We start from the raw sequence: 144,179 nt of genomic DNA, 5'->3' as shown, positions 1-144,179 counted from the left end.
ACTCCCCAGGTAAATTTTTACCCCAGATCCCTAAATGGCCACCTTAAGGATTAGACTCACAACCTGGGGTTTAATAAGCCAATGCTCAAACCACTGAGCTATTCCTTCCCGGCTCATAGAAAGCCAAGGTTAAAACAATGTCTGCTAGGTTGTTTTTTTAATCTTTAAATGTGGACTGTAACCTGTTTTTCATGGATTAGGAAGCAGAATGGAAAAACAACATAATAAGAGAAGGCAGCCATAGGACAGAGTAATGGATTTGCCATCAGTAGATTATAGTCTGAGCCCTATGTGGACCAGTTGTGTGAGCTTGGGTCAGTCACTTCACCTCTATTTTTCCTCCCACCCTTTGTCCATCTTCTGTCTGTATGGAGTCAGGTGTTCAGGACAGTGACGGGCTCTTTCCAGGAGTTTGTGCTGTCTCAACACCATGGGGCACTGATCTTGGTTGGGGCTTTTAGGGAAGAGAGAAAATAAGCATTGAAATCTCAGTCCTCACCTTCACTGGGAAACTGCTGAGATTTTCCAAAAGCAGAGACTGACCTTAAAAGCTATTCCAGGTTCTGTAGTCAGGCAAGCTGGTGCTGAACAATGTGGATGGTGAAAAAAAATTCAGATAGTCTCCAGATTTGTCATGTTGTTTTCAACAACTGTCATGGAATATATCATAAACTCAACGGGTAGTGATCAATGGTTCCATGTCTAGTTGGCAGCCGGTATCAAGTGGAGTGCCCCAAGGGTTGGTGCTGGGGCCGGTTTTGTTCAATATCTTCATTAACAATCTGGAGGATGGTGTGGACTGCACCCTTAGCAAGTTTGCAGATGACACTAAACTGGGAGGAGTGGTTGATACGCTGGAGGGTAGGGATAGGATACAGAGGGACCTAGACAAATTAAAGGATTGGGCCAAAAGAAATATGATGAGGTTCAACAAGGACAAGTGCAGAGTCCTGCACTTAGGACGGAAGAATCCCATGCACTGCTACAGACTAGGGACCGAATGGCTGGGTAGCAGTTCTGCAGAAAAGGACCTAGGGGTTACGGTGGACGAAAAGCTGAATATGAGTCAACAGTGTGCCCTTGTTGCCAAGAAGGCTAATGGCATTTTGGGTTGTATAAGTAGGGGCATTTCCAGCAGATCAAGGGATGTGATCATTCCCCTCTACTCAGCACTGGTGAGGCCTCATTTGGAGTACTGTGTCCAGTTTTGGGCCCCACACTACAAGAAGGATGTCGATAAATTGGAGAGAGTCCAGTGGAGGGCAACAAAAATGATTAGGGGGCTGGAGCACATGACTTATGAGGAGAGGCTGAGGGAACTGGGATTGTTTAGTCTGCAGAAGAGAAGAATGAGGGGGGATTTGATAGCTGCTTTCAACTACCTGAAAGGGGGTTCCAAAGAGGATGGATCTAGACTGTTCTCAGTGGTAGAAGATGACAGAACAAGGAGTAATGGTCTCAAGTTGCAGAGGGGGAGGTTTAGGTTGGATATTAGGAAAAACTTTTTCACTAGTAGGGTGGTGAAGAACTGGAATGGGTTACCTAGGGAGGTGGTGGAATCTCCTTCCTTAGAGGTTTTTAAGGTCAGGCTTGACAAAGCCCTGGCTGGGATGATTTAGTTGGGTTTGGTCCTGCTTTGAGCAGGGGGTTGGACTAGATGACCTCCTGAGGTCCCTTCCAACCCTGAGATTCTATGATTCTATGATTCTATGATAAACAGAGGCCAGCTCAGCTAGTACATAAGCTCATTCCAGGAGAGGGTGTCTGATGTTGATTGCTATCTGCTGGGCCTGATTTAAAGGGTTTGTAGACCCAAAATGCCAACCGAAGCCAAAGGGAGCTATGAATGCTCATTACCTCTGATAATCAATCCCACTGGTTGGAGAAAACCTGCTCCTATTGACTTAAATGGGAATCTTTTCTTAGTTTTCAATGGGAGCTAAATGGGACCTTAGATCTATATCAAATTTTCATAGTCATACAAGACTTAACTGGTATCTGAAGTCTCAGGATTGATAGCAGGAGCCTCTTTCCTAGGAAACAAATGATCAGTTCATCAAGTTCATAGGAAGACATTAAAGCATTTTACAGTACACTAACAGACAAGTCTTTCAGGTATAACCCTAGTGAAGAATGTGGTTGCTTAAACGATGTTTCAGACAGCCCTCTATATGAATGTACAAGCTTAACTTTGTTGATCTCCCAGGCTTTCTTGGTTGCTATGGTAATTAATGGATAAAGATACAGTGGTTTAGGGCAAAACGCTACAGGAAAAAAAAGATGTATTGACTCGAATTGGATAAATGCAATTGATGTATAAACAGTGTAGCTTTAAAGGCTTTTCACTGTAGAAGTGACAGTTGAAACCTAAGAATAGGTAACTCAACAACTTCTGCTAACAAGATGTTGCAAAGATCATTTATGGTTTGGAAATGCAGGGGGAGGGGGTGGATTTTCTACTCAAGTAAGGTTGACTGAATGGAAGAAAATAATACATTTATATTCCTAGATTGGAGGTGAGAAGATCTTGCCTTTTTCTCAAAGACTTTGGAAAATATATTCTACAGGAGGACTCATGGTGTCTGGCATAACTGTACTTTTCTGTACTAAAATCCCAAATCAGAAAAACACTTGAGTGCATGAGTTATCTCCTTTACTTTGATTAAGTTACATTTAAAGATAAGCATACACTTAAGTGCTCTACTGAATCAGGCCCTAATGTAGTTTAAATGAGACGAAATAATAAGGCTGCCATTTTCAAACATTGGTGCCTTACATTTGTCCTGTTCAGATGCACTGTCCTGCTGGGTGATCTTGGGCAAGTCACTTAATCTCTCTGTACCTCAGTTTCCTCATCTGTAAAATGGAGATAATGACCTCTTTGTAAAGCACTTTGAGATTTCCTGATGAAAAGGGTTATATGTGACCTAGGTATTAACTATTATTATTATTTTATTTTAATTAGGCACTTACATATTTATGTAAGTGTCTAATATTAGAGCATTTCATTTGAAAGTTATTGGCCTATATCTTTAAATATACTTGGTTGGAGATGGTAACTCAACTTCCACTCCCCATCCTGAAAGCCCAAAGTGAAGTATCTCTAACCACAGTATGAAAGGGAATAATAAAGGCCAATCTGGGATTTAAAATATCAGGATTGATGGACGCTTCTGAGCAGAGCTGTACAAAAGCTTCCTACATAAAATGAAATGATTATTAATTATGATTATTCATATTTCACACTGCTACAGCACTATTCACTCAAAATGATCCTACAGTGCTTCAGAACTATATATAGAGATGATGCCACCACTCAAACAGTCATCTCTGCCTAGAGCATGGCAGCCAACTGGCACAGAGTGCTGTGTGCAATATTGGTCAGAAGGAACAAAAACTTAAACCAAGGACTCCAGGCAAATGCCTACCCACAGGAAAAGTTCTATTAGTTCTTTGATGTCCACACAGAACAGGCAAGATCTTAAACTTATAAATGTGGGTTAACTAAAAAAGTTGCTTTAAATTAAAATCTGTACAATTGCTGAGGTTGTATCCAGATGAGAAGAGCAATTCTGGCCTGTGCGTTTACACTGCATCCCTCCTGTTCAAGAATCTTGAAAATTGTGATCTGTTTGATGTGATGTGCAGGGCAAAAAAAATTGTGTTGTAGCACCTCTCCGGAAAGAATACCTGACATTATTTAGGCAGGAAATTGGAATGACTGGAGATGTTGGTCCCCAGTTCTCATTTACACGCAGGCCACTTTATATCATTCTGACAATGGAAAGAGGATCCCTTAATGTGGAAGTGTGAAGATCAGAGTTTAGATACCCTGAAGGGAGAACAGAAGGTTTAAAGCCCAAAACGAAGCCGTTAAATCAACCAATTACATACAATGGTTTTGCATAATAAAAATATACCGAGTGAGGTCTTTTACAAAAGCTAGTAATGTTCCATTCTCAGTAATGCTTATGAGAAAGGAACAGACTGTGGTTATGGATTTGTTTATATAGAAAACTATGTGGGCTGGTGAAAGCCAGGGCTGGCTATCTTTGTTAGGGGTCTGACCCATAGCTCCACAGTACAATGGCCCCCAAAGTTATAGGGCAGGTAGGACAGAACTCTTTACTGGGCTGGGTGGTTTCCAAAACATCACAGGAAGTAAATTACATTTTCTGTTATGGGGTGAAATTCTATCCCCACTGAACCCAATGGCAAAACCCCCATTGACTTTAGTGGAGCTGGGATTTTTAGCCATAATCATGTTTATTGCTGCCACTTTCAAGTCTTCTGCTTAAAGTACCTGTATCATTATCAGTGGAACTGCAGTCAGAGGGTCTGTATTCCCTTGAGGGACTGTTATTGTGGGGACACCATGAAAACAGGGAATGCAGGGAGTTAGGCTGGAAGCAACTGCACTTAAAGTCTAAATAGGATAAAAATAACAAAAGTTGAGTGAAAAGAAGCATTTTTGCCCCCACTGTACAAATGGGTCACAGAGAGCTAAGGGTATGTTTACATTACAGCAGTGGGCTAGGGGTGAAGGCTGCTCATGTTGACATACCAGCACTAGCTCACTAAAAATAATAGTGAGAATGCAGCAGTGAATCCTTCAGCACCAGCAAGTGTGAACCCAGGTGTTTCAGGTGGCCATGTGCAGCCCATGGTGCAGGTAGCACAAATACATCTGCAGGAATGACTATTCAGTCCTCTGGCTGCAATATAGATACACCTTAAGTGACTTGCCCAAGGTCATACACAAAGTCTGTAGCAGAGCCAGGAGTTGACTTCAGATCTCCTGAGTCTCAACCCAGGGCCTTAGCCACAAGGCCAAACTTCCTCTAGGGCCATTTGGAAAAGGAAACAGTAGCCGCTGAAAACATCAGTCCATGAAGAAAAATGAAAAAGACCAGGGATTCAAATGGGGAACTAACTGAATTAAAACACAATAAAAAAATAATGGCACATTAATGCAATTATTCCGCTACGTGTCTCTCAGAGGGAGAATGGCTGTATATGTAGCCACGTCTGCTATGCAAGGATGGCAATGGATAAAGACTGCACAGAATCTTACCAAGCTCAAAGCTAACTAACAAGCAATACATGAATAACAGACGCAAACTGCAGCTAAAGGAAGAAAGTTAGAAACTTCCAAAGTTTAAAGTAAGAATAGGGAAAAACATCACTTTGAAAGAATTCAAGAAAAAGGAAGAAAATGCAGCAAACAAACAAAAAGAACTGGAAAGAGACCAATATTCTCCTTAAAAGAGGACTAGAACAGAAGACATAACTACATTTACTTTCTAAAACTAAACTAGACCTTATGGTAAAACAAGGGTGGAGCGATTTTTTTTGAAAGTTTTGCCAACTTCTATTTGTCAAAATTCAAAATTTGGACACAGTTTTTCATTGAAATTTCAACATATGGAGAACTGTTGACGAGCTTTAAATGTAGTGGAACATGGAAATGTAACAAGAAGTCAAGAAGTAAGAAGAATGCAGGAATGCCAAGGAAACCTCAATGCTAACATTTGGGAAATTCATTCGATGGCTTAAAAAAATAGGAGGGAAAAAATGCTACTAAGAAGCCCAAACAAACAACAACAAATGTTCTAGCTGGGGTAGCTGTAGAGGAGGCTGTGAAAGGAGGAGATAGGAAAAGAGAAGGCAAAAAGGAAGCAAATATGGCAAAAAAAGAAAACTTGTTATTCCAAAGAAAACTTGCAAAATGGGCAAAATGAGGTTGGCTGATGTCTGCAATAATGCTCAAAAAGGATGCTGATTCAAAGGCTACTGAAATCAGTAGGAGTTGTTCTCTTGATATGATGGGGCTCCAGATGAGGCCCAAAGATGTGTGAGCTATCTGCAGAATAATCTTTTGCTACTGTTAGTTGTCCACTGAATCTTTTCCCTGAGGACGTTATAGAATGTGGATTATCTTCAAACTGAGCTCTGTTGATTGGTCACCTGAGTCACATGATCTTGCTTCTGTTCTGGATGACTGAACTGTTTTAAGCAGAAGAATTAAGAAAGACAAATCGCGAATAAGAAATAGCCTCATTCCGATGTGGATAGTGGTGTTTGATGAACCACTGCCCCCTCACCAACATTTCAAATGAACAGCAGCCAGTTGTCAGGATGCTCATGGAAAATTAAAACAGGAAGGGGCATGGATAACACTGAATGGAAACTGGAGGCAGGATTTGCATCCGTGTCCACAGACGCATTTTCCCATGAGTAAGAAGGCAAAGATAAAAGACCCTGTATTTCCAATCTGGAGCTCAGGCTCCTAGACTACACCTCAATTTGCCTCCCTCCGCCCCCTGTACACACACACTCATTGCCACTGTATTTAAATAGACTACAGTGCAGTTTGTTCCATAGTCCGTGTTATAGAGAGGGCCAGACTGTCACCAGCTATTGCATTGCAGGAAGAGCAGAAGGTAAGACACAAAGATCCTTCCCTCCCCAGTCCTCCAATATCCACGGGGCTGGGAACGCTCCTGAGCACAAGGACCAAGTGTGGCCTACATTACTAGGGCAGGGAATGGAGGGAAGCAAGGCATGATGCTCCCTTTTCCCCTGCTCTGCAGCAGGCAAGCTTGGCCAATGGGGGGATGATACCCTGTACCCTCACTAAGAGTGTTCTGCAAAGATCCGTGAGACATAATGCTCTCAGAGTTTCCATTGGGGGCAGCAATGAGGCTGTGCCACACTCTCCGAATGTAGACACAGACATATAGGGCCTGATCCAAAGTCCATTAAAGTCAATAGGAACCTTTCCCTGGACTTAATTTGGTTTCAGAACATTGTTATCACTAATTATTGGTACTGCAGAGGCACCTAGGACACACAGAGATGTGCTGGGACCCCACTGTGCTAGGTACTGTACAAACACAGAACCGGCAGATATTTGCTGCCTCAAAGAGCTGACGATATCAGGACCGTAAGCCACAATGGAGCTCAAAGTTCTTGGCATTTCAGTTTCTCTGAATGTTCCGGCGTGTGGGTTATGTACATTGCTACTTCTCACGCTACCTGTAGTGCCTTATGCAGGAAGAACAAGTGAAGCAGGTGAGCAGCATAATTGCCAATTTAAGATATTACGTAGCCCTTGGAATTTGAAATGTACAGAGTCAGCTCTATGCCCTGCCATGCTTCTTGGGAAGGGAAGATTTGTGTTTGTGCCGATATATAGGAACATATATATATATATATATACACATATATATATGTGTGTAGATAGATAGATAGATAATGTTCCTAATGACTTCTTTAAAATTTTGTAATTAATAGACTATTTCAGGATTTATATTCCTAGTCCTCATAAAACAAGTCCAGAATAGTATTAAACAATGAGCAAAAAGGACCAAAATCACAGAGCCAGTTTGTACAGGGCTGATATAGTATGGAAAGAGTCATTTCTGGAATAATGAATTACTTACATCTACAACCGCCGTTTAATGCAACGGATAAAATCTCTTACAGGCGGGGGCTGTCTCTTACTATGTGTTTGTACAGCACCTTGCACAGTTAGGCCCTGCTCTTAGTCAAAGTGTCCGGGTGCTACTGAAGGCACATTTCCATTAATAAAAAAACCCAAAACACTCGTGTCAGTGACTTAGAGCCTGGGTCAACTGATTTGGGCTCTTGAGGCTTGCGCTACAGGGCTATCAATAATAGACATTCGTGCTTGGGCTCCAAAATCTGGTGAGATGGGAGGATCTCAGAGGCCAAGCTCCAGCCTGAGGAGGAATGTCTACACTGCTATTTTAGCCCCATAGCATGAACCCTGAGAGCCTGAGTCAGTTAACACAGACTCTGAGAGTTGCTACATGTGTTTTGTTTATCTGTTTTGCAGTGTAGACATACCTTGAAATATAGTATAGTATTAAATACCATATATTACAATATATGATAAAGTATATATATATATATATATATATAGTAAATGATATAGAATATATATACTATGTATGTATAGTATACAAATACATACTATATACATACATGTATACAAAATATATAGTAATGTATAGTATACAAATACATACTATATACATACATATATACTATATATAGTAATACATATAGTTTACAGTATATTACTATATATAAATATATGGTAATAAATGTATTATAAAATAGTAATAAAAACCCATGAACATTTTTGCCTCAGTAAATTCACAGGGAAAATCTCTTTACATAATAAATGACCAAAACCCGAATCAAAACAAAAAAACACCAAACTCTAGTCTTGTGCTTTTAAGGTGTCAAAGCACGTTATTATTAGAAGCAATTTTGCAGGTGTTGAGACAACAAAGTGGCAGAAAACAAACGCTAACAGCCACTTTCTCCAGATCAATATTAGGGAATTGTTGCAGCACAGTTATCCTGCGGCCTGCAGAAAAGAAAAAAAATCACCTGTTTTGTGCTGCCAAAATAATAAATTGAAGCAGGAGATGTGACCAGTAAGCAACAGACCTATTAGTATGGGGTGAAAATAGCATTTTAATACATACATTCATTCAAATGATAGCATAGCCTTGTAACTGCTGTGTGCACCCTTGTAATTTATCACAGATGGGGCATGAAATGTTCCAATGGCCCTTAATGGTCTCGCTGAAAGTATTGTAGTATCTTACAAAATGCTGATGAAAAATACCGCATTTAGAGATTTATTTTGCCATTCATAAAGACAAAGGAGATATCGGGTGACAGTGATTACAGCTGACAGGAAAAACAGTAGCTTAGATGCACGAATGAGGAAAGCCAAATCAACTTCTAACTGCAGAGCCACTTCTGGATGTCAGGAAGCCGCACACATAGGAAACCCAAATAAGACGGAGTTGACTTAGGTTTCAAACAGCTAATAGTTACACTGTGTTGGGGCGGGATGGGGAGGGAAGAGGAATGTTTGATGTGTTATCGGACCAGTTCGTGGAGATCAGTGCTGCTTCGGACTAAACTTGTCTCTGGGCAAATGTGAGGAATATCGAGAATTCACAATATAATCAGTTTAAAAGTACATGCAGACACGGTGACCTACATTTTCTAATAACGTGGCCATCAATTGCATCTGCAATATTGGCTTGTGCATGTGGGTGATTGCCCATGGGAAAAAAAAAGTCTACCACATAATGCTTTGACTGGCAGGCGATACATAGTTTGTAAGATTCTCAGCTACGCAGCGATGGGTGCAGTGTGAAGAACTCTGACCAGATTTACAAAGGTAGTTAGGTGCCTAATGTTACAGATAAGTACCTACTGGGATGTACAAAAGGTGCCTAAGTGAATTAGGCACATAACTTATTAAATATCAGTGGGTCTTGGGGGTTGTAATGAGCTTTATAGGGGAGTTATGTCTAAAACTTACTATATTAAAGCACACTAGAAAACCTTTAGAGTGCACCAGCAGGGTCTACACAGATCAATTAATGCACAAAATATGAGTGCATGACAATGTACCAGTTGCAATTTTGGTTACAGTGAATTTACACTGACAAGGAATTTTTCAGTTGAAAAATATAAACAAAATTATATAGAATGGGTCAGATCCTCACATCTTTTTACAGGCCTGATCCACTTCCCATTGAAATCAATGGCAAGATTTCCATTAGCTTCAGTGGGTTCTGAGCCTGCAAACACACATATGCTTAAATTTATTATCATGAAGAGTTCCATTAATTTTACTGGGACTAATCATGGTAATAAAGGTAAACGTGTATATAGTGTTTGTGGGATGGGGATATAACTTGTCTCTCCTATTACAATTATAGTTATAGCGATAGATTGACGGAGCTCAATGTATTTAACTTAACAAAGAGAAAGTTACGGGTTACTTGATTACAATGTGTAAGTACCTACATGGAGAACAAATATTTAATAATGAGTTCTTCAGTCTAGCGGGGAAAGGTCTAACACAATCCTGTGGCTGGAAGTTGAAGCTAGACAAATAAGGCATGAATTCTTAGCAGTCAGAGTAACTAACCATTGAAACAATTTACCAAGGGTCCTGGTGGAGTCTCCATCACTGACAATTTTTAAATCTTTTCCTAAAAGACATGCTTTAGGAATTTTTTCATGGGTGTTCGCTGGCCTGGGTTATACAGAAGGGCAGACTAAATGATCACAGTGGTCCCTTCTGGCCTTGGAATCCATGAATCTATGAGAAGTAGATCCTGGCTGGATCACAGGCAAAACTGTTAAGGTTTTTTAAAGCCATACTGAGCATCACATTCTGAAAATTTATCGACAATTTGCAAACCTAATATAAAATAAACCAGCTTTACAAATAAAAATCCTATACTCCCAACTTCAGTGTTAACTTTAATCAGACATATTAAAAACCCCAATGCTTGTAATGTGTAATTGCATTTAAATATCTCTGTTTGAAGTGCTAATTAATTAGGAGGATTTTCATTTCTAAAAGCAGGGTGGCTGAAGATAATGAACACATTCTTAGAGACAAAAAAAAGAATAAAAAAGTTGGGAATTCAGCATATCTCAGGGGCACAATAGAAAGTTAAATGCACTTTGCATCTTTTTGTTTTTAAAGGCCTCATTTTCAGCTTTCATTTTTTCCCTCATTTAGGCCTCCATCCAGCAAAGCACTTGCTTAATGTTAAGTATATGAGCAGTCTTATTGAAGTCAGTGGGAAAGTTTGAAGTCAGTGGGACTTACTCACATGCTTACAGGAAAGCACTTCATTGCTTTGCTGTATGGGAGCCAGACTGCTCAGCACCATGTTAGTAGCTTGTTATATGATTATCACGTTTTATTCTGAGAATTAACTTGAGATGCCGTTGAGAAATAAGGTCGCTCTTCATGCTAAAAGCTTTTATATACTGTCATGTTGCTAAATTCTTTTTAAAGCCTGTTATTTCCTATAGTAATAGTCACTTGTAACACAATGGCCAGTGTCATGGAATGCTTGCTGAAGAGTTATTTTTAAAATCATAGAAAGGGATCACCTTTGCCTCAGAATGAAGACCAGGCTGCCTGATTTTTACTAGTCAGTGACTGAGGCGTTGATCCTGCCAACACTTATCCATATGTGTAACTTTCTTTAAGTGAGTAGCCCCCCTAGAGTCAATGGAATTAGTCCTGGGGATGAAGATAGGCATGTACATAAGCGTATTTAGGACCAGTCTTCACAAGTCTTCACGTGTCTTATGGTAACTCCAGAAATTTAGGCAACATTTGTAATTATCCTGTAAAGTTACCCAGCCCTTGACTGGGCAGCCTGTTTTACCACCCGTAGACAACCATTCAGTTACACCAAGGCAGCACAATATAGAGCAAGGGTGTTTCTCTCCTGATGCAGCTCCCATTTAATGACCTCCGTGGATGGCCACCTGTGCCCTCTCCCACTAATTACTACTATAAGTATGAGGGGTGAACTTGAGTTCATTAGAGTCAATGGCACACTTCCATTGACTTCAGTGGGTGCAGGAAAGAGCCATAGGACATTAATCGCTATAGCATCACAGTGCCAACTGGAGCACCAATGAGTGGGATTATCCCTTTTGCAGATAAATGTATGCCCAGAAAAATTTCAGCCCCTAAATAATAGCGCCATGAACAGGAAAACACATTTATTGTGGCTGTTTGTCATCCCATGCTTCATCACAGCAGTTAAGCCTAGCAGTTTGGTGAGTTTGGAAGTGCTGGGAATCCCATTGTACAACCTCTACATTCAGGTCTACTACTATTATATCTAATCATAAACCAGGACCCCATTGAGTTAGGTGCTGTACTATCAAAGGTGACTGTGAAAATGGCATCCTCACACGCAGCAGATCTGCAGATTTCTGTGTAAAAGAGAGAGATAGACAGAGTCTCTCATGGACCATCATCTCCTAAAACCCCACAACTGGGTTCATCGAAAATGTTTCACTCTGCACCCACCATCAGGAAAAGCTCTACAGGACATAAGTGGCCAGTGGACCATAGTTTTGAGAACCATTGGGTTAAAGAGATACTCATCAGAATGTCTAACTTAGATTGTAAGTTTTGGGGACAGGACTGGTCTCTTTTTGTGTGCACGTACTGTGCCCAACATACTGAGTACAACCAAGAATAGCATCAAATTGTGACAGTTTGTTTTTCTGTTAAGTTATATCAAGTCCCTGCAGCACCTGCCAATGCAGCCTGGTTGCAATACAACCATCAGTAAAGTTGTCTGTTCAGATTTTGTCTGTGAGTGCTCCACATTCACACAGATTTTGCTAAAAGACAAAGTCAAGTGACAAACATATCAAGCAGCAGCAGTTTGCTGTTGGCACACCGTCCAGGACATGTCTTTCAAATGCCACATTCTTTCGAAGCTCAGAAGAATATCCATCAGTCTACCCAGGGCTGTTGTAAGACTTGTCCTCTGTGCTCCCAGAAATGTCCTACGCTTCAGATCTAGCCTGATGCACATCGATTACCTGTTCTAGTTTAATAATTATTTTGACTCCCAATAGCAGCTTGATAGGCAGTTCTTCTGGATGTGGTCCACCTTTGTCAAAGGTTGATTTGATCTTGTTGTACAACTAACAGCACTACAGGTAGATGATAACGCTGTTTTGACAAAGGTGGACCACATACAGAATAAATCCATATGGGCAATATTACATATGTCCATGTAGCTTCATTGGCTTTGCACAGCAGTGGTAATAAACTGCAAAGTGTTCTAAACAACACCATTTGTATTTCATGCACACTTTTATTGCCTAGAATTATTTGCACAGAGCATGTTCAGTAAGAGATGGAGTTCACAGGGATACATTTTCTGAATAAAAATAACTTAACAGATAGTTCTTACCACTAGTATAATTGATAGATTATTGGAAACTCAAACTTGGGACTTTTATTGGAGCTACGCAACTAAAACAAACCAAAACCCCTCTCAAATCTAGTGAAAATTCACATTTTCATTAGTTTGCTGAAGAGGAGCCTCAATTTTATAGCCAAAACTGAAAGCTGTTTTGCCTGTGAAAGTGGCCAATTTTATTCAAGAATGGAATTTTGCTTTTTTTGTTGCAAAGCCAAAACCAATAACTACTTGGAGTGTAATTTTTTGTGCCGGAACAAAATCCTTAAATCCTTGTGAAAATAATCGCTTTTTGCACTCAAACACTTCAAGAATAGAAAATGAGCAAATTTGCAAAGCCCTGCTTGCTTCATATCCCTGCGAAATAAAGAAAGTAACCCTGACTGTGATAATTTCTAACTGAGTTTTATTTCCAAGGTAGTGCCTTTCCTGCAAAAGAACCCTAAAGGGCTGAAATGAGAGTAATAATATATTTGTTTTTATGCTGCAGGCGGAGAACAGTAAATGTTCCCAACAGACATGACAATGGCAAAGGTAGTAATGTTTTCAGGGCTCCCTATGTAGCATGCACTTCATCTTGCTACACCTATTGGAAAGTTTTAGGCTGTGCTCATTCCATTGCTCCTGATCCCATATGTATGTACTTATAGTTTGTGATTAAATCACCTCTCAACTTTCTCTTTGATACACTAAATAGATTGAGCTCCTTTAGTCTCTGACTGCATGGTATATTTTCCAGATCGCACATCAATCTTGTGGTTTTTGTCTGAATCCTTTCCAGTTACTCGGTGTCCCTTCTAAAGTGTGGACCCCAGAACTGGGCACAATAGTGGTCTTTTCCAATGCTATGTACAGAAATAATATCTGCTCCCTGCCCTTGTTCAAATTTCCCTGTTCCGTTCTCACCCCACTCCCTGCTACAAGTCCTCTCCACCTACTCAAGTGTGAATGTAGGAGCCCTGGGATACTCCACTTTAATAGACTAAGGAGACTAAAAGCCTTGAACTTCCTCACCTTCCCAGTCTGGACTTTTAAAGTATAATTTAGCAACTAACAACAAACTTTACTTAAAGAGGCGAATAGGGACTATCATCCTGTAGAGTTTATTAACTTAAACCTCTTGGTCAATTATATGAGCAAAGGAACTTTCCGAGTAAGGGCTTTGACCTTTACAGAGCACTTTACTCCACTTTAACTTATTTATTTTTAGAAATAAAATAGCATAATTATTTTATGAATACACTTAATTGCCAAAATGTCCTTGTATAAATAGGGAAGATGGCTTATAATTACTATCAGGTGTTCAGAAGTGAAATGCCTGTTAAATCAAAAGTAGATGTTCTATCTCTTTGGGTATTTTTAATAATATGGGATGATGATGAGAACAAGTGATTAGCAAATTGTAATAGGAAAAGTATAGTTAATCTCTTCTGTTTAGTAAGATTATGCGGCTCATTAAGTCTATTACTTAGACCTGACCCAAGGAGGCGACTGAGCTGGTGCATTGTAACAGCACTTCTCTGGCCCAGTCAGTTTCTGCAAATTTAAGCTTCTATTGAAAGAAAACTGTTGTTTATTATTAATTGTTGTTATTCTTATTTTTTGTAGTAAAGTAGCAGTCAGAGATCTCTGCTGAAATAGAGTCCCCAGTATACTGAGCACAGTATACTCCTAAAAAGAGACCATCTCTACCCCCAAAAGCTTACAATCTAAGTAGATAAGACATAAAGAGGAAATATCATCCCCATTTTACACATGGGGAACTGAAGCTCAGGGAAATTAAGTCACTTATTCAAAAAGTCACACACAGGAAATCTGTGACAGAATCAGGAATTATACCAAGGTCTCGTAAGACCCAGTCCTAACCACTGAACAATTCTTCCTCTAGAATTAAGTTTCTAACAGTAAAAGATGGAAGTTCAGATCCTCCCTGGGAACTTCACTGGAGTTGTGATGGTTTATACCAGTGGAAGTTCTGGATCAAAGCTCTGAACAGGAACTACTATAGTGCTGAGTCTGTAGCTTGTCAATCCTGAACAATAGCTGTAAGGGTACAGTGCTGTCCTGTGCCTCTCTCTGCAGACATCAAAGGCCTTAAGTTCAGAGGAACTGAAGAGGTTCCAAAGAAGAGATGTGCAGGCCACACAGGGGGCTTCACACAGGAGAAGGGTTGTTGGAATGGCAAAGGCAGTGAAGGAAAATGGGCAGCAAACCCACATGGTACAGAAAGAGAATCATAGTCTTAATACCATTAGTAAAACTCATTTTTCCAACAGATCTTTTTTTTTTCCCCACCAGAAGATGCTGCTTTGTTGAAACCCAAACTTTCTGTGGGAACATGCCAATTTCTGAAAAAAATTACTTAAAAATAATGAAACAACTCATTTTGATAAGGTCTTATCTAATTTTTTTATTTGAAAATGTCTTTTTTGTTTAGAAATTTATTTTATTTCATATTATTATAAATTATAAAATTAAAAATCAAAATTGGAATGAAACATTTACATTTTATTGAACTGGAAAATTTGGCCTGACCCCAAATTAATTGTTTTTTTAAATTATGTTTCGCAGGAAGTTTCTAAGTTCTTTGTTGCAATTTGCAATGAAATCAAATTTAGTAATCATGATGTTTCCCACAAAACAGAAATTCCAGTTCCCACACAGTTGTAGCTATTAGTACAGGAAAAGCACTTTGAGATCCCCAGAATGGCAGCGAGGTTGTCTGGGCTGCATTTTGCTTCTCCAGCTGTGGAGCACAGCAGTCACAGAGGGTGGTTTGAACTGGCCTAATTCAGTAGGAATTAATTCAGAGCTCTGTAGATTAGGAACGAGACTTTGAATTCTATTCTGAAGTGAACAGTGAGCTGGCTCCATTTACCAAGCACAGGTGTGGAAGCCTTTGTTTGATGTTGAATCAAACTCAGTTTCATTGTGTCAATTGTACTCAGGGCCAAGTAGTTGGAGCTGTAGTAGTCTAACTTGGTGGACTCTCATGGCTGGGTCCCTGTGTGAGAGGAAGGGGCCAACTGAAGATGCAAAGAGGAATTCCAATTAACTGCAGCAATCTGCATGTCCAGAAAAAGCGAGACACTCAGTATTACCCCAAAACGTCACACTCCATTAACAATCTGAGGCCAGCTACTCATAACAGTGGTGAGATTGGAGTATGGGCATTGTCCTTCCCCTTTTTTACCCATCTCATTCTTGTCTTTCTTGAGTTGAGCTTGATCCAGCTACATATAATTATCCACATATTTATTCCAGGCATTAGGATGTTGGTGATGGCAGCGGTTGCATTAGTGGAGAAGGATACAAATGCAACTGAGCACTATCCACTACCGGTGGTGTAAGTCCGCAACATCTCACAGTCACTCCAAGTTGTCTCATGCAGCATGGGATGTATGCATTAGCATGCAGTAGCCGCATACAATATACCCTGCACAATCATGTTCTTTGTGTTCACTGGTAGCAAGTTTGCTGTATATTTTGTTGGAGTATAGCAGATGTCCACAATGAATGTTAGCTGTGCATAATCTGTTCATTTCACTTCTTAAAGGTATGTTTTAATCCATGTTAAAAAAAAATAGACTCCTCAATGAACAAAGAACTCCAGCCTAGGAAAAAACAGTGAACAGATTTTGAATCCAGCCAAGTCTCCTATTACAAATCTCAAGCTACTGTATTTGCTGTTACAGCCCAGGTGCATTAGAGTTGGATTAAACACACTAACCAAAGAGGAAACACAAGGTAGAGGGCTTTTGAACGTTACAAACTTTCCCAATAGCTCACAACAGCAGACTGTCCTGTGGTAAAGACTGACTCACTGAGAGCATTCTGCAGGTTCAATAGCTCCCAAAGGTTTTCATATCCTGCCTGTGGCTTGTTGGTCTAGTAGTTGTGTATTGAGCTGTAAAGTAAGTAAATGGGAAAATGGTCCTAGATCTCTTCTTGGGTTTTTAGTTGTTGATTTCTTTTTGATTTTTAAACTCTGTCTGAGAGAAATCAGTGCCATTTAACTTAAGAATCTAATCTAATCTATCTATCTATCTAACTATACACATACTGGAATACCAAGAGTCGCATCCAAAAGTAAGCACTGATAACTGAGTTTCAATTCATTGTTAAGCAGGGGGTTTTATCACAGGTTAAAGGTTGATATACCAATAATTGTATGCGGCAATGCTGGTGGGTTCCATGAAAATCTGTTGACTCTATTAGGTATGTTGTCTTTGTGTTTTTTTTCCCTGTTGCCATGCAATACGGATGTCCTTGCATTGGGAGTCAGATAACCTTGCCTTCAAATTGTATATCTGGTTTGAGCTATCCTTACAAGGAGCGAAGGATAAGATATGAGAAACTAAGTTTTGATGAGATAAGTTCTGGTGTCCTAACAAAAAATAAGTGTTTTAAAATCCAGATGAAATGGCATGCTGGACCCAATCAGTCTTACAGAATAATCAAGAGTATGAGCAACAGGTCATTTGTAGGGTTTTTTAATATATATGTTATCTTATGAAACATGTATAAGATTTTTGACAATATCTAGGGAAGGATTATTTGCAATTCATTTTTTCCTTTCTTGCTTTACCCTTCCGAATTGTCCAGCTTGTTCATGATTTATTACGACTGGTGTTTTAATCAGAGACTACACAGAAAATCAGCGATAATAATATCAATAGTTTGTTTATTTCTTAGCTTTGGTTATTTCTTCTTCTTCGTCTCCATTTTAGATTACATAAATCTTACAATTAAACACACTAGCTGTCCCAAATGTGTCAACAATAATGACAAATGATCCAATAAGGGTTGAGTTTCTATAATTTTAGTGCCTTCATTCAGGCTGGCAAACTCTCTTCGGAGACAGTTTTCTGCCATTATACCTGATTCCTGCCTCCCCACCATTTTAACGCAAGATTATTTGCTATTCATTGTCATATCTTTATAACACCCTTCACCTAAGGACCTTAATTCACCTGAAATGTCTGATAAATCCCCACAGTACCCTCTTGAGGTAGAGTAACTGCTTCCTGCTCATTTTAGAGATGGATACACTGGGGCACCAAAGGTTAAGTGACCTCCCTAAAGTCATGCAAAGAGAGAAAGGCAGAGGCTGTGACTACTGAGACCACTGTAATTATCATTTAAGAAGTCACATCTCTATCTGTTATTAGTTGGACTCGCATCATCTCTCATCAGCTTTGGGGTGGTTTATTCAGCTGTTACGTGTCTAATTCCCAGACTGGGGAGGGGCTATATTTGTTGTATGTCTGTATGGCATCAAGTACAATGGGGATGTTATCCTTGTTTGAGATTCTTCCGTATTGAACAATAGAAATACAAAACAACAAATAAATAAATAATAGGAAAAGCGGCAGCCAGTGATCAAAGCCAGAAGCCCGGGTCCCCTTCTCCAGTTATCTTACCACAGTACAATGCAATGTACAACTGCCTCCAAGCTCACTCCTGTAAATATCATTAGAATATTAATGACTTCCATGACCAAGCAAGAGAAAGTTGTGAGATGCCTGAAAGTTTTCCAGAAACAAGCAGACACATGGCACCAATATTATGATTATTATGGTATCCCTTAGGAACGCTAATTGACGGTGAGGGCCCTATTGTGCTAAGTACTAGACAGACATATAACCTATACCTGCTTCATGTAGTAATCTGTCCTTCTCCAGTGGCATCTATCCAGCTAGAGATTAAGCCTGAGCTCATGCAGTAGGGACCCATACACTAAGCTTCAGAGGTCCCACCTTCAATCCTGCCTGTTGAGAACTGGGGTCTGTTGGTGTCACAGACAAGCAACAAAGAAGTCAGTAGAGCGTTTCAGGAATTTTTTGATACATTGTTTTTTTTCATCTAAAAACGCCAGTTTGTCAAAACCAAAACTGTTTGCAGGAAAGGTCGGTTTTGACAAATTTCTTATTTTAAAATATGTTGGAAAAAAGTTTCAAAAAATTGTCAGACTGACCCATTTTGACACTTTAGAAATGAAAAATGTGAAAAATTCTGATGTTTCATTTAGAAATGTAAGCTAATTATAGTACAAAATAAATTTTAAAAGGTTGAAATTGAAATCAGAATGAAATGTTTGAGTGACGTAAACAAAAATATTTTACGGATTTTTCAGCTTGCATAATTTGAGATTTCAACTTGTCAAAATTTGGGACAGGAAAAAGTTTAAAAATCGCAACTAATTTTTAGGATGGGAAAACCATTTCCTGCACAGTTCAAAGTCAGTCCCTGGTCCAGAGAGTTCACAATCTAGGTGTCAGAGAGGACACATCAAGTGGAGGTCAGTTAACAGGAGGTGCTAAAAATAAAACTAATGGGTTTAGTCCAAAATCAAAAGACTTAGCTCAACACTGACAGAACTAATACCAGATAGGAGTGAGTTTTAGCCTTGAAGAGATGGTGATGTCCTCTGAAATTTCTATAAAGAATTCCTTACTGAGGGCCAGACAATGCTGCTCTTCCTTTACTTTAATGAGATTGCTTGAGGAGAAAAGTGCTATTTTACAGCCTTATGTGAATTAGAACAGAATTCACCTCAGAACCAAAATAAATTTAAGGCTCAGATTTTTAATACTTCCACCAGAATTTGAACACCCAATTCCCATTATAATTATTTTTAAAAAACCCTAAATTTAATTATTTTTTTTAAAAAATCTCAGATATTGGATAAGTATAAAAATTTCCTTTCTTTCTTAGGTGAATTCTTCAATACCAGGACTCATAGCTTGAAATACCAATTTCCTTTCTTCTTCTTCTTGTGGAATTTTGCCCATAACTCCCCATTAGCTCAAAGGAGAATGATCACTGGATTGGCAAACTCCAGCGTGCAGTAGAGTAAAACAGCTGATTTTATTATCATCTTCCAGGTACAAGAAGGCTAATATGAAAAACAGTAAGTTGTACATGCTAAAAGTATGCTTCTTACAGCAGTAGGTAGGTGGTCATCCTTGTTTGTAAGAAACAGCTGCATGAGACACCAGTGAAAGTCTCCTTAAGCAGTAGAAAGATTTTGTGTTTAAATGGAATATTTGCAGGTTTTAACTTTCCTGCATGGAGATTAAGCTTCTATGGTACTGTATATATGTCAGGGGGAAAGCTTAAACAAAGATTACAAAAGTAAATCCACAGTCATCTACAAAAGCTAAACAATTACCATGGAACATGTAGGCATTTTATTTTATTAACATATATACACTTGTAATTATATGAAATCATTTGCTAATCTTATTTGGAATTCCTGCTTCTGTACACTTTACAGATCTTTTTTAAACTCTAGGGCAGAGTCAATTACATGTGGCTCAATAATTTACAATGTACAAAAGGAGGTGATAACAATTTGATAAGCAGAGTTAAATATAGCTGTGCTAGATGCTGGTGCTTTTTTATTCACCCAGGAGGAACTTTGAACTCACTCCTCAGCTATTTTGTTAGATTAATAATACTGTTCATGCATTTTTTAAATTGAGTTTTCCCACCTCTTTGATCTTTGATTTTTGTCTTCCAGTTTGCTTCTACAATGAAGTATCCTCTGTTGTATTGGTTTTTTTTTTGGCTGACTTTTCACCTCTTGTCTCCTTTTAGGCCTAGATTTAAGGTCCCAATTGAGAAAAGCGTGTACTTATCTTTAAACGTGTTTAAATAGGACTTACATATGCTTAATTGTTTTGTTGAGATGGGATTTAAGTGCAGAATTCCATGAGTGACAAACAAAGCTAAGTCACATGTCGTGAATCCTCAGAAGGGTGAAATTCAAGGTAGGCCCAGAATCATAGAATCATAGAACTGGAAGGGACCTCGTGAGGTCATCTAGTCCAGTCCCCCGCACTCATGGCAGGACTAAATACTATCTTAGACCATCCCTGAGAGGTGTTTGTCTAACCTGATCTTAAAAATCTCCAATGATGGAGATTCCACTACCTCTTAGGCAATTTATTCCAGTGCTTAACCACCCTGACAGTTAGGAAGTTTTTCCTAATGTCCACCCTAAACCTCCCTTGCTGGAATTTAAGCCCATTGCTTCTTGTCCTATCCTCAGAGGTTAAGAAGAACAATTCTTTTCCCTCCTCCTTGTAATAATCTTTTATGTACTTGAAACAACCTTTTATGTACTTGAAGAATACTGAAAGAAGAGGCATTGTCTGATTGAGAGTTGATGCTATTCCACTGTGTCATCATTGGAACAATGCCCCTGGGTGGGTGCTAGACAGCACTGGTCTGTTTTTCATGAGAGACATTAAAACAAGGTCTATCGCCTGATTCACTAAGGTAATTAAAGATCTTACTTTGCCCAAGTAGAGTATTGTTAATCTGGTATTTCAGCCATCCCTTGTGATTTCCATAAAGTACAGTATTCCACAACAATACCTAAACTGTCGTGCAATGTAGCTGCTAAACAGCTGACTTGTTCCATTCAAGAGAAGGCTACATTTCAGTTCCTGGTGAAGAGATTCAATTATACACACAGGCCAGGATTTTGGAAAATGTCTGATATTACATAAGAACATAGGAGCTGCCATACCGGATCAGACCAAGGTCCATCTTGTCCAGTATCCTGTCTCCAACAGTGCTCCTTACCAGAGCTTCAGGGGGAGTGTACAGAACTGGTCAATTACAGGGTGATTCACCCCCAGCTTCCAGTACTTACAGGTTTAGGGTTGCCATAACCATGGATTTGTATTCCTGACCATCTTGGCTAATAGCCATTGATGCAACAATCCTCCATGAAATTATCTCTTTTTTTTTTTAATCCAGTTATATTTTTGGCCACAACATCCTCTGGCAATGAGTTCCAAAAAGTCAGTTCTGTTCTCCGTGTGGAAAAAGGACTTCCTCTTGTTTGCATTAAATCAGTTGCCTGTTAATTTCATTGGGTGACCCATGTTTGTTTTGTTTTTTGTATTGTGTGAAGGAGTAAAGAACACTTCTCTGTTCACTTTCTCCACACCATTCATGATTTTATAGGCCTCTATCACATCCCCCCTTTGTCTCTTTTCTAAGCTGAAAAGCACTAATGTTTTTAGTCTCTGCTCATATGGAAGCCATTCCATACCCTTGATCATCTTTGTTGACCTTCTCTGAATCTTTTCCAGTTCCACTACATCCTTTTTCAGATGCAGCAATTAGAACTGAACACAGTATTTAAGGTGTGGGAGCACCATGGAGCTATATAGTGGTATTATGGTATTTTTCTGCCTTATTTTCACTCTCTTTCCTAACATACTGTTAGCCATTCAGAATGCTGCTGCACATTGAACAGAAGTTTTCAGAGAACTATCCATGGTGACTCCAAGTTCTCTTTCTTGAGTGGTAACAGCTAATAAAAAACCTATTATTTTATATGTATAGTTTGGGTTATTTTTTCCAATGTACATTTCTTTGCACTTATCAGTGTTAAATTTCAATTGCCATTTTGTTTCCCAGAAATCCAGTTTTGTGAGACAGTTTTATGAGATCTCGCTAAACTCCTCACAGTCAGGTCAGATTTAATTATACTGAATAATGTTGTATTGTCTGCAAACTTTGCCACTTCATTGTTCACCCCCTTTTCCAGATCATGAATGAATATGTTAAACAGCACAGGTCCCAGGGCTGATCCTTGGGGAGCCTTGCTGTGCACTCTCTCCATTGTGAAAACAGACCATTTATTCCTACCCTTTCTTTCCTATTTTTCAACCAGTTACTGATCCATGAGAGGACCTTGCCTTTTATCCCATTGCTTCTTAGATAAGAGCCACTGGTGAGGGTCAAAGGTTTTCTGAAAATCCAAGAACACTGTATTGAGTGGATCACACTTATCCACATGCTTGTTGATTCCCTCAAAGCATTCTAGTAGACTGGTGAGGCATGACTTTCGTTTACAAACTACATGTTGACTCTTTCCAACAACTTGTGTTTATCTTTGTGTATAATTCTTCTCTTTACTATATTTTTAGGTACTGACATTGAGACACACGAAAGAGCCTGATCTTCATTAAATACTCAGCCCCTGGACTCTGAAAATTAGGCCCATTTCATGGGAAGCAAGTTGGGTATTCAATATAATCAGTTACATTTGAAAATCTTCTCTTCAGAGTTGTCACCACTGAACAGCTTTCTCTTTGCCAGCAGTTACAATACACCGATATCTGAGATGCTATCTTTCCCCCCCCCCCACTTTACACCTGGGATAAAAACTAACTGCAGTAACTGTGTGGTACCATTCAGCAAATATTCACTTTTCAAAAGGGGGCATTCACTGTGCATGTGTGGCAGCCACCATCTTGACTGATATATCTGGAATTGAACTGGATAATTTAAAGAGCCAGATTCTACAGACAGGAAGTCTAGCTAACAGACTGGGAGAACAGGAAGTTGTCACCCAATTTAGCACCATGCAAATCTCTCTCTTGCTGAGGCAGGACGCTTACATGGTGATCTCCAGTTTTGGGTGCCCTGAGAAAGTATCACAAACACACTTTTTTTCCCCTAAAGAAGAAAACTCCTTAGCCCAACATATCCTCAGGATCCTGTCAGAGAAAAAGGAACCCTTTTGGGGCCCCATTTTGGAGCATGTGCCCCACCCTGCCTCACAGCATGTGAGTGCAGCATGGTCACTAGCTCCGATTTCCTCTGAACAGCTGCTGATAGACCTCACTGCACACACAGCTTTTCTCAGTGCCTCTTGGTGAGCTCAACATCTGTTTTTTTTGCTCATCCTGCCTTTTCTGCTGCCTACTCATCTTTACAGTTTTGTTCTAAATCCTTTACCCAAAATAAACAAACAGAAAATATTAAAACTGTAACCTTTTCTTAGTGTCCAACCTTCTCCCTTGTCAATCTCTTAAAATGTAGTTTATCAGTGCTTCAAGCATGAACATCAGTCAATCAGTAAACTGTATTATGTCACTGTGACATTTTTTGGGGTCATCTAGAACTATGGGTGATCTTAGCAGAAGAGAGATTTGTTGGTGTGAAACTGAGTAATAGCTCCCTGTCACCCCAGTTTGTTAGCTGGTCAAACAAACTCCCTTGCCTTGCAGGTAACACTTGATAAGGACAAGCCTCCTGGAAGAGTGTCTCCATCAATGGACACTCACATAAATTACAAAGTCTGCTGTCTACAAAGAGACAGTATAAACACCACCCTGTTGGCTTGGCTGAGGATTCACACTTTACTTTAACATCTTGCACTGGGACAAACTTATAATCAAACCAATAAGCTTATTAATAAAGAACAGAGATGTAAGTGATACTAAGCAAAGACTACCAACGTGGTCTTCTCGCTGAGACAACTACAAGAGAAACGCAGAGAACAAACAAAGAAACAAAAACAGCCTCTACATAGCCTTCATCGATCTCACAAAGGCTTTTGACTTTGTTAGTAGAAAAGGACTATTTGCGCTTCTAGAAAAGATCGGATGTCCCCCCCAAGGTCTTAAGCATGATTCGATCCTTCCATGAAAAGATGTGTGGTACAGTCCAATATGATGGCTCAGTGTCTGAGGCTTTCCGGATTCATAGTGGAGTCAAGCAAGGCTGTGTACTTGCCCTAACTCTGTTTGGGATCTTCTTCTCCTTGCTACTGAAACAAGATTTTAGTTCCTCAACTGAGGGAATCTACTTGCACACAAGATCTGATGGAAAGCTGTTCAATCTTGCAAGACTCAGACCTAAAACCAAAACTTGGGAGATCCTTATCCAACACCTTCTCTTCACTGACAACGGAGCAGTGACAATCCACACAGAAGCCCATTTCCAAAACCTCATGGACAGTTTTTCCAAAGCCTGCCAAGACTTTGGGCTCACCGTAAGCCTAATAAGGATGAACATAATGTGTCAAGGAGTTGAGGAACCACCTCCATCAAGATCAACAACTATGAACTCAAAGTGGTGAACAAGTTCACAGACCCGGGGTCCACTATCACAGTCAACCTTTCACATGAAACAGAACTCAACAGCCGCATTGGAGAAGCCACCACAACAATGTCTAGACTGAACAGGAGGGTCTGGCAAAACAACAAACTGACAGACCACACAAAGATCTGCATGTATTGTGCATGTGTTATCAGCACACTTTTGTATGGGAGTGAGACATGAACCTTATATTCTCATTAGGAAAAAAGGCTCAACAGCTTTCATATGTGTTGCCTTTGTCAAACCTTTGGCATCTGCTGAAAGGATGGAGTCACCAACACTGAGGTGCTCAAACGGGCCAGCATACCCAGCATGCAAACACTCCTCCAACAGAAACGCCCCGCTGGCTTGGGCATGTGTGCCAAATGAATGATGGACACATCCCATAGGACATCCTCTATGGCGAATTGGCATCTGGAAAAAGACCCAAAGAACGCCCAAAATTGTGCTTCAAGGATGTGTGCAAGTGAGACCTCAAAGAAATGGACATGGATGTGGAAAAATGGGAAGATCACACTCAAGACTTCAGCTTTTGGAAACAAGAGCTTAACAAAGGTCTCCGGAGTTATGAGAGGAAGCCATCCAGCTTAGCAGAGGAGAAAAGAGCTCGCAGAAGGCAGAGCCAAAGGGTCGAAACATGATCTTTAAATATGACAGATGTGACAGAGATTGTCTCTCTCAAGTGGGTCTCTTCAACCACGTTCACAGCTGCCATAAAACCAACTGAGTAAATTCTTTACCTCTCAGAGGCACGTCCCCAGGGTCTCTCAAAACTGAAGGATGTCTAATTCTACTAAGCAAATATAATAGAAACAGAAATGGTAACAAATACAACTTAAGTATAACATGCTTCTAAGAGACCACATATAACCTGAGTAGGCTCCAGTCTTGGACTAAAGGTTTTCACACCTACAGCCACTTCTCAGCATCACCAAACTATATGGTTGGGGATCCATGCAAAGAGGGCTGACCCATTTGTTCTCTCAGTGATGAATTCCAAAATGTCTTTTTGCTTTACCTTGTATTTCCCCAAAACTCATTGCTTTGACACCAGAGACAAGACAACCTCCTATGGCCTTGGTCTCTCAGAGGGACTTCACATTCCCCCCAGTCAACCTGGCTTTTCGTACAAGTGGGGATTCCTTTGTGTTGATTTCCCAGTGGATGCTAAGTATCCCATTACATCTTGCGTTTGCTGAAGTTAGCATTTGACACAAGCAGAAAGGAAACGTCAATATCAAGATACATTCATTCAAATAATACCAGCTGAAATGTGTAACTTGGGGAGCACGATTTCTGTGTAAGGTGAATGTAACATTGCTGTACGAAACTGGTATCGTAAAGAAACTTTTTCCTTTACCATATTAATAAACCTGACTGATGTTGGTTATTTGGTCTCTTGAGTATATTTTGTAGTGAACCAAAGTGTGGTCAAGGAATTGACTATATAATTTATCAACATTCGTGTACCATTAATACATACATTTCAAAATGGTATTAATCCCCTAGTATGTTACCAGCTTTCATTTGTTACTTTACAAGACACAAATATAAACCCCATGTTTATGCATGTGAAATTTGGAAGGCATGCTGCAGTTCTTCAGACTGAAATACTCTCTATATATTTAAGTTATTTTATTAATAAAAATATAGTTGTGACACTGAGCCAGAAAGGGTTACTCAGCCAGCAGGCTAAGTGACCCAAGATCAACCTTTAAAAACATATTAGAGAAGTACTGAAATGGTAAACAGGGTCATTTCTTATAGATAGTTATCAAAAACATGTTCAGCCACAGTATTGGAAATGTAAACTGGTATTGTAGAGAATTAGAAATAAATATTAATTATAGTTGCCTGTGTTTATCTATGTCTTGTTAAAACAATATGATTTAATTAGCTTGTAGATAGTAAACTTCTATTCCTGTCTGTTACTATATTCTGTTGATTCAGAGATCAAAATGGAATATTAGCAATTAGATACAACGTGTGGTTTAATAATATCATTGTTCTTTATTTCTCTTCGAAGTTTGTAGTAAACTACCGATGAACCTTTGGATGGTTAATGACCTTATGGTAATCAGTGCAACTACTTACCTGTGTATACATAGGAAATAGGAATTAACTGTTCAAAATAGGAATTGACTGTTCAGAGCAACAATGTACATGACCTAGTCTTTGTGTTACCTGCAGACAAGAGGCTATCACAGCCTGCCAGAGATCTATAAAGGAATTTTGGGACCTGCTCCTTTTTTCATCTCACATCTGCTTGAACCTTATCAGGAGAGGCAACCCAGAAACCATGGTCGCAGTAGTCAATAATCACATTATAAAAATTAAAATTCTGGTTCAGTTGTAGGCCAAAATGAGCCTATTGTTATAATATATATGTATGTTCTAAAGACATGTCAGGCTCCCTTTCCCTGGCTTGGTTAGTACTACTGATGATATGAAGAAGAAACCATCTATCTGAAAATGGCAAGAGACTCAGTCTGCCCAACCCTCCATCTTCTCTTCCAGTCACCTCAAAACAGAGGATTTGACCCAAAGTGACTCCGGAGTATTCTATATAATAGCCATGTTGCATTATGAAACCACCGTCTGCCTTGCCATAAGTCATGAGAAATATCAGTATCCAGAAAATACTAGCTCCGAATCAGCCATTGGTGCTTGCTGAGCATTGCTCAGAACCATGTTCTCCAGTGTATCAAACATATTTTTCAAAGGGATTTTTTTTAATTTCTCAATACCCTCTGTGTATTCCCAGGAATGACATTCATGCTTGAATTAAGAATTATGTTCAAATTCCAATCACCCACCTGAGTGATCAGAACACTCAAAGAAACAATGAAGAGTGATACAGCTCATCTAAAGGAATTGAGTGACAGAAGTATCAAAGCTCCAGCAACTCCCTCATCTAGGTGATTCAAGAGGGCAGAGCACTTCTCTTCACTGATGGATTACCTTCCTGAAAATAATCTGAAGTGACAAGGATTTGTGGTTTATCCAATTCACCTCCAATAACTATCAGGTAACAAATAGGGTTTGGGAATATGGTAGCAGAAAAAGTTGATATTTTATAGTTCCACTTGGAAATGCTGTATTACAGTCAGTAGTTACCTTTATTTTTTTAAAGTATTTTAAAGTTTTATATTGAACCAAATTATTTCCTCACTCGGTGCCAGAATAATACAGAGTCCCAGATGTGAAAGACATTTCATCCTCCTCTCCCTGACAATGCAGGATTATTCCCTACAGTGAATGTTCCTGTGTTTCTTCCAGACTGGTTTTAAAAGTCAGAAATAGTGGAAGCTTCCATGACTCCCTTTGGGATGCCCCTCTGCAGCTGAATAGATGCAAATATCAGAAAGTGGTCCCTGATGTTCAGCGTAAATTTTCCTTTTCTTAATTTCATCCTATTACTTCTAGCTACGCGTCCTTGTACAAAAGGAAGGACGTTAAAGCCAAATACATTCCAATTAGAAATAAGGCACACATTTTTTAATAGTTAGGGCAAATAATCAGTGGCAGAAACTACCAAGGGAAGTAGTGGATTCTCCATCTCTTGATGTCTTCAGATCATGACTGGATGCCTTTCTGGAAGATATGCTTTAGCCATACACAAGTTATTGGGCTCAATACAGGGTAACTGGGCAAAATTCTAGGGAATTTGGTATACAGGAAGTCAGGCTAGATGATCTAACCATTCCTTACAATCTATGAGGCAGAATTTATAATATAGTCCATCGTGGTGGCTGTCCTGTGTAGCAAGTCATGGTGGGGAAAAGGGATAGGAACTTCACTCTAAAAATAACTCTCTTTTTCCAGGCTGAGCATGAGTCTGAAGGAGAGAGACTGCAAAGAGACCCTTTTGGAAACAACAAGAGCTTAACCTGAGATAAACTGTGGCTCTCAAAATTTCAGTGCTGCTAGTTTCTCCTCATTTTCTTTTATTTCTGTCTCTACTTTACCAATGCTTTGTTTTTGTTTCTGTGTTATGCATATATGTCTCAATTGGTGTAAAAGGTCTGCAGTTTTTGGATAGGAATCATGGTTTTAACTTATATAAATATCTCCTTAATTTTTCACCTACATTTCCATCTGTCTGCTCCATCCTGGGATTCAAAGCATTCAGGTGACAAGTCCTGGTGTATCAGAAGAGGGAGTAACATGGGTGGAAAGTCAGTGAGAGGGAGAGAAACTACTCTTGATGGCAGGAACTACACAGAGTTTGGTGCAATTGTGTGAAGGCAGTGAGAGGGTGCCTGTCCTAACTCAGATGAGGAAGCCAGGAGGCCAGTGGATGGAGACCAAAACTTTCTGATGGAGGCTGTTGCTGTGGAAACCAGTAATTGAGAGGCAGAGAAGACATTTCAGGAAAGATTAAAAATAAAACTTCAGAAGCTTTTCTACTCACCACCCGCTTTTCTACACCACTCATCAGCAGGGTGTCCTGCTCCAACAGCCAGATCAAGACTGCAACCTGCCTCATTTGATCTGTACCTTAATCATAGACTCATAAAATCCCAGGATTGGAAGGGATCTCAAGAGGCCATCTAGTCCAATCCCCTGCACTTATGGCAGGACTAAGTATTATCTAGACCATCCTTGACAGGTGTTTGTCTAACCTGCTCTTAAAAATCTCCAATAATGGAGATTCTACAACCTCCCTAGGCAATTTATTCCAGTGCTTAACCACCCTGACAGTTAGGAAGTTTTTCCTAATGTCCAACCTAAACTACCCTTGCTGCAGTGTAAGCCCATTTCTTCTTGTCCTATACTCAGAAGTTAAGGAAAACAATTTTTCTCCTTCCTCCTCTTAACAACCTTTTATGTACTTGCAAACTGTTATCATGTTCCCCCTAAGTCTTCTCTTCTCCAAACTAAACAAACCCAGTTTTTTTTCAATCATCCCTCAGAGGTCATGTTTTCTAGACCTTTAAACATTTTGTGCTCTTCTCTGGACTTTCTCCAATTTGTCCACATCCTTCCAGATATGTGGCATCCAGAACTCCCGTTGAGGCCGTATCAGCATGAAATAGAGCAGAACATTACGTCTCATCTCAACACTCCTGCTTACATATCCCTGAAGGATGTTTTCTTTCTTTTTTGCAACAGTGTTACACTGTTGACTCATATTTAGCTTGTAATCCACTATTATCCCCGTATCCCTTTGCGCAGTACTCCTTCATAGACAGCCATTAACCATTTTGTATGTGTGCAAATGATTGTTCCTTCCTAGGTGGAGTACATTGCATTTGTCCTTATTGAATTTCATCCTATCAACTTCAGACCATTTCTCCAGTTTGTCCAGATCATTTTGAATTTGAAACCAATCCTCCAAAAGAACTTGCAACCCCCTCCCAGCTTGGTATCATCCGCAAACTTTATAAATGTAATCTCTATGCCATTATCTAAATCATTGATGAAGATATGGAACAGAGCCAGACCCAGAACTGATCCCTGCGGGACCCTAGCTGATATGCTCTTCCTGCTTGACTGAAAACACTGATATCTACTATCTGGGAATGGGTTTCCAACCAGTTTTGCACCCACTTTATAATGGCTGCATCTAGGTTGTATTTCCCAAGTTTGTTTATGAGAAGGTCATGTGAGACAGTAACAAAAGTCTTACTGATGTCAAAATGTACCACATCTACCACTTCCCCCTATCAATAAAGCTTGTTACCCCATCAAAGAAAGCTATTAGGTTGGTTTGACACAATTGGTCCTTGACAAATCCATGCTGACTGTTTCTTTTCACCTTATTATCTTCTAGGTGTTTGCAAATTGAATGCTTAATTATTTGCTCCATTATCTTTCCGGGTATTGACGTTAAGCTGACTGGTCTGTAATTCCCCCGGTTGTCCTTACTTCCCTTTTTATAGATTGGCACTATATTTGCCCTTTTCCAGTCATCTGGAATCTCTCCCATCTTCCATGACTTTTCAAAGATAATCACTAATGGTTCAGATATCGCCTCAATTAGTTCCTTGAGTATTCTAGGATGTATTTTATCAGGCCCTGGTGACTTGAACACATCTAATTTGTCTATAATTTTTTTACTTGTTCTTTCCATATTTTAGCTTCTGATCCTACCTCATTTTCACTGGCATTCACTATGTTAAATGTCCAATCATTAACTGTTGCATCGCAGGCGTATATGAACAAAGCTCTTCAGTCAGTTTGATTGGCAGCAAAAGTCATTTATTTTTCTCCAGCATACATCTTTATACTCTTGAAGCAGGCAAGCAAGCAGTTGCTAATTGGTTAACAAAATTAACACACCCGCAGCTGTGACTTCATAGAACTAGCCAAGGCCAACTTCTCAAAACAAAGCTCAAAGCCTAATTAACCCATCCTAAAAACCTAAACATCTTAGCTTCCCACACTACCAGCTGCCAAGCTAGCAAAATATTCCCAACACCTCCCCCCTCTACCCAAAATCAAAAAGGAGGGAAAGAAAAAAGGAATAAAAACATAAGCAAAACATTTCCAACTTATTACAGCATAACACCACAATCTATCACAAGCCAAAATTAAAACTTTATAAAGCCAACCTATATAACCATGCAATTCTTAACATAACCCCAACAACACCAAACAAAAACAAAGCACAACAAATAAATGGTGTAAATTCTACAGGATTCCCCCCTTCTCTATAGCACACCAACTTGTGGCAAACTTCTATTACCAAATCATCCCTCAGATGTCAGGCGATCAAACTGACACTGAGGGAGGGGGGGTCCTAGAAAAAACACAACATAAACCACATAAAACGCAAAAGACAATTCTGGCCAGAAAAACAAACAAATAAACGCCACAAAACAAAACATAAGACACATAACATAAATTTAACTCTATAAATAAATGCATGGTACATAAAATGCTATGCAGCTAACACCAATTTTCTTAATATCTAAAAAAACAAAACAAAACTACCCCTACTGGGCAAGCAATCATTACATACAATATACAAATACCCTTAATACCATCAGGCAAAAAAAGAAAAATTACATCATCAATTAAATCATTTACAGTAATACAATTGCATCCTAACTTACTTCTGAATTCAAAGCTATTCACAGCTTAAGGGTTCTTACTATTAACTTCTACTTTTAACCCCCCCCCCCAAAAATCACCACTTATATACCCTTAGCCTAATACAATTACAATAACATAACACAATATACAATCTTCAACTAATGCAACAAAATTATTTATGACCAAACAATTGCAAACTAATTTCTTTGCTTAAATTTATTTACAAACATTTCAAAAACACCAAAAACTTTTCTCTTTAGCATCTTTACAAAATTCAACTGCTATTCCCTCCAGCAACCACAGAGTTAACTTTGTACTCTGCCTAACATTACTCGCTAGTAGTTAATTACCTTTTCTATCAACTACACCCTCAAGGTTATCAACCAGTATTCCAAGCTTGTTGTCTGTTGCCCGCCGCCTGGCCCCGATCCTTTTTTCCTCTTCAAGTTCTCTATCTATTGCGTGCCTGCCTGGGCCCGATCCAAAGCACTTTACATAAAGGTATTTTGGGTCACATAAATTCAAAGCCATTCTCCCAAATTACCTAAATTTATGCCTAAATAACACCATAAACTCCCCCCCCCTTTGAGAATACTCAACAAACCTTTTGGCTGAGTTTTCTCAAACTTTAAAAACAAAAAACAATTAGGCTCTAAAAAACAGGGGTAGTAATGGGGGGGGGGGTAATACCATTTACAATCCAATTAGGGAGGGCAATACATGCTAAAAAAAATTCCACAACACAGGGCGCAGCCTGTAAAATAAACCCCAAAATCCAATCAATACCACATTTTTTAGCAGGAGTCCCAAATTTTTTCCTGCCAGTGTGCAATTCTTTGCTTCTTTACCAGAGTCAGTTCTCAATGCCCTTTTAGTCAGGAATTTCTAGACATTGGCAATATCAATGATGTGAGTGTTTTTTCTTCTGTTCCACCACCATCGTGGTTCAAGTTCTACGGGGGAAATTATCAGGATATCATCCTATACATTCAGGCAAAGCAAAAATTATTTCAATCAATTAAATCATTCAGGGAGGATCAAACAAAAAGGATCCTGGCACAGCTAACAAGCAGTTGTCCTCCAGGGGCTCAGGGTGTGTACATCTTGTTGCTTTCTCAGTCATTCCATCCACCATTGCAGCAGTCATCTCTAATACTGACACTGTTGCAGTTTCTTCAGTCCTACTGTTTGCAGCCTCAAATCCTGAATGAGCAGTGGTAATATCTTGGACTAGTTCAGGAAATAGTTTTCCAGGCACTGCTTCTAAAGGCTTTAAAGTTTCAGCTGAGGTTTCCATAGATGTTACAGTTTCTGCAATGATTTGTTCTTCAATTGCTGCAGCTGTAACAGGCACAAATGTTTTTTGAGCCCCAGAGCTTTCAATACTAAAAATGGGTGAGCCAGTATCTGCCAGCTGCACAGCTAAATTCTCTTGCTCCTCTTCGTCTCCCTTTCCACACACAGGCAGTTCTTGAGGACACATGTCGCTCTGTAGAGGGGCCCCATTTACAACTGCCCCTGGGCATTCTGATACTAGGTTAGATGGCGCATCTCCTACATCATTCTGCATGGGGGCCTCAGCTGCAACCGCTCCAGTGGGCGCTGATTCCAAGGTAAACACAGTATCTTCTACCTCTGTCGTCCCAGGTGCCTCAGTTACCCCACTCTGCATTGCATCCCCAATAAAAGCTCCCTGAGTGATCTGCCGCCCATCGGATCCCTGAAGCCGAGCGGTTCGGGTGGGCTTGCGCAAAGTGATGTCCATAGCAAAGGCAGTGTGGGGAGGGCCAGTGGATCCAAACCCTCGAGACCCGCGGTCAATCGGGGTCGATCGGGGCACACATCCCTTGAAAGGTATTAACTGAGCAAGACGTGTACCAGCAGTTATAGTCACAGGGGGACAAAGGGCACGTACCATTATCCCAATATTCCCCGTATAATCGGCATCAATAAGGCCAGGCAAAACAAAAATACCTTGTTTTGATGTTGACGAGTGGCCAATCAAAAGGGCACTCAGGCCAAATCCTAATGGACCATCGGTGTCGGAAGGAAGAACTTGAACCTCGTCAGTCTCTAAAACTACATCTGTCGCTGTGGCCAAATCCACTCCGGCACTGCCACGGGTTGCTCCGGTGAGGTGTTCCAGGCAGCCGGGTTGGCGGGTGGAGGCACTTGTGTCGTCGCGCTCCTCCGAGGGGCGCTCCGTGATCCGTTCCGGCAGCGGTGTTCCATCCTTCTTATGCGCCCAACAGTCGGCGGCGCGATGTCCAAACTTATCACATTGTGTGCAAGCGCCAGTTGCAGCTTCAGGTAACACATCAGAGGCCCGCTGCTCATTTTGCATAGGGCAGTCCCGCCGGAAATGCCCGGATTTTCCACAACCAAAACAGGGGCCGGCTGGCCGGGTCGGTTTTCTAGCCCCCCACTGTCGCCCGAGCAGGGGTTGTAACGCCACGGCCAGTGCAGAGGCCTGTGCCTTAGCATGAATTGCCGCCTTATCCGTCTCCTCAAGCATAGCGGCCCTACCACATGCCTCAATCATTTCCATCAGGGTCGCAGTCTTGGGCAAGGTGGCTAATATACGGCGGCAAGTGGGATTTGCATTCTGGGTTGCAAGATCAAGTCCAACTGCAGTTCTGGCCTCTGGCGTCAGATTAGGAGATCTATCAATAGCCTCTCGGCGATCCAAAAGGTGGAATACGGTTCCGATGGGCCTTGTGTAATTTTAGCATAGGGAGGGGTCGGCTTCCCCATCTGGGGCACCGCTTTAAAGGCAGCCAAGGCTAGTTCCTGTGATTGCTGCAGGATCCGGGGTTCAAGGCGAGCTTGCAAATGCGGGTCAACAAAGCGACCGGCTCCCAAAAACATATCAGCAGTGGCCACGCGCCGAGGATCATCATCCGGTAAATCCAAATTGCGGACAAGAGCCAAGTCAACTCTCTTAGCCCAATCATCTTTCCACAACAGTTTCTATGTAGGTGTAAGAAGCATGTCAGCTAGCTTAATCGCATCGTACGGACACATTGCTTGGCCAGCAAATACCTGTTCAATGATAGACTGTACATACGGATTATCTAGTCCATAAGCCATGATCGATTTCTGTGCCTCACGGATCAACTTCCAGTCCAAAGGGGCCCACCGTCTATGATTAGGGTGTTGAGGGTCTGGCGTAATCACCGGAAAGGCCTCAGGTGTTAGACCTTCAAGGATGGCTTCTCTTAAAACCCCATGCCAGCGCTGTACCGGATCCGGAGGGTCCCCAGTTGGAGGGTCCCCGGGGCCAGGCGGGGCGGGGGGGCGAGTCGAATGAAAGCACTTGTGAAGATGCGATCGCGATGATCCAGGTGGAAAACCTTCCAATTGGTCCAACTTGTCACATATATGCTGCAGCTGTCGACCCTGGCGCTCCATCTCCTTATAGAAGGCATCAGACTGAGTAAACGTAGTCAAATCGGGATATGGGTTCGATGGCACATGTTCCACCCGAGCCTCCTCTGTCCCCCCGCAATCGTGGCACCCCCAGGCCCCGTGGACACGGCATGGCTTTGGAGGGGGTGCATACGGCAAGGCTGTCTCCATAGGCTCGGGCGTATCGGGGGGTAGTGGGGCCGTAGCAGGGGCAACATCATCCATGGGGAAGGGGTCGGAAGCCAAAGGTATCACCGTGTCCTCACCACCGAAAAACTCTCTGGCTCCAACCGGCAACACAGAAGGCATTCCGGGCGTTGGGCGGCAAAGCTCAGAAAGGGCCGCCTGCACTCCTGCCTCGGCCGCGAGAGTTTCTACTATCTCTTTCGCCTTATTCCATACTGGACTCAGGGAGAAGGCCTCCTTATCACCCTGAGCCACTGACTTCCAAAGCTCGGAGCCTAGCCGCTCCCAAACAGTTTTATCAAAAATTGTACTTGATTGAACAGAAAGTCCCCTTCTCCGTCCCCACCGCAGCAGACGGGATAACGTATTAGAGGGGAGCTTCTCTCCCTGCCGCTCCGCGATGCGCATCAAATATTCATGCACCGTCCTTTCTTCCGCTGATGCAGCGGTTCCCATGTTAGCTGCTCACCTCTGGGCTGGGGTGTGCCTCCCTTTTCAGACGCCCTGCGGCTTGCCGCTCGACACTGAGCTCAGGTGCGCCCCTCTTTTCGGACGCCCTGCGGCTCCTAGCCGCTCGACACTGAGATTCAGGTGCGCCCTTCTTTTCGGACGCCCTGCGGCCGCCGCTCGACACTGAGCTCAGGTGCGCCCCTCTTTTCGGACGCCCTGCGGCTCCTAGCCGCTCGACACTGAGCTCAGGTGCGCCTCCTTTTCTTCTTTTCAGTTCAGGCCACCAACACTATCCTCATTCGATACGAATCACGTCGGGGTCACCATTTGTTGCATCGCAGGCGTATATGAACAAAGCTCTTCAGTCAGTTTGATTGGCAGCAAAAGTCATTTATTTTTCTCCAGCATACATCTTTATACTCTTGAAGCAGGCAAGCAAGCAGTTGCTAATTGGTTAACAAAATTAACACACCCGCAGCTGTGACTTCATAGAACTAGCCAAGGCCAACTTCTCAAAACAAAGCTCAAAGCCTAATTAACCCATCCTAAAAACCTAAACATCTTAGCTTCCCACACTACCAGCTGCCAAGCTAGCAAAATATTCCCAACAATTACCAACCTTTTTAATGATGCCACTTTCCCTGATCAACCTAGTCTGCCTCAGTCAGTGCATACCTGAGTGCTGGAAGATCATTATTCAAAAGTTTTACTACCAATCTTGCTCCCTCAAACAAACAAACAAAAAGCTATTGTGCATAGATGAGATACAGTTTTCAAACTTTTATAAATCAGCTATGTCTAACCCAGCTTTCACTACTGTAGCTGAAAACATTTTTACACCCGATTGACTGTCGACCTGCCAAATTTCAATTTTCAACCTCAAACATTTGGGGGCTAAGGGTTCTCAAAATTAGGATAAATTATTTATTTATTTTAAATAAGTGCATGCATTTTATAAAAGTGCATTTGATAAAAGTGCATTTTCTCCTTCCCCCCTCCTCCATTCTCCTTATATTAAAAACGTGCTGAATTGTTGGTTTTGGGGTTATTTTTGCTAAAACTTTTAAAGGAAAAATTCGCCCTTAGGCCGAGATGAGACCTGGGGAAAATTTCAGGCCCTTATCTTCAAAACACATACACACATGCACAGTAGTGATCTCCTTGACTTCTTTGATGGGTCCATGGGTAAGAGATGTTAGAGCGGGAAAACGGTCTCCACATGGATTGGTAAACGAAGAGGTCCAGAGAAAGGTTTTTTTTTTTTTAAACTACCAACTCCGATTGTTTCATACATCCTTTCAGCACAGCAAATTATCCAAGAAGGAGATTCTAACTGTTAACCCTGCTGTAAGCATAAAAACCAAAAGAAAGAAAAATTGTGGGGGCTGCATTCATAAAATTCAATGAGCTAGACTAAAGTGAAAGGAAGCTTTCACAAACCTCCCTCTATTCATTTCCTGTCTTATTTTCTCCTTTTGTAATTCCCCTTTCTGCAGCCCTCTCTCCCCATAGACACCAGAAAACAGAATTAATTTAACACATAGAGAGGTTTTATCAAATCATAAATAACTCTGAAGCTTCCACTTCCATGCCCTTCAGTTCTTTGTATCTTCCTTGTTTACTCAACAAGAACAACTTACCCTTACTAGGTCAGAGAGAGAGGGGGCAGCTACAGTCACCCATCTGCAACTTATAACAGCCATCCTTTGTTCTGGAAGGAACTTAACAGCACCTTCCTAACTTTACTCATGCTTACATAGGAGATGAAACCTGAGACACAGCTTGTTCCCCATTGCCCACCCCCAGATACAGTGCCAAAAGATATGGATGTTGACTCTGTAACTCTATCTAAGGTACTTAGATAGCACTGTAGCATCTGAGCACTTCAATTGCCAAGGAGTATGAGCTTGTCCTCTTTGGGTACAACAGAGAGAATTTGATCAAGTTTGGCATAAAATCCTTCTTTGATTTCATCAGTGTCAAGGGATGGAGTGTATGCACTGATGAGTGCTGCTGCTGATTCTTGGCCAGTTTAAAGTGGAGGGTCATTAGTTGTTCATTGATGCTAACTGGTAATTTCGAGAGTTGGCTGATGATTTCATTTTTGATAACGAAACCAACACCATAGATTTGTCATTCATTGTCACCTGCTCCTTTCCAAAAAAAGTGTGTAACCATCACCTTGTTCCTTGAGCTGTCCTTCTCCTGCATGCTGGGTCTCACTCAATGCAGCAATGCTGACGTCATGTCTCTTGAGTTCTCTTGCTGCAATTGCTGTTCTTTGCTCTAGCAGATTACTTTTCAGGTTGTCCATCAGGGTTTGAACGTTTCAGGTTCCAAATTTCATTGTTTGGTTTCGACCACAGTAAGGTCATCCCTCTAAACATAGTTAGCCAGTGGGTGGGATGTAAGGCAGACTATGCTTAGGGCATCTTTTCTAGCTCTCCTCCCCATGTGGGGCAAGCTGAGTGAATCCTAAAAAGCTAAGTTGCACTCCTGCCTCTTTCCAAATGCAAAAACAGCCATCTGACAGCTGCCACCTGCATGCTGGTCCATGACTAGGAGCTTCAGGTCATCACGGTCCTGCTCCCTCGCCAATCGCTGATCCATTGTGCTATACAATGTACAAACATAGAATAAAAGGATGGTGCCTGCCCCAAAGAGCTTACATTCTAAGTGTTAGGTAAGAGAGAACAGGTAGATACAGGGAGACAGCTGGGGGAGCACAAGGAAACAATGAGACAGTACTGGTCAGGAGGATCAGCATTACTCACAGCACACCAGCTGAAATTCAAGTGAAGGACCTAGTGTTTAGTGGGTTCTGATTCAGTGTCCCATTCCAGAGATGGCACAAATCTTGGAATTTGCATCTAGGTTTAGATTTCACAGTTCGGACCTGAACAGCCCCAAACTTTGGAGTTCCTCTTAGGTTAATTATGTGGTTGAGCTGATTGGGGAATTCAGATCTAGGTTGTCCATTTGGATTTTGAACCACCAGTTACATTTGGGATAGTTCTTATTTGTGATTCCAGTCCACAGAGATATAGCCGTGTTTTGACAATTTAGGGTCTTCAGAGTAAAAATGAAACCTAAACTGAGGCCCAAATACAAAATACGGATGTACCGCTATAATGTAAAGACCAAATAAACCTCATCACCTTTCATTCCAAGTGCAGGTGCATTTATTTGACCCACTTTTTCTAATATAAACACAAAGCAGCATATACATGTGTTTTCGTAGTTTTAATATCTATCTATCTATATATCACTCCACCACACACTTGATCGTCTCTCTTGGAAGAGGATGAGAAAGAAAACAAGCCATATGTGGTATATGTTAGTCATGTCACAATGCATGACTGGAAGGCACACAGAGATTTATTGTAATGAGGGTAGTATAAGAACCTATATAGTATAGACTTCTCTTATTCAGTTACACTAACGGAAGATGAAATCAGAATCTTGCATTAAGGCCTAATGCACATATACATTAGGGAGCAACGTTAAGGTTACTCTTGCATTGTTAATGTAATTTCCAGACTTTTGAGTGCTTCACTGTGCACTTTTACCATTGCACTTATAAATGAAATGCAAAACAATTCATCTGTATTTTTAACCTGGGCCTTAAATAATCTTCGTTTTAACAATAAAATGTGAAAGAAACTTTTATTAATGAAACATTTGTTTAGTACAAAATTATTCAGAATTGATACCCAAAAAATTCTCACTTAAAACCCACAATTTGTATTTATAAAAATTTTATTGCACAGAAAAAAATGAGCTGGTGAGTGACACAAGAGGTTATTATTAATAGACATGAATGCTTAAGGGTTGTGTGTGTAAAATATATGCATGGAAGATGCTATTTGTTCATGATGTTCCAGAGCTTAGTGATGTGAGGCATGAAAATCACTGACCCTATGAAACTGAGAAGCAAGGCTCAGGTAGGTGATTATTAGCGCTGTGCAACATATTTTCTTCATGAAGTAAAAGCACTGGAATTTGCTGCCTTTTGTGCATGCATGAGTGTGTACTGGCTTTAAGAAGATGGTGAATCAATTCTTTTTTTTACCCCCTGGAGCTTTGCATAATTCTGTGTCAGAGGAAAAATGACCTTCACTCTTTCTGTCCTCCCCCAAAGAACAGCTTTTTGCTTAACAAAGGCTGACCTGGTGCATTGCGGGGGGAGATGGGCTGAGCTGGAATTAACATGTTGCATCTCATACTTCCACTTGGCCAAGATCACCCATACAATAAACTGACCCAGATACCAGGGCCATAGAACTAGAACTGTTTTTTTAGAAAAAGCCAAAAACTTGTTTCCAATTACTGTGTGCCCAACCACACAGTAGAGCAACACTGATGTAAGTGACTCTCTGATGAAGTTAAGATATTTTAATGGCTCAAATAAGTTTCCTCCTTTCCCCCCTGCCCTTTCACTCCATACCAACAGAAATAAATTCATGGTAGGTCAAAAATATAAAGTCACCAGTTAAATTTAAGTCAAAATTTTGGCTCAGGATTGTAAGAAAACTAGAACCAGTTGTAAGAGTCACTGATTTAAGAGTCAAGGAAAGTGTGGGCCCCTTGCTGAATGAGGGAGGGAACCTAGTGACAGAGGATATGGAGAAAGCTAGTGTACTCAATGCTTTTTTTGCCTCTGTCTTCACAGACAAGGTCAGCTCCCAGACAGCTGCACTCTGCAGCACGGTATGGGGAGGAGGTGACCAGCTCTCTGTGGAGAAAGAGGCTATTTAGGAAAGCTGGACGAGCACAAGTCCATGGGGCCGGATGAGCTGCATCCGAGGGTGCTAAAGGAGTTGGCCGATGAGATTGCAGAGCCATTGGCCATTATCTTTGAAAAATCATGGTGATCGGGGGAGGTCCCGGATGACTGGAAAAAAGCTAATGTAGTGCCCATCTTTAAAAAAGGGAAGAAGGAAGATCCAGAGAACTACAGGCCAGTCAGTCTCACCTCAGTCCCTGGAAAAATCATGGAACAGGTCCTCAAGGAATCAATCCTGAACCACTTAAAGGAGGGGAAAGTGATCAGGAACAGTCAGCATGGATTCACCAAGGGCAAGTCATGCCTGACTAACCTAATTGCCTTCTATGACGAGATAACCGGCTCTGTGGATGAGGGGAAAGCAGTGGATGTACTATTTCTGGACTTTAGCAAAGCTTTTGATACAGTCTCCCACAGTATTCTTGCCAGCAAGTTAAAGAAGTATGGGCTGGATGAATGGACGGTAAGGTGGATAGAAAACTGGCTAGATGGTCGGGCTCAATGGGTAGTGATCAATGGTTCCATGTCTAGTTGGCAGCCGGTATCAAGTGGAGTGCCCCAAGGATCAGTGCTGGGGCCGGTTTTATTCAATATCTTCATTAACGATCTGGAGGATGGTGTGGACTGCACCCTTAGCAAGTTTGCAGATGACACTAAACTGGGAGGAGTGGTTGATACGCTGGAGGGTAGGACTAGGATACAGAGGGACCTAGACAAATTAGAGGATTGGGCCAAAAGAAATATGATGAGGTTCAACAAGGACAAGTGCAGAGTCCTGCACTTAGGACGGAAGAATCCCATGCACTGCTACAGACTAGGGACCGAATGGCTGGGCAGCAGTTCTGCAGAAAAGGACCTAGGGGTTATGGTGGACGAAAAGCTGAATATGAGTCAACAGTGTGCCCTTGTTGCCAAGAAGGCTAATGGCATTTTGGGTTGTATAAGTAAGGGCATTTCCAGCAGATCGAGGGATGTGATCATTCCCCTCTATTCAGCACTGGTGAGGCCTCATTTGGAGTACTGTGTCCAGTTTTGGGCCCCACACTACAAGAAGGATGTGGATAAATTGGAGAGAGTCCAGCGGAGGGCAACAAAAATGATTAGGGGGCTGGAGCACATGACTTAGGAGGAGAGGCTGAGGGAACTGGGATTGTTTAGTCTGCAGAAGAGAAGAATGAGGGGGGGAGTTGATAGCTGCTTTCAACTACCTGAAAGGGGGTTCCAAAGAGGATGGATCTAGACTGTTCTCAGTGGTAGAAGATGACAGAACAAGGAGTAATGGTCTCAAGTTGCAGAGGGGGAGGTTTAGGCTGGATATTAGGAAAAACTTTTTCACTAGTAGGGTGGTGAAGAACTGGAATGGGTTACCTAGGGAGGTAGTGGAATCTCCTTCCTTAGAGGTTTTTAAGGTCAGGCTTGACAAAGCCCTGGCTGGGATGATTTAGTTGGGTTTGGTCCTGCTTTGAGCAGGGGGTTGGACTAGATGACCTCCCGAGATCCCTTCCAACCCTGAGATTCTGTGATTCTATGATTTTTTCATTTTTGCTAAAGTCTTTGAATTCACATGTCTTTGGTTGGTTGTGAATAACATATATCAGATGACATTGGTTCTGGGTCCCTGATTGGTTGAGTGTATGCCGTATGGTTAAGAGGGTTGCCATTGGGCCCATTTTTGTGATTGGGTTCTGCTTTTCTTAGAGCTGATATAATAAAAGGAAATGAAGGCCAGATCCTCAGGTGGTTTAAATCAGCATAATGCCATTGACTTCTTTTTCTGCTGTCACTACATGTAAATATCCATATGAAGATGCATTGTCAAGGCCAGAAGCAAGTCAATGCATGAATAACCTATTATGGCAGGTACAATGCCAAATGATCGAATGTTTCCTCTGCTAAATAGTTCACTCTGAAGAAAGGCAATAGATGTCACCATTTGTCTGGGGGGAAATATTGTTCTAAGGAATGCAACAAGGAAGAAGAAGGGAGTTCTTGATTAAAAAGAGTTGCTCTTTCAAAATAGTATGGTCTGCCTGAGCAAAGCCCAAGCAAGTCAATGGAGTGGCTCCCATTGACTTTAATGGTCTTTGGCATGGGCCATTGATCAGGCATCTAATGAGTTAATATACATTCCTTCAAATAGAAGAGATCAGATTGCACTCTCTGTCTCTATCCTTTGAGATTTCCCAAGATTTTTTATCCTAATTAATTCCCCAAAGACACACTTTTCAGTTTATGTAAATTCCATTATGAATATATTTCCCATTGTTTTGCAGAATAACTCCCAGAAGCTATGCAAGTCATGAGAGGACCACCTAAAGCAGGTTCCCAAACTTTAACAATCCGCAAACCCCTTTCACTAAAATGTCAAGTCTCATGAACCGCCTACTAAAAATGAATATTTCCAGGGATTTTCTCCCTTATCTCAGCATAAACTATAAAATCAGTGATCTTGGAAATATAAAATTTGTTTTTATGACATGCTTGTTACACACTATTTATTAATTATTAATCATTACAGTATTTTATTACATTATGAAAACAGCAACACTCTTCCAAGATCTCACTTTTGAAGCTTGTATCACTTTTGATTAAGCCCGTTATAAGACAAGGCTCCTATCAGAGGCATCAGTAGAAAAAAGGGTGTGAAGGGGAAAAGTCCCCATGCACCCCAGTGCTGGGGGGGCAACTCTGGAAAAGTGTGGGGGGGGGCATGGGGACCACCTGAAAAAAAGGGGAGGGATCCATGGGGGGAGGTGCGCTGATGTGGGGGCGGCACGTAACCTTCATCACCCCTTCGCACCGGCACCTCTGGCTTCTATGTTTCATCAAGGAGTATCAGATGTGAAACAGCATGAAGGTATTTAAGAAGCCAACTCAAAGAGTTTTTCCTACACAGTCCTTCAGGTCTTGAGCAGTCCAGGCAAACAACACACATTACAACAAAGCTTAAACTTGTTCTTCATAATAATTTAAAAACAACACTAGCAGCTTATTTAATTTTAAAAACAGCAAAAAATATCCACCTCCCTTTCTATTTCTGTCAGGATTCCTTCCCCACTCTGAACTCTGGGGTACAGATGTGGGGACCCACATGAAAGATCCCCTAAGCTTATTTTTACCAGCTTAGGTTAAAAACTTTCCCAAGGCACAAATTCCACCTTGTCCTTGAACAGTAAGCTGCCACCACCAAGTGATTTAGATAAAGAATCACGGAAAGGACCACTTGGAGTCCTATTCCCCCAAAATATTCCCCCAAGCCCTACACCCCCTTTCCTGGGGAAGGCTTGAGAATAATATCCTCACCAATTGGTACAGGTGAACACAGACCCAAACCCTTGGAACTTAAGAACAATGAAAATCAATTGGGCTCTTAAAAGAATAATGTATTTAAAAAAAGACAAAAGAATCACCTCTGTAAAATCAGGATGGAAGATAACTTTACAGGGTAACAAAAAGATTCAGAACACAGAGGATTTCCCCTCCAGGCAAAACTTTAAAGTTACAAAAACATGGATAAACCTCCCTCTTAGAACAGGGGAAATTCACAAGCTAAAACAAAAGATACTCTAACACATTTCTTTGCTATTGCTTACTATTTCTGTAATATATGATGTATCATTTCAGTGGGAGCTGGATTACTTGCTTGGTCTCTCCCTTTTTTTCCCGGGAGAACACACACAGCACAAAACAAATCCTCCCCCGCTCCAGATTTGAAAGTATATTTTTCCCCCATTGGTCCTTCTGGTCAGGTGCCAACCAGGTTATCTGAGCTTCTTTACCCTTTAGAGGTAAGGAGGGATTTTATGCCACCCTTAGCGGTATATTTATGACAATTTCGTAAGAGGAGTCTTGAAGTTTAAATCTCCTCGGTGTGATAGATATGCTTGCTTTGATGTGCTTAGCTCTTAGAAGTCCCCCAGGCTCCGGGCTGCTGGCCCCATGCTGCCCAGGGTCCCTATGGACAGCTCTGTCTGCCATTAGAGATTTTTTTTCCCGAGAGCCCCTGTAACATTTCATGAATCCCCAGGGGTTCACGAACCCCAGTTTGGGAACCCCTGACCTAGAATAATGAAAGGATGTGGTCTCTTTGGAGCATTTGATATAGCTATCCTGAATGATTCTTCCCATGATGTGTGTGTGGGCGAGGGAGGGGGTATTGCTTCTGTTGAAAGGTAATATTTGTGTCTGTCTTAAATCAACATTCCATGAGAAATATTATGCTGCCCTCATTGTTTGTATTATGGTTTCACAGTTCAAAAATAGGAATGGGAAGTAACTATTGATTTGTTCTGTCTTTTTCTTTCTACTTCATCACATTTACATACTATGCTACATGTATGTTCCTTCCGGGGACATTATAAATGTCTATGTCCATTCTCTTGCTCAACCCCAGTACAGAATTAATCAGAATGTTATACAAAACACCCCATGGTTTCAAAACGGTTCATTTCCAAGGCACATCTGTGAGGAATACAAACATAAAACCCAATGGCCAGATGCTCAGCTGGTGTAATTCAGTATAGCTCAATTTACTATTGAAGCTACCTCAATTTACATCGACTGAGGATCTGTCCCAGAACTTCATCAATAACTTGTATTTCCAGCCCAGCTAAAACACCAACATTCTTGTTTACTTGGAAACAAGGGACCTTTTAATACAAGCCAGACTCTTCTGAATTGTCTAGGTATAGATGTGGGGAGAGAGAAGAATTTGGACCATGGTTGATTAAGCACTGAGCACTGAGCAAAGGCTGATGGAGAAGTGTCCCAGCCCAAGGTAATCCTCTCTCTGCAGCTGACCAACTCTTCTGGCCAGGGTGGAGGAATCAGAGCCATGGTGTTAACATATTGAATGCCAGTGAAAACAATGCAGGATCAGAGGCTAATAGAAGGAAAGAACTAGTTAAACATTACTTAGACAAGATAGATGTCTTCAAGTCATCAGGGCTGATGAAATACCTCCTAGAGAACTCCAGAAGCTGACCGAGGAGATATCTGAGCCATTAGTGATTATCTTCAAAAAGTCATGGAAGATGAAAGATTCCAGAGGACAGAAAAAGGACAAATATAGTGCCAATCTACAAAAAGGGGAAAAGGATAACCCAGGCCAGTCAACTTAATTTCAGTACCTGGAAAGATAATGAAGAAAATAATTAAGCAATCCATTTGCAAACACTTAGAAGATAATAAGGTGATAAGCATGGATTTGGCAAGAACAAATTGTGTCAAACCAATCTAATTTCTTTCTTTGACAGGATAACAAGCCTTGTGGATGGGGGGAAGTGGTAAATGTGGTAAATCTTGACTTTAGTAAGGCTTTTGATTCTGTTTCACTTGACCTTCTTATAAATAAACTAGGGAAATACAACTTAGATGAAGCTACTATAAGGTAGGTACATAACTGGTTGGAAAACCTTTCTCAGAGCGTAGTTATCAGTGGTTCACGGTCAAGCTGGAAGGACATATCAAGTGGGGTCCCACAGGGATCAGTTCTGTTCCATATCTTCATCAATGGTTTAGATAATGGCATAGAGAGTACACGTATAAAGTTTGCAGATGGTACAATGGTGAGAGGGGTTGCAAGTGCTTTGGAGGATAGGACTAAAATTCAAAATGATCTGGACAAACTGGAGAAAGGGGCTGAAATAAATAGTATGAAAATCAATAAGGAAAAATGCAAAGTACTCCACTTAGGAAGGAACAGTCAGTTGCACACATATAAAATGGGAAATGGAAATGACTGTCTAGGATGGAGTTCTGCACAAAGGGATCTGGGGGTTACAGTGGAACACAAGCTAAATATGAGTCAACCGTGTAATACTGTTGCAAAAAAGACAAACATCATTCTGGGGTGTACTAGCTGAAGTGTTGTAAGCAAGACATGAGAAGTAATTCTTCTGCTCTATTCCAGGGCAAAATTGGATTATTTTGTCCAGTTCTGGGTGCCACATTTGAGGAAAGATGTGGACAAATTGGAGAGAGTCCAGAGAAGAGCAACAAAAATGATTAAAGGTCTAGAAAATATGACCTGTAAGGGAAGATTGAAAAAATGGCTTTGTTTAGTTTGGAGAAGAGACGACTTGGGGACATGATAACAGTTTTCAAGTACATAAAAGGTTGTTACAAGGAGGAGGAAGAAAAAATGTTCTTGTTAACCTCTAAGGATAAAACAAGAAGCAATGGTTTTAAATTGCAGCAAGGGCAGTTTAGGATGGACATTAGGAAAAACTTCCTGTCAGGTGGTGAAGCACTGAAATCAATTGCCTAGGGAGGTTGTGGAATCTCCATCATTGGAGATTTTAAAGAGCAGATCTAGATAACACTTAACCCTGCCCTGAGTGCAGAGAATTGGACTAGAAGACCTCTCAAAGTCTCTTCCACTCCTGTACTTGTATGAATCTATGGTTCTTCCTCTTCCCCACCCCATCTGAGGTGAACAGTGCCTCTAGGGGAACAGGGAGAAGCACAGAGACTCTATCGCTTGTGAAGGTTGCAAGGAGGCAGCTGAAGGCTCGAGGTGTCTCTACCTCCATGCACTCGCATACTCACACAGGGGCCAGGCACAGTGAGGTCCAAAGTACATTGAATTCTCATTAAACTTCACCTGTGTGCATGAGTTAGGTTCTGCCACCATGTCTGTATTTTCAGCTCTGGAGCTGGTTGGAAATTTTTTGATGAATTTGTTTTTAGGAGAAAATGCCAATTTTTTCAAAACAGAAACAGCGAGAGAGATCCCCTGAAAATAGCCCCGTGGTACTTGGAACTTAAGAACAATGAAAATCAATTGGGCTCTTAAAAGAATAATGTATTTAAAAAAAGACAAAAGAATCACCTCTGTAAAATCAGGATGGAAGATAACTTTACAGGGTAACAAAAAGATTCAGAACACAGAGGATTTCCCCTCCAGGCAAAACTTTAAAGTTACAAAAACATGGATAAACCTCCCTCTTAGAACAGGGGAAATTCACAAGCTAAAACAAAAGATACTCTAACACATTTCTTTGCTATTGCTTACTATTTCTGTAATATATGATGTATCATTTCAGTGGGAGCTGGATTACTTGCTTGGTCTCTCCCTTTTTTTCCCGGGAGAACACACACAGCACAAAACAAATCCTCCCCCGCTCCAGATTTGAAAGTATATTTTTCCCCCATTGGTCCTTCTGGTCAGGTGCCAACCAGGTTATCTGAGCTTCTTTACCCTTTAGAGGTAAGGAGGGATTTTATGCCACCCTTAGCGGTATATTTATGACAATTTCGTAAGAGGAGTCTTGAAGTTTAAATCTCCTCGGTGTGATAGATATGCTTGCTTTGATGTGCTTAGCTCTTAGAAGTCCCCAGGCTCCGGGCTGCTGGCCCCATGCTGCCCAGGGTCCCTATGGACAGCTCTGTCTGCCATTAGAGATTTTTTTTCCCGAGAGCCCCTGTAACATTTCATGAATCCCCAGGGGTTCACGAACCCCAGTTTGGGAACCCCTGACCTAGAATAATGAAAGGATGTGGTCTCTTTGGAGCATTTGATATAGCTATCCTGAATGATTCTTCCCATGATGTGTGTGTGGGCGAGGGAGGGGGTATTGCTTCTGTTGAAAGGTAATATTTGTGTCTGTCTTAAATCAACATTCCATGAGAAATATTATGCTGCCCTCATTGTTTGTATTATGGTTTCACAGTTCAAAAATAGGAATGGGAAGTAACTATTGATTTGTTCTGTCTTTTTCTTTCTACTTCATCACATTTACATACTATGCTACATGTATGTTCCTTCCTGGGACATTATAAATGTCTATGTCCATTCTCTTGCTCAACCCCAGTACAGAATTAATCAGAATGTTATACAAAACACCCCATGGTTTCAAAACGGTTCATTTCCAAGGCACATCTGTGAGGAATACAAACATAAAACCCAATGGCCAGATGCTCAGCTGGTGTAATTCAGTATAGCTCAATTTACTATTGAAGCTACCTCAATTTACATCGACTGAGGATCTGTCCCAGAACTTCATCAATAACTTGTATTTCCAGCCCAGCTAAAACACCAACATTCTTGTTTACTTGGAAACAAGGGACCTTTTAATACAAGCCAGACTCTTCTGAATTGTCTAGGTATAGATGTGGGGAGAGAGAAGAATTTGGACCATGGTTGATTAAGCACTGAGCACTGAGCAAAGGCTGATGGAGAAGTGTCCCAGCCCAAGGTAATCCTCTCTCTGCAGCTGACCAACTCTTCTGGCCAGGGTGGAGGAATCAGAGCCATGGTGTTAACATATTGAATGCCAGTGAAAACAACGCAGGATCAGAGGCTAATAGAAGGAAAGAACTAGTTAAACATTACTTAGACAAGATAGATGTCTTCAAGTCATCAGGGCTGATGAAATACCTCCTAGAGAACTCCAGAAGCTGACCGAGGAGATATCTGAGCCATTAGTGATTATCTTCAAAAAGTCATGGAAGATGAAAGATTCCAGAGGACAGAAAAAGGACAAATATAGTGCCAATCTACAAAAGGGAAAAGGATAACCCAGGCCAGTCAACTTAATTTCAGTACCTGGAAAGATAATGAAGAAAATAATTAAGCAATCCATTTGCAAACACTTAGAAGATAATAAGGTGATAAGCATGGATTTGGCAAGAACAAATTGTGTCAAACCAATCTAATTTCTTTCTTTGACAGGATAACAAGCCTTGTGGATGGGGGGAAGTGGTAAATGTGGTAAATCTTGACTTTAGTAAGGCTTTTGATTCTGTTTCACTTGACCTTCTTATAAATAAACTAGGGAAATACAACTTAGATGAAGCTACTATAAGGTAGGTACATAACTGGTTGGAAAACCTTTCTCAGAGCGTAGTTATCAGTGGTTCACGGTCAAGCTGGAAGGACATATCAAGTGGGGTCCCACAGGGATCAGTTCTGTTCCATATCTTCATCAATGGTTTAGATAATGGCATAGAGAGTACACGTATAAAGTTTGCAGATGGTACAATGGTGAGAGGGGTTGCAAGTGCTTTGGAGGATAGGACTAAAATTCAAAATGATCTGGACAAACTGGAGAAAGGGGCTGAAATAAATAGTATGAAAATCAATAAGGAAAAATGCAAAGTACTCCACTTAGGAAGGAACAGTCAGTTGCACACATATAAAATGGGAAATGGAAATGACTGTCTAGGATGGAGTTCTGCACAAAGGGATCTGGGGGTTACAGTGGAACACAAGCTAAATATGAGTCAACCGTGTAATACTGTTGCAAAAAAGACAAACATCATTCTGGGGTGTACTAGCTGAAGTGTTGTAAGCAAGACATGAGAAGTAATTCTTCTGCTCTATTCCAGGGCAAAATTGGATTATTTTGTCCAGTTCTGGGTGCCACATTTGAGGAAAGATGTGGACAAATTGGAGAGAGTCCAGAGAAGAGCAACAAAAATGATTAAAGGTCTAGAAAATATGACCTGTAAGGGAAGATTGAAAAAAATGGCTTTGTTTAGTTTGGAGAAGAGACGACTTGGGGGGACATGATAACAGTTTTCAAGTACATAAAAGGTTGTTACAAGGAGGAGGAAGAAAAAATGTTCTTGTTAACCTCTAAGGATAAAACAAGAAGCAATGGTTTTAAATTGCAGCAAGGGCAGTTTAGGATGGACATTAGGAAAAACTTCCTGTCAGGTGGTGAAGCACTGAAATCAATTGCCTAGGGAGGTTGTGGAATCTCCATCATTGGAGATTTTAAAGAGCAGATCTAGATAACACTTAACCCTGCCCTGAGTGCAGAGAATTGGACTAGAAGACCTCTCAAAGTCTCTTCCACTCCTGTACTTGTATGAATCTATGGTTCTTCCTCTTCCCCACCCCATCTGAGGTGAACAGTGCCTCTAGGGGAACAGGGAGAAGCACAGAGACTCTATCGCTTGTGAAGGTTGCAAGGAGGCAGCTGAAGGCTCGAGGTGTCTCTACCTCCATGCACTCGCATACTCACACAGGGGCCAGGCACAGTGAGGTCCAAAGTACATTGAATTCTCATTAAACTTCACCTGTGTGCATGAGTTAGGTTCTGCCACCATGTCTGTATTTTCAGCTCTGGAGCTGGTTGGAAATTTTTTGATGAATTTGTTTTTAGGAGAAAATGCCAATTTTTTCAAAACAGAAACAGCGAGAGAGATCCCCTGAAAATAGCCCCGTGGTTAGGGTATCACCTGGTATGTGGGAGACCAGGTTCAATTCCCTGCTCTGATTCAGCCAGCATGGGGATTTTGTCCTGGATCACCCACATCCTAACTGAATGCCCTGACAACCAGGCTATTGGCTAGTATGGAGTGTGGGGTGTCTCTCTTTGAGAAATGTTTGAAATCTCAAAAAATGTCATTGGACAGGACAACTGTTCCCACCCAGTTCTATTCAACTTCCCAATGAAGAATAATACTCTTATAGCAACAGGTGCTAATGTCACACATGCCCAAAGTTTTCAGCTAACTTGAATTTACCAATTTCAGCTCCAATGGAAAATGGATCTCCAAGCCGCTGATATCTGCTAACACTGAGTAAAGGGACAAAAATAATAATGCTTTCCATTTTTATAGCACCTTCTACCCAATGACCTACATGCACTAATTAATTGAGATGCATAATATGCCAGGAGGCACAATTTACTTGTACAGTAGGTCAGTATTGTGACATCAAGGTGATAGATTAGACAAATCCCTTACTGCTTGGGAAATTGAGAGAGGTTAGGGGCCTGATTTTGAGAGGTACTGATCACCCACAGCATCCACTGACTTCAGTAGGTGTGTGCTCAGCATCTCTGAAAAATAAGTCCTGGAGTCCAGATCCTCAAAGGTATTTAGGCAACCAGTGGAAGTTAAATGCCTAAATACCTTTGAGGAGCTCAGCTTACATGACTTTCCCAAGGTCACACAGTAAATCTGTGGCAGAGCCAAGAAGAGACACCAGATCTCATGATGCCTGGTCCTGTGTTACAGTCACAAGATCTTTCATGCAATCAGTGAAGTCAATAGGACTTTTCTTGCCTTTTTGAGGACAGAATTCAGTCCTAGGTATATAAACAAAAAGTGGCAGATGTGAATTACTTTTAATTGAAAGAGACAACATGACAGCAAACTTTTGAGAGGCACAACCTCTTGATCTTGCTGGTGTACTTATTTTTCAAACATCAAATTCTATTTTTTTAGAGAAAAATGTAGAGAAAAGCAAGGCAGTAAACGTTATGAGGTCATATTCATTCCAGCATTGTAGCTGGGTTTTTTCCTACCACCAAATAACTATCTCAATTATCTAAAATATTTTAATAGATCAGTCAAAATAGTGGGTAATAACAATAAAGCTGAAAGTGTCTTCCTAATTAATGTCTAGCCAGATACATTAAGTTCCCTGAAAAATAAGCCAGACACATAACAACATGACATTAAAAATTTAGCATCCTCAAACAATATGGTTATTGCTTATTAATTATACTGAAGTGGTGCTACTAATTAGTTTTATAGGAAGCATCGTGTATGTAAGTATCATAAACAGATAGCTAAAATAAATCACTGTGCTACATAGTTTTCGTTCTACAGTTAAACAAAAAAGATCCATTCCAAAGTAAAAAATACACAATTATTCCTCTGGTAGTAGAAAGAAGTATTGTCATTGTATCTAATTACTAAAAGACTCCTCAAACATATGTAACTTACTGTTCAATGTGTGTTAGGTATCCACCTCTGTGTCTTATCCACACTGGATATGAATCCCTCTAAACAGGAAGTTGGCCCCTTGGTGAAAGCTGTAGAGAGCTGCGCTTCTTAGGGTCTGTCTACACTACCTGCCGGATCGGCGGGTAGTGACCAATCTATTGGGGATCGATTTATCGCGTCTAATGTAGACGTGATAAAATCGATCCCCGATCGCTCTGCCATCGACTCCGGAACTCCACCGTACAACGGGGGAGCAGCAGCAGTTGACTCGCCGCCATCCTCACGGCCAGGTAAATCAACCTAAGATACACCAACTTCAGCTATGATATTTGCGTAGCTGAAGTTGCGTATCTTAGGTCGACTCCCCGCCCAGTGTAGACCTAGCCTGAGCTCTGGAGTTTCCCTGATCCTGTTCCTAATGGCGACCAAGCTAGTGGTCATTACATAAGGATATGTCTCTACTGCAGCCACTGGGTGTGATTACAGCTCTTGTCAACATACCCAAGCTACCTTTAATCTAGCTAGCTCAGGTCCCAGAGCAGTGAAATTACAGCAGTGTGTTCTTCAGAGTGGGCTGTACAAGCCCACCAGACCCTGGGTAATTATTTGCAGGGCTAGCTTGCACTATTGCAGCCTTCCAGTCCCCGAGCTAGCTAGATTAAAGGTAGTTTGGGGATATCTACACGTGCTCCAATCCCAAACTCTGATTGTGATCTAGACATTCCCTTAGATATTCTAGCTCAGGCAGAGTGAGCTTTAAATTGCATGTAATTCTGCACTCAACCCTACAATCCTTCTCCTGACAAGTAGATAGAGCTACTCACTTTTTTGATTAAAACAAAGTTTTTTCATAGAAAAAAGCCTGTTTCAGAAATGAGCATGTCTGTGAATTATTTTTCTTTTTTTCAAAGAGTTTTGTTTTTCAAGACAAACCCAAATAGATTTATTTTTTTATTTTGTTTTGCCCACCCACTCTCCCCCTTTTCAGGGGGAAAGTGAAGGAAAGAATAAAAAGCAGGGAAAAGGGGGGGAAACTGAAGGCGGAACCCCCAGCCAAAGTTTTCTAAACCAAGTTTATTGTGAAAAAAATTGAATAAACCAAAAAATGTTCCATCTCAACCTGTATAGGAAAAAAAATTTCAACATTTTTAATTTTTTAGCAAAAAATCTTATTTTTTTCCCATTCTATCCTATGTAGGTTCTTATGCCACCCTCATCACCATAGTATCTAAGGCCTTCTAGTAGTGCTTTAAGCAATATGACTGAAACTCTCATGTTTGATTCAGTCTCTCTCTCATTCTTTCCCCAGGAGAACAGTTATTATGAAGATGCAGATTACCTATGTGAGGAGGAAGAGGGACAAACGGCACTGCCTGATCCTGCCCTCATTGAGGTCAAGCCTTTTTTTGAATACCTGATTGATTTTTTCCTTATTTTTTAGATCCAAGGGGGTTGGATCTGGATCCACCAGGAGTTGGTGGGAGAAAGGAGGGGGGATGATTAATTTCTCCTTGTTTTAAGATCCAAGGGGTTTGGATCTGTGTTCACCAGGAAATTGGTGAAGTCTCTCAAGGCTACCCAGGGAAGAAAAGTAGTGCTTGGGGTGGTGGCAGCAATACCAGATCTAAGCTGGTAATTAAGCTTAGAAGTGTCCATGCAGGTCCCCACATCTGTACCCTACAGTTCAGAGTAGGGAAGGAACCTTGACAGCTCCAGTACCTGAACAGCCTCCCTCCTCTGGTTAGCACAGACAGTGCCATCCCACCATTGAGATTACAAAATCCATTAAGAGAATTTTCCCAAATTATCAAGGTATTAAGACTACTCAGTTCCAATTCCTGTAAAGCATTTTTGCAGCAAACATTCACTGTGCAATGTGTTCATGGCTCTGTGACAAACTCAAACAGTAACAGCTTAGGACACTTTAATTAATAACTTAGCAAACAATTATGACCTCTAAGTAGCATGCTGTTTGTATTTCACAAGTTAACATAAGAAAATAATCCGCTGTTTAATTTATTATAGGCACATGAGCTAGACTGACGCACCCTCAGGTGTTGCAATCAGGCTAACCCATGTTTTTATATTTCCAAAAATAAAGGAAAACATTTATTTTTAGCCTTCATTCTCCAGGAAAACCAGGTGTTACTGTTGTGTTTAATTACTTTTTTGTTATATTAATTGCTGTGCATTAAATTCTAATGAAATGTTGACAATTAATGCCAAGTAATTAACAAGCAATAGTTGTTTTCTTATGTGTCAATTGCTTATCTATGGCAATTAATTTGAAAGGTTACTTTTATAATCACCCTATATTCAGTCCCAGTAAACTTATTGTTCCCTATTTAAAATAAAAAGGTTGGAATGTGGCTTGTACAGATAGATATGCAATCAAACTGAATGAGTACTGTGATCAAGTGAAACAATATTCCTACTTAGCACTGCCTGAATATCTTCCTCTGTTCTCTCTGTGCACAGAAGTTTAGATTATTTTTGCCATTAGTATGTATGTCCCATTGGTTTGTAGCTCACCAGTTGCACTAGAAGGCCCATCCCCACCATGGAATATTGTCAGATATTCTTTAGCCTGATTCTTCACCACCAAATATCTGTGACTTCCTATATCCTCTTGGCAGAATCATCTTCAACCTGCTCCCTCCTTCTGCTTGGGAAAAGGAGCTACTGCCCCTTTCCCAGAATTCCTTTTTCCAAAGCCTACAACTCCGCTCAGCCCTAGAAACTACAAATCCCAGCATTCCCCTGGTCTTGGTTAAAAATGATTAGGGGGTGGAGCACATGATTTATGAGGAGAGGCTGAGGGAACTGGGATTGTTTAGTCTGCAGAAGAGAAGAATGAGGGGGGATTTGATAGCTGCTTTCAACTACCTGAAAGGGGGTTCCAAAGAGGATGGATCTAGACTGTTCTCAGTGGTAGCAGAAGACAGAACAAGGAGTAATGGTCTCAAGTTGCAGTGGGGGAAGTTTAGGTTGGATATTAGGAAAAACTTTTTCAATAGGAGGGTGGTGAAGCACTGGAATGGGTTACCTAGGGAGGTGTTGGTATCTCCTTCCTTAGAAGTTTTTAAGGTCAGGCTTGTTGAAGCCCTGGCTGGGATGATTTAGTTGGGGATTGGTGCAGCTTTGATCAGGGGGTTGGACTAGATGACCTCTTGAGGTCCCTTCCAGCCCTGATATTCTATGATTCTATGATTCTAAGCCTTGAATGCAGAGATTATCTCAAAGGGCCAGCACACCTGATGTCTGTACTACAGCTGGTCCAAAAATGGTAAAAGTTTTTCACACACACACAAAAAAGTGAAATAACTTTCATTCTGCATGTTTTGAAAAGGAATGAGTGACTTTTTTTAGTTAAAATGTTATGTGCTTATAAATTTTCATTTTCCCCTTTCCCCCTTTTCTCTTCCTTTATTCCTTTTCCCATTTTGCCATTGAAAAAGGGAAGAAAAAGGCATAAAAAGGAAAAAAACCTGACACCCTCCCCCCCCAAATACTGGACCTTACTTGTTTTCAAGGTCTTTGTTGAAGAAAAATAAAATAAAATAAAATAAAATAAAATAAAATAAGTAAATAAATAAAAATCCGATGAAAAATATCATTTTTGAAAAATGAAATTTTTTAACAACAAAAAAAATGTTCAAAATATCTATGGGCTCTAATGGGTTGAAGTGAGAGGCTTTTTCTGTGGCAAGAGCTGAGGCAGGAGATCTCCGTGGATACTGATAGTTACAAAATGGTGAAAGCACTTCCCTAGTGCACCACTTCAATCCATTATCAAGTGCACTCAGATTCGGAACTTTCTTCACAAAGAAGCAAAGTGGATTGGCTTCTGTTTATTGTGCATGGTGAATGAAATGGAAATATAAAAACCCAGCACAAATGGTTAAATAAATGTCAGAGGAGTTTTGCCAGCAGAGAATTTGGCCCAGCACATACTTATTTATTTAAACAATAATAATTTGAAACTAGATAGAACTGGGTTAAATTTCTTCAAATTTTCAACATTTCTATTAAATTTTATATAAAAAAGAACTTCAAAACCTTGTCTGTGAACATTTTTCTCCATTCTCTGAACAAGCTGTTTGCAAACATGTAATGCTGCACATTTCTATCTGATGTAACTTGGTTCAGTTTTTAGTGTTACCTTCCTAATGGCTATTAGAGTCACTTGTCACTTGTTTTAAACTGATCCTGATTGGGACTTCTGGGCTCTACCACAATACAAATAATACACTAATTCTTTTTTTTTATCAATTTCTTTTATTCACAGTGGGCCTGTTTCAGCAGAGAATCTGTGCCACACAGGGGACTGCATTGAGGCGGGCATGGACTCAGGAAACACCATCATTGCTGGGAGTGAAAGACAACAAGGTCAGAGCTGTAGGTTGTGGCTGAGTGATGTCTGAGCTTGAAAGAAAGGACAAAAAGCTTGAACTAGCTGCAGATACAATGGCAGAGTGCAGATACTATCTATCCTACTTACATATGATGTTGTAACAATTGGTCCTAAAAAACTGCCCAACTTGTGAGCTTAATTATAAGAAGTGAGTGAAAGTTCTTAAAATGTCACAATAATTTCTAACAATAGATGTTGATGGGAAATGGTACAAAAGGGAGAAAACTGAATTAGTCCAAACAAAAAGACCTACTGATATTATTCAAGGATTGTGGTAGAATCATGCCTGATAAATAAGAGAAATGTGGGACTGGAAATTAATGGTCCAAAATTGCTGTGTCAGAAACTAATCCTAATTGGTGGATAAAATAAGGAGAGGCTGGGCTATTTTGCCCACCACTTCCCTTTGGGGTTTTAAAAAGAAGGGACGTAAGTGGCACGGGAAATTAATTAAGAATTATAAACTGCCAACAATTGCTGCAGCGAGCTTTAACATCATGGCTGCCACTTGGCCCAGGATCCACCACAACACTGGTGGGGCCTTGTTGTCCTGGTCCTGAGAGGTGTCTTGACCAGATTGGGCCAGAGATAGAGAACCAGATGACATCCCCATCTCCACTGGTTTCAGCTAACTCCCAAATACCATCTGTGATGTGAGACGTTGTCTTGACCCCACCCCTGATTTCTTCACTTTCCTGTCTATCTCCTTTTGCCTCCAACCCAGTAAAAGCCTGGCTTAGCCAGCCACGACTGTATATTTTGCAACATTGCCAGTGATCAGAAAGAGGCAGTCAAAAGCAATGCCCTAAACAGCCCAACTCTGGTACTAATGTGCCAGGTCTTGGTGTGGCTATTAAGACATTGTCCCATACCTGTCAGGTTGGGACAACATTGTAAAAAATCAACATTAGAAACAGAAGTTGTGTTCTTTTATTCTGTGCTGCTCTTTTCTCTTCCCTCTTGTTTGTTTTTGTCTCGTTTTGTCTTCTGAGAAATGGGTTCCGACACCAACAACAGCAACAACCATCCCTCCCGTCCATTTCAACTAACTTGTTCCCTTTTCCTCCAGAGGGGCAGTTATTAGCCTCTTTAATACCACCTGAAAACAGTCAAGTGGACAGGGGGATGGTTTCCTTTAAAAATTCCCGCTGACTAGAGGGAATGTTGTTGAAATGAGAGCCTCATTTAATATTTTACATTTCAAACGCTTTAACTGGGGTTCCGTCTTTTCTTTATTTTTAATAAAAGGTTAAAATCGATTTTAACGGTGTGTTTGCCCTGGAGCGAAGCCAGCTGAGGTCTCTGTATGCCAAACCCTGAACCTTGTTTAAAACTGTTAAATGTTGGATGGTTACAGTGTTGTTTTAACACCTTTGACTCTGGGCCCATTTATTCCATCTCAATTAATACACCAGCTTCCCCCGCACCAGAGTATCTGAGCACTTTGCAATATTTAATAGCTTTATCCTCCTAACTCTCCTGTGAGGCAGGGTAGTGCTAGTAGCCCTATTTTACAAATGGGGCAGACAGAGATTAAGTGACTTGCCCAAGGAAACACAGAAAACCTGTGGCTGAGCAAGGGATTGCACCTACACCACCTGTAGCTACCACACTAGCCACCGGACCATCCCTCCTCAGTATGGATGGCTTTGTTATAAAAAACTGTGCACACTACAAAGATTCAAAACATGGTGTGAATCTGTTCAAAAGATGTTTTTTTGGGCAGTGCGCATGTTGTCACCATACAACCCAATAGGCAACTGTACCAAACCACAATGAGAATACTGTCATTACGGGCAAGAGAGTTAGAATGAACTTTTAATTTCCTTTTTTTGGTGTTGGTTTTGCATCAGCCTTAACTTTATGGTAAATTCACTGTATGCTGTTTATGAAACAAAAGCCTCTCACCTTGAAAACGTTGATTGGTGAGCTCTGTAGGAATCAGCACAAATCCAGTCACTCTGCATTCCTCTCTGCCTGTAATTCAGCTGCTCTCTTTCCTTTTCCCAGATGTAGTGGCTCCCGAGGCTAAAAATAAGAGCTGTCTTATGTAAGTGTTTTCATTTTGCAAATAAGTGAGCTGCAGGCCTCGGTTAGTTTAGAGAATACACTGGAACTTGGGAGCATTTCTAAAGAAGTAAACATGCAGGAGAACTAGAGAACAATATCATTTTGCTATTATGAATAATAAAACCGACATTTATAGCCAGTGAAATCTGTGTCACCTGGATGTTCAGAAATAAACAATGAAGTGCTTAGATGTAATTAGACATGGGCTTCCTAACCAACTTATATGCTAAAATGGGGCTTTGAGAGCACACAGATTGTGTGTGCAAAATTCTGGCACAGTTTTAAAGCAGGACTGAGATCCCTTAGAAAAGTGTCCACAACACTTAGGTATTGTTGTAGTGTATAACCTAGAGGGAGTAAATGTCAGCAAAACGCACAAGCCGGTACCACTTGAGTTAAAGGAACAGCTCCTTTAGCTATAAGTAAGCATCAGGTTGTTGTAGTCACTGGTCTGCTATAAAGAGTTAAACAGTAGCACTAATAGGGGTTCAGCAGATGGGGTGTGTGGGACTCAAGAAGTCTGAGTTCAAATCCTGTCTCTGCCAATGTCCTGCTTTGTGATTCTGGAAAAGTCACGTTGCTTCTCTGGCCTGTTGTCTATTTAGATGTAATCTCATTGGGGCAGGGACTGTCCTTTACCATGTGTTTGTACTGTGCCATGCACAATGGGGTCCTGATTTTAGTTGGTGTGTCTGGGTGCTCTGGAACATCAATATTCTAATATAATAATGCTTGCCTGAGCTAAGCCCGTGTATTACACTTGACTGAATCACATAGAAGTAGACCAAATAAAAGTAAATATTGCTTCATGTAGCTTATAACCTCTCTGCCATCTGAACAGAGGGCCAAATACCAGGCTGGAGTTCAGAAAGCTAGATCTTATAAATAAAAAGTCTTTTGTCACCAAAATAATATGGTATCACCAGGAAAATGTGCAACTAGACCTCTACCTCGATAGAACGCTGTCCTTGGGAGCCAAAAAATCTTACCGTGTTATAGGTGAAACTGTTATATTGAACTTGCTTTGATCCACCGGAGTGCGCAGCCCCGCCCCCCCCGGAGCGCTGCTTTACTGCGTTATATCCAAATTCGTGTTATATTGGGTGGTGTTATATCGAGGTAGTGCTGTACTATTTTAACCAAAGATAAGTATAGTCAAATTGCAACCCTCAGGGCATATGCCTCCTCACCCCCAAACAACATATAACATTGCACCATTGACTATTCCATCTATTCTATCCAAATGACTTCTCTGGTCCTCATTCCCATAGTATGTAGGCACTTCATAGTCTTTTTTGTTTCTATTCTCTCAATAACTGTGTGAGGTGAGGCAGTGTTGTTATTCCTATTTAATGCAGGGCGAACAGAGGCCCAGAGGTCCTGAATGACTCGTTCAAGGTCATAGAGGAAGCCTATAGTGGAGCAGGAAAGTGAACCCAGCTCTCCCAAGTGCTACAGTGGCACCATAACCACTGCCCCATCCTTAGGAATAGGAGCCTGACTACACACATGAGGAAAGTTATGCATATAAAACAGATGACTATCTAGTGTGTCAGGCACTGCACGAGGCAGGATAACAGCAGTGATCTTAACGCATCTGATGTTCCAGTGTTCCTCAGTTTCAGATATTTTATGGTTAATTTTGTGTGAAAAATAATAGCTGATCCAATGGTACAAAATTTATCTGGTGACAAAATTGCGTGGTGATGAATAATCTGATGTGGACATTACCCAGGCCTCCTGATGTTATCAAAGAGTAAAAATAAATGGCAACCCAACACTGCTGACATTACCAAATATGAACATAAACCCGGCATCTAAAATCGAAGACCTGCAGTGCACAGTTTGATGCTTACATGACCCAGCGATGACACAAATTCAATAATGAGAGGTTGCTGGCAGAGTCTGTAAGAGGGCAATGAGAATACAGTGTAACTGAATCCAATGCTGGCAGAATGTTGTAATGTTTGAATGAGCTGATACCAACGCAATCCTATGCTGATATGATCTGAGAGTGGTGCAGATCCGTCAAGACATGAGCTGATATCAACAACACTCAAGTCTGCACTGACAATCCCATGGCAATGTCAATGTTATTGGCATCAGTGTGAGGCTGTGTTTGCAATACACAGGAATGACTTCAGAGTCTGTTAAAATTATCCTGCATTAACCAGCTGAAAAATGCTTCAACTCTTAAAAGAATGAAGTTTCTAAAAGCATGTTATTATGAAGCAGGAGGGCTCCAAGACTAGCTAGGCATTTAGAGTTGTCTGGTATGTGAATATTAGCATCATTATCCTGATTAGCAGTCTCTATTTGGCTCATTTACCCTGTGGATATATGTGAGTAAAGTTAAAAGGCAGATCATATAAAACGGTGATTCAACCCATCCTAATGTATGGAACAGAGATTTGGCCAGCCACAAGAAAAGAAATCTGTATCCTTGCCACCACAGAAATGAGAAATGAAAATGTTGAGCTGGTCAAATGGTTGGCCAGTCCGTGACAGGAAATGAAATGAGGTTGTGAGGGGCCTAATGTTGGTTGCAGCAATGGAAGATAAGTTGAGGGAGGTTTGGATACATTGGTATGAGCATGTCCAGTGGACACCTGAGAGTTATATTGGTAGAATGTCCCTTGCAGTGTTTGTGGATGAAAGACAAGCAAGGGGAGGCCAAAGATTTGGTACACGGACTGGATCTCAGCAAATGTAGAGAGACTGATTTGCATGACAGGCAAGTGTGTGAGAGTGAGTTTTGGAAGAAAGCTATAAAGTCCCCAACCCTGAGTAGGGAAGTAGCAAGAAAGAAGAAGAGGAGGGAGAAGATATATCATTGTGCTTATGCTACCATTCACTGAGAATACAGCAATGATCCATTGCATGGAATGCAAGAAATAGTATTTTCTTATTTTGAAACCAATCTTAAATGACCACCTCACATCCCCGCATTAGATATACACGCATATTGGTTTCTGAAATATTTGCCACTCAGAGGCACCTCCAACTGTGCACCACATCCTATTTATCTCGATTCTAATGACACACCCATGAATGTGGTATCTGAATACCTCAAAATATTAATAATAATTATTATTTGTGTTATCATAGTGACTAGGAGCCCTAGCCATTGAAGAGGATCCCATTGTGCTAGGCTCTGTTCAAACATAGAACAAAAAGATGGCCCCTGGCTCAAGGAACTTACAATCTAAGAATAAGACAAGAGATGATAGAGGATACAGACAGACATAGAAATACAAGTGAACAATGAGACAATACCGGTCAGCATAATAGGCTGTGGTCTCTGTACACCAAAACATCATGGCAAAGGAGGCTTCTGAAGTATGTAAAAAGTTGTTACAAGGAGGAGGAAGAAAAAATGTTTTTTTCTTAACCTCCTAGGATAGGACAAGAAGCAATGGTCTTAAATTGCAGCAAGGGAGGTTTAGGTTGGACATTAGGAAAAACTTCCTAACTGTCAGGGGTGGTTAAGCATTGGAATAAATTGCCCGGGGAGGTGGAGAAATCTCCATTATTGGGGATTTTTAAGAGCAGGTTGGACAAACACCTGTCAGGGATGGTCTAGATAATACCTAGTCCTGCCTTGAGTGCAGGGGACTGGACTAGATGACCTTTCAAGGTCCCTTCCTGTTCTATGATTCAATGAATGAGTTGGAGGTGACACTCCATTTCCTAGTGAGAAGTTGTCCAAAGTTTCTGTGAAAAGGGATGGAGATTGCACTAGCCTTTTATACCTAAGGACTGCCAGACCAGGTCAGGTTTGAGGGTACACTGGCACTGAGTGTATGGAAGCTTTTTCTGTTGCTGCCTGTGCCTGCCTACTCTGGAGTGCGTAGCGAGTTCCGTGTCTGTTTTCACCCATCCAACTCTTATGCCATTCAAGGTTATTTGTGGGGAGAATGTGGACAGATGCTTGTCCAACAAGAACTGAGCTAAGGTCACCCCTTTATTTCACACAGATTGCCAAACACTGTCAGATGGATACAACATACACATGATGTATTTCATGATATATTTACATTCCTCTTCTCCACCCTCCACTAGTCACCCTTCTTAACGACAGTTAGTAAGATCTCTAGCTCCCTGCTTTGGTTTTTGAAGGACAGTGGGAAAGGAGTCATGTGAATGAATGTTTTTCTCCCCAAAACAGCTGTCTGTGGTGCATGCTGGATTTGACACCCGGTGTCATGACTCGATGCATTACATTGCTTCTGCTGTTTGTGAGTATCACACATCATGACACTAAGGGTACGTCTACACTACGGGACTATTCCGAATTTGCATAAACCGGTTTTGTAAAACAGATTTTATAAAATCGAGTGCGCGCGGCCACACTAAACACATTAAATTGGTGGTGTGCGTCCATGGTCCGAGGCTAGCGTCGATTTCTGGAGCGTTGCACTGTGGGTAGCTATCCCGTAGCTATCCCATAGTTCCCGCAGCCTCCCCCGCCCCTTGGCATTTCCGGGTTGAGATCCCAGTGCCTGATGGGGCAAAAATCATTTTCGCGGGTGGTTCTGGGTACAGCCTCACCCCTCCCTCCCTCCTGACAGCGGCAGACAACCGTTCGCGCCTTTTTGCTTGGTGAACCGTGCAGACGCCATAGCACAGCAAGCATGGACCCTGCTCAGCTCCATACCGCAATCGTGGATGTTTTAAACACCTCGCGAACTCGTGCAGTATATGCTGAACCAGGACCTTCGAACCGAGGCGAGTAAGAGGCGGATACGGCAGCGCCGGCGATGACAGTGATGAGGACGTGGACACAGAATTATCTCAAACCGCGGGCCCGGCGCTTTGGAGATCCTGATGGTAATGGGGCAGATTCTATCCATTGAACGCCGATTTTGGGCCCGGAAACAAGCACTGACTGGTGGGACCGCATTGTGTTGCAGGTGTGGGACGATTCCCAGTGGCTGCGAAACTTTCGCATGCGTAGAGCACTTTCATGGAACTTTGTGACTTGCTTGCCCCTGCCCTGAAACGCCATAATACCAAGATGAGAGCAGCCCTCACAGTAGAGAAGCGAGTGGCGATAGCCCTGTGGAAGCTTGCAACGCCAGACAGCTACCGGTCAGTCGGGAATCAATTTGGAGTTGGAAAATCTACTGTGGGGGCTGCTGTGATGCAAGTAGCCAAAGCAATCACTAAGCTGCTGCTACGAAAGGTTGTGACTCTGGGAAACGTGCAGGCCATAGTGGATGGCTTTGCTGCAATGGGATTCCCTAACTGTGGGGGGGCGATAGATGGAACCCATATCCCTATCTTGGCACCGCAGCACCAGGGCACCCAGTACGTAAACCGGAAGGGGTACTTTTCAATGGTGCTGCAAGCACTGGTGGATCACAAGGGACGTTTCACAAACATCCATGTGGGATGGCCAGGGAGGGTTCATGACGCTCGCGTATTCAGAAGCACTACTCTGTTTAAACGGCTGCAGCAAGGGACTTACTTCCCAGACCAGAAAATAACAGTTGGGGATGTTGAAATGCCTGTCGTTATCCTGGGGGACCCAGCCTACCCCTTGATGCCATGGCTCATGAAGCCATACACAGGCAGCCTGGACAGTGGTCAGGATCTGTTCAATTACAGGCTGAGCAAGTGCAGAATGGTGGTGGAATGTGCATTTGGCCGTTTAAAGGTGCGCTGGCGCATTACTGACTCGCTCAGACCTCAGCCAAACCAATGTCCCCTATGTTATTGCTGCTTGCTGTATTCTCCACAATCTCTGTGAGAATAAGGGGGAGACCTTTATGGCGGGGTGGGAGGCTGAGGCAAATCACCTGGCCGCTGATTACGCGCAGCCAGACACCAGGGAGATTAGAAGAGCACACCAGGAAGCGGTGCGCATCAGAGAAGCTTTGAAAACGAGCTTCATCAATGGCCAGGGTACAGTGTGACTGCTGTGTTTGTTGATGAACACCCAACCCCTTGATTGACTCAGTCCCTGTAAGCAACTCCCCTCCCCTTCGAGTACAGCTTACTTATGCAAATAAAGTCACTCTCATTTAAAAAGCATGAATTCTTTATTGATTCATTATAAAAGAGGGAGAGAAGTAAGGGTGTGCTTTGGGAGGAGGAAAGGAGGGATGGAGAAGGCCATTAAAAAAATTCAGAGTAACGGCATCCTTCTGGTTGGGCTGTCCACGGGGTGGAGTGGGCGGGTGCAGGCCTCCCCACGTGTTCTTACACGTCTGGGTGAGGAGGCTAAGGAACATGGTGAGGGGGGAGGGTGGTTATACAGGGGCTGCAGCGGCACTCTGTGATCCTGCTGCCGTTCCTGAAGCTCCACAAGACGCCGGAGCATGTCAGTTTGATCACGCAGCAGCCCCAGAGTTGCATCCCGCCACCGCTGATCTTCCTGCCGCCACCGCTGATTTTCCTGCCGGTCTTCCTGCCGCCACCTCTCATCTCGGTTGTCCCTCCTGTCCTCACGTTCATCCCTCCTGTCCTCACGTTCACTGGCCTCTTTCCTGTAATTTGAAACCACGTCCTTCCACTCATTCAGATGAGCTCTTTCATTGCGTGTAACTTCCATAATATCCGAGAACATCTCATCTCGCGTCTTCTTTTTCCTCCGCCTTATCTGTGCTAGCCTTTGGGATGGAGGAGGGACGCTTGAAAAATTTGCAGCTGCATGAGGGAGATAAATATTTAGAAAGATACATTTTACAGAACAATGGTTATACTCTTTCACAGTGAAAAGCACTATTCACCTTACACAGCACATGTGATTTCCCTACAAGGTCGCATTTTTCATCTTAATAGTGACTGCTTGCATCTCTGGGGTTACAGATCTCAGACACAGGTCCAGGCATCAGGATTCAGCTTGCATGCGGCCATGGTAAGCCACTGTCTCAGTGATTTACCCCTCCCCCCCCCAACGCATGGCTAATACCACGCTAGCTCCCTGCTAATCAACAACCTTCCCCCTCCCCCCCACCCACTGCTTGTCCGGTAGCTTGGGGAAGCTCGCCTCGCCGGTGACCAAACAGAAAAGATCATCGGCATTTCACTCCTCCCCTCCCCCCGCTTCGCTACGTGCAGGAAAGTGTTTTTTTTAAGCTGCTGCATTCCACGAACCCAGTAGAAAAATGGCCACCCCCCTTACTTAAATTCCTGATTTTTAACCAGGTTATCCTGAACGATATCACTTTGCTGAGGATAACAGAACAAGATAAAGAGCGGATGCTTCTTGAATGCCAGCAGTCACCGGGACCATACGCGCTATGCTTTGCCACGCAATGATACCTGATTACTTGCTACATGCATGGCATGGTAAAGTGTCCTACCATGGTGGGCGGAACAAGGATGCCTTGCCCAGAAACCTTCTGCAAAGGCTTCTGGAGTACCTACAGGAGCGCTTCATCGAGATGTCCCTGGAGGATTTCCTCTCAATCCCCGGACATGTTAACAAACTTTTCTAAGTAACTATACTGTCTGCGAATGCATCCCAAGTCCTCTGGGCAAATCAATCATTAAAAAAGGCTTGCTTAAAAAACACTGTTTGCTATTTGCAAAGGTACACTCACCAGAGCTCCCTTCCAGGGCGTCATTCTCTGGAATAGTTGCTTGTGAGGGCTGGGAGCAGGGTAATTCCGTCAGGGTGATAAAAAGCTCCTGGCTGCTGGGGGTCACGGAGTGCTGTGTGCTCTCTGCGAGGTCTTCCTCTTCTTCTTCCTCTTCATCTTCCCCGTCTGCATAATCCTCAGACATGGCAGAGATTACAACCCCCACCTCGGAATCCACGGTCAGGGGTGGGGTACTTGTGGCGCAGCCCCCTAAAATTCCATGCAGCTCATCATAGAAGCGGCATGTTTTTCGACCTGCCCCGGACCTTCCGTTTGCTTCTTTGGTTTTCTGGTAGGCTTGTCTGAGCTCCTTAACTTTCACTCTGCACTGCACGGAGTCCCTGCTGTGGCCTTTAGCCGTCATAGCCTTAGAAATTCTTTCAAATACTTTTTCATTTCGTCTTTTGGAACGCAGTTCTGTTAGCACTGAATCCTCTCCCCATATAGCGATCAGATCCATTACCTCCCGAGCGGTCCATGCTGGGGCTCTTTTTCGATTCTCAGGAGACAGCATTGTTAACTGTGCTGATGAGCTGTGCGTGGTCACCTGTGATGATGAGCTCTCCACGCTGTCGAAGCAGGAAATGAATTTCAAAAGTTCGCGGGCCTTTTCCTGTCTACCTGGCCAGTGCATCAGAGTTGAGAATGCTGTCCAGAGCGGTCACAGTGGTGCACTGTGGGATACCACCCGGAGGCCAATACCGTCGATTGCGGCCACACTAACCCTATTCCGATATGTTAATCCCGATATTAGCGCTACTCCTCTCGTCGGGCAGGAGTACAGAAACCGATTTAAAGAGCCATTAAAATCGATATAAGGTGCCTCCTAGTGTGGACGGTTGTGGCGTTAAATCAGTTTTACGCTCCTAAAACCGATTTAAACGCCTAGTGTAGACCAGGCTTAAAGCAATCTCTTTGCAGTGTTGTTGTAGCCATGTTGGTCCCAGGATGTTAGAGTATCAAGGTGAGCAAGGTAATATCTTTTATTGGACCAACATCTGTTAGTCAGAGATACAAGCTTTTGAGCCAAATGGAGCTCGTCTTCAGGTCAGACCAATTCAGGTCAAACCTGAAGAATAGCTCTATGTAGCTTGAAATCTTCTCTCTTTCACCAACAGAAGCTGATCCAATAAACGATATTACCTCGCCCACCTACTCTCATTAAAGCAATCTGTCATTTTACAGGGCCTGATTTTCTTCCCCAGTGTGTCTGCACTGACCTAAATGGATTTACTCCTGATTTACATCAGTATAAGTGAGATTAGTATGAGGCTCATTGGACATATGCAGATTGGCAAGTGTTATACTTTTAATCAAAATTTGGGGCCAGATTCTGCCACTTTAGCTTCTGTTAGCTAGCACTTTACTCAACAAGGTGTCCCATTAATTTCAATGAGATTACTGAAGAATTAATAGCCTACCAGATGGACGACTAATACCCAAAAAATAAAGTTTAAGTGGGACTTAAGTAATGCAGAAGACCTGTGCTGGCTCGCTGCACAGAAGGTATATTTCACCCAGTGTAAGCATGATAGAATCAGACTCAGTTACCTCTTTTAGTGTAGAATGTAGGGGAAATTAAATAATGGCTCTTGAAAGGTGGATGTTCTCTCATTGTTTCCAGGAAGAAGCACTTGTTGGCAGACACAGCCATTAGCACTCATCTCACTATATCATATGACAAATGTCATTGGAAAGATTGCTTTGGAGTCGCTGACAGTTTTTAGTTGGATGGGTAGATCTTTAAACACATGTTTCTGCCTACAGCTTTTCAAAAAACAGAGATAAGGCTTCATCTGCTCAAGTGTCATGCTCCTGGGAGGGTACGTTTTGGCATTCACGTGTCAGAAAGAAAAATATTGTACTCAGTGGCTGAAGTCTGAAATGTTCCACAGAGAGCAAATTAAAATTATCTATTAAAAAAAACCCCAAAAAACAGAAAACTCACCCTAAATTCTATGGAAATGTTGGGTTGGTAAAATTCCTGTGGAAAATCCTAGCGATAAGCGCTGAAGAATAAAAAATTAGAATGGAGCATTTCTCCTTTAAAGTGAAAATACATATGTATGTACCAAGATGAATCTAGAAAATGTCTATAGTGTTTCCTTAAACTATGAGTTCATTGTACCCAAGAGAACTTTCGACCAGCTGCAGTCCTGACACAGGACAGTGATTAGTATTTCAGCAGCCACAAGCAGAGAGCATTGTTATGGCTCCTAATAAGAAAAGTGTTAATATATACCTGCCCCCTACTATTATATTCCCTCGATTGTCGGTGGCTGTCCTGCAAATACTTCTGGAAGTTGGCCTGATTCTTTAGGGGCGTTGGGCTCAACCTTGCCTGTGACCTAGCAGTTAGCCCTCAGCTGATCCTGGTTTCCACACAATCGCAATTAGCAGTGCCAGCTGTGGAAAGATCAGGAAGGACTTTATGAGTTCTCAATGAGGAAGGAGATCTAGGAGACAGGACCAAGGGAGTTCCTGTTCCTTGGGAAGGCAGGTAGGCTTGAGAGATCACAGGAAGCATATTAGATTCCTGAGAGAGACCCTGAGTTAAGGCCTGGAAGAAACAGGGAGGTCCTTGGGAAAGATGCCAGAGCAGTGGGAAAACTTGTTAGGAAGAAGAACCTCCAGGGAGAATGGAGCAAAGAAGGAACTCTGCAATCCTTGAGAGTAGGGATAAAAACCAAGGAACTTCAACATAGCCTAAGCTGGGCAGAATGATCTTCTGCTTGGATGTTGGTCTGGATTCCTTACTTGGACTTTTGTTTGTTCGACTTTTAGTTGGATTCCAGAAGAGGACAGAACTGCAAAGAGATGACCTGGCTAGAGGGCCGGGCCATGGAAGAGGTAGCCAGAGACAGGCCAACTCAGGGCCAAAGGAGTGGTCAGTGGAGGCATTAGAGATGAAGACCCCTGCAATGCTACACTAATGCCAGGGAGTGCTACAGCAGTCGATGGGAATTGGACCAGGCCTTTTGTGCATGGTTGTGAATACATTCACAATGATGGGAATTGTAAGTGAAGGGTTGCTCTCCAGTTTGTTGTATCCTAGGTAATAACTGGGAATACTTTTTTCAGACAATGCTCAATTAGACTGTGGAACTCATTGCCAATGGATGTAATTGAGCACAAGGGCCAAACAGGAAAAGGAGTAGGCATTTATATGGATAACATGAGTATCCATACTTATAACAGTAAATATGTAAAAATATATAACGGTTTTGGAAGGCATATAGCCCTCAAGTGTAGGAGCATAAGCAGAGCTGTAAGTATTGGGGTTAAGAGGGAATTTTCTCTGGGTGCAAGTTACTGCATAACTGCTTTCTGCAAGGTTTCTTTTTCTGAGGCAACTGATATTGTCCTCTGCCAGGAACAGAATACTAGACTGGGTGGACCACTGGCCTGATCAAATCTAGCAATTCCTATGCCTTTAAGTCTACTGCCAAATGACAAACAGATTTGTTTTTTTTAAAGTAATCAATTAATTAAATGGAAAAAAACCCACAGTTATGACAAAGCAAACTAATGAGAACCCCAACAACTGCCAACTCAAAGCATTACATTAGAAGGCAAAGGAATACAAGAAGTGAGTCAGCTGACATCTCTTGGCAGTAACGTGTAAGCCAGCAAGGATATCCAGAAGGAAATAATGTGACAAATTGGCAAGGAAGTGGCTGCATTCACCAGCCTATATAATAGTTGGTTATTGAAAATCTTCCACTTAAAGAATCAAACTATGCAACTTCAACTCAAACGTTATTTCCAACTTAGCATATAGATGTGAGTGCTGGAAATCCACCAAAGGTACAGACAGATGCCTAAATGCCTTCTAAAGCAAATGCCTTAGAAAAATACTAGGTATTAAATAGAGTTCATGTATAACATATGCTGAGATTTATCAGAAAGTTCAACAGTCTCTCATCTCTTTGTTACACAGAAAAAAAGATGGAAATATCTGGGACATGAGTTAAGAAGGAAGCCAGAGCACCTGCCATGGCAGGCGTGCCATTGGATAGCTGGAGGAACATGCAAAAGGAGCTGACTGAAAGCATCTGTCTGTCGAACAATAGTTAGGGAAAAGTTATGGGACACAACACAAATGGGACTCAACAGATGCAAAGAACAGCCCAGGAAAGACAGAGAGGGTGAAGCTTTATCTGTGCCCATCTGACAGCATGCAAAGGGATTCAGATTCAGAATTAATTAAATAAAGCTAGTCTATGGCAATTAAAAATCCCACTGGCTGTTCATTGAAAAGGTTTTTCAGTTATAATGAACATTCTCTTTACATATAGTGACAAATAGATCTGTGTGGAGGACAGAAATTCCATTTTGCAAAGGATTTCAAAATTTGTTTTCATTCCAATTCAAAATGAAATCCAAAAACCTCAGAATTCTCTGTGAAATAAAAATGTTAAAATATTCATTTTGGATCAATCAAAATGTTTCATTTGGATTCTGACTTTTTTATTTTTTATTATGTAGTAATAAAAACACTGAAATGAAAAGCCATTTCAAAATGAAAAAAAATGAAATGTTTCTTTCCAAAAATGTTTTGACATTGTTTGAACACCATGCTTTGAGTGTCCCTAGCCTCTGTTTGCCAGAAGCTGGGTGTGGAGAATGGACCACTTGATGATGGCCTGTACTGTTCATTCCCTCGGAGGCACCTGGTATTGGCCACTGTCGGAAGAGAGAATACTGGGCTAGATGGATCATTGGTCTGACCCAGTATGGCCATTTTTATGTTCTTTCCAAAATGAACTTTAGGCAAAATTGACATGATTTTGTGAAGCATTTCCATTTCAATCGAACTGCATTTCCTGACAGAAAATGGTTCTGGCAAAGTTTTTCTGAACAACCTTAGTGACATATCTGCATTTGTTACTGCACTTTGCTGTTCATAGCAGGAGATGTCCAGCATTCACCCCTGTAACCTGTGCCCAGACACACAAAATACAAAAACAAACATAAAATAAGGAAACTTGGGGAAAACCAAACAATAATGGTCTTCCTCAGGTCCTCCTGCCAAAAGTTCTCGTGTTTAGCTCTCTGATTTTGTTACAGTTTTCTGTACGTGAAGGGTAAAGCATGGATTTCTCAGTCCAAATGACAGTGCAGATTAAGGAAAACAACAGAGGAAGAAAGACTATGATCTTTGCCAAATTTTCAAAAGTGGCCATTTGTCCTGGCTGTTGCAATTCAGGGAGTGTCGCCTGAGACATAATAACGACACACAAAACTGGTGGCATCTAAAAACAATGAAAATTTGGCCACAAAGACTGACTGATGAGAAAGAGGCAGAAACAGGGTGAAAACCTAACCTTGTTAAAGTCAATGGAAATTTTGTCATTGACTTCACAGGGGCCAAGATTTCACCCAAAACTCCCAGTCTGGAGAATTCTGCAGTTGAACTCCAATACAAAATAGCAGCTTCTGCGGGTGCAGACAGGGAAGATACTTTTCATTTTCATTTAATATGCAGTGCACAGAATAGCAACATCTCTGCCAAGTTAAATAGCTCCATATACCACCAATATCTACCTCGATATTGTTTTAGAACCAAATATAGCCAAGACATTTGGATGAAGAAGCTATAGTCTCATGTAAAAGAAGGCATACTAAGAAAATGAAACAACCACATATGCTGCAAATAGTGACACTTGAGGATGTACCATACAGGCAGAGTATGACTAACTTACAACATTAATAACTCAAGCTGATGAGAGTGAAAGAGTGAGACTCTAAATGGGGTCTGGCACACTGAAGGGGTCCTCCGGGACTGTTCCAGAACACCGGATCTGTGACTCATGGGATTGGTGTCTAGTTGAGCTTCAAGCTGCCCATATTGTGGTCAGGTGGCGTATTCATGTAGATCACAGACAATGTGATGAGCCAATAATAGTTTTCTGTGCCGAGTGCTTGTGTAGCCAAATAACTGGCTTGATTCTCATTAGAACCTCAAGTATTAAGAAGCTCTAAACCAGGGTTTCTCAAACAGGTCGCCGCTTGTGTAGAAAGCCCCGGTGGGCCGGGCCGGTGTGTTTACCTGTCCCATCCGCAGGTCTGGCCGATCGCGGCTCCTACTGGCTGCGGATCGCTGCTCCGGGCCAATGGGAACTGCTGGAAGCGGCTGCCAGTAAGTCCCTCGGCCCGCGCCACTTCCAGCAGCTCCCATTGGCCCAGAGCAGCAATCCACACCGGCCCGGCCCGCCAGGGGCTTTCCCTACACAAGCAGCGACCCCCGTTTGAGAAACCCTGCTATAAACAAAACAGCTGTAAGTTATGGGTGTTTTATCTCCTCTGATTGGAGCGTTATCTTCTTCACAGCTGGGGGTGTCAACTCCTTTTGGCTTCATTCTGCAGCTTTCTCATCTGAGTGATCCATGAAGCGACATTCCTATCAGATAAGAGGCACTCAGAATTGGATTGTACATTGGCATTTACATCAAAAGGCAAGGGAGGGGGCAGCTATGAGCCACTCTGGCTGTGATAGAACAAGGCTGCCTTTGTTCTCGCATTGTGTTTCTTTTAACACTTGGCTGTTCTCTCCTGCCTTTGCTCTCCTGGAGGAAAAATAACACTTTCTACCTATAACTGCCTCCAGGAACGTCCTGCAATTAAACATCTAAATCAATTATACCATAGCTGCCTTCACAAGAGGAAGTTCAAATTGCTCTGCAGTATCAATGTGTGAGTTAGGACTGGAAGTTAGCAAAAATGAGAGGGAGGTGGCACTACATGCATAGAGGACACACTTGCAGTGAAGTCATTAACTAGGCAAAGCCGTTGAGGACCTGCAAGCAAGAAGCCCCACCATAGTCCAACAGACTGGGGATTGAACCAGGGGCATCCAGAGCTAAAAGTAGGAGCTACCATAGCGTGACCTAGAGAGCCCAATTTCTGAATGATGGGGGTGTAATAACTCATATCCTCTGTGAATCAGCACACGGTGGGTCCTGTCAGTGGGTTAGAAAGGATTGCCCAGTGGATTGGATTGGACCAAGGTAAATTCATTAATGAGAATAAAAAAGAAAAATATTTTCCTTCTGTTCTTTTCATTCCATTTTTAATTTCTGAATGTTCTGAAGGGCTCTCTAGGGCTATTTCATTGAAATGATATTTATTTTGCAAGCTGTTTCACTGAAATGATATTTATCTTTGGTCCCGGGTATCAGATTACGCTCCTTGGAAAAACAAACCCTATCTATGCTTCTCCTCCTTCCTATGCCCATGCAATGAATACCACAGCTCAGCAGACTGTCTGCACTGCCTTCATGATTTAGAGTAGATAGTTTATGTGTGGAGATAGCTAAGCAAATTCTCTTCTTCCTACCCAGTGAAGGAACTGACTCCTGAGTTGCTGGTGGCTCTAGGTTGGACTGGCAGTATGTAACCTGACCCTGATCTTACAAAAAGGATCAGGTTACCATAGGACCAGCATGTGTCTAAGGTTGCCATTTCTTCTTGGAAGTGCTGGATTTTGTGTCTTCCCCAGCCCTCATTACCCAATAGCTAAATGTTTGGGGTCCCCTGACAGTCCATCAGCCAGAAGATTTTGGTCCCTTTTCCCCAATCAACATTAAAACCCTGTCTGCTCTGACAGACAGAGAGCTATTGTTTATTGTAGTGCCCTAATATAACCGCTGGGACAGTGTGTGTCTGTCCTCTGTCTGTCTTAGCTGGCCCAGGCATCAGGGCAGAATAATGCCAGCCCTTTCTTTCAAGCAGGAATATATGACCCCTACCTGGCTTCTGTATGGTAGTGTTCTGTTGGCCTGTCAGATGAAGTTATAGCAGGGCTGAATTTGGAAACATATTTTCATAAAGACCTCGAGTTTCCCCATGCTTTTGCTCCCAATTTATTGTTATGTATTGTTTCTGTTGTGCCATATGTCTGCAGTATGTAGAAAACTAATGGGTTGCCTTATTCTCATGAGCTTACATTTTAGGGTATATCACTGGAGAGACAGAACAATTCACTGGAGGAACTCAGGACAGTAGGGGTCTTTATGTTTGAAGGGAGGGGTTGAAATTTCTGCCATGATCTCAGGGCTAGAACCAGAGATGATGGACAAACCGTCTAGCTGCTACACTAGGGCACTGCGTTGGGCAGCATCTTAGCATCATAGGGCAACAGGGATGAAACTGGTGCAAAGACCTGAAAGAGCAAACTTTTCTCTGGTGAATCTATCTATCCAATTTCACTGTGCATCTGCTATACCCATCTGTCTATCTACCCTAGTTAGTCTCGGGCTGTAAGAGCCACATTGCAACATGCAATAAGGGTTGTGGGGTAATGTATAGCTAAACTTTTAACCCCCTTTATCTTGCCAGGAATCTTCTAGGCCTATGCGACATTTTCTTCATTTTCAAGTGTTTTTATTTATTTATTTTTACAATAACATGAAGGGCATTCTTGCTATATTCTCATCTTAACTGTCATAGTTGAAGGCATAGGGGATTGGGTATAAAGTTCTTGAGGACAAACTTGTCCCCATGGACAGCTTTTTATTTCAGTCTGTTCTGTAGCACAATGACTATTCTACAACCAAATCCATAAAGTAAAAAAAAACAATCTAATCATGACTGAATATCCCCAGGGCTGTACACCAGAAAGCTGGGATATGATAGACATCAGAATCCCTGAAACTTATTATTTGCTTTTGAGAGCTCAGCAGTTTGAACCATGACCTTTCACTTCCAAATGCCTTGTTGCCACTTCTCATCATCCAGCTGAGTGTCATTCTCTGCAACATCTCAGTCCCTCATTATGGCAAGTGGGTGGCGTGTTTGTAATGGCTTTTTATCCTCTGCATTTCCATTAGCTTCATTCTCAGGTGCATAATATTGCTAATATGTTTTTGAATAGATGTTATATTTAGTGCCTTTTTTAAAAAAAAAAGATGGTTTTAATTAAAAATTTGATTTACAAGAAAGCTTGATGATTCATGGGATTGGCAAAAAAAAAAAAGGCTGTTGATCCTTGTGCTTCTTGGTCTCTGGTTCAGATCCCGTCTTTCTTGACAAGGACTGAAATTTACCATCTGAAGACTGTTTGGTGGCCTATGTCAAATGAGTTTGGAAGGTTTCAGTATAGTCCACATGACCAAAGCTACATCTGTGTTTGGGGGTGGGGGGGGTTTCCAAAAAGGGGGCCCTGGAGAATAAATTCTCCTGGCACTTGGATAGGTGGTTGCACCATCTCATGGTTGAAGCAATGTGGAAAAAGCTGCAGAGCTGCTGTCTGCTCTGTAGATAAAAGACTGCTCTAAGGCTAACTCAAGTCATAGCTTTTAGGGAAAGGCGGGACCACTATGATCATCTCCTGCATAACTCAGACCTTAGAATTTCACCCAGTAATTCCTCCATCAAGCCCATGACTTCTGGAACATATTTTATTGCATGGAGCCATAAAGTTCCCACCCCCACACGTCATCAGTACAGTTTGCTTGTTAGACCTTCAAGTCTCCAGTTAAGGCCACTTCCATGAGACCTACAGACATAATTATAACTGGGAGTCTTGGAGCATCTTCCAGCTGACTTCACAAACTTTAATTGGGCCTAGTTTGAAGGTGTGGTTCTCTAGGATTGTCAGTGTAGCAACCTTCCTGAGCACTAAATTCACTACAAAACTGGGGGGGGGGGGAGGAGGGCAGGGGGAGATGACTTACATGTCAAATATGCCAGCAGCAGAAGTTACTAATGCACACGCAGACCCAGTATGCTGAAATTTAAACATCTATCATTCTTAACACACAAACGGCGTTTGCTGAAAGAGTTGTGTGAGGTGTTCCTGGCTATGAGCTTTCAGAGATCTCTCTTGAGTGTAATAATGTGACCTCAGTTTGTGTAAATGTGCTTGAAACGAATATTTACAGACTAGGTCACTTACTATTTTAAGGGCTTGATCCTGCAAAGGCTGACATGCCTGAGTAACTTTGCTCATCTGTTTAGCCCCATTGACTCCAAAGGGACAAAAGATACTGAACTGGAAGCTTCTGAGAAGAATATCCTTGAAGAATTCAGTTTGTCTTAAATTGTTATTACACTGTTATTATTTATGGACTATTTGAGTCTACTTTGTTGGACTGACTTACCAAATTCTGGGCTCAGATATGCACTCACTGCTGCCACCATTGGGCATGGAAAAGGAGTGGTGTGTGTAACAGAAGACAGAATTTGACCAGATATTGGTAATTCTTTCTATGTATCTATCCCTTATCACCACAATTTCTGAGCATCTCCCAGATCTTTAAAAATAGAAAGAACTTACTTGGGTAGATAGCAAGATAGATGGGCCAGATCCTTGACTTCAGTGCTGCAACAATGATTTATACCAGCTAAGGATCTACTGTGCTTGGTGAACAACAATAACTGCATGTGTGGACAATACATTTGGAATATTTGGATTAATACCGGCATATGTTATTGTACCTGCACCCATGCAGATATTTATTGTGTATCAAAGACTTTGGTGCTGTGAAACAGAAAACAAGACAGAAGAAGGGAAAAGACCAGCAGTATTAGCTCTCTCAATTATTTACCAATGATGTATGCTTCCCCACTGTGACAATGACTTATATAGTATATTGCTCAGGTTGTAGTGCACTGATAAATTCACTCTCCTTTGCTACCCTAGAATATATCTATGGTAAGAGTAACAGATTAGAACTTTATTACCATCAAGTCCAGGATCTGCTCCATCCTTCACACTTTCTATGTATTTGTTTTTCTGTTCTAACTTTTCCTCTTTTTTCCCTACCACAGAACATTTTTTTCTTTGATCTTGCGTTGCTTCTTTTTTCATAGTCTCTCCTAAGTGGATGACAAACTCAATAACATGGTCCTATGGTATCTCAATGAGTTCAAAAGTAGGCAGCATAAACTTTCCCCAATTAAAATAAATTCTCATTGCCCCAGATCATTTTCAATACTTCTCAGTGACAATCAGAACTATTAAAATAATTGCTGTGAAATTAACACTATGGAGAAAGAAATTAAAAACCGCCAACAACAACAACAAACCTCCATGCCTCCAGACAATGCTTTAGCTGAAATTCCCCACTGCTTTCTATCAAACTTTCCATCCTGTCCCTGAATTTCGAAGGCGTGTAATGAGCCAGACATGAACTCTTTGTGTCCTTAATGCACAAACACCCAAGGGCTTGCTTCAAATACTCCTACTCAAATTAATAGTAATTTACTCCATGAGTGGTCCCATTGAAATCCGTGGGAGCACTCATGGAATGAATTATTACTCAACATGCGTAAGGGTATCAGTATTTGGCTTTAGAAGTGTTTAATCCTAAATTGCTTCCTCAAGCCTGCAAAGTCCTCCCTTTGCTGTTCAAATCCTTCTGCAAAATCCACAGTCTTTCAAACAATGATCCTCTAATTCCTTAAACAAATAATATATGTAGTTATAAACAAGCAAACCACTGGGAAGTAACACAATGTGGATTATACAAGGAAGCCATCCTATCGCCTTATTTAGTCTGTTCTTTCATCCATCCCCCTATCCCCATTGCCTGTTATCTGCCACAGTGGCTTACCTTGTCTTTAAACATTAAGGTCGTGATCCTGAAATTTGCAACACGCTGGCGGATTCTCACGCTGCCCTGTTGCTTTCAACAATGCTCCACACAGGGTACAGGGATCTCCTTGGACATTCTAAATTGCACTATTAGGACCTTAGATTGTGAGCTGTACAGGGCAGTGACTGTGGGTGACATCCTGGCCCCAATGAAGTTGGTAGGAATTTTGCCATTGACTTGAAGGGACCAGGATTTCACCCTGTGTCTTTATTCACTATGTAAACTGCCACACACACCTATGCCTCTGGATACAAACATTAAATAGTAATCTCCACGTATGCCTTTTGGCATAATGGTATGTAAAGTGCTTTGAAATCCTCCGATAGAGATGCAGAAGGTGTATGCAAACAGCATTTTGAGTTGTCGTGAGTGTGGAAGATAAGACAATGCTCAAAGACTTGTGATTTAAAACAAATTCATTGAAATTATTACCATCTCCAAGATCTGTTTGTATGATTTTTCAATCCCAGAGCATTCTGTACGTTTACAACACTGAGTGAATAAAACATGCCATCTCCTTGCACTTAGTAACAAGTCTAGCAAGCTCAGTAAATGGACATTTTATTTTTACCAAGATGTGAAAGGCAACTATGACTTTGCATGTATTTAAATCTGTGAATATTGGCTAATTCCTATTAATTTGAAGCTCTAAGAAGTTTAACGTTCTGTCAACTATAGAAAGATCATCCTCAGTCATATCATCCCTGAGCCAGGAAACCAAAATACTGGGTGTCACCAATTTTAATATTAGGATTGTACCATAATGAAGTACTCTTAAAGTATGATAATTTAACGTTAGAAACTGTATCCATGTCAACAAAAGCCTGGTAAGTAGCTTTGAGGATCAAATTATGGGATAAGTGATCCAGTATAATCATAGTTTTTAACATACTCATAAGAAATGGCCAAACACTTTTTCAATTTCTCCATTTGAATCCCTTGCTGTACTTAAATCTAAACCCAACCCTTTTTTTTTCCGAGTTCTATTTCTATCATCACCCAGGCATAAAGAACAAGGATTTTCATGGGTGAACACTGGTTTTATATGCCACTGGTTGATTTGTTGTAGTTCTTTAGCATTCTGTTTGATTCCATACGACTTTCCTAATAGGGTTGGCACTTTTGTTTGGACATATTCTTGGAGATTTATTTCACATGACATAATCTTTAATTAACAATTAATCTTTAATTCCTGGAGACTTCAGGCCAATCCTGAAGGGTTGGCAACCTATCTGCTAGACAATCCTCTAAAAGGCGCTCAGATGTAACAGTAATGAGGACCATATAAAAACCTGCATTGGTAGTAGTAGTACAGACAGAGTGAGAGGCAAACCTTGCCCTGAGGATCTTATATTCTAAGTAGGTAAAACGAATAAAGGGTAGAAGAGAAAATAGAGGCACCGAGAGTGACTTGCCCCAGGTCTCACAGCAGATCAGTGGTTGAGCCTAGAATAGAATCTAGGTCTCCAGACACCTGCCCCAGTATCCTGTCCTCTAGTGTTCTGGTTCTCAACTGGGGGACCGTGGCCCACTGGGGGTCCACAAGGAGGGAATGGCAGCTCCACCCCCTGACTCACTTCTGCAAGCCACCGGCCTCTCTGGGTTGCAGGGGGGAGAAGGAAGGGGCACAACCAAAAATTGCAGCAGAGAGATCTCCCCCTGCCATCAGAAGGGATTGCCTCACAGCCATTGTCTCCAGGAGCAGGCAGCAGATAGCCAAGGAGACGCACGCTACTGCTCTACCCTGCTACATCAGTACTTCAGGGAGCAGGGCCAAATGGAAGGCAGAAATCTGGGGGAGGCACGTGAGGCATGTGACCCTGCAGCCCTCCCCCAGGTCACCTTTGATTGGGGTCTGCAGGTTTGTCTATTTAAGTTTAGGGCTCCCCAGGTGAAAAAAAAGCTTAAGAACCAATGCTCTAGTGCACAGATTAATCTTCACCTCCATTTTCACAGTCATTTACTAGTTTGCTCCTCCGGTAAAGCAAATAACAAACAGCAGCTCGCATGCCAGCTATTGCTAAGATTCAAGCTGCAGTGGCCCGGTAGCATAGTTGTATAATCAGGGGTTGTGTAACTTTTATATTTAAATGTTCCCAATTAATATGAAATTGATTAAGATCAGGGTGCAAAAACTCAACTTAGTTTTCAGGTTTGAGCCTCTAGCTGGTTTACTGAACATTTATTTAGTAGAGGACCACTAAGCGGCACTTTGAATAATAAAATCAAAGTTTATGATTAGTTAAGCAAATAGGTATTAAATTACCATTTACACAATACTACAGTTACACTCAAAGGATGACATATTGTATGAATGGGTGATCGGTCCACTGACCACAGAATGAAGTATAACCTTTCAATCCTGCAACCTAATGGTACCTTTTTGATGTTATTTGGAATTCTCCTGCAATTTAGCAAAACTACTCCTTTTATACTCCATTATAATACTAATTAACATTAAACTGCCCTTCATCATAATTATATTTATGTCACTTCTTTACATTATCTATTATTTAAATTAACATCTGCACCAATATCCTTCACCTACTGTCATTTTAGATAGCATTTAAATAAAACTTTCCAAAATTCTCAAAACACTTATTAAAAACCTTGCTCAAACCAGTTATAACCCAAACACAGCAGCAACATAACCATGGGCCATGGCCTTGCTAACTTCAATTTTCTCACCTTACTGTCTCTAACTTTCTCACCCTAGCAACCCTAGCATACTTCTTCACTTAAGCTAACTTTGGGCTGAAGTCTAATTCTACTCAACATAGGCTACAGTTGGAAATGAGATGGCACTGATGCTGAGTTCCATGGTTATGTTGAGCAGCAACGTGGTATTAACTCAGCCAGCCCGTGGAGCTGACTACCAAAGGGAGTACCAGGAAAAACACAGAAAAACACTGATTTTCATCAGTAGCAACTTCACTGACATTCATATCCAAAGTGTGTAAACACAGCAGTCTATACCTATAAGCTGTAAATTAAATAGCCATTGGATAATAGCATAGCAAGGAGAGTTGGTTGGAAAAGGTTGATTGTGTTTCAAGGGAAATTGTGAGTAATTTTCTTTTAAAAATAAATCTCTTGCCAAAAAATGTTTTTGGGGGGTCCAAAGAAAAATTAAAACTGAAGCCCCCAAATGTTTTAGCTTTTCCATTTTAATCCCTTTTTCTCCTCCCCCCTCACTTTTTTAGATACAATTTTTTTAGATTTCAGTTTTGCTGTTTAGACCCCAAACATTTCAACTGAAAACTTTCCCCTGCAACATCTGCCTTTGAAAAAATATTTTTAGGAGAACATTTCAGACCAATCCTAGTAACAAGTTGATATTTGTGTCATGCCCTTTGGCATCTCAAGACCATGGGTTCCACGTCAAGACAGACTGTTCAGTACCAGTGACACTAACACAGTGCCCACTGTGGCTCTAACTCCTTAAACACGCCAGCTAACCGCACTGTTTACTAACTCCCTAGGATTTTGCCAGTCTCAATATAGTCTTTAAACATTCCCAGACCCTTTTAACATCAAGTAAGTTGACCTCTGTGATATTAAGTACGTCTACTGTAATGTCACAGAAAATCCAAGTTCCTCTGTTCTAAAAGTATCAGACACATACCACAGGTCAGTTCCTTCTCAGATCTCGCTTCTTTACCCAACAAGGCAATGCTGAGTCTGATCCTGTAATACACTTATGTAGGCTTTATTAATTAAATGAAAATGAAGCAAGCGATAATTTCACCATGGGAACACTAAAATCACAGACAGACAAAGACATAAATGTACGTTAAAACTTCTGTTCAATGTAACAACATCTTAGAGGTTCAGCTTCTGTGGATTTATCCCAGCTGTGGCAGCTTGGGGTCCTTTACCTGGTAGACAGAGTCCTTGCCTCTCAGGATCCAGTCTTGTAAAAAGAATCTTGTTTTCTTCCACTAGGCAGCTTTTAACCAAATACCCTGCCATGTGACTGTTCTGACCCCAGGGTTCACAGATGCAAAAATGTGGGGAATGGAGTCCATGAGGTAATTTGTCAGTGAAGTCATTCCATGTGACTCATCCATGGGTGGGAGTTTCCCCTTCTCCATTGTCTTGTAAACTGGTTTCTACCTGATGTTTTGAGAATCAAGGACTTTCCTCTGGACATGTTGCTTTTTAATGGGTATTAATTGGCCACCCTCTCTCCTAAGGGGTGTATATCCATTTCTGGCAAGACTCAGCAATGATTAATGGCTCTTGTTATCATTCAGTGTGTCCCAGCCATGTGAGAGGTAACACAAATGTACACATGTTACTCTTTACATGAGCAATACAGAAATTAGCTCATCAGTATCACCACCATTTAGGAAAGTCCGAACACTACATAGTTTGCTGCAATTTTAACAGCTGGATTTTCATAACGTTCTACCAGCATTAAGCCTGACGGACTCTTAGGGTACGTCCATACTACCCGCCCGGGTCGGCGGGTAGCGATCGACTTCTCAGAGTTCGATATATCGCGTCTCATCTAGATGCGATATATCGAACTCCGAACGTGCTCCCGTCGACTCCAGAACTCCACCACTGCGAACGGCGGTGGCGGAGTCGACGGGGGAGCCGCAGACTTCGATCCCGTGCCATGAGGACGGGTAAGTATTTCGAAATAAGGTACTTCGAGTTCAGCTATGCTATTCGCGAACCCCCCCTTAGTGTAGACCAGGCCTTAGTTAATACACATGCCTAGAGTTTGCTTATGCCCCCAACACCACAATAAGTAGAGCTGGTTGAATACTGGGGATGCAGAAGCTTCTGAAAACTTCCGTGTGGAAAGAAGAATCGTCTACATGTGGAAAGGATGCTCTGTCCCCGGATCTCAGAAAACCAGTCTCAGAAAACCAGTTCAGTTCGATGTATTAATGAAACACAACGAGAGTGCTGTAGTCATTGCAAGTGTTAAGTGCTCTTTTAATTCTAATCTTCTGTAAATGCTAGATCATTTTCATTGTTATGCAACATTGTTATTACAGTTCCTTGAAAAATGTCAATTGCTTTTCTTGGCAATTTTTTTGTTAAAAATATTCAATTTTATTGACATTTCCCATGAATGTTTTCATCTATCTATTGTCCTTTTGTGGCCCCTATTATCATATTGTCTGAGCCTTTCACAGTCTGGAATGTAAGGTAGGGAAGTGCTATTACCCCATTGTACAGATGGGGAACTGAGGCATAATCAGACTTAGTGTAAGTCTACAGCTATGTTTCCTACGCTGCTGGAAGGGGTATTTAAATCTCCATAGTTAACCCACGTCCCTGAGAGGGGTAGCTAGGTTGACAGAAGAATCCTTCTGTTGACCTAACTGCGTCTGCAGTGAGGGTTAGGTGAAATGTTTGTGTGTAGACCAGGCCAAAGGATATGTCTGCAATTAGAGATGTGACTGTCCAAGCTTGCCCAGGACTCCGGGGATGTATTTGAGTGGCTAGCCCATGCTGCCATCACTTCACTGCTCTTGGTACCCAAGGTAGCTAGATGAAAGCTAGCTCAGGCATGTCTAAACGGGCTGCAGTCACATCTCTGTTTGCAGCATATGCATACCCTAACTGACCTGCCCAAGGTAATACAGGAAGTCAGTAGCAGATAAGGGAACTGAACCTAGCTTTTCTAAGGCCTAGGCTAGTGCCCTAGCTACTTACCCATTCTTCCTCCAGCCATGATTAAACAGTGAATAAATCTAAGAAAACATTCTGTGACAATTATCATGGGGGCGGGGGATGTTTCTGTTGAGAAAATGCTTTTTAATGGAAAAATGTTGACCTGCCCTATTTGTTATATTTCAGCTGCAGGATTTTTTCCCTCTATGCAGCATACTTCGTATTTTATATGATGACTTTCATGAGACTCCTGTCGTTTTGCATGTAGAGTGACTGATGCGGTGTGCGTGCGTGTGTGTCTATATCTATATATCGAAACAATTGTATGATATATTTTATCTTTTGAGAAATGGAATGTGATCAGATACTTAAAGACTGCCTAACAAGGAACACACATCAGGGCACATATAAGGCATCATGTGCAACTTTATGTTTGGCATTTCTATGTAGCTATTTGTTTTACCACTGTCCCATCATCATTATAACTTCAGAATCAAAACCTTGTCTGAGGCAGAGTGATTTGGGCATTTCTTAAATGGGCGGCATTTGAAAGCTGCTTTGAGGCTTTGAATGGCAGAAGTAGTCCCGGAGGAGATATATTAGTGAGCAGGTGAAGAGGCACAATGTGAATAATATATTACATTTACCATACGGCTCTGCAGCTTCCTCAGTTTATCATTGTTGAATATTTGGGACACATCATTGATTCTGCAGGTCTTCATAAGGCCCCTGCAAAAGTTAAAGCTATTGTGGAGGCTCCCCCACCTCGAAATGTAAGCCAGCTGCGCTCGTTTCTAGGACTACTGAACTATTATGGAAAGTTCATCTCACAGTTAGCCACACTGCTAAAACCACTTCATGAGCTCCTTGGGCAGAACAAGGCCTGGAAGTGGACTGAAGCCTGTGATGTTGCATTTAACAAAGCTAAGGATGCATTGCTAAATTCTGAAGTTCTAACGCACTTTGATCCATCCTTACCCCTACAATTGGCCTGCGATGCCTCCCCTTATGGAGTGGGAGCAGTCGTGTCACACATTATGCCTTCGGGAGAAGAGAGACCTATTGCTTTTCCTTCACGCACTCTAAGCAAAGCAGAAACTAACTACGCCCAAATTGAACGTGAGCTGCTGTCTGGCCTCAAGTGATTTCTTCCTAAACCGGCTGCCCCCAAGGATATAACAATCATATGGATCTCATCAAGACTCATGTGGTAATAATAATCTATATCAAGTATCAGAGGGGTAGCCATGTTAGTCTGGGTCTGTAAAAGCAGCAAAGAGTCCTGTGGCACCTTATAGACTAACAGACGTATTGGAGCATGAGCTTTCGTGGGTGAATACCCACTTCGTCAGATGCATGCATAATCTATATCTGCAACTATGATACTGACCTGTGGAAATATGTTATCACAAAGGGTGTTTAGAATGGGAAACTGCATCTCAACATTAATTAAGAAAAGTCTTATGACATCTACTTTATAGTTGATTTTTGCCAAATGTCTTATGTAGGTCATTTTTTTCTGCTCTTTGGAGCATGTTTTTCCTGTGCAAAGAGTGTTAGACTTCACTTGAGGAAATTTGACAGCCTACCATAAGCCAGAGGCAGGCATCACTATTAGAAAGAACATCATTTTGGAAATTTGAATATATTAGACAAGCCAGAGCGGCCAAAGAAAGCACATGTGTATAAATAGTGAAGGGAGGGTTTAAGATGAGGGATAGCATGGGAGATGGCACTGGAAATATTAAGGGTAGGTGAATGGCAGGACATTTTCACAGCTCTCTGCAACCTTTTCTTCTCTTGCATTAACTGTTAACACCCCAGCAGGATTCTGATGTTTTGACTGTAGTTGTCTTCAAATCTCATGTTGTCTGCAGGTCTCTTGCTATTACAGTTCCCCTTCTCTGCTTAACCTTTCTTTCCAGAGCCTGCCTTTTGGCAAGACACGTGTGTCCAGTTGCAGGGGCATGGAATAGCACAGGGGAGCAAAGCTATAAAGATCATTTGTTGGTTTCTGGCATAATCAGCAAATTAGGAGCCTGCTAGAATGGTGTACACAAAGAACAGCGCTTGACAGATATCCCAGCAACACCTGTTCAGCTCTCTGTCTCTGCTGCAGAAGGGACATCTCAGAAACAGTAAGACAGAATGATGGTCCATTCCACTTGATGAAAGAGGACCCCTGCAGTAAAATCATTTGTGTCTCCACCTTTTGTGTTCTGAATTTAAACACATCCCATTATCCCAGCCCCACTTGCATAGGCTGCCCTTCTGCATAGCTGGCACTTATTAAAATTCAGCACCCTAAATAATTGTGTCACTTTATTTAGACACCCTCCCCTTTTCTTTTCTCATCCCACCAAGTACAAAAATGTGGTTTGTTCTCCTACCCTCAAATAAACAAATACATATAAAAATCTAATCATCTCCCGTAATTAATATTCCTCAGGGGCACTGGATGATTTGCTTTGACTAACAGGGCTAGAAACACTACAAAAGAAAAAAAGACAAAAAAAAAAAAAAGACAAGGTAGAAAATAAATGCCATAGAGTAGTTAACCTCATATCACTTTTTGATTATCATGAGGCCAGTGTGTGATTAACTGTGAGCTACATGATAGCTTTTTTTAATAGATGCATTTCTGATCTCCACCAAACATGGCTCTTCATTATGCAAATAAGCACTGAGGTCTTTTTTGTTTATTTGTTTGTTTATATTCCAGCTAAATTAAAGAATATTTTGGCAGGAGCTGCATGTCTTCTAGCAGTCATATGCTCTTGATTAATCATGCATAATGGGCAGACAGCATGTGAGGTAAAGTAATTTCATACCAATCACTATCCATTATTTAAGATCACTTTGACACATTGCCTTGTCTGTCTCATCGGAGATCCTGGAGCCAGGAAGAGAAAGATCATTTGCATGTACGCTCCATGAACCAGCTGGACATCACCGGCAAAAGCAAGAGCAGGACAATATAGGTGCAGTCCGGGGACAGAAGTTTGAGTTTTCTCTCCATTGCAAGAAATGGAAATTGATGAAGCCAGGACAGTTACACAAGCAGATTGTGACTGTGTGATTGTTATTGGTATTATGGTTGTGTAACAGATTCATATCCTCAGTAGACCAGGCACAGATGGGGACTTGTAATACATACTCACCAGTGGATTACTCTGGTCAAAGGAAATTCTTCCTGAGTATCTGAGGCTCACAGCAGCTTGAATTCCAGACAAGCCCTCACTTATACCAGAGCCATTCACCAGGGATTGAATTGGAGACTTCCAGAGCACAATGTACATGCTACTATAGATGTGGTTGCAGGGACAGTGCTGTGAGAGGATTGCAGGGGCTATAGCCACCCCAAAATTTGCCTTAGCCACCCTGTAGCAGCCACCTCTCTCTGGCTGCCCAGCTCTGAAGGCAGAGTGGAGAGAGCGGCAGCTTCTGCTCGGGTGCCCAGCTCTGAAGACAGTGCCACCACCAGCAGCAGCATAGGAGTTAGCCCAGGCAGGGGACCAGGGGCCCTGAGAGCAGCTCCCAGCCCATGTCCACACCCACTGGAGCACACCGCCTATGGCAGGTGACGGGTCTGGGTCTCCCCACAACTGCCCGGACTGACTAGCTCTGAGCAGGGCTCCTGGGCCCCACGCCCCCGAGTCGCTGCTCCCAGAGGGCTCTGCTGGGCCCGGAGCGGGGTCCCCCAACCCAGGCAGCTGTTACCCACTGCAAACAGTTAAAGGGTGGCGCAGAGCTAAGAAGCAGCTGCAGCCCTAGCCCCAAGCACCAACAGTAACAGGAGGAGGAGACAGGGATGTGTCATGGCCGCTCACATCATGGCACCAGTCGGAGCAGCAACCACTGCACACTGCCCGGCTATGGCTTCCGGCCTTGGTGGGGGAGAGGATGAGGTGGGACCGGCACTTACCTGAGGAAGAGAAGGGGGCAGAGCCACAGAGAGGGGTGAGGCCTCATTGTGAGGGGGGATGAAGCCCCTCCCAATTTTCTGGCTAGCCCACATCTGCTTCTCCATGTTGTCAGATGCCACCAGTGTGGTGCTCTGCTCTGCTAGTTTCCGTAACAACATCTTGTGAGGGATATTTTCGCAGACTTTTTGAAAGTCCCAATAATTTATCGGCTGGTTCCCTTCATACATCATTTTGCTAATACGCTCACAATAGACTAGAGTGGCATGGTTGCCCTTTACAGAAGCTGCAGCAGAGAACCCTTCCCATAACTTGTTCATCTCACTGCTTTCATTCAGCCATTTAATGTGGTGCTGCAGTAAGGCCTTCTGGTTTGTAGGTCCCAGGATTGCTCCACCTGATTTTAATGTTGTATCCTTTTTGTTAGCAGCTCAGCTGCTTTATCCTTAAGTTATTTCCAAACTCTTGGGTGGCCTCCTGATGACTCGTAGGTTGGCACAGTAATGCAGCATCCTTGGAAAAACAACACGGACACAAGATCAGTTTAATAGCAGAGCAGCATCTACTTAGATGCTCCTCTCATGCTGCTGAAGCTGCTGGTATGAACAGGTTCGCCTTCTTCCCAAGGAAGGGAACACACACTTCAATTGCCTCTCAAAGTTACTTCCCCAGACAGGGGGCCTTCTGGTCTGGGAGGAGCCACACGCTTTAGGAGTTGTCCATAGCTGTGCCAAGAAACACCCTCTCACTCAGCCAGCACAGTGACCCTGTTACAATGGCATCTGGGCTGGTGACTTGCAGCTGTTTAATGTATCAATTTGTTTAAGCGTCCTCCTTCTTTGACAACTACATCTCTGGCTTGGAAGGATTAGACTTTGATCCAGGGGCAGTGATATCGAAGGCCAAGGCAGGCTAAGCCCCCACAACCCAGGCTGTGGCCCCACCCTCCGTCCCCCTCTACCCTTAAACTGGTCAGGGTGCTCAGCTCCAGCCAGTGGCCTGGAGCTCAGGCCCACTGGTAGCCAGGGGCAGCCTGGGGTGGCACTTGAACCTGGCCAGGGGGTCGAGTCATGTTGGCCAGTGAGGCTGGCGCGGTGCTGGGGTTGGTGGCCCAGGGTGGCACTTGGGGGGACCAGCGGCTTGGACCAGCGCTGCGGCGGGCCTGGGGCTTGTGGGGTGGGGCTCAGCTTGCCCTAGGGCTGGCAAAGTGCTGGGTGGGGTGGGTGGCCACTCATCTAGGCCCTGGGGCTGGCTGGCATGGCTGCGGCAGGTCTAGGCAGTGGGGGAGCCACAGGGCTCCGGTGTACAGGGGGCAAGGCCTCAGGCAGAAGGGGCGGGGCCAGTGGGCTAGCCTCCCCAAAGCGGGGGGGTTCACCCACCAACCATGCTTTTATCAGTAGATGTCGATTTCAACGTGTACACACTAAACCAATAGAAATATTTCCATCAGTTACAATAGAAATTTACAGATAGGCAAAGTAGGAAAAATGCTGCTTGAGAACTTACTAAAGCCTGGTTTGAGGCTATTTCCTTTGTATGTTTTGACATGTGATGTTGACAGTTTGTGGTTTAATGGTTCTAAAGTGTGAACATTTTTGAATCTCAATGTCTACTGTCATTAAATAATTATTGTCTGACACCCCCCCCCACACACACACATTGTTTGAAACCCCATAATTTTGGGGACCTGTAAACATGTAAATTGATAAAAGTAGAAAAAATGCCTAAAATAAACATTGATATTTGATTTAGTTGGGGATTGGTCCTGCTTTGAGCAGGGGGTTGGACTAGATGACCTCCTGAGGTCCCTTCCAACCCTGATATTCTATGATTTTATGATTCTATCCATCAAAATTATTTTTAAAAAAGTAAAGTTCTGTGACATTTTAGCATAGATGGAGCCTCTGATACCTCCTCCAGCACCATCACTGCAAGTCAGTACCTTGTGCAGTCATTTACGACAATACTTCTGTGGTAGTTATTCTATGCAGCTGGCAGGGCACATTGACATAAATTCATTATCTTTACATGAAGTATTTTTCCTTCCAAAGAAGAAGAGCAGAATCTAGCAGTTACTGCATCACATCAGAATCGAACAGTCCTAGATTTTAGTCTTGACTCTGTCACTGACTCACAGTGTGACCGTGGCTACATCATTTATCCTGTATTTGCCTCAATTCACCTATCTGTAAAATGGAATCGCACCTACTGTACTTTCCTCACATGATTTTTTGGTGAGGCTTTATTAACAATAGTAAATGACAGTGAGGTAAATCCCAAACCCCAGAACTCAGGAGGGGCATGGATCAGCGTTCATGTCACACTTCTCATCAGTACCCAGCCCAAGCTGGGGAAGCTAATGATCCAACCAGCACAACAAAATCAATGATGAATCCTGGTCATGTACGCTAAGAAGACCTGAAGCAGGAAATCTATTTATTCTATGTGCTTGAGTGGCTCCAGGAATAGCAGAGAGCCATGTGCATGGACATTTTGGCAAGTGTAAGAGTAGTACGGCAGTTGTCAGCCTGACACCTCCATCTGTGTGGATACTATATAGTGTAAGATGTCTAGTTTGGTTATTCCATCTCTTTCATTGTGAGCTGCTGCTGCTGTTGACTCAGAAACAGCCAGTCAGAGCTAATGACACATTTTGAAGTCGCTGGCTGCTGTCTTGAAAGGGAAGGAATCTCTCTACCACTGACCCTATGATGAGTAAAACCAAAGTGAATGGGAAAGCCAGAGCAGCACAAGTGAAGATACACTAATAGGGCTTGATCCTGCTACCATTCTAGTCAGGGCAGTTTTTGTCATTAACCCAAGAGGTAACACTCTGGGTCCTAAGAGTTCTATAGATTCCTAATTAACCAACGTTAAAAAAGCAGCAGGGACTGGCTGTGCTTCCGTCTTGGTAGCTAACACCGTGGATTTTCAATGATCACTGCCAACTTGTTTATACCCTCAAAAGAGACCCTTCTCTAAATGAAGAGAAATCATGTGCAGCATCCCAGGAGGAAAGAGTGTCAGATGCTGATAGCCCTACTATCACTGGGTCTTCTACTCACTGCTGGAGCGCCTCCTTCTGGCCACATCTGGGGATTAGCTCTGCCAGGCCAACACCCCTTCCTGCAGTTGCCCTCTGTCACTCACGCAGTCTTGCTCGCTTGGGACTTGACTGCTCCTGCTGTGTGTCTTGGCCGTCCTGTCAGGCCGCTGTGGTTTTCCCATTCGGGAGGTGGGCTGCGTGCCCCAAAAGTCTCTTGGGACCCACTGTCCCAGGCAGTCTTTCCTTTCACCTGTTCCATTCTCCCAGGGGCTGGTAGGGGAACCCAGGTCTACCCTCTACACTGGGTTCCAGCCCAGGAAGCCTACAACAAGCAGTCAAGATCTACATAATCCTCAACCGTAGTGCTGTATCCCTGGGCTACTTCCTCCGGCCTTGCCTTCTCTCATTCTGAAAGTGACTGTAACCTCCCTCTGCAGCACCCAACTGCTCTCAGCTACAGGGCTTTATACAGGCCCCATCTGTTCCTCAACAGCTGAACCTCATCTCTAAATAGTCCTTGCTCCCTGGCTCCTCCAGGTGCAGCCTAAGCGGTTAATTAGCCCCCCTGGCCATCTTAAACACTTCAGGCCTTGTGTGGGATGGACATCCCACCCCACCTACCCATGTTGAGAACTAGCGTATGCTGCTAGGAGTCCTACTGAAATCATTGGGACTACATGAGGATCCAGCATGAGTAAAGTATCAGAATCTGGCCCAGAGAGCGAGCGTGATCGATAGTCTTCAGGGTGCCAAAGTTCTTGAAGTGCACATGCCATGAACAGGTGGGACAGTTCACAAAGTCACAAACCTTTGCTGTTATCTGACTATTTTACAGACTCAGCCACGTGAGTGTGATTTTCACAGTGCAACTTCAGGAAACAGAAGCCGGAGTCAGAATGGAAAGCACCCATCACAACTCTGCTATGCTATACCACGCCAGTGGAGAATCTAAAACTAAGAATTACATCTCTTCTGTCTGAAGTAACACCTCTAGCCATTGTTGTTTGCTGGGCCCTTGTGTCAGTTTGTGCAAAACGATAAGACTTGCACAAACCATAAACATGGGGAAATTGGATCCATACTGCTCTCCATAGGCAAATATTCATGAGAAGTACAAAGGGAAATGCATTGATATGTAGCACTTTAATTGAAGTTTGTGCAGTAAGGTAGTGTTATTAACTCCAATTTAAAGCTAGAGAAGCTGACACATAATTGGGAATCAACCTAGATTTCCTGAGTTTTAGTTCTGCACTCTGACCACAGGAGAAAATAGGTCTGAGAGAAAACTCTGAAGAAGTGGTGAATATTAAATGATGGTTCACAATACAGTCCCCATTAATGAAATAATCTGAATGATCCAGCAACTTTCCTTATGGAAAACAACCCCTGAGATGAATTCCATTTGAGAAGAGAATGTAATTAAAGGAGTACAAGTAGATGCACCCTGGGAATATATAGAATTGCACAAGTATTAATTTTCTATATGGTCCCTAAATAGTATGGTGATATGTACCTTAGATATGCAGATTGCTTGATAGAAATACATAGAAAACCCATGGGCCAGATTCTGAAGAAATCAGTGGAGCCCTGCTGAAGTCAAGAAGAGCAATGTTTACTAATTCACATCAGCTGAAGAGCTGGTTTTATATTTTCATTCTGGATTTAGTTTCCTTCTTTCATACACGATCTTAGTTTCATGTTGTCAGGTTTCCCATAGCAGTCATAATGTGTAACTAATTTGGATAGCAATTACCTGACCCAATTTTTTGTAGTAATTATCTGGTTGAGTAACCCATCAGAAGCAAGCAGTCGATATTTTAACTTCTACATGTCTTGAATATTTCTCGTTTTGTTAGAGCAAGGTAAAAAGCAACACTTTTAAGATAAAGATCAAATATTTCATCTAGCAGGGGATACGTTTTTAAGATTCAAGCTTTTAGCCAAGTTATTAAGAGCAACCTTCAGCATAACATTATTTTCATATAACTTGATTTGTACCTGGCATCAGCACCTTCTTGCAGCATCTTTTTCTTTTAGGGATCTCACTTTCTACTTTTCTAAGCTTTTTCCTATTACACAAGGCTGATACTCATTATCTAATGGATTAAATGTGAGATGAGCCTTTATTAGAACTTTATATGTAAAAAACATTCCATCAAAACTATTTTTGATGGAGAATCGGGGTTTTGACAAAACAAAATTCCTGACAGAAAATGTCTGCTTTCCTCATTTTTCGTTTTTGTTTTTCACTGAGAAACCAAAAACACTGAAAATAAACATTTTTAGCAGTTTTTGATTGAAAATGTTTGCAGTTGCCAAAAAAAGAAAAACTATTTGGTTTTCATTTTTATTGACAAAAAATTGAGAAAGAAATAATGTTCGGACCAGCTCTGCTCTTTATACTAAGTGGACATTTATACTTTAGGATATGTAAGTTACCAACAGTAACCATAGTGCTTGACAAGACAAAACAGTTTATAATCATTTTACCAAGCTTTTCTTTTGATACAGAGGCAAATTAGCTCAAATGGTAGAGCGCTCGCCTTGCATGTGAGAGGTAGTGGGATCAATACCTGCATTCTCCAGTAGGTTTTGAGGGGGAGGGATTGCTCAGTGGTTTGAGCATCAACCTGCTAAACCCAGAGTTATGCATTCAATCCTTGAGGGGGCCATTTAGGGACCTGGGGTAAAAATCTGTCTAGGGATTGGTCCTGCTTTGAGCAGGGGGTTGGACTAGATCACCTCCTGAGGTCCCTTCCAACTCTATGATATATTTAGTTGATCTTTCTCCTACAACTATGTGTTCTTCTTAAAGTGTTACTTATATGTCTCTCTATCTTAACATTCCTACAGTGTGATTTATTACGGAAGCCAAATACATATCTGTGGTAACTGCAAAAAGCCCCAAGGTAAGATATGTGTGTGTGACATCTCTTGGGAAATTTTGCTATCTGTGAACTTTTGAATGTTAGCCATCTCCAGGACAGACAAACAATGTAATTGAGATGCAGTACCCTGTGCCAAATCAGAATGTTTGTAAGTGATTAGAAGACAATTTGTTTTGAAACTGTGGGTTCAAGCATCTTGAGTCTAAACCTGCATGATGCTGAGTATTGTCAACTCACTGAACATCAACGAGAGTTAGGAATGCTCAGCAATTTATAGGACTGCGGGCCCATACTGGGTATTTGGCACCTCAAGATAATCTCTGGAATATAGCCACATCTTCTGTGTGTGTATTCATTAGTGCTGTCTAAACTTTTCTTACCAGCCCTGTGGCACGTGTTGTTCTGTACAAGTCATGTGGTTTGTTTTCTTTGGGCCATTAATGGACGTAACCTCCATGCATTTATCTGTTTCCTAGAGACTGGCTCCATGGGGTCCCTCACAAACTGGAGACAGTTACTGTGGATTTGTCTTTAGTATAGCTTATGTACTTATGCCATGAACTGAGCATTTGAGCTTGTTCCAGAATCTGGGATGAGCCTATGTTGTGAAAACTGAAATGCTCAAAATAGCACATGTATGTGAATGGACACAGGGTGCTAAAATTAAATTAACCCAGGGGTTTTCAAACTGGGGGTTGGGACCCCTCGGGGGGGTCACAAGGTTATTTCTGGGGGTCGCAAGCTGTCAGCCTCCACCTCAAACCCCGCTTTGCCTCCAGCATTTATAGTAGTGTTAAATATATAAAAAAGTGTTTTCAATTTATAAGGGGAGGGGGTCACACTCAGAGATTTGCTATGTGAAAGGGTCACCAGGACAAAAGTTTGAGAATCACTGAAGTAACCCTTCTGAAGCCTCAGGGAATACAGGAGGGGGTCTCCCTTGGTAGGGTTGGGAAGGAGGTAGGTGGTGTAGGATATTGCTCTTCTCATGTGATCCCTCCCCCAGTGGATAATTTTAAATGAAGCTACCCTCCCCTCACATGAACCTCCCTATGGCACTGAAATTAAATATAGACTATAATTTGGCATTTGAGAAGTGAAAGGGATGGTAGCCCTAATGGAAAAGCTAATAGCTTGGCTCTTCTGCAAGCCTCAAACTGCTGAATGAGCTTTAGGGTAGGGAAGGCTGTGCCTCCTAAACAGCCTGGCTCTGCCCCCTATCTGACCTCCACCCACTTCCTGCCCCCCAACTGTCTGCCCCCCTCAGAATCCCTGACCCATCCTGCTCCTTGTCCCCTCACCGTCCCCCAGAGACCCCACCCCTCACCACCACCCCAGGACCCCACCTCTGCTCCCTGTCCCCTGATTGTTCTGACCCCTAGCCACCCCCTCGCTGAGTCCTGACAGACCCCCAGAATGCCCACAATCCAACCCCCCCATTCCCTGTCCCCTGACCGCCCCCCCAACCTCTGCCCCCTCCGTGTCCCCGGGACTATCTGCCCCTTATCCAACCCCCCCGGCACCAGCCCCGGCATCTTACCCCCGCTCCCCCCTCACCCAGAGCCTCAGCGCGTCGCCTCCAGGAGCGTCCCTGAACAGCTGTGCAGCGTGGCTCCGGCAAGGCCTGAGCTCCTCCCCGCTCAGAGCCGTGTGGTGAGGGGGCGGGGCTGTGAGCTCCAGTGGGGCCTGAGCTTCCTCCACTCGGCCTGGAGCTCGCAGCCCCGCCCCCTTACACGTGGTTCTGAGTGGGGCGGAGCTCAGGAGCCCTGCCGGAGCCACGTTGCAGCTGTTCAGGGACGCTGCTGGATGCGCTGAGGCTCTGGGTGAGGGGCGGAGGTGGGGTCGGGCTGGGGCCGGGGAGGGAGCCTCAGCCGTTCTCTTGGGGACCCCTGCAGAGCCCGGGGTCTGGGGCAAATTGCCGCACTTGCGCCCCCCTCTGGGCAGCCCTGCCATGCCTGCAGACTCTCAAGGTAAACAAACCATCTCGGCCCACCAGTGGCTTATCCTGATGGCCTGGGAGCCAAAGTTTCCTGACCCCTGAATTACAGGGTCGGCTTATGAATGGGTTATAAAAATTTTCCATTTTTACTTATCGATCTGGGGGGAGGGGGTCGGCTTATAAATGAACCGGCTTGCGATCGAGTATATACAGTAATTCACTTCTTTAACCTAGATCTGACTAACATTCCAAAAAAAGATAAACCCTTCCTGAGGAGAGCTGACTTCCAAACTGCTTCCTATCCTTAACTCCGAACCCAGCATCCCTTGGAAATTATAGATTCATTTGGATATGAAATTCAGAAGGAAATCTGAAACTTTGAGGAGTTTATATGAACCTTTCAGGATCTCAGCAAGGGCATTCCACCTTCTCATTGAAAGGAGTCACAGAGAACTGTAAAAGGATTAAAATGACCTAGGAATGTAAAAAAATGCATGCAAATGCATTCATTATAAAGTAATTGTGAATATATTCAGCTATATATTTTAGTGCTTTTTTTAGAGCTTAAACAGCAGTCTGGTATTCAAAGTCTGTCTCCACTCTTGAGACATGGGTCTGCCATTGTCAGTGCCACCCACACATCTCTGACTGTGTTTTTGTATTAAATTGTCATTTTCCCCCCAGAATGAACATGCTGCATGAATGGCTTAACTCAAACCCGAGAACTTGCTTGCCACTGAAGAGCCAACAATTCTGAATGGCTCTTTTGCACATGCGCTAGGAACAAAAGTTAACACTGTTCTTACAATAGATTTGGGTAGTTTCCACTATATTTTTAATGCATATTCTTTTAAGTTATTGCAGCAAAAACCATCCATGCACAGACTCTTGCCAGCTATTTAAAATGACAAAGACAGATATAATATTCAGTCAGTTCACCTCTTCCACTACGCGGCAGCTCTAAATATAAATATGAGCACCACAATGCACTGGTCAGTAATCAAAAAGGCCCACCCATATGCCAGGAAAGACAGCAAATGTGGGTTACTTCAGATGGGGATGGGCATTCTGTAGGACCAGCTCCCTTACAGACAATGTCCTGCCAGCAGCTTTTGGTCTATTTATATCAAGGCTAAGCTAACAGCTAACCTGTACTGACTGCAACTGTGGCAGTGGATTGGGGGGGGAGTGGTGGTCAGTCAGGTGGGCCAATCTTTAGCCATTTAAGACTTTACAGGTGAAAGCCACCACTTTAACTTTGATCCAGAAGTTTACAAGTTACAGTGCAAATCCCAGAGCACTGGTTTCATGGACTCTCTCTAGGTTGCTTATATATTTGAGGCTGAGTTCCACCCATCTGGGCTGAAATTACCCATGTTTTGGGCTCAGTCCAAAGGTAATTTTTTTGCATGCGTGTGATGCCGTCAGAAAAAATAGTTCTGGCTTTTTTCTTTCTTTTTTTTTTTTTGAAGAATACAGATGTGAAACACATAAAATTGTCCCATATATGCCACTCTAATTTAGGGTTAGACTGTGAATTAGAGTTAGTAACGTAGATAATTATCCACAGTTAATTTCATTGGAGTTAATAGAAAAAACTTGTATGATTAAGTGCTTACCAGTGTAAAGGGTTCACGGTCTGGTTCTTTGCTCTTGCATAATTTAAAATTGGCTGAAGCAGATAGCTTCAAATTTGGCTTGTTTTGTAGAACTTGGTGAGATTTAAAAATCAAAGTAAGTTTGAAGACGCTAAGTTTAGCAGGTTTAAAGTTTCTATTCATTAAAGACAGCAGTTCTATGCATATAGATGAGAACATGTCTTTTTTTTAATCTGCTTTTAGATACTTCTCTTAAGGAATCTTGAATAAGGGGTGGTCTCAACCAAAGGGCTATTACACTCCAGAAATTGCCTGTATGTAAAGGGCATGTTACTGTCCTATTTTTATTCTCTCTCAGTAACTATCAAAGTTGCTTTGTTTACAAGAAAAAAGTATGTCCTCCACCCCTCAACTCTCATCATGGTCAACGCAATTTGGAACAGGACAGCAAAGTTGGATTATTGCACCAGTAATACAGATTCTATTCTGTATAGGTTCTTATACTGTGCTCATCACCATAGTATCTGACTGCCTTCCAGTAGAGCGGTAAGCAACATGACCATACATCTGCGACACAATGTTTGTTTTCTCATCCTCTCCCCAGGAGGGGAGAAGTTAGAACTTGACAACGTTGTTGATTATTTCATAGCCAGAAAAGAATCCAGCACACTTTCCCATGGTTGGATTTGCTGACAGGAGTAGAAAGCAATAAAAAAACTTAATTTTGTCAGAAAAGCAAGTGAGCTAGCAGATCTGGCTGGAATATATGCAGAAGGAGCAGATGGGATGAACAGGAAGGTACTTTTTTACAGTCATTTTACTGATCATAGTTAGTGAATATTTCTGGATAAAGGACGCTATAAGATCTGTTGCCAAAGACAATGGAGCTTGAAAATGCCACGAGACAGGTAGAACCTACAAATTTGGGGCATGGATGAGACTTTATTTCTCACCCTTTTTAAGGGGAGGTGCAGAGCTGGGCTATTGTAGGACAGATCAGGGAAAGAAATTGGGACTCAGAATCACATTTCCTTCCCTGGCACCCACTTTGATCCGGGGGTGGGGGGTGAAGTAATCTGCATGTTACCTTCCCCTCCCTCACTGACTCAGCTGTGCTCATTAGTATGCTAGAGCTAGAGCCAATGCCCCTCCCATTCCCCTGCACTCCCCACACACTCATTGCTGGGTAGGGACTAGTATCAGCATGGAGCTAGCTCCACCCTCCACGTACAGACCAATCACATGGGGAGGTCATGCAAGCTAATAACAGAGGTGCTTTATGTGCCAAACACTTCTGTGTAGCTGCATAGGCCAAGTCACCATCTTGCCCCTAGTGCTTTTAAGCCTAATAGCTCCAGATATCTTCTCTTCTTATTTTCATTTTAAACACATGAAATTATTAATGAATATTATTATTATTATTAAATAACATCACTTTAACACTTATGTTGGCAGGTCAACCACTCAAATATCAGGAAATTTCAGTAGTGAAGAGGGGAGGGATAGCTCAGTGGGATAGCTGAGTGACCTACTAAACTCAGGGTTGTGAGTTCAATCCTTGAGGAGGCTACTTAAGGATCTGGGGCAAAATCAGTACTTGGTCCTGCCTACTGAAGGCAGTGGGCTGGACTCAATAACCCTTCAAGGCCCCTTCCAGCTCTATGAGGTAGGCATACCTCCATATATATATATTAAGGTTGGTCCCACAACATTCATTCAGCCATGTTCCCATGGTATATTCCATTTGTGTTCTCCTTCATTACCACAAACCATAACTGATCATGTTTATTATTAAAGTTTACACTAAAAGAGACACAATATGTGGTTGACTTTATGTTCTCCAAGCAACATCTTGGGTCAGATCCTGGTGTAAAACTGCATCACTCCACTACACTCAATGGAGCAATGCTGCTTTACACCAGCTGACGCTCTGACTCTACTGAACTTTAATAGAATGATGCTGATTTTCATTAGCTGATGATCTGGGTACTTAATTTTTGAATTTTCCAACTTTTGGAGGCTTGATCTCTCAACCTTCATGCCCATATGTTTTGTCCCCCAGCTGATAGATGGGTTTCTGTCATCAGATCTATACGTATATATTTTTCCCATCTGAGCTGCCTTTGATATGTATTAATGTATAGTAGCAAATTTATTCAGCAGAAGGGCTGAAATATAGCATGATTCAAAAGATGGCATACCTAATGAGAACAATATGACGTGTTCAGTTTATTTGGCATCATAAATTAGATGCCTGGCATATGAAATTATTTCCAGTGAATGCAATAATATGGATATGCTTTAAAAATTCACAACACAGGTGAGGAATAACAAATTTGCTTGCATTTGACTAGTGATTGCATGGATTCTTTTTCCCATATATATATTTTTTTCTCACTAGACTATCTCCACATCTCACAGCTCAGCTTTGCTCCAGTGGAGCTATAGTTCTCAATGAAAGGCATCCTGAGTAAAGGCCCAGGAGGTACCTAATTAAAAAAAAATCAAATTCTGATTGTGTAAGTCTGCTGTTGTCAATGAAGTTGTGCCAGAAGGAAGAGAATGTACTAATTTTGGGTGAAATTCACTCCTGTGCAGCAGGTCCGCCCTGAATTTATGCACCACTTGCATCCCATTTAATTTAAAAGGCGTAACTTCATATTTCATGAAAAATCATTTCTCTAATTAAGAGGAAGGAGGGGAAAATACATGGAAACATCCACCTTTAAGGATGAAATTCACTCCTATGCAGAGGGTCAGCACAAAGGCCCATACAACACTTAAATCCCACTTCAGCACACAATCTTTCAAACCCCCTTAGTTTGCCCCATTAGTCCCAAGTTCACGACAGTTTTTAGATTGGGAACCAGATGTCCTCTGGACAGTTCACTTGCTTCTTTATACAGATCAGGCCTTTGACCTCCTGTCTCCAGGAACAGATAGGTTTCAGAGTAGCAGCCGTGTTAGTCTGTATCTGCAAAAAGAACAGGAGTACTTGTGGCACCTTAGAGACTAACAAATTTATTTGAGCATAAGCTTTCGTGGGCTACAGCCCACTTCTTCGGATGCATGGAGTGGAACATATATTGAGGAGATATATATACATATACAGAGAGCATGAAAAGGTGGCAGTTTCCTTACCAACTCTGAGAGGCCAATTAAGTAAGGAAAAAAAAACTTTTGAAGTGATAATCAAGAAAGCCCAGTACAGACAGTTTGATAAGAAGTGTGAGAATACTTACAAGGGGAGATAGATTCAATGTTTGTAATGGCTCAGCCATACCCAGTCCCTATTTAAACCTAAGTTGATTGTATCTAGTTTGCATATCAACTCCCACCTTTTCATGCTCTCTGTATGTGTATAAATATCTCCTCAATATATGTTCCACTCCATGCATCCGAAGAAGTGGGCTGTAGCCCACGAAAGCTTATGCTCAAATAAATTTGTTAGTCTCTAAGGTGCCACAAGTACTCCTGTTCTTTTTGCAGGAATAGATAATCACCAGTCAATGTCCCTCTACTCAGGATGTAGTTCAAAAGGCTGTTTGGGTGGGTTTTTGTTTGTTTGTTTGTTTTGGTTTTTGGGGTTTTTTTTTCAACAGAGGTTGTGGAATTTACATTCACCACTCCCCAGGGAATCCCCAGGAAACCCTCCTAACACTCATTGTTCCAAAAGTCTATGCCTGTCTGGCACATTTCAGTATTTAGTCATTTGAACTCCTTACACTTCCCAGCTGTCACTTCGGTCACACTCTTCACATAGCCAGAGTGGTATAAAGGGACCTTAGTGTACATGAGAACCAGACTCTAAGAACCCAACAAATGAAATGACTAAGAATTAGAGCTAGTCACACTTTTTCAACATTTTGACAATTTTTTTTGTGATTTCTCCCCCTTTCCTCCCTGCCCAATTTTTCAACCAGTTTTAATAAATATAACTCCTGCCAGTGTGCCCTCAGTTTCTGGTGATGTTAGCTATTCCCTTTCAGTCCTCCTTACAATGTACAAGTTGTCAATGGACTTCAGTATATAGCCCCCTGGTGGAAATCCACTCTATACATTCTTGAATGGCTCTTTGCACTGCTGCAGAAAGAAGAAGTATGCACAGCATGCCTGAGAAATCCTATTGTCATTGACTATTCTGATTTTTTGGCAGATTTGTAGTGGTGGAGATGCACAGAAGAAAATCTGGTCAATTACGTATTGCCTTTGAATCTCAGTCAGCTGGCATGGCTAAGAAATTTCAAGAAGCAGTTAGCAAACTGAATCTTGTACACAGTCTCAGGGGCACCCAGGTTTGCTTGAATTCCTAGCACATGGGCACAATGATTGGCAGCTAACGATAATTCACAGTGAAACAATTCAAACATGGTTTGTTTCATTTCAAGTACTGCAGGCTGATTTGCTTTTCAACAAGACATCCTAAACCACAGGATATCAGACAAATAAAAGAACATGGCAGCCAATGTTTCAGCTCTTCTGAGCCTTCCTGAAATTTGCAATCCCAGGGCTATTCATGTGGCTTCACTCACAGATGCAGGAAATATCACACACTCAGAACACTTCCTCAGTGTTTCCCCCAGCTCCATCGGACCTGTTTAAGATGTTACTGCTGCTCCTGTGATGGTCTCTGCTTCTGTTTCCGCAAGTCCTTTTTCTTGTGTGTGTGTGTATGGGGGGTCTTTTCCCCAACTGGCTTAGAATCTGAGTAATAACAAGCAAAGCTCTGTTTACCAATACAATACAAGTTATTTCTGAATGGTATCATGAATACTGAAGGGTTAGGGTTAGGGTCACTGCATAAATGAGGACTCTTAAATTCAGGTCATTTACCTAGGTTTAATGCATATAGAGGTAGCACTTGCAGATGTCAAAGCCTGGGAGTGAAGAACATTTAAGTAGACAAGTAGACAAGTTAATGGGGGAAATCACTGACTATACAAGAGAAATGATTGGAGGCCAAGGACAATTCTTTGGAGATACAGTATGTAGAGTTAGTATGAGTCAGGGAAAATGGTGTATGGAAGCCGTCACATGGTATACTTTGCATTGATCTTCATGGCTGAGGATGTGAGGAAGACTCCCACACCTGAGCCATTCTTTTTAGGTGATAAATCTGAGGAACTGTCCCAGATTGAGGTGTCATTAGAAGAGGTTTGGAATAAACAATAATAAGTCACCAAAACCAGATGGTATTCGCCCAAGAATTCTGAAGGAACTCAAATGAGAAATTGCAGAACTACTAACTGTGGTATGTAAACAATCATTTAAATCAGCTTCTATACCAGATGACCGGAGGATAGCTAATGTGATGCAAATTTCTTAAAAGGGCTCCAGAGGTGATCCCAGAAATTACAGGTCAGTTAGCCTAACTTCAGTACCAGGGAAAATGGTTGAAACAATAGTAAAGAACAGAATTATCAGAAACACAGATGAACATAATTTGTTGAGGAAGAGTCAACATGGTTCTTAAGTATCAGAGGGGTAGCCGTGTTAGTCTGGTTCTGTAGAAGCAGCAAAGAATCCTGTGGCACCTTATAGACTAACAGACGTTTTGCAGCATGAGCTTTCGTGGGTGAATACCCACTTCTTCGGATGCAAGCAGTGGAAATTTCCAGGGGCAGGTGTGTATATATAAGCAAGCAAGAAGCAAGCTAGAGATAACGAGGTTAGATCAATCAGGGAGGATGGGGCCCTGTTCCAGCAGCTAAGGTGTGAAAACCAAGGGAGGAGAAACTGGTTCTGTAATTGGCAAGCCATTCACAGTCTTTGTTTAGTCCTAAACTGATGGTGTTAAATTTGCAGATGAACTGGAGCTCAGCAGTTTCTCTTTGGAGTCTGGTCCTAAAGTTTTTTTGCTGTAAGATGGCCACCTTAAAATCTGCTATTGTGTGGCCAGGGAGGTTGAAGTGTTCTCCTACAGGTTTTTGTATATTGCCATTCCTAATGTCTGATTTGTGTCCATTTATCCTTTTCCTTAGAGACTGTCCAGTTTGGCCGATGTACATAGCAGAAGGGCATTGCTGGCATATGATGGCATATATTACATTGGTGGACGTGCAGGTGAATGAACCGGTGATGGTGTGGCTGATCTGGTTAGGTCCTGTGATGGTGTTGCTGGTGTAGATATGTGGGCAGAGTTGGCATCGAGGTTTGTTGCATGGGTTGGTTCCTGAGCTAGAGTTACTATGGTGCGGTGTGCAGTTGTTGGTGAGAATATGCTTCAGGTTGGCAGGTTGTCTGTGGGCGAGGACTGGCCTGCCACCCAAGGCCTGTGAAAGTGTGGGATCATTGTCCAGGATGGGCTGTAGATCCCTGATGATGCGTTGGAGGGGTTTGAGCTGGGGACTGTATGTGATGGCCAGTGGAGTCCTGTTGGTTTCTTTCTTGGGTTTGTCTTGCAGTAGGAGGCTTCTGGGTACACGTCTGGCTCTGTTGATCTGTTTCCTTATTTCCTCGTGTGGGTACTGTAGTCTTGAGAATGCTTGGTGGAGATTTTCTAGGCGTTGGTCTCTGTCTGCGGGGTTAGAGCAGATACGGTTGTACCTCAGTGCTTGGCTGTAGACAATGGAACTTGCGGTGTGCCCGGGATGGAAGCTGGAGGCATGAAGGTAGGCATAGCGGTCGGTAGGTTTTCGGTATAAGGTGGTGTTAATGTGACCACCACTTATTTGCACCGTGGTGTCTAGGAAGTGGACCTCCCGTGTAGATAGGTCCAGGCTGAGGTTGATGGAGGGGTGGAAGCTGTTGAAATCATGGTGGAATTTTTCCAGAGTCTCCTTCCCATGGGTCCAGATGATGAAGATGTCATCAATGTAGCGTAGGTAGAGAAGGTGAGTGGACGGGAGCTGAGAGCGTTGTTCCAGGTCGGCCATAAAAATATTGGCATATTGTGGGGCCATGCGGGTGCCCATAGCGGTGCCACTGATCTGGAGATATATATTGTCATTAAATTTGAAATAGTTGTGTGTGAGGATAAAGGCACAGAGCTCAGCAACCAGTTGTGCTGTGGCATCATCAGGGATACTGTTCCTGACAGCTTGTATTCCATCAGTGTGTGGGATGTTTGTGTAGAGAGCCTCTCTCTACTCAGACCCTATGTTACCAGCACTCCCAGCTATCTCCGTGACACCACTGATTTCCTCATGAAACTACAATGCATTGGTGACCTTCCAGAAAACACCATCCTAGCCACCATGGATGTAGAGGCTCTCTACACAAACATCCCACACACTGATGGAATACAAGCTGTCAGGAACAGTATCCCTGATGATGCCACAGCACAACTGGTTGCTGAGCTCTGTGCCTTTATCCTCACACACAACTATTTCAAATTTAATGACAATATATATCTCCAGATCAGTGGCACCGCTATGGGCACCCGCATGGCCCCACAATATGCCAATATTTTTATGGCCGACCTGGAACAACGCTTCCTCAGCTCCCGTCCACTCACGCCCCTTCTCTACCTACGCTACATTGATGACATCTTCATCATCTGGACCCATGGGAAGGAGACTCTGGAAAAATTCCACCATGATTTCAACAGCTTCCACCCCTCCATCAACCTCAGCCTGGACCTATCTACACGGGAGGTCCACTTCCTAGACACCACGGTGCAAATAAGTGGTGGTCACATTAACACCACCTTATACCGAAAACCTACCGACCGCTATGCCTACCTTCATGCCTCCAGCTTCCATCCCGGGCACACCGCAAGTTCCATTGTCTACAGCCAAGCACTGAGGTACAACCGTATCTGCTCTAACCCCGCAGACAGAGACCAACGCCTAGAAAATCTCCACCAAGCATTCTCAAGACTACAGTACCCACACGAGGAAATAAGGAAACAGATCAACAGAGCCAGACGTGTACCCAGAAGCCTCCTACTGCAAGACAAACCCAAGAAAGAAACCAACAGGACTCCACTGGCCATCACATACAGTCCCCAGCTCAAACCCCTCCAACGCATCATCAGGGATCTACAGCCCATCCTGGACAATGATCCCACACTTTCACAGGCCTTGGGTGGCAGGCCAGTCCTCGCCCACAGACAACCTGCCAACCTGAAGCATATTCTCACCAACAACTGCACACCGCACCATAGTAACTCTAGCTCAGGAACCAACCCATGCAACAAACCTCGATGCCAACTCTGCCCACATATCTACACCAGCAACACCATCACAGGACCTAACCAGATCAGCCACACCATCACCGGTTCATTCACCTGCACGTCCACCAATGTAATATATGCCATCATATGCCAGCAATGCCCTTCTGCTATGTACATCGGCCAAACTGGACAGTCTCTAAGGAAAAGGATAAATGGACACAAATCAGACATTAGGAATGGCAATATACAAAAACCTGTAGGAGAACACTTCAACCTCCTGGCCACACAATAGCAGATTTTAAGGTGGCCATCTTACAGCAAAAAACTTTAGGACCAGACTCCAAAGAGAAACTGCTGAGCTCCAGTTCATCTGCAAATTTAACACCATCAGTTTAGGACTAAACAAAGACTGTGAATGGCTTGCCAATTACAGAACCAGTTTCTCCTCCCTTGGTTTTCACACCTCAGCTGCTGGAACAGGGCCCCATCCTCCCTGATTGATCTAACCTCGTTATCTCTAGCTTGCTTCTTGCTTGCTTATATATACACACCTGCCCCTGGAAATTTCCACTGCTTGCATCCGAAGAAGTGGGTATTCACCCACGAAAGCTCATGCTGCAAAACGTCTGTTAGTCTATAAGGTGCCACAGGATTCTTTGCTGCTTCAACATGGTTCTTGTAAAGGGAAATCATGCCTCATAAATCTACTAGAATTCTTTGAGGGGGTCAATAAGCATGTGGATGAGGGTGATCTAGTGGATATAGTGTACTTAGATTTTCAGAAAGCCTTTGACAAGGTCCCTCACCAAAGTCTTTTAAGAAAAGTAAGCTGTCATGGGATAAGAGGGAAGGTCATTTCATGGATCAGTAACTGGTTAAAGACAGGAAACAAATGGTAGGAATAAATGGTCAGTTTTCAGAATGGACAGAAGTAAATAGTGGTGTCCCCCGGGGGTCTCTATGGGACCAGTACTGGTCAAAATATTCAAAAATGATCTGGAAACAGGGGTAAACAGTGAGTTGGCAAAATTTGCAGATGATACAAAACTACTCAAGATAGTTAAGGCCAAAGCAGACTGTGAAGAATTACAAAGGGATCTCACAAATCTGGGTGATGGCAACAAAATGGCAGATGAAATTCAATGTTGATAAATGCAAAGTAATGTACATTGGAAAACATAAATCCATGGTACGCCCACATCTTGCACACTGCATGTAGATCAGGTCGCCTCATCTCAAAAAAGATATATTAGAATTGGAAAAGATACAGAAAAAGGCAACAAAAATTATTGGGGTATGCAACAGCTTCCATATGAGGAGAGATTAATAAGACTGGGATTTATCAGCTTGGAAAAGAAATGAATAAGGGAGGATATGAAAGAGGTCTATAAAATCATGACTGGTGTGGAAAAAGTAAATAAGGAAGTGTTATGTACTCCTTCTCCTAACATAAGAACTAGAGGCCACCAAATGAAATTAATAGGCAGCAGGTTTAAAACAAACAAAAGGAAGTATTTCTTCACAGAACACACAGTCAACCCATGGAACTCTTTGCGAGAGGATGTTGTGAAGGACTATAAGAGGATTCAAAAAAGAACTAGATAAGTTCATGGAGTATAGGTCCATCAATGGCTATGAGCCAGGATGGGTAGGGCTGCAAAACCATGCTCTGAAGTGTCCCTAGCCTCCATTTGCCAGAAGTTGGGAATGGGCAACAGGGGATGGATCACTGGATGATTGCCTGTTCTGTTCATTCCTTCTTAAGCACTTGGCATTGGCCACTGTCAGAAGATAGGATACTGGGCTAAATGGACCATTGGTCTGACCCAGTATGGTCCTTCTTCTGTATGATTCTCATTTCACACTGGTGTCTTTCATGGAGTTACTCATGGTTTACATCAGAGTGAGAGCTGCCTCAGGCCCCTGAAGAAACAAGAAAGCAACTCCAGATGGTGGGGGTGAGCATGGGAAAGAGATTTACCATTCATTGTGGATAGGAAAGAAGGGAGAAGGAGGCAGATTTTCCAGGAGGCAAGAGGAATGTTGGGGTTCCCTAATCAAGCTCTGCCCATGATCAGTAGTGAAAGGATTGAAAACCTTGCCATTAAAAGTGCAGTTCTGCTCTGAAAAGAGACTATTTGAATGTCTTACACTAGCAGATCTGTTCCTTCGTGCAGTCAGTCATATCTTCTGACTCCAATCTCAAACGTATTAGTACTTGGCACTTCTGCATTGTCTTTCATGCAGAGGTCTCATGCTGCTTTGCAAACATTTATAGTAATAATCACCTCCCTGCACAAAACCAGCATGAGGCTTGTGTGCCCCTTGAACCCTCACACCACTCCTGTGATATAGGTCAACTTCATTATCACTCCTGTGATATAGGTCAACTTCCCTATTTCATGGGGAAAGAATCTTAAGAACAGAAAGGTCATGTGACTTGCTTAAAGTTAGTCAGTGGAAAAACTGAGAATAGAACTGAGATCTCCAGATTACCATTAAATCATCCTTCCCCATTGTCCAGGCCTTTCAGGAAGCCCATGAAGATTTCAGAGGAGGAGTAATCCCATTTCCAGCACAGTATAGGCGTACAATCCTGTACACTAATAGGGTTTGTAATCTCTTATGCTATCTCTCTAATAGGCCTAGGGTGAATTTCACTTGATCCTGACTGATTTAATTTGTCCAAACCCTCTACTGCTATTTCTATATTAATCTTATTCCCTGAGGTCCCCATTTACTTACTGCCTCTTAGTGTGTGTCTACACTCCAGCTGGGAGTGTCCCACAGCCCAGGTAGACAGACATTTGAGATAGCGTGCTAAAAAAAATTAGCGGTGTGGATGTAGCATGTGCGGAGGCACAGACTAGCCACCCAAGTTCAGAGCCAGGGGGTTCCATACTCGGGAGGCTAGCCCATTCCGCTGCCCATGCTATAACATACATGGTCTTATTTTTAGCCCACTAGTTCAAGCAGAGCTAGAACATGTCTAGTTACCAGGGTAGGGAGGCATGTTCCCAGCTGCAGTGTAGACGTGCCCTGGTGGATATTGTACCACTCTTTAATGAGAAAAGATACCAAAAATCCCATCTAAATTGGTATCCTGTGTTCTTTTTCTTCTCTCCTTTCTTCAATTACAATTACTTTAGATAAAGCCGCCTGTTTTCATAGTGACCTCTGCTTTAACCTGATGTAAATATGCTTTTGCTTTTCTTCCAAAGCCAACACATATTCTACTGTATTAAACATGTAATTTGTTCGGTAGTGTGCAGTAAAATCCCCACACTGGTTAAAAGGGATAGGAGAACGTACCCACAAGCCTGACTAAACATATCAGCATGTTCCACCCCCACCCCAATTCTGTTTAAATATTTTAAAGATTTCCCTGGGACATTTTGAAATGAAATAAGTTATAAAAATGGGTAAGGGCTATACATTATAAATCACCACATAGAAACCATGGGAAATAAAAGGCAGAAATATCTGCAATTCATATCCATGCATATGAAGAGGGAACAAATGCATTGCTGTTTTATATCTTCACTGAGAAGATCAGCGTCATTAGCTGAGACCCTGTTACTGGGGCAGCAGAAGAGTAAACTACTTAAACTGAATGGAAGCCAGAGTTTCAAAACAAAGATATACAGTATGTGGATAAAGTATTGGGAGTGGGCTTTCCAAACTGCTCAGTGTTAGTGGCCTAACTGTACCTGTTGAAGTCAATGCTTAACTTCATTGGGATATATGTATATATAAATAAGATATGTATCTCATAGAGCTGGAAGGGACCTTGAAAGGTCATTGAGTCCAGTTCCATCTTCTGCCTTCACACCAGGACCAAGTACTGTCCCTGACAGATTTTTGCCCCAGATGCCTAAATGGCCCCCTCAAGGATTGAACTCACAGTTTAGCAGGCCAATACTCAAACCACTGAGCTATCCCTCCCCACACCTTGCATGTTATTAAACATTTTGAAAATCCCACCCCTGGTGATGATCGACAATATAAGGCTAATAATATATAGCTAGAAAAAATAATAGTGTGGTATAAAGGTTTCATTGGTCTAAAATTGAGATGGCTGAGTGAAAAACCCAGCTATGCAGGTCACCCCAAAGAACTGCCAAGAAAACCTTTATCCTATACCAAGCCATCATGTTTTCTATAAGAACAATCATATAGGTATCAGAGCCAACAGAGCTCTGACACATTGCAATCAATGCAAAGACATCAAGGGTCTGGGTCACATCCTTACTGCATATACAGTGGAGGAGGCAAGAGGCTTCTTAGGTGAGCTGGCAAGTAACGTACCCATGATCAAAAAACACTGACAGTGGGTCCTACACCTGCTCAGATCCTAACAGTGGACAATTTTTAACAACATGTATAGTTTCAACATGTATGTAAGAGAGTTTCCATGCTCGGCTTCAGTGTCATGAGTGAAGTTTGGAAAAGTCGAACCAGGGTCAACATTTCCTTTAATCTAAGGATAAAAATAATGTTATAATTGATTGATTATTGGTCTTTATTAATTTAAAACAAGTAAAGACATGGACACATTTAATTTGAATTTTAATCTTACTAACTGCTGAATTTCAGAAACTACTGGATGTGTGATAGATCAGTGGCTTTCAAACTTTTTGTAGTGGTGACCCCTTTCACACAGCAAGTCTCTGAGTGTGACCCCCCTTACACATTAAAATGGGGGGTGGGGTAATTTAATTTAATTGGGTCTCAGGGCTGTTAGCCCCATGGAGCTGACAGTTCGTGACCCCGAAGTAACCACCTTGCGACCCCCAGTTTGAGAATCCCTGAGATAGATAGGCCTTAAACCTCATGGATCAGAGGACCTGATTCCCCATCACTATGGTACTCTGCAGTCATGTTGTGGGATAAGACCGGTTCTGTCCACCCTCACTCATACCCATATTGCCTGTGATAACATGAAAGGCGGGTTCAGTAAGGGTGCTTACTACATTCTGGGCACATACATTTCTATCAGCGGAAGTGCAGGAATCTTGTTCAGAAGAGATACCAGCTCAAGTTCCTTTTCCTTCCTCCTCCAGTAAAGGCAGCAACTGATCGTCACCATTTCAAAGTCTCGGCTTTGGTTCAATGTACAACAAGCTCGTATCTTGTTACTTCTCCACTTCTCACCTCCCCCACCACTCCTGTTGTATTGACTCTCCTTTCATCATGTTCTCTCTTGTCCTGCCATGTGAGCTGCATGGGGAAATCTCGTCAGAGCAAATCAATGGCTCAGCTGAGCTATTGATTCACTCTGAAAACACCCTCTCATGCTGAGCCAGCTGTTTCACATGAAGAAAGCAGAGTAAAGACAAAGAGGCCAAAAGAAGACACAGAGGAAAATGGAAGAAGTTTCAGAACAAAAGACTCTGGGAACAACTGGAGATGAGCCTAATATGGATCGAAACTCTCCGCAAATTTGGAAGCATTCGGTACCAAAATTGTAGACCTGGCTTTCATCATCTCATGTTTTGATTACTGCAACATCCTTCTCTCTGGCTTTGATAAACGCAACCTCGCCCCCACTCGTTTCTATTCTGAATGCTGCTGCAAAGATCATTCTCATAGCCCATCACTTTGACCATGTCACCCCTCTCCTTGAATCCCTCTGTTGGCTTCCCCTTCTCTACTGCATCAGACATGAGCTTGATGATTCTTTATGGCTTATCCCTACCCTACCTATTATTCCTTGTTCACTGCTGAAATGTTGACTCCCACCTCTGACCTGCCCATGGTACCAGGCTCTAACACCTGCTGGTTACATTTGGAAACAAGCATTTTGTGCTTTCTCTCATGCTGCCCCTCATGCATGGAAGGAGCCCATTATATTGCCATTATATCTAGTTCATTATTCTCCTTCCAATCCCTCCCTATAACTTTCTTCATCTTGACGCTTATTATAGAATATCAGGGATGGAAGGGACCTCAGGAGGTCATCTAGTCCAACCCCCTGCTCAAAGCAGGACCAATCCCCAACTAAATAAGCTGGAGAATATTTAAGTGAATGGTGCACTGATACCACTTCTGATGATGCTGACCCATATTGTCCCATTGTTTCATTGTACTTCCCCATCTGTCTGTATCCATCTGTTGTCTCTTGACTTATGCTTATACTGTAAACATTTTGGGGCACAGATTGTTTTTTTTTTGTTCTGGGATTGTACAGCTCTTAGCACAATGAGGTTTTGGTCCATGACTAGTGCTCCTAGGTACTATGGCAAAAATGAAGAGGATAATAATTTACTGGGTCTATTCTAAAATAGGTCTAAGCCCTCGATATTCAGATCCAAACTCTCCTGAAGTTCAAGACAGTTTGACCTAATAACAGCATTTGGAAAACAAATAGGAGCAACACAGTGCCTACCATTGTCCAGCGGTGCATATGGTAGCTAGGGAGATGGGAGGGCTGGATTCCACTCCCATCTCTGCCACTGATGCGTATTCTTGAGACAGGTCACATAGGCTTTGATTTTTCAAAGGGACCTCTAATTTTTTGGGTGTTCAAATTATAGACATGGGGGGGGGACTAATTTTCAGGGGTGTGGAGCACCGACAGTTCTCGTGGCCCTCAGTTGGATATATGGATGCTGAGAATCACTGAAAATTTAGTCACCAGGAGTCTAAAGCTGGCACCTGAAATAAGAAGGAACTTTTTGAAAATGAGGATCCGAAAGCCTTAGTTCACCATTTAAAAAACAACCACCACAAAACCCTGGATAATACTTGTCCATCTCTCGCTATCGTTGTTATAGAATATATAACTGCTCTGAAAAGTAATGCTACAGCAACATTGGCAGCTGCTCCTGGAAGCTGCAGACATATCTGAGATAATAATTCAGTCTAAGAAGAAGCCTTAAGATACAAACCGAATACCCCAGAATGTGTGTCTGCCTGCCAAATGCAATCCGAACTACATTAGCATCAAGTAATATGCTCCTTCTCCATGTGACACCATCTGTGAATTTCACTTGCTCATGTGTTAGCTCCAAGTAACTGCAAACTGTGCCTAATTTAAAGGGAGATAATGAAAAGTAGAAACAACACTTCCATTGTAATTACTGTAAGGGTCTGGTGGTATCTCCCTAAACTAGTACACCATTCTACAGTGTACTGCATCAGCTTATGGTGCAGATTGGTAGATCTGTCCATTCTCTGTATATAGCCTCTGCCAATCCAGACTCCAATACTAGGTGCAGGAGTGAGCATGTTACCAATGCAAGCTCTGTCTTTTTTGCAGTGAGCACAGTCACTAAGTATTGTTTTCAATTATTTATTTTGTGGAGGAGGGTAGGAGGGGGGAAATCCACATGTAACTTTTGGGTTTTGTAACCCACAAGTTACAGTGTCTAAGAATAGATTCTTCCCCTGCTCCTTGTGCACTGTGCGCCCCATCTCATTACAGCAAAATCCATGTTTCCTGTGCTTGCCACTGCTGCCAGATTTTTAAAATTATTTATGAGCGGCAAATGATTTTTAATTTGTACTCCGTCCAAATCAGGGAATGATTCAAACTCGGTGCATCAATGGCGTGATGAGGGCATTATAAAAGGATTAGAGTAGATCAGATTAAATGGAGGGAAAGTAATACGGATTGGTGGATGAGTGGCTTCTATACCACGCTACTAAGCCTTCAGTTAGTTAGGCTGGTTCCTTTGAAAAGAGGGTAGTCCTTTCTCTTTAGAACTGCCTTGTATTTAGCAAGGTAAGGCTAAGAGACAGGTGAGCTGCTTTTAGGGAATAAGAACCCTCTCAAACTCTCATCCATATTTAGCAACAAGTTTAGAGAAATGGTTTTCAGAGTTCTGAAATGCTAAGGTCAGGTTTGTTGGGTTGCGGGGGCAGTGCTGGGAGTGGAGGGTTAAATTCATATTTTCTGGTCAGACCCTACTTTTGGATGATTCTCCAAACAATTCCTGAGCCCTGTATCTTTTAGTGTACATACATAGCCATCCATGATAACTACCATTTATCACCATCATCTGTCCTAGTCTGGTAGGCAAACAGGCAGGTGTATTCTGTACATGGGAGTGTGGACACCTGGATTCCATACACGCTGTGGTAGATCAGTATTGTCTCATGTGTTTCATCAAGCCAGTCTCATAAGAGTTTAGGTTGGACATATTAGGTCAAACTCTGGTTGTTCTTGGGTGGCTGTACTGGTGGTGTACAGGGGATAAGGGGCAGATTGGTTCTAGAAGCCAGGTTCCTAGTATTTACATTCCCTAGTTCTTCCAGAATCGTCTGGTCCTCAATTCCCAAACTGTAAAACAGGGATCATAGCACATTCTTTCTCCCAACCTTTATCAGTCTTGTCTATTTAAACCATAGACTCTTTGGGGCAGGAAATATCTCTTACTCTCTATTTGCACAGCACCTAGCCCAATAAGGCTCCAGTCTCAGCTGGGACTTCCAGTCACTACCACAATACACAAAACTAATACATTCTTGCTTGACAGTGTTTAGATCACCAAAGCAGCACAGCAGTCAGCACTGACCTGCACCATTGTTGGCAGCCTGACAGAGGACACAAGGACTCAGTGGCTATGGAGACTGGATTGTCCTCTCATCTTGAGAGCTGCTCCGTCCAGAGCAGTGGTGTGCAACCTGCGGCCTGCAGGATATTTGGGGCATTTTCTTCTATAGGCACCTATTAGCCCCCACCCCTGGTCCCAATTTTTCACACTTGGTGTCTGGTCACCCTTGGCCACTGGGAGCTGCGGGAGGCTGTGCCTGCGGACAGTCAATGCAAACACTGTCTCATGGCCCACCAGCGGATTACCCTGACAGGCTGCGAGTAGCCCATGGGCCACAGGTTGTCCACCACCGCTCTAGAGCACAGTTGAGGCTCTTTGGCAGGCTGCATGGGGAACCTTTCACTGCTGCTCTTGCTCCTGTTCCATTTTCCCTTTGGATAAAAGATTTCAGTCTCCAAGGGCATCGGCACAGAGACATTAACTGGACACCTTATCCAAAGCCCATTGAAGTTTGACTTTAGTGCACTTAGGATCAGGCTTTCATTATTTTTAAAGAGAGGAAAACAAATAAAATTTGGTCAAAATGTACCCAGTCATAACCTCCCATTTGAGCTTAATACCCTACAGAAAGATACAGCCCTAACCGCACAATGTACTTAGCCCACACAGACGCAGATCCTCTCACCACCAGTCATGAGCACCGTTTAAAAAGCAGGGTTGCTGACAGAGAGAGAGGGAGGGGCTATTGCCAAGTCTGTGGAGTTTGACAAAGAACATGAGTTTCACCTCCAGCTCACTGGACTGTGCAACGTGCGACTTCTCATCTGTGTCAGCTACCTTTCATCAGGTAATGTCTCTTCTTGAACATCACCTGCCTCTTGCGAAAAAACATTTAGTACAATTAAGATAAGTGGACTTTGAAGAGGTGTCACATGATTATCCCATCAGTCTGGCTCAAAAAAAAAAACCGAGGCAACAACAGCTTAATGTTCCATGCAGTGATGAGGCAAGATAAACAGGAGGCTATTCCAGACATGCATTTGCAACTCTCCTGGCTTCTTGATTTTTAAGTCCTTGCAGCTCCTTCAGCACTCAGACGCTGATTATGAGGATTATGATAATTTAGGTAATAAAGCCAGACATGCAGGTTAATGTCACAGCAGGAGTTTGTTTCTTCCACAGAAATCAGCGAGCGTAGCTAGTCTTCCAGCCACTGGGCCCCATTTCTGAAGCAGTCCTCAGCAGACTGGGGCAATTTCATGCTTAATAATTTATTCTTTTCATGCTGCCAGTGGACTTGTCACTGGGGAAAATCCAGCTTCTGGTACCATGGAGTTAAAGGAGAATTTAGTTTGAAAAACAAGTTCTATTTTTTTTTTATTTAAATGAACAGCCAGAGATACCCAGAGCTCCTGTCTTACTGTAGGAATTAGAGTTTTATCAAGCTAACCTTACCATAAAGGTGTCACTTCCCATCCCAGGAGGCTAAGGCAATTCGGAATAGCTGGATTCAAGATGTACAGAATAAGACGGTTTTATGTGCCTAACTATGAAAGGTTCTAATCTCTTCTCAAAAGATGCTGAACATCTGTGTGTTTAGCAGGGCTGGCTCTAGACCCCAGCGTGCCAAGCACGCGCTTGGGGCGGCATGCCGGCGGGAGGGCGGCAGGCGGCTCCGGTGGACCTGCCGCAGGCATGCCTGCGGAGAGTCCGCTGGTCCCGCGGCTCGGGTGGACTTCCCACAGGCATGCCTGCGGATGCTCCACCGGAGCTGCGGCACCAGCGGACCCTCCGCAGGCACGTCTGCAGGAGGTCCACCGGAGCCGCGGGACTGGCGACTGCCAGAGCGCCCACCGCGGCGTGCCGCCCTGCTTGGGGCGGCACAATTGCTAGATCTGCCCCTGGTGTTTAGCCCTCTCTGTATCTGAGCCGGATACACGTCAGACAGACTTTCATTGTCCTATAGAGGGGGTGTGGGACAGGGAGAGGGTGTCTGGATTTGATTTTGCCCTTCACCCTTTCCAGCTAGAGGATCTGAATTCCAGGATGTAGCTGAGTGTCAGGAGTCTCCTGCTGCTCAACTCTGGTGTCAGCTGATAGAACCCAATAAGGAGCTGCAGGTCAATTGCTGCTTGCCCACGGTGGCAGGTTTGACTCATTAGACCCGGTCCAGAGTGAAATGGAAGTGGAATTCAGCCTTTGGGGTGGGAACAACCAGTCCTCACAATAAGGAAGCCTAGGAGCAGCCAAAGCTGGGGATAAGCATTACTCTGGGGTTCAAATACTGTTATTTGGAATTACCTTTGTGGTCATCAACCCATGGGACTGTGACTTTTTGATTCCACCACTTGCTCGAACAAATGCAGGTTTCAGTTTGTTCTCTGAATAAATCTGAATCTAGTTTCTTCAGTCTGAAAGTGAGTAAAAACCCTGATAAATACACACTACAAAGTTATGCCAGGAGAGGCAGACACCTGGCCTATTACCCTCTATACCTTCTCAAGGAACTGCCTCTCACGTCTGCTTCTCTCCTATCCAATTTGGAGATGTCACATTCCCTCTCTTCTGTTCTTCTGGTGTAGTCACAGCAGCCCCATTCCCCACTGCGGTGATTCAGGGCATGTGTCAGCCACATTGCTCTTCTCTAAGTGACAGCCTGGTCTGCCTACTCCCGGCAGTGCAGTTTGAGAGCAGCAGTCCTACTGCCCCGTTTTGGAGCAGTGAGTCCCAGAATCTTCTGCACAAGGCCCCAACGCTCAGACCTTTTAAACACTAAATCCCAGTTGGAGCGTCACCCTCCCTTTGTGGAGACTCCAAAGTGGTTTCCACATTTTTAAAGGTGCTTAGAGACTCCAGCTCCTCCTGTCTCTCCTCCTCCCCTCCCTGCTCACTAGAATCTGCATGAGGTAAAATGAGCCATGCTGGGGCTGTGGGCGGTGACTTGTAACTACCACTCTAGGAGTAGGGGTGACAGCCCTGACCTCAGGGGAAAGAATGTCCTTTCTTTGAGCATTGGCTCCTCACAGTAGGGGGCTACCTAAGTGACGGTTCAGCTGACAAGCTGTGAGAAACCAGCGGGAAATAGCTAATTGGGAAAGAGCCAGTTTTACTTAGTCACAGCTCCCCCGTGTTTCGTTCAGTTTCGTGTCTTCACAGGGAAAGGAACAGGAGCTTGAGAACTTGGCTGCATCTCTCCGCCTCCCATGTAAGGACCTAATTAGAAGCAGGTGCTCTTGGGCACTTAGCTTACTCTGGTGGCCTAAGCAGGAGAGATAAGAAGAGGAGAAAAGGGAACAGGAAAGTGAGCACAAAACGGAAGAGCACCAAGGAACAGCCCTTGTAATCTAGCCCAGCAATGGAAAACACCAAGCCAGGGGGAAGACTACAGGTTGGTGGGTGAAAGGGTGGGTTAGAGTGAGGCACATAGTCACCAAGAGCAAAGTGAGTGGAGGTAGAAAATGGCCACGCCTGGAGGGAAGTGAGTGTGAACAGCCCACGTTGGTCCCCATCAGGGAGAGACAAAGTGCCTAGCTGCCAGTGAGAGCAGATACACCCTGTGTAGGGAAGCCAGAATTGAATAGGCCAGAAGAATTTTCTATCATTAGTAGATCCACTCCCGGCACTCCATAAAGACCATCCCCAATGAAATTTAGATGGAATCCCCTGAATCCTTGGAGGTCAGGTGTGGGCTGCATATTTATAGGGTAGTTAATGATTATTACTATTTATTAACTATATCATGGTAACATCAAAGGGCTCCAGTCAGAAGGATCAGAGGCCTGATTGTGCTAGGCAATGTAGAAAAAATGTATTAAAAAGTCACTCCAGAACAGCTTACAACTAAGTTGTGACTTTCTATGAATAGGGCCCTACCAAATTCACGGTCATGAAAAACACGTCACGAACCATGAAATCTAGTCTCCCCCAGTGAAATCTGGCCTCTTGTGTGCTTTTACACTATACTATACAGATTTCAAGGGGGAGACCAGTGTTTCTCATATTGGGGGTCCTGACCCAAAAGGGAGTTGCAGGGGGGTCACAAGGTTATTTCAGGGGGTTGCGGTATTGCCACTCTTACTTCTGCTCTGACTTCGGAGCTGGGCCACTGGAGAGTGGCAGCTGTTGGCCAGGCGCCCAGGTCTAAACATCTGTTAGTCTATAAGGTGCCATAGGATTCTTTGCTGCTTTTACAGGTCTGAAGGCAGCGCCCCGCCAGCAGCAGCGCAGAAGTAAGGGTGGCAATACCATACCATGCTATTCTTCCTTCGGTGCTGCTATCTTCAGAGCTGGGTGGCCGGATAGTGGCAGCTGCTGACTGAGGGCCTAGCTGTGCAGATGGCAGCACAGAAGTATGGGTGGCAATACCATACATGTCATCCTCACTTCTGCAGGCAGCTGCTCTGCCTTTAGAGCTGGGCTCTCAGCCAGCAGCTGCCTCTCTCCAGCTGCCCAGCTCTGAAGGCAGCACCACTGCCAGCAGCAGCACAAAAGTAAGGGTAGCAATACTGCAACCCCCACCCCTACAATGAGTGTGTGACACCCCCCCAACTCCTTTTTGGGTCAGGACTCCAACAATTATAACACCATGACATTTCAGATTTAAATAGCTAAAATCATGAAATTTACGATTTTTAAAATCCTAGGACTGTTAAATTGACCAAAATGGAGTGTGAAATTGGTAGGGCTTCATTTGTTTGTATCACTGCATTGTGATGTCTGAGAAAAATGAATCATTTATAATCTTGGAACCAGTAAGGGGAGGTCAGTGAAGAAGGCTTGATTTGTAAGTAGCTTAGTTAGTACGCAACAAAAACCAGATTGAGGCCTCTTGCCTAGGAGCCAAGGAAGTGAGTTAAATATTATAAACTTGACTATGTGACATATACTAATGACTTGATATATTAGAATCCAGAGGCGTTCCAGGTATTCCCGTAACACCATGAGAATAAGATACCTACACCTTAGCTAGATGTAGCTAGAGGCATGTTTATCAATTCAATCTAAATGTTATACTCAAAGGATAATATTTTGTCAGTTAAACGGTCTGCTGTGATATGACTGTCACGTGAGTGTTTAAGCCATGTTGGAGTGGTTTCAGGTTTTGCTTTGAATGGGGGTGACTAGGCAACTTGTAGAGAATTGCCTCTTATGATTTACATATTCATTTAATTTAAAGGGATAGAGCAACAGAATGAGTAGAACTGGGGTCAGCAACCTTTCAGAAGTGGAGTGCCGAGTCTTCATTTATTCACTCTAATTTAAGGTTTCGTGTGCCAGTCGTACATTTTAACATTTTTAGAAGGTCTCTCTCTACAAGTCTATATTATATAACTAAACTATTGTTGTATGTAAAGTAAATAAGGTTTTAAAAATGTTTAAGAAGCTTCATTTAAAATTAAATTAAAATGCAGAGCCCCTCGGACCGGTGGCCAGGACCTGCACAGTGTGAGTGCCACTGAAAATCAGCTCCCGTGCCACCTTCGGCACCCGTGCCATAGGTTGCCTACCCCTGCAGTAGAAGAATTGCTGGTTGAAAAAATAGATAAAGATTCAAGGAGTTCATATTTTCCAAACTGATTCCCCCAATCCTAGATAAGAGAGTTTTACAATTATTTAGATTTAGCTCTAATTAGGAATCTGGCATGTTGGACTCAAGTTGCTTATTTATATGTGCTAATTTTATTAAGATTACTATTATTTTATTTGTGGTGATGTCTATAAAAGCCTAACAACACGTTGCACTGAGGCCACTGCGTGTCATGCTGGCAACTATTGCCTCATTGTTTCCTTTTCCTTTCCTGTCTGTATTCACCTGTTCGCTCTTATTTTGTATTTAGATTTTAAGCTTTTGGGGGCAGGGACTGTCTTTCTGTTCTATGAGTGTACAATGGGGCCCTGCCCATGTCTGGGACTTCTATTGCAATAATAATAATAAATAAAATAATAATAATAATAATAATATAGTCTTTAAAAAGAGTGGAGACTATGAATGCTTTTTGGAGTGAGGCTACTCTTCAAAATTCTCTTTTCCAAGTAAACTTCTCATTAAATCTCCTTCTGAAAAATTAATTCAAACCTTGAAAAGCAGCATTCTCATGCATAGCTTGAAGGTTAGATCTGTTTTGCTGAAGTGCCAGAGTTTTAATATAAAATATTTAACTGGAACTCTAGAGGCTTGGGATGTTGTTTCAATCCTGGTGAAAAATGTTTTTAAATAAACTTAGCAAACCAGTGTGCAACATCTGTCATTCCTCAGGAAACCGCTTAAAAATAATGTAATTTGTTTTCAAGTGCATAAGGATATTCAAGGGCTTTAAATGCTGCAATAAATGCCTGGACGGTGGTGTATTCACCATATGCAGCACCCTTTTGTGTCAGGATATCAGGGCCGGCTCTAGACCCCAGCCGGGAGGGCGGCAGGCGGCTTCAGTGGACCTCCCTCAGGCATGCCTGCGGAGGGTCCGCTGGTCCCGTGGCTCGGGTGGACCTCCCGCAGGCGTGTCTGCGGATGCTCCACCGGAGCCGCGGGACCAGCGACCGGCAGAGCGCACCCTGCAGCGTAATTGCTAGAGCCGCCCCTGCAGGATATGATGCTGGAAGGGGTCCTCCAGTGCATCCTGCTGGCCAAGGCCTCTTAGTGGGTCTTCTGTGGCTCAGCCCTCTGGCCAAGTCACATAAAGTTCAGTCCCCATCTGCGGTAAGGAAAGATCCAAGCTAAACATCCAAATAATAATTCTTCTGCCCCTCTCAGGCACCACTGAAGTGTTCTTAGTGGCTGTCCCTCAGCCCCCACCTCTCAGGAGCCTAACCTGCTTCTGCAGTTGTACTGGCATGTCCCTTGCTCTTAGGTTTGCCAAATCTCCAGGACTGGCCTGGAGCCTCCCGGAATCAGCATCAATCTCCCGATGACTATTCAAAGCAATCCGGGAGATTTTAATAGGATATTTTAAGAAAATGACATTATGTCATGTTGGGAGGAAAAAAATCTTCCAGAATAGCTTCAGTCAGAGCTGGCAACCTTACTTGCTCTGTGGCTGGTAGGGAAACCCAGGCCTGCCCTGTACTCTGGGTTCTAGCGCAGGGACGCTGTAGTAAGCAACTAGGTCTGCATCTTCAGATGTGCTGCTGTTTCCTTGGGCCACTTCCAACCTCAAAGTCCCGTTGTGCTGCTCCCCCATAGCCTGTGCTTAACATGGCCTCCCTTTGGTTCTCAGACCTCTGGAGTATCCCTTCTCTGCTGAACTAATACATCTCCTGCACCCCTCAGGCTCCATGGAGGTGCTTTTACTGACCCTACCTCAGGCCTCCCACACAGAAGTCTAACCTGCTCCTAAAGGGTTCTTTCTTTGCTTCTCCTTATCTTAGAAAGTTTTCTCTCACTGCCTCACTTCCCCAGGGACTCTGGCAGTGTCCCCTAGGGATCCCCCTGCCCCTTGTCAGCCTTAGCTCAGGGGTCCCCCTGCAGGAGCCTGACCCTGATCACTGTGATATCTCCTATCTATAGGACAGTCCTGCCTCCTTTGCAGTCTTTCCTGGCCTGAGTTCTCCATTCTGTTTGTAGTCTTTTCCTAACCCTTTCACTACTGGAGTCATTAAGTTGCCATGACACCATCAGATGGAGAATAGCTGCTAGGTCATAGGTAAGGTTAAGCCTGGCTTGTCTTAAAGAGCCAGCCAACCTGTGACACTGCCCTATGTAAAATTATACATTTTTTCCACATGAAGACTGCACTACATTTGGCTCCAGGGCTTCTCTTATCTCCAGAATCTGAAATAGAATGTAATAGAACAATCATAGTAAATGCTAACCAGTACTCCAAACAATGCATATCAAATGTGAGGTCATGGCACCAGGTTACCTAGAAGGAAGAAAAAGATATATCTGATCTTGGTAGGGCTGCCAATGATGTGACTTATTAAGCTGGACCCTGAAAAGAGAATTTCTGCTTCCACAGAAGGTAAAGATTCTCAATATCTATTATTTCCAGGAATACCTGCACCCAGAGAAAAAGCTATATACCTTGTTTCACATGTTGTGTGTTGAGTAATGACAAGAAGGAACCTCATTTTTCTAAAACTAAGCTGGTTCTTTATTAAGAGAACCATTTACAGCGGTGCTGCAATTCTGGTTAATATTCTAGCCATGTGCGCACAGACCGACTTCCTGGTGTCTCCTCCAAATTCTTGTTTCCTGAAAATTGTGTTCCTCCTACCAAGCATGTTGTTATAGACTCTCTGACTGATATGTGAAGAAGAAAATGTGGATCATACCACATATCATTGGTGTGACACAGCTTGCAAGGCCCAACCCCATACAATGGTACTGGCTGAAAGCACAGAGTATCCTGGAGAAGATGTTGTCCATGCACTAGGTAATGAACCTTGAATCTCTCATGGACTGACTTTAATTGAGGTGAGTGGTGCTGCAAACCATGGGGCTGATCCCTTAGTGGTCCATAGTTAACATCATTGACTTGAGTGGTTATGAGCACAGGGGTGAAATTCTCTCTGAGGCTGAGGGCCTGTGCAAACTCTTCTATATTACTTATGTCCTGCAGGATGACTGCACAGAGGAGCCACTGGACATACAGCTATACTGGTGGCCTCCACACCCCTTTGCTCAGGGGAGAGAGTCTGGCACCAGCCTCCCATTATCTGGTGTGGAGGGAGATGATGAGGGAATGGATCCATGGCCCTTAATAGAGCTGCAACCACTATTCCACCCCACTGTCTGGAGTAGCAGCTGCATAAGGCCTGGAAAAAGGGAAGTACAGTGCAGTTCTCATAACTGGGCCCCAAGTAAGGGGTGGATTTTACCCAGCTCACACGGACTTCTGCCTCATAAAGACTGATGGCTGATAGGCTTCAGGTGGTTGATGTGTATGCAGCCATGGAGCAGCCACAGCGTTACAGCCAGTAATGTGTAATCTAATGAAGCTGTGAACAAAAGAGACATTAATAATCAGATCATTGCCAGGTGTGGAGGGGTATATGCAAAGGGTAGCTCAGTGGAGAGTCATCTTTTAGATGAAGTGGAAAAAAACCCCAGAAAATAGCATAATGAGAGTCCTTGAAGGGACTCTCATCCATCATCCCCCCAGCGATAACCTTGTGGAAGGTCCTGAATGTCCCATAAATACTGATTACATCCCAGGGGGCTGTTGATCAGTGCAAGGCCAAGTGATACTGTTATAAGGATCACAGCTTCTCAGAGAAAGATGGGGTCATCAGGAAAGCCAGACAAGTAGAATACTGCTCTTATGAAGGAAATAAGTCAGTTATTAATCTCCAATCTGACCTTAAGAAAATGAATAGACTTAAAAGAAAGTGGCAGTTCCTTTCTGGCCTGAGGGAACATAATACAAACAAGGGGGTTTTATTTAAAGTGACATTTCAACCAGCGGGTCATAATTTCACAGTAAAAAAAATACTAGGAAGTCCTAGATGCCCTGGCACATGGAGACACCACAAGAAGATGAAGCTGAGAACATCCAACAGAAATCAAGGAACAAGGGGGAGGCAGCCAGTTCTGAATATACGGCACAACGTGAAACGCTACAGAGGAGTCACTGGGGAATTCAGATCAAGGAGAAGGATGGCTGAGGGTGAGCTGGAGAGATCAGAGACAGACACTGATTCTTGAATCACATTAAAACATCCCTTTTATTTCTATCAAAGCATTTTTTCCAATTCTAATGGTAATCTATGTCACAGCCAAGCCACAAAGCTGTATTGCCACTTCCCATGCCTGAAAAGTTAGCTTAATACTAATTTTTATTATGTTCTTTATAGTTAATACAAATAATTTGGTGTATATGGTTCAAGGGAGGAGAAAAACCTTTTTTCCACCCTATATAAAAACACAAAGGATGTTCTGTTAAAAACACATTAAAACTTGTGGCATCTTTCTTTCTGGGGGAAATCCTGGTATATTTTATAAACGGAAAGTGTTATTTGATAGTGTTATCTAAGCTGGGATTGAAATGCATTTCTATTAATGCCAACAGGCTTCATTACTTAATAAATGGATTTAATTGATGATAGACACAGAGGGGAGTGGATACGTAAGTGCTGTAGGAGGATGGATAAATAGATGGAGGACAAGAAGACCTCATCACTGTAATATCTAAACATGGTTAAGAGTGAGCAATGAGATGTTGCGTTTCTTCTAAACTGTTCCTCATTTGAAAGATGGTGATAAAACAGGAAAGAGACGGTGTATTATATTTTGTTCAGAAGCCTGAGGTGCACAGTATCACTTTGGTCTACTTTACTAACATTAAACAACCTTCTTCCTCACAATCAATCTAATTCTGGTTGTTGATCTTGGTGTGAGGTGTCCGGTTGGTGGCCTGTGATATACCAGACCAGGCCATCCTTACTTCTGCACTGTTGCTGCCGGCGGCGGCGCTGCCTTCAGAGCTGGGCTCCCAGCCAGCAGCTGCCTTTCTCCAGCTGCCCAGCTCTAAAGGTGGCCTGCGATATACAGAAAGTCAGATTAGATCATCTGATTTGTAGCTCTATGTGTCTGTTATTTTCTATTGGTATTAGGTCAGAGATTAGGGCCCTTTTGTACTAGATACCAAACAAACACATAGTGAGAAGCAATTCCTGCCCCAAAGACTTGAAGCACATCAGACCGGTGAAAAGGAAGTATTATTATTCTAGTTTTACACACGGGGAACTGAGGCACAGAGAAATTAAATAATTTGCTCAAGTGTCACACAGAAAGACTGATAGAGCTAGGAATTGAATGCAGATCTTCCAATTCACAATCCAGTTCCTCTACCACACAATCTTTCCCGCTATCTTCCTTCTTTCCTTCCATCCCCTAGGATGATTATTTTAATTTTCTGAGAGAGAAAACAACTCTAAACTCCTGAACTGGTACTGACAATATTACAAGATTTGACCTCATGCCTACGTGTATGTTATTAAATCTTATAGATCAGCCTTTGGTAGAAGATTATAGAGGCTTAATAACTTTCCTTATAGAGACCTTCTACTAAGTCTACCTAAAATGGAAGCAAGGAGTTTAAAGAGAATCGTGGGAGGGCAAAAAATGCTGTAATGTGGGTTTCAATTAATGCAGTCATGAGGGGACCATTTATTTACACTTAACGTAGCCAGGGCAGAGAAAGAGGAGTAGGCTCAAGACCCTAATATTTTCTTATCCTATATCATCCCCCTATGAGACAAGCTCCATTAGGGAATGCCAGGCCTCACTTGGTATAAAGGCAGCCTTGGAGCCGGTCAAGCCACTTAGAGAAAATAACGCAATATATGCCAGAACGATGTTCAAACAAGCTGAGGAGGTCTTCCTGGGACAGATCATGCATTTGGTAGGATTCAAGGTGCAGTCTGATGAATAGATTGGAAGTTCACCAATGGCCTCTGTGAACATAAAAGCGCAGGTCCTTTCCCTTAAAAGCTTACACAGTCTAGGAACACACAATAGACCAAGAGAGGATAAATGAAAAAGGCATGACAAGCAAGTTGAGTGGTGAGGTGGGATTAGCTACATCTTGATGAATTTACATCAAAGAAATTCATATTTCCTCCCCCCAAAAAGATCTAGTGGTCACATTCAGGTTGGCATGTCAAAAAGAACTTTTGGACTCCTTAGAAGAACTCGGTACTGGGCAATAACAGGAAGCATTGATGTTTATGAGACATTTGATACGCCACTGAGAGGGTGAGAAGAACCTTATAAATAGTGTACGCGATTAACCATCCATGAACCTAGAGAACTCAGAATGCTGCTGGCTCCACTTTTATGAGGCATTCTGTTGGGCCTAATTGGGTGTAGTAATTGGATGGCTACGTACACCTGTCGGCCATTTGGGTTCTGCTTGCAATTATAAAAGCTTTGTGTGAGAGCTAGGGGGAGAGAGAGACTTATTAGCAGGTTGTCGAAAGAGGCAGTATTCCTCAGATGCTTTCCCCCTGGTCTTTAGTAGAGAGAGACTTATTTATGGAGTAATATTTTTGATGAGTTTTAAAGCCATATTCTATTTCTCCATGATTTGTAACATCTTTTGGGGACTACTCAGTTTGCTCCATGCTACATGTACTTGATCAAATGCCACCCTAGAACAAAGGGCAAATTTTATTTTGTATCTTATAAACTACAGTATTAGATAGGAGGAATGGACTGGTTGCTAGAGCTCTAGCTTAGGGATTTGGGAGACCTGATTTCAATTTCCAGCTCAGCTGCTAACTTTCTGTGGGACCTGGGCAAGTCACTTAGGTCCAGATTTTTAGAAGTTATTTAGGTGCCTAAAGATGTGGATAGGAGCATTGTGGGACTTTGAAATCAGGATAAAGTACTGTCCTACTTTACAGGGGTGGTGCGAGGATAAATACCTTAAAGATTATGAGGTACTCAGATAATGTGGTAATGAAGGCCAGATAAGTGCTTTAGATAGATGAATGAAAACTGAAGGCCTCCTGTTGATCAATTCTGAATTTAAAAATCAAGCAATTCTTTAAAAATAGCATTGTGGCAACTGTTTTATTGATGGCTTTACACTAAGTTAGTTCTGGCTTTCACTGAATTCCAAGGAGCAGCCTCTGAGCTTAAAGTCACTTTTATGGTGACCTCTCAGGAGATTGTTCCAGTAATGACCTCATTTCTGTGCTGATGGGTCTGTACCCCCAGATAGCTCTGCAGTGGTTTCATGGTATTGCAACTGTTCTCTGCCCAACCATTCTGCACTTAATTTTGAGCTGATTGCTTGCTTTTTCCATGACTTCATTTCCCCCTCAACTATCAGAAACTGTACGCTCTTGTGTCTAATGCTAGGTTATACGCTTTGCAACATCAGTAGTGCTATGAGCACTGGTTTGTTGGCTAAACAGTTTCGCTTACAGACTGGGTAAGCAAAGAGTGGTCAGGAGTGGCTCCTTTAGAGCCATTTTAATAAGGGGAAAGGCGTTTTTGAACACTGTCTTGTGGAATCATCCAGTTAATTAAATGCACGGCAGTGCTCCACAATTTAACAACAATCAGGAAAGAAGCAAGCTGTCTACCATAGATTTGAGCTCTCGAGAACAAGTATCCTTGAAACGTGCTAGCTCATTGTCATACATCTTTAAGTTTGCCTTTACATCACCAAACAAAAACACCGTTCGTCTTCCAGGCAGCCAATGACGAGTGGAGCCTAGGAAAGCAATCTGCCCAAAAGCATGTCCACTGAGCCACCAGCAAAATCAGACTTACCCAGCTTGTAGGAGCCAAGAGGCAATTTGAAGTTGATTGATTTCAGACTGAAGACATCACTCAGGACCTTGAGTGAATAAAGTCTCTTGGAACAGCTGGGAAGAGGAAAGTGGAGAAATAGAGAGGCCAAGTAGAACTGAGTGGATGGTAGGAGGGCTTATTATTATTTATTTGTTTTACTGTAGTAAACCTAGGAGCCCTGACCATGGATCAGGACCCCGTTTTGCTAGGTGCTGTACAAATACAGAACAAAAAGACAGTCCCTATCACAAGGTCTTTACAAACTAGAGTTAGAATCATAGAATCATAGAATCATAGAATTCAAGATCAGAAGGGACCATTATGATCATCTAGTCTGACCTCCTGCAAGATGCAGGCCACATAAGCCGATCCACCCACTCCTTAGCAAGTGAACCCTGCCCCATGCTTCGGAGGAAGGCGAAAAACCTCCAGGGCCATAGCCAATCTTCCCTGGAGGAAAATTCCTTCCCGACCCCAAATATGGCGGTCAGCTGAACCCCGAGCATGCGGGCAAGACTCTCCAGCCAAACCCTCTGGAAAAGGTTACATCATACCAGGCACATAATTGACCTATTGACTAAGCCCGTTATCCTATCATACCATCCCCTCCATAAACTTATCTAGCTTAATCTTAAAGTCATGGAGGTCCTTCGCCCCCACTGTTTCCCTTGGTAGACTGTTCCAGTATTGCACTCCCCTGATGGTTAGGAACCTTCGTCTAATTTCAAGCCTGAATTTCCTGACTGACAGTTTATATCCGTTCGTCCTCGTGTCCACATTAGCACTGAGCTGAAATAATTCTTCTACTTCCTGGTATTTATCCTCTGATATATTTAAAGAGTGTAATCATATCTCCTCTCATCCTTCTTTTGGTTAAGGAAAACAAACCGAGCTCCTCAAGTCTCCTTTCATACGAAAGGCCTTCCATTCCTCGGATCATTCTAGTGGCCCTTCTTTGAACCTGTTCTAGTTTGAATTCATCCTTCTTAAACATGGGAGACCAAAACTGCACACAATACTCCAAATGAGGTCTCACCAGCGCCTTATATAACGGGACTAGCACCTCCTTATCCCTACTAGAAATACCTCGCCTAATGCAACCCAAGACCGCATTAGCTTTTTTAACGGCCACATCACATTGCCTACTCATAGTCATCTTGCGATCAACCAGGACTCCTAGGTCCTTCTCCTCCTCCGTTACTTCCAACTGGTGCGTCCCCAGCTTATAACTAAAGTTCTTGTTAGACATCCCTAAATGCATAACCTTACACTTCTCACTATTGAATTTCATCCTGTTACTAATACTCCAGTTTACAAGGTCATCCAAATCTCCCTGGAGAATATCCCGATCCTCTTCCGAATTGACAATACCCCCCAACTTGGTGTCATCCGCAAACTTTATCAGCCCACTCCTACTCTTGGTTCCCAGGTCAGCAATAAATAGATTGAATAAAATCGGACCCAAAACCGAGCCTTGAGGAACTCCACTGGTAACCCCCCTCCAACCGGACAGTTCCCCTTCAATACTACCCTCTGCAGTCTCCTTTAACCAGCTCCTTATCCACCTCTGGATTTTCACTTCGATCTCCATCTTTTCCAGTTTAACCAGTAATTCTTCATGCGGTACCGTATCAAACGCCTTACTGAAATCCAGATATATGAGATCCACCGCATTTCCTTTGTCTAAAAAATCTGTTACTCTCTCAAAGAAGGAGATCAAGTTGGTTTGGCACGATCTACCTTTCGTAAATCCATGCTGTAATCTATCCCAGTTGCCATCGGCCTCATGCTCCGGAACCATTCTCTCTTTTAAGATTTTTTCCATGACTTTGCATACTACAGATGTTAGACTAACAGGCCTATAATTCCCCGGGTCACTTTTTTTCCCCTTCTTGAATATAGGAACTACATTAGCTAATCTCCAGTCAGTCGGTACAATCCCCGAATTTAGGGATTTATTAAAGATTATCGCTAACGGGCTAGCAATATCCCTCGCCAATTCCCTTAGTATTCTAGGATGAAGATTATCCGGGCCCCCCGATTTACTTCCGTTAAGCTGTTCCAGTTTGGCTTCTACCTCAGCTACCGTAATGTCTACCCCCATATCTTCATTCCCATCTATCACTATTCCTTAGCCCTTCATTAGCCTCATTAAAGACCGAGGCAAAGTATTCGTTCAGATATTGTGCCATTCCAAGATTATCCCTAATCTCCACTCCATTTAAAGTTTTAAGCGGTCCCACTTCTTCTTTCTTGGTTTTCTTCCTATTTATATGGCTAAAAAACCGTTTGCTATTGGTTTTAATCCCCTTCGCTAGATCCATCTCCACTCGTCGCTTTGCCTTTCTCACAGCTTCCCTGCACCCTCTGACCTCAATAAGGTAGGTTTCCTTGCTGATCCCTCCCATTTTCCACTCCCGGTACGCTTTCTGCTTTTTCTTAATGACCCCTCTAAGACGCTTGCTCATCCAGCTCGGTCTAAAACTGCTACCTACGAGCCGTTTCCCCCTTCTCGGGATACATGCCTCTGACAACTCCTGCAACTTCAACTTGAAGTAACTCCAGGCGTCATCTGCCCTTAGATCCCTAAATATGTTAGCCCAGTCCACTTCCCTAACTAGTCGCCTTAATTTAGTAAAATTAGCCCTTTTGAAATCATACACCCTAGTCTCAGATGCACTATTGATTATCCTCCCATTTATTTGGAAACGAATTAGCTCATGATCACTCGAGCCAAGGTTGTCCCCTACAACAATGTCCTCAACAAGTTGATTCTAGTAGGCTTCCAAAGGGAATGGCAAAAAAGCCAATGACCTAAAAGCCCTACCAGATTTCAGAACTCAAGTGCACATATGAGTTCATTAGGGGTGCTGCAAAGTGATGTGATGGCCTAAGGCACGACTGTCCTGTAACAATCTATTCTTCCTAAAATTTTATACAACTTCAGTTGATCTACAAACTACACACAGGGGTCACTTACTCTGCCACCAAAATGCACTTTTGTCTGGGTGAAACACTTTTCAAACATTGCCCAAATGATGCACTGAATAGTTTAGCAGCCAATTGCAATTACACAAGCTTAATTGTGGCCAGGATACCGAGGTTAACTCTTGTGCCCCTAATGGTGAGAGTCTCTGACCAAAAGATGGCACCTTTATCACCATAGTGGCCCCTGCTACCATGCTAGGGAAATGGGTCTGTAGTGACTCAGAGGAACAGCTATTCAATCATCAGCACCACTTACTGCAGTGTAGGGGTCCAGAATCAGGAAACCATTAAAGGAAGTGAACCAAATCTGATCAAAGATGATAGCTCAGATAGCATATAGACCTGTATCCCTCAGGCACAATTGTCCTCCTCTTCCTCCTCTCCTCTCTCCAGTGCCACAATATTTCTTCTCCCAACCTCCCCTCTCCCTCAGGTATACCCACATCCCAGGCTTTATTCCACCCTGGCTTCCTCCACAGCACAATACTCCCCACAACCTGCTTTTGTTCCAGGAAGAACCAGAGCCTCCCTTCCAACATCCGAAAACTCCTACACAGCCTCTCCTCTAGCCGTAGGAACAGTGTCTCACTCAAATGCCAGCCATCTGAAGTTTTATACCACACTCATTTTCATGGTCTTTGAGCAACCTACTCCTCTTGTTTCATGCCACACACACCTTCCCCGTGCTCCTATCCATGGTCCCACTCTCTTGCTTGCCAGGTAGCATTACTTGTACCACCAGCTCCACACTGGGTACAAATTGCATGTCCTACAGCCTCTCCCTCAGCCCTCACACAGTATAAAACACCCTCCCTGCCCCCACCAGAAAAAGCACATTCACTGCTGTCAGATGAAAAGGGGGCCAGTAAGCTTGCTGTGTGAGCCTGGTGAATACTTAGCAGCATAGCAAATTACAAGCCTGATCCTGAAAGGTTCTAGTCTCCTCCCCAACAATGCTGAGCATCCTCAGCTCCTGCTGAAGTCAATGTGATCTTAAGATGATCAACTCCTCATAGGCTCAAGCTGTATATGAATGCTGGAGAGAAGCACAAGCATGCAGCTTTTGACCCACAGGTTCCCTGTTGCTTTACTAGTTGCTCCTTGGTGTTTTCTACCTAGTGTGATAGACCCAGGCCAGTTGGGTATAGCAGAAGGCAGATATACTGGTCACTGGATTAACAGTTTTCTGTTCCCTGACTGACCAGAGCTGGGGCTGCTCCAGGCTAATGAGAACACCTGACTCCAAAATAGCCTGCTAAGAGTCAGGTGAGGCCATTAAGTTAATGTGACCACCTGACACCAATTAAGGCCCCTCTGATACTATAAAAGGGCTCACTCCAGTCAGGCAGAGGGAGCCAGGGGAAAAGAAGTACAGCTGAAGGGCTGGTTAATGAAAACACCCTTGAGCCCTTGGTAAGGGTGAAGAAGAGAGAAGCAGGAGAGCTGTGGGGAAGTAGCCCAGGGAAATGTAGCAACTCTGGCAGTGAAAGGTTGGCTGCCAACAGCTGCTACCATTAGGGTTCCTGGGCTGGAACCAGAGTAGAGGGCAGGCCTGGGTTCCCCGCAACCCACCACTATAGAAACATCTCCTGGGAGGGGAAGACAGGCCCCTGTCAGGACAGGAGGCAAAACTGTTTTGGTATGAGGCTATAGGAGCAACAGAGACTATAGGAGTTCTCTCACCAACCTCCTTGCTAGATTATGATGAAAAGGGCTCAGTAGACTGGATCCCTGGCCCTAGAGAGAGAGAGAGAGGCTATGTAGAGGGTTGAAATGAGCCTCCGAAGCTGGCATAAACTGCCTAGAAGTGGGGGGATCCATAGGGACAAGGTCAGTGCTCTGCCACACTAGGTACTGATCTCCTTAGCTGTGCCATCTGAGTCAGGACAGCAAACAGAACCACTGCACCCAGTGGTGAGGCTGCAGTCTGTACAGTGTGTGACAGTATTTCAGAGTTACTAGAATATTGCATGTTGCTTGAAGTTTGAAATAAGGACATAGCTTAAAAAGAGGGATATCTGATTGCAACAGTATCACAACAAATCAGAAATGAAGAGGAATGTTGTATCTTGAGGAAATTTTGTCAAATTTAATATGTTTTCACATATTTTTCTCTTTACAAAGTTTTCATTTTGTATTAAAGAGAGTCATTTAGGAAGTAGGATGGATGTATCTAGAGTATGCAGAGGAGTCAAAATATAACACAATCATAGTACAAGCTACTCCAAAGTAGAGAGAACTAAAGGAATGAAACATAATATGCACTAATAATAATTGAGGCACTGTGATTAAATCCACTTGATTTTCTTTCAAATAATAAGAGATCTGATGTAAATTTTCCCATGCTGGCAGATTCTCTATACTTAAACCTTTTGCTGACTTTCCCACTTCAATTTGTTTCATTTAGTAATTAATGATTTTTGAAGAAGCTCTTTCAAATCTTAAGATACTCTGAGTCTGACAATATGCACATTCTCAGCTCACTTTGGATATTGCTGCCTAGACTGACAATTAGATGTTTCAACTTCACTTGCAGTGGGAATTCAGAGGTGCTATCATGGGTTTCACAAATTCTCTTTAACTGAGTATATAGGCAGTTAGATCTTGGAAGAAGTGCTATGCTGTTGTGGTGTCATTATTTTTGGAAGCTGTGCACATCAGCAGTAAAGTTTGTTCACTGCCTAAGTGTCTCTTTGATTGGAGTGATTTTCTATGTGCAGAACTGCTGCCTACAGGAGACCCACACAACACAAAAGCATTAGAGGGAAGTAGTACCTGTGTACTCTAGTCATTGTATTACATACTCCCCTAAACTCATCCTTGGGCTTCTAGGGCTAATATGAGTTTGAATCCCACTAATACACCAAGGGAAGACATCCTGGGATTTTGATGGAAAGCAGTGGCATACATTATAATGTACCAGCACCGAATAGTTTCCTGTCCATGGGCTGGCCTGCTATGTATTCCTAGGTATTTCTTCAGCTCAGATGGTAGTTATGACTTGTTATTTTGATGCTCTATTCTGTGTTATATCCATGCTGTCAATCCTGGTATTTAAAGGGTGTTACACCTTCTCAGCATAATCTACTCCAGCAGTTTTTACTTCACCTGTTCTTTACAAAATTACCAATTTTCTCTTGGAAAATTTTTTAAAAAATACCACAGAAGACCTACTAAACAGTCAATATTTTTTTTTTTGCTTTTTGCCAAACCAACACATCTCGTCTCTTGCCGGCAGTGCACAATGTTTTTTCATAGGGTCTGAACTCCGTCCCCTCAGATCCAAACACCCTCAAACTTTGATCATATTTGGATGTGGATCCCACTTCTACAGTTTTACACCCTTTTGAATTTGTCCTACGAGATTATGGGGTTGTGGATATTTTTAAAGGCTAGTCACATACATTTAAATCATACTATTTTGATATATTCTCCCTGTTCCACAAATCAGGGAAATCAAGTCAATCTTGTGTCCAAACCAGAGATGACCCCTTGTAGCCTTTATGATGTGTTCATTTTACTCCTGTTGGGCAGCACTTTTGAGGCAAGAATTAATCATTGCACTAATAGAAAAAAAACTGTAAGAAACCTCTTTGTATATACCTGTGTTAATATAAGATACTAGCTGGCTCAAATGGCTTGTAGCTGGATCTAGTGTCTTGCCTCTCAAGTAACTGCTTCCAATTTTCCTTGGATAACTAGTGATTGAGCTTCACTATTGGAAGGGTATTCTGGGAGGTTTGTATATCTCCTTCCTCTGAAGCACTAGGAATGGCCATAACTGGAGATGAGACAGTGGGCAGGGGGGAGGGTCAGGGCTCGAGTGTTTGGCCATCTCGTTCTTGCTTATATGATCCCATATGTAGAAGGGAAGGAAGGAATTTCCCCCGGCCAAATTGGCAATGACTTTGCGGGGGAGGGTAATTTTCCTCTGCAGCATGTGGGTCACTTACCAGGATTATCTGGGCACATCTCATTTAAGCATTTCCCTGCCATTGCAGGAGCTTGGAACACTGATGCACCTCAATCCCTCCTACTCTCTGCCTGTAGCACATAATGGTCTAGTTTCATGTGGGTCTCATTTCGGTTGTTGGTTTAGTGTGTGGGTACTGGGTGGTGGTGGTGGCCTGTGATACACAGGAGGTCAGACCAGATGATCCAGCCATCCCTTCTGGCCTTAAACTAAGTAGTCCCTCTGATTCCTCTTCTCAGCCGCTCCATCCTGTGTCTGAATCCCAGTGCTTCAGCCACAGGCAAGACATAGCCAGATCCCTCTTCTGGCCCTTGATTGCTATGACCGGGGTCCTTGTTTCCATTTAGCATTGTCAAATGGTTTCAACACAGGCCTGGAAGTTAGGGTTCTTGTCTCATCTCTGCCACTTCCTTTCATGTGATCTGTTACCATTTTCCTAACCACGCTGCACCTTAATTTCTCTATCTGCAAAATAGATTCAGTTAATTTCACAGATGTTTTTGAAGCATAGAAGTATGAAGTATTATTATTACTGGGAGGAATGGCCCTGTAAGGAAAATGAATTTAACCATAACACTCTGTCCTTATTACCGATACTGGAACTTGCTTATCAGAGTTCTCTCCTCATACGGGAAGAGGCAGTTTAAATGTAATCCTGCAACATGGCACTTCCATTCAATAAGCCACATGGAATTGCCATGTCACATGGTGGTGATATGAGAACAAAGCACAGCCACAGGGAAATGGGAGGCCAAGAGAGAGGGTATTCATATTACAACATCAGTCTTTGCATTTAGCAGTTTGTGTACATGTGCTGGTCATTCCAGGATAAAGGGGAAATATTTTCTTTTTGTCCTATTTAATGTCTCTTAATGATCACCCTATTCCCAGCAAGATGGGACAGGACTCACCAGTAGATGAGTTTACTGCCAAAGTCAGAAGGCCTCTACAGACATCCTTGATGCACACAGGTAATATTTTGAGCATCATTCTGATCATGAGTGGATATGCATAGCCGGAGTGAAGGAAATGAAAGGCATGTCTCTCTGAAATGTATTTCCTTTCCACACCATTGGCATTTTATATTATAACTCCTACAAATGCAGAGTAATAGGCAATCCAGACACAGTCATGATGTGGCTTGTAAAATTTGATTGGCTGAACATAAGATTAATAATTTGCTTTAACCTTCATTACTTTCATTCTTTGCTTTAAAGAAACAGTCAATTTCTCTCTCTATTGCATAAAGGCAAATCTGGCCATGACAAAATACCACACAGATGATTTTAGCCATCTCGGGTTATCTGCAAAACTCCCGGAACTAAGGTTGATCCTTTTTATTGCTTGATCATCAAATAAAAGGGTCTAGAAAAGTTAATAAGAGGAGACAATGCCTCAAGTTACAGGAACCCCAAGATTTTTGGGAGGCAGTGTGGTCTAACCGATGGGGGGCTGGCTTATGTGTCAGATACGTCTGAGTTCTAATCCCAGGCCTGATGTGTGGTCTTGCAGAGTTACTTCTCAGAACTACAGAGAAAGGTGATTCCACTTCAGAGAGGATTTTGAAAGTTGGTAATCTGAAGTAAGCCATGGAAGTCCAAGGGTTCTGGGGCATTGCACCTGGCAGGCCACTCCTGACCTGTGGCTCCAGGGTCCCCAGCAGCCAGCCAGCTGTGTGGGTGAACTGGCAGGAAACCAGGCTTACTGGGTTCTAGTGGAACTTTTGTGAAATCAGACTGTCCCCGCGAAATGTTTAAATTTTTGCCAAATTGGTGAAAGCTCTGAGCCCTTGTTTTCCTTCCCACGCTTTGTCTGCCTTGTCTATGGAAACAGTGAGCTCTTCAGGGCAGGAACTGTCTCTTGCTATGCATTTGTATAGCATTTAGCACAATGGCAGCCCTCCTCTCACTGGGGGCCTATAGGCACATCTGCAAAACAAATAATAGACAAGAAGAGGAACGTAAGCAGATGCACATGGTGGCCAACATTTGCAAGCATGAATGCCTAGCGTTGTCCACAGAAACCAATATTTAGGCATGGAAGTAAACAGCCTGATTTGCTGTGGTGCCGAGCACCCACAGAAGTGGCTGAGAAAATCCAGCTATTTGTTCAGGTCCCTAAATATTGGTTTTGGTGCCTCACTTTTTGCCCTCCGGTCTGAACGTGTTGGCCACAGTGTAAAATAAACAGAGGCGAGCTCACTGCCAAGAAGATACAGAGCCATCATCTGACATGTAGGCAGGACCTAGGTCGGTGCCATCCACCAAGGTAGGAAGAGTACTCTTAAAGGGGCAGATTGTCCCAAAGATGGGCTAGAGGTGGTTGGGTTGGAACAGTGTCTGCTGATTTCCCCCCCTCCCCCTCCACCAGTGCTTCTTCCCCTACCTCCTGTTAAAGGAGTAGGTTTCCCTTTCCACACCATGTGGCGTCCTGGCTGGTAGGGATATGGCAGCAGAGGCAGTCTGGCGCCAGTTCAGTAGCTTCCAGCTTATGTTGCTGTTCCTGGTGGTGTAGAGAGAGGACACCCTTTTTTAAGTTCAGTCCCTTCCTGAAGTTGCCTGGCTGAGCATCTAGGGCCAGTTATTCACCCTGATACACCCATATTTGGTCTAATGGCTAGGGAAGGTAGGCATCAGTACTCCTTTACCCTGTCACTGGCCCATTGTGCCACTCTACCCTCTCTGTGCCTCCATTTACCCATCTGTATAATGGGTACTATAAACACAGCACTGATTAAATATTTTATTGGGGTGTTGTGCGGCTGACTGACTTTTTGTAATGTGGGAGCTCCAGAACTGCAAAATATGATAATGTTATACATTAATTTTGTCTGTAGAGCATGATGCACATCAATGGAGTAATGTTAATAGTAGTATACAATACAATATGATGAATTACCACATTGTACAAATTATCCTACGCATAAGCTAAGTATTATCCCATAATAATAATAATGATGCTTCCAATGCATATTTAAAATCTCAACTAATGCTAGATCTTTTTTTACTGCTCCTGCATAATATGTGAATGCATTAGAAGCTCTCTCACCATAATCTTAAACTAATTTACATAGCTCTGATATCTGGTGCATAGCCCTTTGAATGTAATGTTTTCTTGCTGTATATTACATACAAGTGGGATCCAACCTAACCTGCCCCCCTTTTTATTTGAATGAAACAAGGAAAATCCAAGGGCACTGAAATGTCTAGGATTAAGGGATCTCAGGTGAATGAGAGAGACAAACACGCTGGGGTGGTGGAGATGGAATAATAACAAATAAGCATAAAATGCTGTGATAAATTCTTAGTAGCGGTTATCACAGCTCTGTACCTGCCTTGTCATTCTGAGGCTGCAGTTTACTGTCTATGTTATGGCAGCAGTGAGTTTTGAGGAGACCACAGGGGTGGCTTGGTGGCTTTAGATGGAGTGTTTTCACACTGATGCAGGGAGGCTTGCGAGACAGTATGAAAGTGCTTGTCAGAGAAATGGAAAATATGGCAATGAAGGCTATCATGGATAGAGTGAAGGTGGGAGCTGACTTTGCACTAAGAGTTTGAAGATAGCACAAGAGACCCCGGTTTCCTCTCTTTTTTGGGGGGGAGTTGATAAGAATCGGTTTTGCCTTGTCTCATTTATAATTTGAACAGCAAATGTATGGGGCTGCAGATACCTCACATTAAAACAAAATTCTACTGGGGGAAAAATCCAAATATATTTCCCTGAGTGCTTTCCTGGTGGGCTTTATTCCCAGTGAAAGCTTGCCACTGTGGGGATCACCAGAAGGCAGCTCCAAGAATCTCTGCTTATAACAGGTGACAAGGAAACATTACGCATGAACGGGCAGAGGAACTAGATGACCTTGCTCTTTTGCATGGCTCATTTCTGATTAGATGTATCTGGTGAATGTGAACAAACTACAACTAGGGACATCGCTATTAGATTCCTGGATACCTGGCATGCTGCCAGAGCTAGTCATTGATATTCAGAAACCAGGCGAATGATCATGCTGTGGGTATCGTGACCTAAACAGATGATAGCATATGATAGTCGGATTAAGATAAAATATTGTCTAGTGCTAGAGTATTGAACACTCATCATACCAAGGCCATGAATCAGGTCCCGCTCTGAATAGAAAGACCTGCTTTCATGTGTTTAATGACATCCAATACATTTTAATTGTATTTAATGAAGCTACTGTATGCTATTGCCAATGTGCAGATCCAGGATTTGGCTAACAGATTATAGTTTGCTTTGTATTGTCAGATCTGCTCAGTGGAAGCTTTGTCATGATTCTGCTTTGGAAGAAGTTGATGAAGAGAGATTACTGCTCCTCGCCTTATCCTCCATTTTTAGTCCAAGGAAGAGCAATAGATCTGGCAATATATTTCAAATTGGAATAAACTTTTTAAGTGCACGCACTAAATAAGAATATTAGTGTGACAAGATCGTGTGGGTAATGGGGCCTATGGGTTAGGCCAACCCTGTCATGTAAGTGGCCTTTTAAGCTTTTGAGAGTTATGAGGTACACAAGGACCTAAAAAATAGGAGATTATGGAAGAGAGGGTAGTCCTGGAATAAATAGCATTTGGGAAGAATACCCTTTACTGTCACTTTAAGGGCATGGGTCCAGGAACCTTGAAGAGTGGGTGGGCAAGGCTCTCCTCTCTCCCAGAAAATTGGAATGAACTTTGGGAAGAGGAACAGCATGTATTCTGCCTCCTACCTGCCTCATAGCAAGGAGACACCAGCAGGAGAAGGCCAGACTGCCTAACTCTCCACACTCGAGAACTAATTAGGGGAAAGGGGCCAGCTGGAGGAGTAGCTGACTAAGGCTTTACAGATGGCATGAACCAAACCCCCAGCTTAATGGGGGACAGCTGGGGAGATTCCTGTCTTAAGGAAAGAGAGAGACTGCCTGTCTACGTGTAACCTAACCTCTGTCAAAAAGCCTCATCCTGACAGATACAGAGGAATTGATCACAGAACTAAAAGCCAGTGATTGCTTAGGGGCAAGTAATCACTACTAGATTTTCTGTTAGCACTTAACAAATGTCAAGTCTGAACTAGAGCTGTGTGGAGGGTAGAAATTCTGCTTGACAAAGGTTTCACAATTTGGATTCATTTCAAATTAGAGCAAAACCAAAAATACTTTAAATTTTCTGAAGAAAAAAATCAGATTTTTTTTTTCCATTTCAGGTTGATCGAAACATTTTGTTTTGACAAAACTGAAATGTTTCATTCCCATGCTGACTCTTTACATTTTATATTTGATTATTTACAAATCGACCTGATTTTTTTTTTAAAGCATTTTGATTTCAACAGAACTGCACATTTGCATGGAACATAGTTCCATCTAAGCTTGTCCAGCCAGCTCTACTCCCAACCAGAATATTTTTAATGGTGCTTTAAAAGGACCAACGTCACAAAGCTCTCCTTTCACTGGCGGAAGGTATTGCCATGTGAGAAGGTACTGTGTGGGCTGCCTGAAAGGCCATGGGCTGCTACTGGGACACAGCAGGCTTTGGCTTGTCCTCACTGCATTGCAAGCTTGAGATGTAACCCAGTTTTGCCCCAGCCTAATGCCTGTCCACATCTCTAACTCGAGTTCAGGAGGGCTTTAAGCTCAAGCTAGCCGGGCTGTTGGGAAGGTGGGTTGAAACTTGAATGATACTTATGCTCAAACTGAGAATGCAATGGGGATGTGGCAGCTTGAGTTACAGCTCACCAACTGCTAATCCAATCTCTCCATAGTCTGGCTGCTGCTTTGCAGTGAGGCCACTCTCACTCAGCTCTCACTAGGCTAGTTCGAGTGGAGCAACTCAAGGGTACTACTCAAGCTAAGTGGTTCAGAGGCCTGGTTCTGGCTGTCTGCAGATGGGTTGAATTTCACTCAGAGATGATTTAAGGATAGTTTCAGCTTCGGATAGTTTAGACTAGTAATTCCCATCACTCGTATGTGTATTACAGTAGCACCTAGAATCCTCAGCTGACAAGATCTCCACTCTGCTCTGCCAGGTACAAAAAATAGATATAGGAGTGAGGAGGAACAGAAGTGGGAAAGTGGGAGAAATAATAATACATAACTCTTATGTAGTGCTGTCCATCAGTAGATCTCAAAGTGCTTTACAAATGAGGTCACTAGCATTATCCCCATTTTACAGATGGGGAAACTAAAGCACAAAGAGGGGAAATGACTTGCCCAAGATTACCCTGTGGGCAAGTAGCAGAGTTGGGAATAGAACTGAGCTCTCCTGAGTCTAGTTGCTCTGGTCTCTTGGCCACACAGCCACCAGACAAAGGTGGCGAGTAACTGAAAGCAAATGTGGGACTGAGGAAACAAGCTGCGGGGGTTGGGTTAGAGCAGGGGTCCCAAACGCAGTGCCCGCAGGCACCATGGCACCCACGGGGGCATCTAAATGCACCCGCATCCTGGCCGGCAGTCGAGTATCTGCCGAAATGCCACCGAAATTCGGCGGCAATGCCTCTCGATGACGCCGCTTGCTGCTGACAAGCAGCATCATCGAGAGGCGTCACCGCCGACATGCCGCCGAATTTCAGTGGCATTTCGGCGGATGCTTGACTGCCGCCACGGTCCTTCGTCTGGCACCTGCCAGACGAAAAGGTTGGGAACCACTGGGTTAGAGCTATGAAACATCACCATCAATGATGGGGAAGAGGAGAGGGTGTTTGAAGGATGGGAGAAGGGAGATGATGGAAATCAGGGTGTGCGTTTGTAGTGTTTTTCTTTCAAAAAGTCAACAAGATCTTGCACAGAGAGGAAAACACAGCAGGGGAGGGAGCCAAAGGTAGTAAAGAAGAGGACTGGATTATGGGAGTTAATGTGGCAGCAGGAACGGGCAAGGAATATAGCAGCACTGAATGTGGAGAGAAGATGTGGAGTGGAGGAAGTAATTGTGATGGTGGGATGATTGACTGTAAGGGAGGAGTAGAGGATGTGGATGTTGGCATGTGTCATAAACAGATAGTTAAGGGTTAAAGTCTCTTTTACCTGTAAAGGGTTAACAAGCTCAGTAACCTGAGGAACACCTGACCAGAGGACCAATCAAGGGACAGGATAATTTCAAATCTCTGTGGAGGGAAGGCTTTGTCTGTGTTCCTTGTTTGCTCTGTGTGCTCTCTTTGGATCTAAGAGAGGCCAGACATGTCTCCAAGTTCTCCTGGAGTATTTCCTACTATCCAGTATAGTGAGTATTAGAAAGGCGAATTAGTCTTATAATTTGATTTCTACATTTGCAATTGTGTGTTTGCTGAAGGAAATTCTTTATTTCTGTTGCTGTTACTGATTATTCTGAGGAGCAGGGAGGGGGAAGTCTCTCCAGTTTTATAAGTTAGACCCTGTATTTTTGCATCCTGGTAATACAGAGAGAGTGTACTTTTTTCTTTCTTTAATAAAATCTTTTCTTTTTAAAACTTGATTGATTTCTTCCCTTGTTTGGATTTTCAGGGGAAGGGGAGGGGGGGAAAGTGAATCCCTCTTTGTTTGATTCAAGGAGTTTGAATCAGGTATCTCTCCTAAGCACTAGGAGAGGGGAGGAGGGAAATGGTTTGTTTCCCTTTGTGTTGAGATTCAGGTTTGAATCTGTGTTCCCCAGGGGAAGTTTTTGGGGGAACAGGGAGTGTGTCAGACACTTAAAACTGACTGGTGGCAGCGAGAACCAGATCTAAACTAGGATTTTAGTTTAGAGGAGTCCATGCAGGTCCCCATCTTGGAACCCAACAGCTCCAAGTGGGGGAGAAAACCTATGACAGCATGAGAGGAGGAAGACTTTGCAATGTGGGAGAGGGGAAAGAGTTGACAGCAGAGGAAAGTGTGGGGTAGAGGAATTCAAGAGCCAAGTCAGATGAGGAGACTTTCAAAACATCGAAAATGGGACAAGTGGGGGTGGGAAACATGAAAACCATCTAAATGGTGAGTGTATTCATATCTTCAGTCCTGCTTCAATGGGTGGAGGGAAACCAGCAGAGAATCCTTAGGTAGTCCTACCTCATATTTGATTTCAATCACTTCCTTTAGAAACTCTCACTATCTGGCACTGAGCAAGCTTGTCCTTGTCATTTCAGCTTCTTCTCTATCATGTGGCGTAATGTCTTTGGAAGGAGTACAATACTTTGATTGAAAAAGTCATCTTTACAGTGGGGACGAAATAAATGAACATGGGGGAGGATTCAGTTATGCTGAGAAGAATAATCAGGGGACCTTGACTGAAGTGTTGTCCTCCCTTCCCCCCCCCCAAATGTGGGGAGGTTAAAAGCTAAGGAGATCTTTAATGCAGAGATATGGAGTCAACATGCAAAGCTGTTTTTCTGCATGCACACTATTATGCAGCTGGGTGATGGACTTGAAAAAGGCAAATGTCTCTCAGTTGATAGGACTGAATCCTGATCTGAACCTGAACAGCACAGATACAATGTTGTTTAGAATCCAAATAAGTTAGCATACAGAAGTATTTTGTTATTATGTTTTAAATGTCAGCAGAATTACTGAAGGGCAGTATTATCATTTAAGCAAATTGTATTACAAGTTCATGGGAAGCACATGCAAGGAGACATAGCCAGACACGTTTTCCTTCCTCCTCTTCAACCATCCTCAACAGAATTGGAATAGAAGAGGTGGGCTACGGTGAAGGCATGATACCAGCCATGTGGCCCACAAGTGACTACTTAATACTGAATTATATCAGATAGATACAGGGGAGTCCCTTTGGAGCAGGATCCAAGGCCAAGGAGCATTGGTTTGCCCCTCCAAAATACAACACTGAATGCAACTGAACTCAGACTGACTTCTCTCTAGCAGTGAAAGGCAACTACTGAACAAGTCAGAGCTCCAGGTCATATAAATATCTGAATGCTCCTCCCAAATTTTCCAAAACCAGATGGGTCAGTAAACTGGGTTTGCAATCTCATGAGACAGGCCCTCTCACGGGACTTCTAGTGTTTCCTGCTCCTAACTGAGCCCAAAAGCAGCTTCTCTCACAGACCTTTCTCTCTCTTCTGCCTGCATTTCCAGCTAGAACCCAGGCTAAAAATATAGTCTAGTGTGGTCTAGTTGTTACAGCTGAAACTGGGAACTAGGAGTCAGCTTTATTGAGGGTCTGGTCTGAGATTGTAGAATGACACCCAGCCAACCACCCAGGAACTAAGGCTCAGCACAAACCACACCACCTTCCACTCCAAGTGCAAGGGACACTTCAATCTGTCTTCTCCAGTATGCATCCTGTACATAAAAAAAAAACCCACCAAAACACTGCAGTGCACACACAATTCTTCCCTTGAGGATGAGAGAAACATTGAACCACATGTGAAAGATTTTAGTTACAGTGTTCAATTTACTACTAGAAGGCACTCATGGAAGTTAGCAGCCTAAATTCCTTTGGAAATTTGGGCCTCAGATGCTGTGGTGATGAGAGTGGTACCTATACAGAATAGAACTTATTTTCAGGTCTGACCAAGGTATGCTCAGCACAAGACCTTAGAGAGTTGAGCCAAAGGTAAAATGAAAACAGAAATATGAGATCTTCCTGTAGATTTGAGAGCACTCTCTAGTGTGGAGCTGTGTTCTCTTGAAGATTCATGAGAGGGAGGCACAGTCTGGACTCTTGGACATAATGCTTTATTAGAATTAAGACCGAATTACATAAGAGAAGGGGGAGGCAGGTTGTGTTCTTGGTGAAACTACCACTAGACTGCTTCCAACTCATTCTCTCTAGCCCCAATTCAGTTCCCTCTAAAATACTCCTAACAGGAGTGATTTAAATCAACAATTTTAAACATGATTTAAATCAGCAATCAGGACACATTGATTTAAATCATCAGTTTTAATCAAGTTTTGCATTTGTACTTTTTAGTTATTTTCCTAAAGAAATGTTTCTTTTTGGTTGGTAACCATTAGAACATGCTTCAACTAAATACAGCCTTTACACTAAATTTGGTCCTTCTTTTTGCTAACCAGGAGGAAACACTATCTATATACATTTATTTAAGCAATTATATAACCTGACATATTTATTCAGATTCTTACTGTTTGCATTTTCTATTTTAGAAAATTGTGAATGATGAATTTCTTATAGAATCATAGAACTTAAGATCAGAAGGGACCATTATGATCATCTAGTCTGACCTCCCGCAAAATGCAGGCCACAAAAGCTGACCCACCCACTCCTGAAATAATTCTCTCCCTTGACTCAGCTGTAGAAGTCCCCAAATCCTGATTTAAAGACTTCAAGTAGCAGATAATCCTCCAGCAAGCGACCCCTGCCCCATGCTGCAGAGGAAGGCGAAAAACCTCCAGGGCCACTGCCAATCTACCCTGGAGGAAAATTCCTCCCCGACCCCAAACATGGCGATCAGCT

The 144,179-nt window shown here is 42.6% G+C and overlaps 1 long non-coding RNA gene across 1 annotated transcript; it reads right to left on the bottom strand.

Moving 5' to 3' along the window:
* Window positions 1-58,607: 58,607 nt before the first annotated feature.
* On the bottom strand, window positions 58,608-127,093 carry LOC120396756. The gene is made up of 3 exons (XR_005593349.1): window positions 126,828-127,093; window positions 115,907-116,016; window positions 58,608-58,732 (listed from the first exon to the last, which is right to left on the bottom strand). It is a non-coding gene; the product is annotated as an uncharacterized LOC120396756 (long non-coding RNA).
* Between the last annotated feature and the right edge of the window lie 17,086 nt (window positions 127,094-144,179).

Source organism: Mauremys reevesii, linkage group 2 (assembly GCF_016161935.1).
Source record: "Mauremys reevesii isolate NIE-2019 linkage group 2, ASM1616193v1, whole genome shotgun sequence".
Lineage (NCBI taxonomy): Eukaryota > Metazoa > Chordata > Testudines > Geoemydidae > Mauremys > Mauremys reevesii.
The sequence above is the reverse complement of the archived record's forward strand: the minus strand, read 5'-3'. Positions and strand labels throughout refer to the sequence as shown.